This window comes from Desmodus rotundus, chromosome 10 (genome assembly GCF_022682495.2).
Source record: "Desmodus rotundus isolate HL8 chromosome 10, HLdesRot8A.1, whole genome shotgun sequence".
Taxonomy (NCBI): domain Eukaryota; kingdom Metazoa; phylum Chordata; class Mammalia; order Chiroptera; family Phyllostomidae; genus Desmodus; species Desmodus rotundus.
In genome coordinates, this window is record NC_071396.1 from 109,646,618 (window position 1) to 109,790,796 (window position 144,179).

Below are 144,179 nucleotides of genomic sequence, written 5' to 3' on the forward strand. Positions count from 1 at the left end.
GTATCTATTCAAGAGGCTGGAATGGTTGAACAGCTGAGTTGAAAGTTCAGGTGTGCAGAGAATGTTGACTCTTTTGTTGAAGTATGTACCTACCTGGTATTGTCTTATGCTCTAGAGTGGAACTCCAAAGGCTTACAGCTTACAGCAAGGGAACGACAAATTGGCTGTTGCTTATAGGGGACAGATGTGGGCATCTTGGTGGAAGGTCATTTCATTCCCTGTTACTGGAAAGAACTACATTTGCTAGAGCACCCGGACACCCACAAAGTCAATGTAAATCCTCTATAGAGGAAAAGTAACATCATCCACTACTGGAAATTGTTTCTAAACTTTTTGTTTGTAGTTTCTGATATCGATTTATGTTTCCATATCTATGTCTAACACAGTTTCTGATATATGCACACATACTTATATGCACACATATCACACACACACACACCATGTAATTGTGAACCAGGGGAAATAATGAATGGTACAAGTAGGACCACAAGAGTCCCAGGTAGCATGACTGACTCCTGAGCAAATACAATTGTACCATTTCTGGTGGCACCAAAAATCAAAGTCCTAGGAATAAACTCATAATATATGTGTAAGACCTTTGCACAGAAAAGTAGTCAATTGTGTAGGGAGAAAAAGACAAATACACATAGGACTGTATGACAGTCGTGGATAGGAAGATTCCATGTTTTGAACAATGAATTCTCACAAAAAATACTCTAGAGATTTACTGGTATCCCCAACTCCCAATGTAAGCCCCCTGGGTTATTTTCCTGAAGGAGTGGAAGACACTTTTGTCTAGATCTCAAAGGCTGTGATGACCCCGCAGCTATTAAGAGAGTGAGGTATTAATGCCAGGAGAGAGGAAGTGATGCAGGAGAGAGGCTGCAGAGGAGGTGAGCGTATACAGGGGCCTGGTCCTGACCAACGCGGCACACGGAGCAGCGAGGAAAAGATACTCTTTTAATTGGCTGGTACTGATTATTTGGAAAAACAACATAATTTTTGATGCTTTCTTTATACCATACATAACATTAATTTGAAGTTCTTTGTAGCTTTAAATTTTGAAACACCTCTAAAAATGATATAGGGGAACAACTTCTTGTCCTTGGAGTAAGACTTTATTTAAATTGTATATTTCTACTAGAATAAAGAAGATATTGATGATTTGGACTATATTAAAAGTAAGAACTTTTGTTCATTAAAATCAACCATTAAGAGGGTGATAATCAAATCGTTCTTTGGGAGAAGATATGTAGATACATGTACACAACTAAGTTGTTGCCCAGGATATAGAAAGATTCCCTAAATGTTAGTAAAAATTTGCTCTTCAAAAAGAAATGAACATTACTCAAAGAAGTGCTTTAAAAAGGAAATGCCCAAATGGCAGAGGGCTGCACGTTGTTAATTATCAGATAAATTCAAATAAAGTTCCAACAACTGACCCCAGCCAAAGAACCATAATATGATTAGCTCAGAATGATTTTCCCTGTGTTAATGATTTTACAGTCTGCCCTATAGCCTACATGAGTTCATGGGAACCTTTACACGCAGGTGAACGATGTTTCGATTTTGGATGACATATTCTACTGCAGTGAGAAGGGTAGGTTTTAAGATGCAGTCGGACAAAGAAAATAGTTAATAATAGTCTGAGTGAAAGGCAAGACAGGTCTTGACTAAGTGGGGCAGGTTTCTTGAAGTCGACAGAATGAGCGTTAGTCTCGGAACTCTCACTCCCTCATTCCTGGACGGAGGCATGTGGCGCTTTCTCGTATCTAAGCTGAGTCCTACCTTGCGGCAGAAAAAGCATATAAGCCACATGGAGATATGCCCCACCAGGACAAAAGTAAAATTCTGGGACTTTGGTGGAGGGGTTTATTTTGGTCCAATTCAGGCTCAACTGGATATGAATGGAAGTATGTGTTTGAGGGGACGGGGGAAGGGTCCTGCACATTTGTCCAGGCACCGGACTGAAGTGTCGCTGTCCCAGCTTCATTCACATCAGCTTTCAGTTTCCTGCTATCATTAACTGCTTAACCTATTCCTGTAGGAACTGAGACCCTTCTGTTTCTCTAAGACAGATGTTGTCTTTTGCAGACTTTCTGCCAGCCGTTTCTACATTCTGTGTGACACCTTCCCTTTCTTTGCCTACATTATACCTGTCCTACTAGGATGGAACCTTTATCAGGGCAACTGAAGTTCACGCTAAAATAGCAATAACATGCCCTGGCTGGGAGGCTCAGCTGGTTGGAGCATCATCCCTATACACAAAAAGGTTGCAGGTTTGACCTGTGGTCAGGGCACACACCTAGGTTGCAGGTTGGATACTTGGTTGGAGCGAGTACAGTAGGAAGCCAGTCAATGTTTCTTGTTTTCCCCCCTGTTCTTTCTCTCTAAAATCAACAAACATACCCTCGGGTGAGGACTCAAAATAATAACAACAATAACAGCAATGGCAGTAATAATAATAATAATAATAATAATAATAATAATAATAGTAACAATAATAATAGTAACAAAGCATCTCTTCTGGCAATCCCTATTGTAATAGTTCCCAACACTGCTTCCCTTTGCTGTGCTCCTCTGCCCAGCTTCCTCACACTCTCAAAGGGTTTGTCCCCAGGCACAGAAGGAAGCGAGCCCATGGCATAGGAGACATCCCAAGTCATTTGCTACATTTGGAGCTCAGGTGAGGGTGAGAGAGTACGGAAAAGACTTACACTTGGGGCTACGGTTAGAATACACTTATGACATTCATACTATCTTGATAATCATTTAGATATGTTTTGACAAAGAAATAAATATCAGTCTTTCAGAGACATCCAAAATTATTAAATTAAGGAGGAAGACTTTTACTTCAAGGTTGACATAGAAATGTTATAAAAATATCTTAGAATAGTGGTATCATTTTATAGATACTTATTATTCACTTTTTTCAAAATTGAATCATGAATTTTTAAAATCATAGATAAAGCCATAGCAATTTATGGCCTAAAGCATGCATAAGAGATAAGTAAAAATTATGCTGGCTTTTTATAGTAAAAAGACTGTATTTCACAGTCTCCACAGAGATGTTTTTTTCTTATTGTATCTCTGATTTAATTTGAATGGCAAGGGAAAACTTTTTAAACGTTTCTTTTTTTTTTCCTTCTTCATTAAAAGCACATTCTCCTTAATCCATCATTTCACTGGGATTGTTTGTTTGCTTTTTACTGTATAGTTGGCATGTGTGCGCCTCCCTTTCCGAGGCATGCCAGAACATTTTTCAAAGGTGACAAAGAAAGGATTTTCTCAGAAAAGCCATGGCTGATAGAGAAGGCAAGTCTGAATTATTGATGGGCTCACTCATTCAGAACGGCTGAGCAGGTGGCTGGGGACTGTCCGCCCGCTTCTGCGCTCGGCCTCGCTCGCCGCTTAGCCAGTGTCCTCTGCTTGCCGGAGTCACCTGCCTTGTTCTTGGCTCCTTGTTCCTGCAGGGCCATGTTTGAGAGTTTGACTGTTGATTGGCACAAAGCAGTAACCCAAGTGGAGCACAAAATCCAATGAAAATAATTGAGGAGGGGTTTGGCAACGGGCAGATGCTGGCTGCTAGTGTGGCAGGGGGATGACAACGGGTGTCTGTCAGTGAGCGGCTGTGGCAGAGCTGCAGGCAGTGATGATGGGAGGAGAGAGAGATGCAATGGTTATTGTTTAAGGAAACAGGCTTCCTTCGGGTCAGACTGCTGTGTTGGGTGAAGACCCCAGAAGGAGCGAGTGGGCAGTGAAGGAAAACACAGGCACTCAGCCTCATTTTATGAAGGAAAGAGTTTCTGGAAGAAAACAGTTCCTGAGGTTTTGCTCTACTTTTGCTTCATAGATGAGGTTAAATGTTTGTATAGGACAAAAGACTTTATTACTTTTAAAAGAATCACAATGTTCATGAACAGGTTTTCATGAATTTCCCTGAGCAACCACAGAGAAGAGAGGAAGGCATCAGACTCAAGTCAGAGGATGGGGTTAGAGGGAACTCGAATCCTGCTCTGAAGCTGGGAGGCTGGGGGAAAATGCCAAGATCACTAATTTCTCAGATAGTCATATTTATTCTTAGTGTGCTCTCAAAGGTTCATAGAAATGGTTGACCATCTTTACTGTAAAGAGATTAAAGATATAAACTCTAAGGATATTAAACATATTAAAGTTCCAGCTTTCCCAAGAATTTCGAACTTCATGAAGTGTTAAGTGAGCATAAAAGACACTGGGCTTGGGTTTATAACATTCGTGGGACAGTGGGGAGCAGTCGAGTGTGACTGTCTTACTGGTGCGAGTATTACTGGGTGAATGTGGGGTTGGACAGATGTGTAGGCAATAAACAACATAGAATAAAGTGATTATTGCAGAAGTGGGCTGGTGTCCATATTCATATTCATTGTAAACTTGCAAATCTTCTGTGTTTCAAGGTTTTTATAGTGAGATGCTCTTAGAGTAGCAGGTACTGAATAGATGACATGCTGCCCCATTACATATTCTGACAAATGAGATGACGTTTTTGAGCCCTCATACATGAGTGACTTTCTAGAACTTCCTCTACCAATATTTTATCCCATAACTCTGGACCCCAGTGACATTATGGGTTCCTCTGTGAACCCCTGAGAGATTAAAAGGTGGCCCACCATATGTGGTGAGTTCTTAATGCCGAACAGCCCTGGCAGACAGCTCAGCTGGTTAGAGCATCATCCTGATACAGCCAGGTTGCAGGTTCAGTCCCCAGGCAGTGAACGTAGAAGAAGCAACCAATGTGCAAAATCAGTGGGGCAACAAATCGATGTTTCTCTCTCCCTTTCTCTCCCCAATTCTTCTGTCTTAAGTCAGTACATTAAAAAACAAATGCAAGACAATTGTCCCCTGTGTATAAATACACTTAATCAGGCAGGGGTCCCCATTCTCTGCAAGTTTCCTAGGGTGTTTGAAAATAAAGTCCTTGCTCAGGGACTCACAGACTCTGATTCCTACGATACTCCCTGGATTTCTGGCCCCGCCCAGTGTGGCAGCAAAGGCGGCAAAGTACCGCATCTTGAACAATCTTTCTGTTCAGCAGAGTTGCCTGAGTGATCTAAACAGAGAATATGTTTTTAAATATTTTCTCCATATCTCACCCATTACAGCTTAAACTAGATAGAATTTTTAACTATTCTCACTTTAATTGCCTGTAATTTCTAAAGACTGTGTAAGTTTGAATGTGGGAAGTGTATATTCTGGTATCAGAAACAAGATATAATTGGGGCATTTTAATTTCTTCAATATGGTTTGTTTTGTATGTTCTATTCTTTTACACGTACACATGACACTTGGCAGAAACATGCCGAACAGGCAAACAGAAAGTGAATGAACACATGCCAGGCTTGAGAGCAATTACCGTGAGTGAGTCGCTAAGAAAATGCATCCCACTCATGTTCTGTGACTCCATAAGCTGTGCTTCTCAGAGGCAGTGTCGTGGGGACGGCACTGCCACCGCGCGCTGCTGGCACAACGCTGAGATGGGCTGGCCTCAGGAGCTGTGCACCTCGGGCACTGTGCCCACCCACATCTCACCCTGCCGTTGCTGCGGGCTTTCAGGAGAAATGTCACTGCTCACAGCAAGTGATGAGACTTGACATATGGCATCAAAGCGTCATTAAAACCGCACCTGCTGCAGATGAGGCCGTGCCTTTCAAGGGGTTTTCAGGCAGAAAAGGTTACTGGAAATCCGAAAGGCTAAGGCATCTTTTCTTCGCAGACAATTAGATGCTCTACAGGAAAAAGCAAACTGCACAAATATATGTAAGAAAAATCTATTGTAGCATACTGATGTTTTAAAAACTTTATGAATGTAAAACTTTTTCTTTTGTTTTGCTAGAACGTGCAATAGAATCCAATGCACTTTATTCACAGCTATTGATTTCTGTGAGAAAAGTTTTGTTATGAAATATAGCACACAGGAGCCTGAATATATCATGGTTTTGCTATTTGGTCAGAATCTGCTTTTTAAGAATTTTTTTTCACCTATGTTCTATAGTATGTTTCCAGTTACAGAAAGGAAGGCAATATAATGCATTGGTCATGATCTATTTAGCAACAGCTTACATATTTCATCTTCTATTCTTACCTGGTGATGTGTGTACAGAAAGACACTGTGTCAGGGTAATTAAATAATTTTCCTGAGCTCATACAACCACAGTGGCAGAGTTGGAATTTAAGTCCAGGTTGGTCAGATGGAAAACGTTGACTCTTTTTTCCATACTCTATGCTGTCTTCCGTGTTCCAGATTGGACTGTAAGTATCCAACAAAGGAAAATAAGTCTGGGTCTCTAAGCTCAAATATTTCAGAATGGGGTTTGTGAGCCTGGGCACGTTCGTTACAGAAACAGGGACGCGCTGTAGCGTCTGGGAAGCACTAGGTGACTCGTGTCTGCGGCACGCTCTGCCCGCGCGTCGGAGGGAGTGATCGCGCACGGACCAGAGGCTCAGGCCCGTCTGCTACAGCTCCGGAGCCGGACCTGACCTGGGGTTGAACAAACAGGAAAAACTTTTGGGAAGAGCTTGAGGGACACAATCATAATCGAAATACTTTGGGCAATATCTGTGGACGTTTTTTCTCTCTGATACGAGTAGTTTACTGAGCTCCTGAGTTGGCTTCTGTTTCTGCTACAATAGACCACAATATCTTTTCTTTGTCTCCAGTGCCAATAAATTGTATTATATCAATCCCTCTCCTCTCCACACATAATATATGGAAATGATAAGTAATTTATAGTCAAAATGTTATATGATTATCAAGACCTCATCATGGTTAAGAAATATTTATATCTCAAGAAGGAAAATGTGTGTCCAACAAATGAAAAAATTAACTTTCAATGTGAAATCAAATTTGAATTTTCCTACATCTCAGGGAAGATGAGGGGTTCATTTAAAGATTTATCCAAAGACCCAAGGATAGACTGTGGAGTAAAGGGATGAATTGAAATATCAGCCAGTGGCATGCATAGCCCAGCCCTTCTGTTTCAGAACCCATGTTTGGGGAAACACTATCACTGGACCATTTTAAGTAGAATGAGGATGCACACAGTTCAGCTTTACTATGTATCCTATCATTTAGAAATACGTCAGGAGTACTTAGTCTGTGCAGATTAAATGCTAACCATTAGACATATTAGGACTGAGAATGGACATGTGCCCTGCCTACTGGGGAGGTGAGGATGGTGATCAATAATATGTGTTAAAATCCCATGGGTGTATGTAAAATTTAAAAGTGGGATGTTTTTGGAGGTGTTATGAAAACATGCAAGAGAGGGTCCTGAATGGAAATAAACTGAAACTCATGAAAAACAAGTCCGGGGAGAGAAAACACACATTAGCCCCCTGATTCATGACAGAGAAAGGTAGAGACTTGGATAATTAAGAAACGGAAGCCAGTCTTCATGGAGGAAGAGACAGAGGTGGGGCATGGGGAGGTTGCTCGGCTCTAGAAGTAGGCCGTTCAGGTGATGAGGAGCTGTATCAGGCAGACTAAAAATATAACTACATTGTCTTTGAAATGGGTGGTCCACAGAATCTCATTTTGGTTTTCAAGAAATAGCTCTGGCTCAGTATGGAGTGCGGACTTGGGGTGGCAGAAGGGTGATGTGGGGGGCCGGGGTGAGAGGTGATAGCTCAGTGGACATGGGGTGGGGGAGCTGAGTACGGGGAGAAGGTGATGGGGTCAGAGCTGTACAGGAGGGGCTGCTGCTTCCTGAGAAGATGGCAGAGCCCCTTTGCAGGAGGCCCTTGAGGTCCAGCCATGCTGTTGCAAATGGTAAGATTACAGCTGATGGATATTCCTTTGATATATGCACCACGGCCTTTTTTTTTTACCCACTTGTCTACTGATGGGCACCAGAGGGTATCATGCTAAGTGAAATAAGTCAGCCAGAGAAAGACAAGTACCATACAATTTCACTTATACGTGGAATCTAATGATCAAAATAAGCTAACCAACAAAAACAGGAGCAGACTCATTGGACGGGAGAACAGACCGAGGACTGACAGAGAGGAGGAGGTTAGGGGGATGGGTGAAAGAAGTGAGGGATTGAGCGGGACAGGCCCGCGGTTATGGAATAGTCATGGGGATGTAAAGTACAACTTAGGAAATACAGTCAATAATGTAATAGCTATGTATGGTGTTAGGTAGGTACAGGAAATATCAGGAGGAACACTACATAAAGTTTATGATTGCCTAACCATTATGCTGCACCCCTGAAACTAATACAGAATAACACTGAGTGTCAACTGTAACTGAGAAAGGAAATGTGGCCGTCGCACACGTGCCGCCTCCCTCTCTCAGTCACCCGGTTGATGCCATGGAAGTGGGAGGGAAGAGCTCCAAGCTGAGGGAGCCCAGTGGAGGCCCCAGGGGGAGGTAAAGATGACAGTAACCCTTGACCTGTGTGGGAAGGATGGAAGGGAGGCTTGGGGCAGAGATGGTTTTGGGGAGAGAGTTTGCCCAACTAGTGTTCCTCTCCCCCACAAGGTCCCAGAGGGAGCTCTGTCCCACCTCCAGTGAGAACAGCAACTACAAAACAAAAAACAACATTGCTGCCTCCCAAGGTCTCTGCTTTTTAATAAGGCAGCCGCTCCCAGAGCTGTGGGGACAGACCAGTGCCGAGGCCTGTGGGGGCTCTGTGCCTTCTCCTACCTGCATCTCAGGACCAACTTTGCAATAAAAAACAGAGTGTGCAGGTGTTGCACGTGGGGCTCCGCATATGTGCAGTAACAGGATGTGGCGTGAGGACTCTCTGAAGGCTCCGTGCTGCCTTTGGCCGAGCACTAGACATCAGATTGTCAAACCTTGGCTGAGGGGCTGCGGCCTCTCCTCCCTGGGACACCATCCCTAGGCTCTTAAATCTGTGAAGAATGACAAAATTGAGAGAATGAGACCTGTCTTTTCTCTTCTCCCCAGCCTCTGTGAATGCATAATCAGCCAATACACCTGATTCCTACAAGGGAAAAGGGAGATTACACACACAGACCATCAAAGCTTGCTTCAGGGGATGTAATATAAGCTCGGAGAATTTAGCTGAGATTTAATTGGAAACACTACCTTATCTGATGAAAAAATGCAAAGAGGTAACTTTCTGCAAAGAAATTATAGGAAAAATAAGATTCACAGAAGCCACCATTGGCCGCACTCTGAGGAAGTACTTACAGACACTGACGGGATCTGTCTGGTTGCCGAGATAAAGTCATCTTTCTTGGAGGCAAATACCTTTGGATGTTTTAGCCTGATGACTGTAAATATTTGAATGACCCCTTTTCCCGTTCCATGTTTAATGTCACTAAAGAGAAGTCTGATCATTTGTCTACATATGTGGATGTTGTGGAGAGAATGTGCTGGAAAAAGGGTGGCTGCCTTATTGCTAGGTCCATTTATCTTTGTAACAGATTGAAAGGCGTTTCCAAGGTAGACATCAATCTCTGAGTCTTGGCTAATGTGACTCTCTCCTTAGGAGACAGGGCCAGGTGCAGATGCCAACTCCATCAAGTCCTGTGCCCTCTGAGACAAGGGCGGCTTGTGGCTCCCAGCCAATTAATTAGGTAATCGCCTCCCTTTGGTCCTGCTGGGTTCTCTCACCTCTCTCTGTTGAAATCACTGGCACTGGAATATGCCCACATCTTCCTCATCTTCATTTGAAAAGAAATGACTGAGCAATACTCATGGAACAAATATTTCTTCTAAAGAACATACTCACCTAAAATCGTCTAGACTATGGCAGCCAACATCATTTGGGGAGAGTGAATAAAATAAAGTGAGATTACCTGACTTGATTAATCTCATAAATTAATTGCTCTACTAGAAAGAAAACAGCTTTGAATTCACTAATATTTTATCATTGGGAAACATATTGGTGTATTTTGCTTCTGGCCAAGAGGAAGTAGTAGAGACAGGATTCATTGTTCTGCCTGAAACAACCTAAAGCAATAAAAAAAAGTATAAAGTAAATGAAACAACATTTATTGCACTCTGGACATCAGGCAACAGAGGACAGTTATCCCTGCAATGCAGACAATGAAGAAGTCCAGCCCTGGGGTTGCCCCGTCGCCAGGGGGAGGGATGTTACTTTCCTGCATCTCAGGGATAACTGTGCCGCCGCTGCAACAATTACCATAGAGTTAATGGCCTAAAACCACTCAGATTTGCCCTGTTATTGTTTGGTGTGTTAAGAGGGCCACAGTGGGCGTTAATGAGCTATACTCAGGCTGGCAGCTGATGTACAATTTCCCTGGAGGCTAGAGAGGAGTATTTGTTTCTTGCTTTTTCCAATTTCTAGAAGCTTCCTGCCTCTTTGGCTTGTACGCCTTGCTCTCCACCTTCGAAGTCAGCCACAGTGGTCCAGCCCTCACACTGCATGGCTCTTGCCCTCTCTTCTGCCTTCATCCACTTCGAAAGACCTTGTCATTACACGGGTCACAAGCAGATCAGCCAGAATAACCTCGCTGGGGTGCAGGCAGCTGTTTTACCGCCTGACGTCCGTCTACATCCCTAAGTCTCCGTACGTGATAAACGTGTAGGTAATTATGTACTTTCATTATTGACATTTAAAAAAGGTAATTGTTTAATCAAAAATAATATTAACAATATAGTGTGGGTTTTATGTGCATGGAAAAATGTGAGCATGATAGGGTAAAGGCTGGGGCAGGACTACCGGGAGTGGTGATTCTGTTATAAGTTTAAGTTCTGTTGTAAGAGTCTTATGCATTGTGTACATCGTAAAAACATTGAAGGTAGGCTGATGAGGTAAAGATGTTTACTCTAACCTCCGCTTTTCTGCAAAGAGAAAATGTAAGGTAATATGTTGACCTTTTACTTTGCATTAATAAATTTAGTTTTACATTAATATATATTTTTAGTTTATCTACCTCTTAGCGGGACATCTATTCTTGGCAGCATAGTGCAATGAAAATGAATTCGTCCGGGGAACACATAGCCAACCCACGAGATGTCGTGTAGCCTTACACTTCTTTTCCTTCCTTTCCTCCTGTGCCTGCTGCTGTTTCTGCTTCTGACACACGGGCCATCTGCGCCAGAGCGTAGTCGGCACCGGAACAGGAGCGCATGGACGCTGTTTACTGCCCCTCCCCACGCCCATCTGTAGCGGTGCCTGGCCTATAATCATATTTCTTCTTTTTTTAGCTTTTTTTATTGTACTTTTCTCCATTACCATTGACCCTTCTTGTACCCTGCGCCCTCCCCCCCAATCGAAATCACCACCCTGTTGTCCATGTCCACGGTAATAGCTCTTCAGTATACACTGGCTTTTATACCTGCATTTTATTGCTTTCACAGTAATGACCTCTTCTACCCCTCTATTTCAAACTATGCATGTCTGATTAATTTTTGAAAACATGGAGGTTATGGTGATCAATTATATACTTTCAGACACTTAGCTTACATTTATTGATGAAAGTATTTTCTGTTTTGTGTTTAATAAAGAAGTGTGTGGGGAAAGGGTTTTCCATTTTTTTATAAACTTCCCAGAGATTGTTTGGTTGAAGCTCAGCTGATGACACCGGAGTTGGTGGCAGAAAGTAAACAATGACACTCTAGACTAGCTGCCACTCTCCTTTAGCACCTTGGTGATGTAGGGAGTGGCCAGACCTCTAGAGAATTTCTGTGAGTGTTTATCTGAGTCAAACCGATGACATTTAGCAGGGAGCAAGAGCTCAAATCCTGCGGAGGACAGTTTTGCAGTTTATTTTCTGCATTTGGGATTAAGGAGGGAACGTGAGGAAGATTACATGTGGGTAAGCGAAAGCAAGGCAGGGATCGGACTGTAGGATGGTGAACAAGGCTATGTGATCTCTTGTGGGTGGTTATGCCTTCCAGGGGTACTACTTCTGGCATTTCAAAAGTGTGACAGCCTAGATGCACAGTAACACTGGATAGTGCTGGCTTATCACCCTTCAGTAAAGAAGTCACAGGCCAGGGGTGGGACTGCCCACCACAACTGCACAGTTAGGAAGTTAAGATTTATTGTGTCACTGCCATTTCCATCCACAGCCTCTCTGCCCAAATCTTCTAACTGGTGCTTATATAAGGTACTTTCTTCCCTAAAGCTGTTCTCTTACCTCTTCTCATGCTCACGCTCACTCTCTCTCTCTCCCTCTCCCTCCTTCCCCTACTCTGTCTCTCTTTGCGGTTCTGCCCATTTTCCTTTGCCGAGGATCCTTTTTTTTGACTTGAAAACCGGAATCTACAGTGGATCACAGAGGTTCTCATTAGTTTCAAGTTTATTCCGTAGAAGTGACTTACGAGACAGGGATTTAACATATCACCCATTATGGGTATTAATAGTTTCTCGTACAATATCTCTAAATCACAGATGTGTTTCTACTGTGGAAGAATTATTTTCATGTCAGAGCCGCGTGCCTGTTGCATCTCTGATGGCAGGTCTGTGCCCATTAAGTTAGTAATCAGGCTGCAGGCCCCATTCATGCGAATCTCTGGTTCGTCCTGTGGCTGTGAGGGATGAGATCAGAGATAAGGGGGCTGCAGAGGAAAGATAGTGTTCAGACCCCCTTAACTATCTCCAGTCTTTGATTTTGAATCACATTGGATAAGCATACCGCCAACCCCTTTCCCATGCATAACATAGGATAAATTTACGCCTTTTCATATATGCTCCCCGAATCTGTTTGTGTAAGAATGATCTTTTTCCTCCCACAATACAATTTAACTGCGGCCTTCCGATCGCAAAGTATGTGTCTTTCGGGAGACTTCTGAAAGCTCCGTCCGGGGAGGTAGAAGCAGTCGTCTGATTCTTCTGTGTCTGACTCTCCCCTACAGGCCCTGGAGGGACGCCCTCTTTATTGTTTTGTTTCCTTGGTGCTCATGAGTGAACACCACTTTGGGTGTTCATTTGAAGTGACAAGATTCACAACCCAGGCACCATGTAGCCCGTAATGCACTTCTTTTTTTCTGGAACCTTACATTGTTCTCTTAACCAAGCGTAGCCGTTGGTCCCCAGGTGGACTGAGAAAGAAAATGAGACTTGATTACAGCATTCCCATCAGTACAGAGCAAAAAAAAGAGAGAAAGAGAGAAAAGAAAACATTTTAGGTTGTAGTTTATCATATATAATACATTTTAGCTGATTAAACATACATGTACTGGAATATATTCTGAAGAGAACTATTATTATGCATTTAAAAGTCTTCCAACCCAAAGACAACAGATTCAAAGTACATGGATACAATGCCTCTATTGCAATCATGGTACACATTTTATTACATAATTTCTTGCCCTTCCAGACATCACCATTGAAAATGAAATGAGTGGGGGGGCAGATGTTTGTCCCTTACTATCCCAGGCACCTTTGTCCCTCCAGCTGAGAGATCTCATAACAGCGTCCGCTCCCCCGGGCGAGACACGTTGCACCTGCCTGCCGTGTGCTTAGTGACAAGTGCCCTCTAAGTCTCCGCACTCCAACCCTAATAAATTGACGAAATGCACCTCAGCAATGCAGCACGTTGCCTCTCTAATGCTTTTTAAGTAGAAATGTTTTCTCTCCCGATCTTAGCGCAAAAGGGTCATTTCTTATCCTATTCAGTAAAAACGCAGCCACTTCGCTCTTCAATTTAATTTGGAAAATGGTGCTGAAAAATATTAAAAAAAGATATATGCACTTACCCAGACAAAGTCTCTCTAATCTACTTCCAGATTGCTTACTCATGTCACCGACTGCGCTAAGCCAGCTGCGGTTTCATTCTCCACTAAGGCTGGTGCGGCGAGCGTTTCGTGAGTCCGTGTGGTTTGCATTAGGGCCGCGACCAGCTCGGAGTGGCGTCAGGAAGTGCCATTAGCACACTGGTGTGTGCAGCTGGTGCTTGCTCTGCCTTTCAAAGTTAGGGAGACCTTTTCTGACCCCCTGATTTTTTAGTTTCTGGTCTCAGCTTGCTCTCTTGTACCAAATGTATTGGTCAATTTATTGGAATAACATGAGAGAAGAACTTCTAACCTGAACTTTATAAAAGATTATATTTTCCATAATAATAACAATGAAGTAGATTTCTAAAAACCGGTGGAGGTATGGCGATATAGTGGAGTCCAATTTTCACAAAATTCTAAATGGGTCATTTACTCTCACATTTCAGGGGCATGCTTACCCGTTCTCATGCATCACCAGAAAACTTTTCCTTTAAAAGCTGACATATCATTTCAGAGAAGGGCTGCTCTAAATGTATTTTGTATGTCTCCTCATATTATTCCTAAGTTAGGGTGTGTGTTTCCTTTGCAGTCTTTTTTTTTTTTTTTAATGAATCTTGAGGCATACAGACATTCCCACTGAGGCCTCAGCCAGGGTCACAGATATAAAGACTGCAGTGGCCTGAAGACAAAATAAATGGAGACTTGTGAGAGAAAGACCAAGCTGTCTCTAGGAGACATGTGCTAATTAGGATTTCCTTGAAGGGACCTGCCCCCAGGATGGACACATGCCATCTCCTGTATCAGTGATGATAAAACAAGCTGAAGGTACACGTTAGGATGCTCCTGAGTCTGGGTTTCTATATGTGATCAGTGGAAGGTAATGTCAAGGTCAATTTACTAGTCTCTCAAAGCGTATAAGCTAAAGTAAAAGAAATTTTCTCTTATTAAGCCTGCAGTTGCAAAATGATACATGAATTATTAATTTTTGTGTGATTGAAAATTTCTTAGGAAGTTACATTTCCAGAAAAAAATCAGAAGCCTCAGTTGCATTGACCCTGGTTTGGGCTGCAAGAGCTATCATTTAGAGCATTTACACTTCAAAGTTGAACTTGAAGTACTGCCCTTACTGAGTTCATGGAAATGACTCACACGTATGAGCTGCAACCATATTAGTGCACATGTGTTAATGTGTGTGTTCCATGTATTTCAGATTGTGTTTCACATAGTCTTTGGTTTAAAAATAAAAGGAATTAATGATTAGTGATATGGCACAGTGGCATTTTTGAAATTATTAGCTTTCTTCTAGTTAAAAATGAACAGATGGTTTTAGTGTTGAGAAGCGGAGTCTTGAGTTTAGTGATAACCAGTAAATATTTTAAAACAATTCTTTTTGAGGTTTATATAAAGAAAAATTGCATCGTAGAAAGTGAAAGATGTCTAATTTATATTTTCTGATTGTACTTTTTATTGGTTTTTGAAGGTCAGAATCAGGTATACTCCATTTACCCAGTAATTCTAGATAATTAAGGGGCGTTTAATGCGAGCTTTGGGAGACTCCTCCATGTTCATTAGCACACGCGGAAGCGTGAGGATAACTCTTGGAAGTTCTGGCGCTCTAGTAAAATGCGGAGATTACAGAACGTAAATAGTTTCTAGGGCTTGATTTGCGTCTACGTCAAATTTAAACAAAGACAATGAATTGATCGTTAGTGCTTATTTTCAAGTTGTTTTACTTTTCTCATTTTTTTCATACAAGATATTAACATTGTAGAAGTGGAATCAGGGAAATTCAAAATCTTTGTTATATTTACAAATGTCTCAATGTTACAGATTAATTCTTTATAGAACATTTACATTAGTTAGACATTGATATAGGGGTAAGTATTAGCTTAGATGCACACAAAATTTAAATTCCTGTTATTCATTATTAATATGTTTTTCTTATATTTAATATGTAATAATGTAGTGTTATTTTTTTAAAACAAAAATAATTATTTCTTACTCAGCATTTTCAGTCTTCTTCTTCTTCTTCTTCTCCTGGATAGAATGGATAAAGCTGGGTGTCTAAGTCAGAAGAAGCCATTTAACTCTATCAAGTGTGTGCAAGCCTGTGTTTTAGGTAGCTTAACTAGAGAGTAACTCTCATCCAGCACAAAATCATGTTCCACTACATGGAAAATCAGAATCAATGATCCATTTATTAGTGTTTGAATACCAAAGGGTCTCTAGCAGTTTTATTTGAGGTTACCTTGTATTGTCACGTTCTCATCATCCTTTGAGGCTTATCTAAACAAAGCATCATCTACTAAAAATTTTCTGTACTCCATATAAAAATGTTATTTCCTACTTAGATGAACATATTTGTATAATGTATATTGCATTTTGGGTTATTTGTGTTACATGTTCATATCAGTAAAACTTGCAAGACCAAGATCAAAATTACAATATTCACGTTTTATGTTTTCTAGTGCTTTTGTATAGTGTCTGATACAAACATGGCATTTGTGGATAATTATTGTATTAAATATCTATGCATACGGTATGATTTTTTTGGAGAGTATTATGCTAAGTGAAATAAGCCAGTCAGAGAAAGACAAGTACCACATTATTTCACTCATACATGGAATCTATTGAACAAAATAACCTGACAAAATAGAGACAGACTCATAGATACAGGGAAAGACTGTCAGCTGTCAGAGGGGAGGGGGTTGGGGGCTGGGTGAAAACAGTGAAGGTGTTGGACAAAGAAAAAACAGAGCTCACAGACACAGACGACAGCATGGTGGTGACCAGAGGGAAGGGGGGCGGGGGAGAATGAAGAGGGTAAAGAGGTAATGAATGGTGAAGGAAGGAGACCTGACTTGGGGTGGTGAACACACAGTACAATATACCCATGATGGATAATAGAACTGTACCTGTGAAAAAACCTATATAACTTTATTAACCAATGCACCCCAATAAATTCACTAAAAATTAAAACACAAAGTATTGTTTTCAAGACTAGAAGTAACTGTAATTTTTTTAAAGGGGCCATTCATTCAAGATTTTGGTAGGAAAAAAATAGGGTCTGTATGTGTGTTACTGTATATTTTCCTACATGTACAACAAGCAACTGACTTTAATATCCATACACTCAAATACCCATCTGTTAAAACATTTTAAATATAAATTATATTGAAGATTCACTTTCAAACTGACAATTTCAGTTTAATGTGGAACTTCATGCCTACATTCAGGTGACATAAATGCACCAAATGGGGTTTAAAACCTTAAACTGAGCAACACAATTCTTTTGGCAGTTAAGCTAATGACTCCACAGATCGCTACGGTTCACACACTCAAGTATTTTATTTCATCCTGAGGACACGTACACTGCAGATGTCGGGAAATCGCCGTGATGCGCTGGTATCCAAGCTTAATAAATAAAAAGAGTCAGCTTTTAATTAGTATATAATTTCCCAAATGGAAAATCCACACTTACAACTAAGTTCTCTCAGAAGAAGGCATTTGTGTTATTGGTGAAGAAATAGTCTTTCTGGGAAATCATAGATAATTTACATTTTATTTATTTACTTATTTTCACCGTATGTATTACTTTAACCCTGAGATTCTGAAGTAGGAGTCATACCAGTCGAGTGAGACGCCACGTCTTTGGGCTGGCCTCCACACAGGCTTGTGTTCTTGAACCTTAAATCTTTCTACGCCGATTCCATCATCCCTTGAACAAAAGGTTTCATTGCAGAAAGCAGTGTACTGCCGTGGTTGGGACTACTGACGCTGGACCCCACAGAGCTGAGCTCAAATCTCAGCTCTGCTACTTTCCTGTGGCCAGCTACTGAGTCTCACAATTCCTGTCAGTTAGTTTTTAGTTTTCTTTCTTTTATAATCATGCCAATATTACCCACAAAATGTTTATTGTGGGCACTCAATGAGGTTATATCATAACCAAATGCATACTCCCACAGTAAAGCTATTATTGTTAGTGGTAAGTATCCCTCTTCCAGCTGGCCCATTCCGCAAGAACAGTGTGGATAACTGTGAATGATGGGCTGGTTGAGTACCTTGGTGGTACTGACTGTAGGCCTCCTTAATCTCTGATCAAACCCTTAAACCTGGCATGTTATGGAGAGTCAAACATGGAAGTGGACTTTGGTCCTCTTCAGCAACATCAAGTCAGCCTGAGCTTTGCTTACATTCAGGGTGTTCTATCATTTAGACTCTCTGTTTGTTGTGGCAAAAAACCAAAACAAAACAAATGCAAAACAAAAACAAACTCTAAATCATGATAGCCCTTCTTGCATGGCCAGCAGGTGACACTGAAATTCACGTTAAAACCATATCATCACCCTAACGGGCCCTGAAGCTTGTGGGACTGGCACAAGCGAACTGTAGTCCTCTTTTGAATCCTAGAAGCAAGGGCTTGACTTTTGGGTCCCTACTTGGGAAATGGGCCCTTTGAGCTGGCTGTGTTTGCCTGAGCACGGCATACAGGAAATGGAGCTGCGGTGCCTGAGGGGTCTGTGAGTGCATGGAAAATAGGAACGAGCTTTCAGTTGTATGTTTCATAAGATCACATGTAAGCCTCATTAAGAACGAGACATTTGAGTGGAGACTTGAGGAGCCTGCTATGTGGGAACAGAGAAGACGAGCTCTTCATGCAAAAGGTACACATATAGCTGTTGGGAGGCTACAGTATAAGATAGTGAGGGAGGTCAGCGGAGAAGATGAAGAAAGGCAGTGTAGCCAGAGCTCAGGGATTCAGAAAGACAGTACGTATGGTGTGTGTTTTCAGACTGCATGGGCATCGTAGGATAATGGGGTATGTTGCTTTTACTTTGCATAAAACGGGGAAACATTGTGGAGTTTGGAGCTGAAAAGGGACATGATTGACATTTATTTTGAAGAATGGCTTAGCTATTTCTCTACACTAGAGTATACATGAGTAAGCATTAAGAAAGGGACAATTATTAGCAGATAATTGCAGTGATCCAGATGGGAAGGGGGGTTGACCCCGATTAGACTGTTAAGGCAAAGGGGCTGAGTTAAACTCCAGATACATTTCCTGACATTAGTGCCAGCAGGATTTCCTGATGGATGGCTGTAGTGTGTGGGAAAGACAGAGGGACTGGAGGATAGGGGAAAGTCTTCTGGTTGGGCCAGATTCAGAGAAGTTCAATTTGAACCATGTTTATTGGACATTCGTAGGTAAGCTGGCTATTTGACCACATACAAAATTTGAAGTGAGATCACGGTCCACGTGGAGATTTTTCTGGAGGATATCTCAGGTATAAGGGAGAGTAGTCACCAAGAATGTGTGTGGACTGGTGTGTGTATACAGTAACCACACATTCAAATTCCAGTAACCTAATTGGGGGTTGGTTAGTGCAAGAAATCCTGAGGAAGATGGTGTAAGGGAGTGTGAAGGACATGTAGGAAGAGCTGGGTTTCAAGTCATCGGGTACGGAGGACCATTCAGAGCTTTGGTCAGGAAGCAAAGGTGAACACAGAGACAGTGGAAGAGATGGAGGGCAGGGAGGTGAGGGGACAGCTTACTGAATTCAGAAACAAAACAAGACAAAACCCCCACAAACTCCATCTGGACTCTGACCCAAACCTTTCATATCCAGGGTCAACACTGCCTTGGTCTTCTTTGCTCTTCGTCGATAACTGGCCTCGGAATCTTTAGCCATTTAAGTAAGGTGAGTCTGAGGGGCAAAGTTCTCAGATGAAAGACAATTTGTTGATGAATTTCATTTCCATTTCCTGTTTGCCTTTCGCAGTGACCCAGGCTTGGAGTGAATTATAACGTCTCAGAGATCACGAGTATCTCTAGTGTTTTCCTTCCTCATGCTGCCCATGATTTTCCTGTTAAATAGAAAATACTTGGCAGGTTGTTTTTTTTATTAATCATAACAAAAATATTGATTTCTTTATCAGAGGCTAGAAAAAAGTGCTGAAGGAATGCAGGTGGCTAATTGAGGGGCTTCTGCAATTTATTCCAAATGAGAAACAGTTCTCTGCTTTCTCTAACCCTGCGGCGTAGAATAACCTGTGTAAAAAGATAGCAAATGCAATGACTTAGCTTTGTATTGAAAATGCCATCGCCTGGAAACCTTCAAAGAAGGTGTAATTATATCATCTTCCTTATCAGATAAGGATCTGGTCACCCAACGTGGAGCTTCTAAACCCAAGATTACAGTGATCACTTTGAAAATATCCCTCCACCTTTTTTTTTAATATAAAAAGTTTTATTTTATTTTTTTAAAATTTTTATTGTTATTCAGTTACAGTTTTATGCCTTTTCTCCCCATCCCTCCACCCCACCCCAGCTGAACCCACCTCCCTCCCCCACCTCCTCCCTCCCCCTTGATTTTGTCAGTGTGTCCTCTATAGTAGTTCCTGTAATCCCCTCTCCCCACTATCCCCTCCCCACTCCCCCCTGACTATTGTTAGATTGTTCTTAAAGGCACTATTGAAACAATTGTGCAATGAAAGTGATTTCAGTATTTCTTTAATTAGAGTTTAAAAAATTTAAAAAAATTTTTAAGTCTTTTAGAAAGTCACTGTGCAGATAAATAGCTTGACCACTTTCACATTCATTAGTAATAACATAAATCAGGACATCTAGTTCTTGAGATTTTTCCTTCCTTCCTTTGTCCCTCCCTCCCTTCTTTCTCTTTCCTTCTCTCTTTCTCCCTAAAATAGTTCTGAACAGATACCTTTTCATATGCAGAATGATTTTGACCAAAGGCCCACAGCCAGCTCCTCCTGGTCGCCTGAGGTGTCCCTCCGGCTTGAGGAAGTCACATCCCCATCACTCGGCTCTGGCTGGCAATGGCCGCCCGCCTCATCCCCCACTCCTACATGCTGTTCACCCATCTCAGGCAGGGTGCTGTCTCTCTAGTTGGTGAACACTCCAGGGGCGCCTCTGTCCTCCACATCTTCACTCACTGGTGCCTCTCCTTGTAACCCGTCTCTGCACGACCCATCGGCTCTTCCTTAGGTTTCAGCACACGGTTAGCCCCTGCCAAAGGCCAAGTGAAACTCATGTGCACCAGCTACCACCTCTTCTCAAAACACGCTCCCTATGCCTCACCCGCTTTGTGTACAGCACAGCACTTACCTTACCAAAAAGTTCTAATTTGTTAACTGGTTGGTAGTATCTTAAACTCCAAGAATATTATCAGCATGTGACCAAAAAAAAAAAAAAAAGAAAAGAAAAGAAACCAATGACCTACATATAGTAGGTGCCCAATAAATATTTCTTGAAAGAAAGGAAAACAGTCCCTTGGGCACCGCTGTGCGGCAGGCGTTGTTTTGGGTGCTGAGGTGTAGTGGAAGCAAAGCGGTAACTACTGTGTGATCCTCCCGTGGTGCGCACGGCATTGAATAGAAGTCAGGGTGAGGAACTGTGACATGTAGAAAGCGTGTCACGTGGAACAGGCAATTTTTGTTGTTTCTTAAACTGAGGACCCTGCTTATACGTGCAGATGCTGGCCAGCCGCCAGAAAGGAGAAGCAATAAAAAATATTCATAATCATTAAAGAGGGTAGAAATGTGTAGGTATCTGAACATATTAGCATATGCAAAACCAATGAGTGTTGATTTAGAAATATAGTAATAAAGGAAATATGACCTAGGAATTTGTATTCTCTACTACTTACCTGTATTAAAATGTTCTTTGAAATAATACATTATTTAAATTCAGTGCCTATTATTAAATCTATCTAATTGTAGCTGTGTAAATTTATCTAGTTCTTGCCATTGATTTATTGGTTCCATTTGTGTGTGTGTGTGTGTGTGTGTGTGATTTAACAATACCTTAATCAGAAAGGAAAGAGTTGTCTTCCACAAAACGGTTGTTCTTGCGTGGACAAGACCTTAAACATCTAGGCATCCAGTCAAGTGTATCACTTATAAAACAGGGTAGATAATTTCAAACACAGCCCAGCTATTAGATATTGCTCTTTCTTAATAATTCAACTGAAAAGGTAGATTGTTAATAAAAAAAAGTCCAATGCATATAGGACAACTTTTGCTCCCAGAAGGGCATCTATTGTTACCTTCGGAGAAAAAAGTCTCCACTTTACATTATTTGCTATGTTTTAAATTACACACAGCGACTCCTCTTTGTTCAGCTCTCTGTAGCATTTGTTATTCTCTGCTCTAATTTCCGGCTCACTTGTCTCATCACCTAATGGTCAGACTCCTTGAGGTGGGGGATATGTTTAATGCCCTGGACCCTTAGTACCTGGACCATTAGTATCTAGCACATAACTTGGCCCACAGTGTTTTTTCAAAATTATGTTAAGGGAAAAAAATGACATGTGGCTTGATATTGGATATTCTTTTGGTGCCTAATAGTGAATGACATCACCCACACACCTGCTGCCCTGTAACCCTGAGAACTGTCATTTTCCATCAAAGTCCTTCCCCAACAATGAAGAGGGAGGTGGCTTTTTCTTTTTTTTTTTTTTAAGACATCTCCTGTTTCCACACGAGGATGTTACTGCTGAGTGAGTTTCTTGTGTGGGGATGAGTTTGAACATTCAGTTAGCAATGCAAAACTTTCCAAAAGGCTGAATTCGGGACAAAAGGAAGGGGAAATAGTGAGTAGACCTTTGATGCTTTAAGTTACTGAGTAATTGTGACCTAGAGGATCCTGGGTAGACTTATTCCTCCTGAGTTGATGTGGGATTTACATATTTTCTGAATCTCTCGGTGTCTTAGCTGGTAGTTATGGAAGACACAAACAATTTCTGTATCTTGACTTTGAGTTGAGATGATAGCAGACATCAATGAATTCCTTACCCTGGACCCAAGGCGGGACCAGGTCTGTGGCTGGAGACGTGAACTTGTAGACTGAAAGCACACATGTAGAGTGCCCTTGGATACTCACTAAGGACCAATGTCATCTCCACCGTCGAACACCACCTACAAACCTGGGCCCCTGTAGCATGGGCAGGAGCGCATGCTGGTGCACCGGAGCAATCCGTGCCAGCAGGCATGAGCAGGAGAACGTCCCCCACGGACGGCTTCGGTGCCAGTACTTTCTAATGTCTTATCGGGTGGTGACTTCGTCCTTTGGATTCATGCATGTGCTTAAGTCCTTAGACAAGTCAAGAGGAAGAAGATATTTCAAGACGGAGAATCGGACTTTCTGATCAGAAGCAGGAGGAGAAATGAATGTTTCTTTGCCAATGGCATTCTGTAGAGCAGTTTATAATGTCAGTGGTTGTTAGTACATAACCGTTTCCCTTCTCATTCATTCCTTAAAAATATAGTTGCTTCTCTGTGTCAGGCGCTGTCCTACCTGTTGGTTCTAAGCAGAGAATCAAGAGGGAGAAGCCCCATGTTGTCCTGGGGGGCACAGAGTCTCACGTCCCAGCCAGCCAAAACCAAAAACCCAAAGCAAAACAAACAAAGCATCTAATAATAAAAATTGAAATACTTGTACGAATGCAGTGAGTGTGGTTCAGGAAACCCATCAGACCGGTTTTCTTCATGCTGTATGTAGGCGCTCTGTCTAATGTCTTCTTTAAACTAGAAAATTTGTACTTTAAAATTCTAAACAATTAAATAAAAATTTACTTAGTATAAAATAATGTCAGATTCAGTGAGACAGTTCTAGCTTTTAAATCAAATTAGATAATTAATATCAAAAGAATTTTTGAGCCCTGGCTGGTGTGGCTCGGTGAGTTGAGCACAGGCCTGAGAACCAAAGGGTCGCTGGTTCCCCTCCCAGGCAGGGCACAGGCCTGGGTTGCAGACAAGGTCCCCAGTAGGGGGCATGCGAGAGGCAACCAGCACTGATGTTTCTCTCCTTCCCTTTCTCCTTTCCTTCCCTTCCCCCTGTCTAAAAATAAATAAATAAAATATTTAAAGAAAAGAATTTTTGAAACCTATGGAGAAGAAATATACTTAGTAAGGTTCAATTGGATAATTACATTTATAGTTATAAGTACATAAATATATTTGTGTGTCTAGAAATATACTGTAGACTCAGTCTTAGACAGATCCCCTAGATTTCTAGGCAGGTCAAGTATCTTTACAACTTTGAGTTTACAGCATTGTGCTCATCATCTCAATTGTTAAAAATTATTCAATACGCCATAAGAACAATGCCTGTCAAAAAGTCCTCTTATACAGATTACATACTTGGAGACAAGCCGTGTCAGCCTCTGCAGTTAATGCTGGCAAAGCAAAACTGCCGTGTTGATACAGCACAAATTGGGTTTTCAATCATGGGAGTGCAAGCTTGTGATTCTTCTACACACACACAGAGTAGAGCTAAAGGAGGCTTACACTTGTGAGTATGCTAGAGTTTATACCTGTATTATTATTTGTTAATGCTTGTATTGGTTTTCATGCAAACAACTGTAAACTTACAGTAGCTCTACCCTATACATATAACATTATTTATATTATAGCATTATATATATATGTGTGTATATATATAACATTATTTAGCAAACACCACAGTCTCTGTGTATCTAGGCAAAATGTGTATGTTACAGTTAATAACTTTTCTTCAGCGTGATGTATTAGCTTATGGATATCATTGTTCACTGCACTCCGATTCCCTGAGAAGCAGGTCTGTGGTCCTTTAATCTTGCACATTACATGTTGATGAAGTGCTTTGCATTAATACACGCAAAGGAAACACAACCGTAGGGAATGTACCCAAGAACCCGCTGTGTTGAATTCACTGTTCTGTGAGCCATGATGACCACCCAGTATATTTAAGTCATTTATGATTCCTATCTGTGTATTCACAAGACTTGGAATGCTTATAATATTTTATGAAGTAATTAAATTTAAATATTTTCACATCATTTATTCCCTAATATTTTATTAGAAAGAGTGCATTTTCCTTTCCTTTCCTTTTCTTTATTTAAAGATTTTATTTATGTTTATAGAGAGGGGAAAGGAGGAAGAAAGAGAGGGAGAGAAACATCAATGTGTGGTTGCCTCTCAAGTACACCCCACTGGGGACCTGGCCTGCAACCCACGCATATGCCCTGACTGGGAATTGAACCAGTGACCCTTTGATTCACAGGCTGGTGCTGAATCCACTGACCCACACCAGCCAGGGCCATTTTGTTCTAACATGGCTTTCTGAAAGTGTGAATAAATGAAATAATTGATTATCATTTACATTGGATATAGTTTTAAAAATTTAATACAGTAGTTACACATTTGCATGTCTATCTATTCATCTTTCTCTGCATACACCCAACCACGCATCTGTTTACCTAATTATTGAAGTTACGTTAAAGGGATTATGTCCCTATTTTACATACTTCTATCCCCACAAGTCTACTGAAGTAAATTCAGTGAAACCTGCAATTAATAAAAGGTACATTCAAAATTATTATTGCATTATTTTTAATGCATTTTAATTAAAAGTAAAGTAAATAAGCTACTAAAGTTTTACTGTGTTACAATGAAATGGAACATCAAAACCTTTTTTTTTAACTTTTCAGTTACAGTTGAGATACAATAGTAACTAGTTTCAGATGTACGGCACAGTAATTCGACATTGATGTAACTTATAGAGTGATCACTGGATAAGTCTGGTACCCTGATGACACCATACACGTTTATTACAATGTTATTGACCCTGTTCCCCATGCTGTCCTTGACATCCCCACGACGGTTTTTATACCTGGCAATTTGTACTTCTTAATCCCTCAACCTTTTTAATCCATACTCCTGACCCAGTAAAAGTGGCAGAACTTAATTATAATTAGATTGGAAATAGTATCAAATTCTAATATGAAGTAAAAACCTGGAAACTGCATTTTAGACATCACAGAGAGCATGAAACATTCACAAAGCCTCATTAACTATCCCGTATCCGAGGTGCAACGGTGAAGAAATCAGAACAGATATGTGAGTAAAGATGTCCTACTGTCTATAATAAAAGCCATTATAGTAAGTGAATAACAGTTAATAATAGATTATTTCATCAGAGCCTTATTATTGTTCAAAAAGGTCATCAGAAAGTCTGTTATTAAATAGAATCCTTCCTTAGAGACACTCCAATGAAAGAAATGCAAGTGGAAGTAGGATTTTACCAACCTATTAACAAATGTACAGTTAGTCTGTGAGGAAAGTTGTTTGAGCACAGAAATCTAATTTGGTTTCATTGATTGTATTCTTCCTGCATCCTTAAGATCATTATAGGCATCCTGTATTTAATTTTCCTGAGGCTGTTGGGAAAATAAGCTACAGCTCTAGAAGACGAGCATGTTACTGTGAACTACAGAGCTCCCAAGGACCCAAAGCAGGGATGATGTGGCGCCATTGTCCTGGGAGGCAGAGGAGCCACAGAGAGGTTGCTTTCATTCCCACCTGCGTGAGAGCAGATTGTTTTTTCTTTAGCACTAAGTGCTACTGACCCACTTTATGTTGCAACCTAAATAAAAGTGCCCCCTGCATGCGGTTTGGCTTTTTAAAATCGGACCATTATTTCTCTGGGAGTTTAAATGAAAAAATAAGCTAGTGTGGAGGCAAGAGGGGAAGGGACACAGTGAACTGTGGAAACTAAGGTTCTGATTTTAACTCTTTCAGGGCAAAATCTTTTACTCAGACCACTTGATTAATTTTTTGTAATGACTTTGGATTATCTCAGAAAATAATAAAACTTAAGATAATGAAGTCATTCTGTTCTTCCTATCAGCATCTATTATTGTTAAAAGCAAATGAGAGTCTACTGTTCATCTTCTTTATTAACATATCCTCCCTTCCATGAGATATTCTCCACCTTTTTATTTCATTAAATGTTGACCCAATTCCCAGACTTTTTCAGATTTTTCTAATGGATTTAAGCATATTTCTTAACATATAATTTATTCAATCTACACTTAGATTTCATTTTTCTCAAATTTCTTAATTTGTTAAAGATTTATATTTTGATACTACCTTTTTGTCTTGACTAAACAACTCATTCTATGTAGTGTTACTTTTTTTCCAGCTCTAGGGAGGTGTAACTGACAAATAGCAACTGTACTATCGAAGGTGCACAATGCGATGTTTTGATCCATGCCTACATTTTGCAATGATTACCACAAGTAAGCACCTTGACAGTCCAGCACCTCACAGAGTGAGGCTCTCTGTGTGCATGTGTGAGCTGTGAGGACACTTAAGATCTAGTGCTAATTCCAAGCACACGATACAGCACCATTACCGGTAGTGAGCACCAGACGCTCGGTCTCCAGAACTTGCTCGTAGAGTGCAGAACTGGAACGTTGTTTCCCTGGACCAACCTCCCCCACTGACACCAACCCCCGGGACTTAGAAACCAACACTGTGCTCTCTGCTGTCATGATCTCATGGTTTTTTTTAGATTCCCTGTGTAATGGCGATCGTGAAGGATTTGCCTTCCTGTGCCTGGTTTATTTCACTGAGCATCATGCCTTCCAGTGCCATCCATGTTGTCATAAATGGCAGGATTTTGTTCTTTTCTTTAAAGGCTAAATAATATTTCATCGATTTTAATTGATTCAGTTCTTTCAGATGACTAAAACTTTCTTCAGTGACATTTTTTCAGTTGGCAGAGCCTGACTCATCATTGAAAGGTGCCTTCCTCTTGGGTACATTGAAGGTTCTTTTCTTTCCCGCACACTGAAAGCCACCTTACTTTTTGGGACCGCCTTATACCAGGCTCATCTTGTTCTCTTTATGCTGAAGAGTGTAATTTAGCTATTTCTTCAGGGTCGGCCTCCTAATACAGGGGAATTATATTAAAAACTATAATTTGAGTGCTTGAAATTATCATTGCTTCTAGGATAATATTTGTCTCTAGGGCATTTCCTTCAAATTTTAAAAATAGTGATTTAAATCAGGATTGAGCAAGAAGGAAAAAGGAATCATGGACATGGACAACAGTGTGGTGATTGCTGGGGGAGGGAGGAGTAAGGGGGAAAATAGTAATGGAAAAATACAATAAAGATTAAATAAAAATAAATCAGGAAATATTAATGATGTTGCCTGTTCTATGACAGAAACAATGGTATTATAAGTACATAAACAAAAGCCAATTTATACTTTGAATCTTTGAACTTACTCTCCAAGTCTGAAAATATAAACAGACTGGAACTTGAAAGAAAGAGCCTATTGCTGGAAAGGGGAAAACTTACTGAACCTCCTAGCTAGCAATATTTTAATGTCTCTTCCAGAAAGCGCGGGTAAACCAGGAAGCATCCCAGAGTGACAGTAATTTTCATTCTTAGATCTAAAAGTTCAAGGAGCAGGCTCACTCTACAGAGAAGAAAACATTGAGCAGAGAATTCTCGAGGATTCTGTTGACTGCAGTATTTTTGAGTTCACATTTATAAATATTTATCCACCTCCTTTAATCCCTGCCGTTTCTGAAATTCTTGACTATTTTCTGCCATGGAAATTCACAGTTCCTGTCTTACCTGTGTGGCCTTAGTGTTTGAATAAAACAAGAGCATTGGCCGTCTCAGGGCGCTCGGGCACAGTCCTGGAGGAGGAGCGAATAGGGCCACATGTTTTTCTCCCCGTTACTGTGCAGAATCCCCTCACGGAACATTACTGTGAGCGCAGTCAGTCACAGTGCTTTCTGAGCCACATCGGTTAATAAATGGGACAAATGGGCCACGCTAAGCTCCATAGTTGCATAAATCAAAGTGATGTGTGGAGAAAAGAAAATGGCAGTCCATTTAAGAAACTGTTAGCTTTATTAAACTGTATTTTGTTCACTATACTTCTTCATGTATTCAGTGATACCTGAATACCCATTTATAGAGTTCTCTCCACATGGGCACTCTTATAAATATGCTCCCAATTTTTCAGTCATTTATTTAGCAAACATATGTGGAGTGTCCACCAAGGGCTCACTTCCTTGATGGACGATGAAGCTAAAATTGGGGAGGAAAAGTACAGTTTTTAAACTTTAAGCATTTGTGAGCTTAGAGTGAGTATAGAGAAATAAACACTCATCAAAATATACTGTTGAACATGAATTCATTTATAGAAAAATATTTTATATGTATAGAAATTGCTTACATGGGAGGAAGGGGTCTTCATTGTCATTTGTACATCCTTTTGTACCTTTGAAATATTTTTATATGTGTGTATTACTAACTCATTTAAAATAACTGCTTAGTAATACAAATTAGGACAAACTATAATTTTGAAGGTACCTTCAAAGCAGACATATGGGTTCCTCTTGAAATACATTTAGTTGGAGAGGTTTCTTAAAGGAAGAACCCTCTGTGTGCAAGATGAAATCTAAAGGAAGCTTAGGAGACAGGAAAGATGCAGAACATGGGGAATCCATTGTAGGAGGCTAGGGAGGAAGACCAGAGAGGAGAAGGCTTCCGATAGCGACAAGACCTGCAGGCTGGGGGACGGGGAAATGAGAGAAAGCAGGAGGGAGACTGGTGCAATGCGTGATTGTGTAATATACCCAATGCACAATATATACCATTGCATGGACAGTACCCATAAAGCAACTACAGAACGAGGACCTCCATGGGACTAGATGCAGAAATCCTGAACAGAATATTAGTAAACAGAATTCTACAATATATACATACAACCGTACCTTAGAGCTAATGGGGGTGTATCATTACAATGCAAGGCTGGTTCAACACTCCACAGTAAATCTGCCTAATACACTCTATTAGCAGACTTGAAGATAAAAATCCCATTGTCATTACTAATGGAGAAAAGGCATTTGAAAAATTTAACATATAATTTGGATTAAAACTCTGTAAAAGAGGGGTACTTTGTTAATGGAATAAGTAGTACTACAGAAAATTCTGCGGTTAACTGCATACATAATGTGAAAGACCAAGTGTGTGTGGTATATAAAGTCCACCTTTTTTTAAACCATTCTTTTTGACACATATAAACCCCTAGGAAATCATATTTACAGTTACTTTCCAGCCCTCATGAGGAATAATATGAAGTTCACAAAAAACGGTAGTCTTGTTTCAAGAACTGATCAAACATTTAGGAAAGAAGGTAATGCTTTCTGAAGATGCAGCCTCCTCCTTCCTGACCGCACTGTCTGCCGTGTGGCACACTCTCCCTGGGGGCATGTACACCCATCAGTGCTTTTGACAAATAATGTTGAAGGGGAAGTTTGCTCTGACAAATGGCGAGGTGTATGATCAATCCACAGTCATAAGCGTAGCATCGGCCCAAGCACAGACAGATGTAAGGACTGATTAGAACTCAGGGAGGGAACATAAATATTGGGCAATTTAAGGTACAATATAGTCAGTCCCATAAATCATTGGGGATAATGCAGAATGTTCAGTGGAGGAGGATGGAATGATTCCCTGCCTACCAACAGCTACAGGGGTGGATGCTGGAGGCACTTAAGGTAAAAATGGGAAGGATAAAATTTTAAGTTTAATAGAAAAATTGTAAGAAAATATATGTGTGAGCTAAGTGGGGGAGATAGCATCTTAAACAAAAGTTGTCAATCACAAAGCACATGGCAAAATTTGACTAGCATGAGTAAAACAAAATCACAGCTTTGTATTCCACACAAAATATAGGAATTATCAAAGATGACCACACACACAAAAAGGCTATGTGCAATATTTGGGGCAGAATAGGTAGAAATAAAACATAAGCATTAAAATAGTAGAATGATAAGTATGGGTAAGGTGAACTCTAAACCATTTGTGATTTTGTCACTATCATTCTCAAAAATGTATCCCATTTTTGAGAATAAATTAGATTGTCCATTATCTAGGGCTAAAGATGGAAAGCTTGAAATATGGACATAAAAGAAAAAATATGTGTACAGTGGTGTGCTGGAAAATGTTTAATAACCTTCTCTCTGGAAAAAAATGTGCACATATGTATATAAGTTAAGTATAAATTTTGCTGACATATTGGGTACTAGGCACACAATTTAGGAAAAAATAATGAAATATAAAGCAACATTTATCATCACTGTATATACCCAAATGGAGTCTCACAGGGTGCTTTCATCGATTTTGGCCAAGTCCATGTATCCATAGCCAAGTAGGTTTGCATCCAACACGCAGACAAATGCAGTAATGACCCACTTCTCCCACATGTTTTCCGGTCATCATGCTTGCTTTCAATCTGACGTGGAACCTACTGGTAAGCCGTCCCTCTCCCAATGCAACTTTCCTCCTTGGACCGGAACCCGCTTCAGCTGCGGCTCTGCATTCACCAGGATTTTGTGCATCCATCAAGGAGATGGGCCTCTTCTTAGCCGAACTGATTGATAGTTTCAAATACTGAAAGAATGGTCTCTTATTTCTTGTGGCACTCACAATGTAGCAGATATCGACATGCCATCCTTTTGGTAGTCCTGCATTCCTTTATTCCCATCCCTTTAAACAAAAGATCAAAAATTAAATCCAGCTCTGACTTGTTGCATTCATACCTGCAATTCCTCCCTTAGGATACAATGTAATATATTTGCTATTTCCTGGGATTTGGACTGGACGTTCTTCAGGCAGCAGTGGTGGATATTGTTCTGCCTACCACACTTTGCAATAAGAACTTTTCCTCTCTTCTTGTTAAATGGATGAGGCACAAATGATATTGTTCTACCTTGAAAGTGTCTTGATGCATGAAAAACTACATATATTAAAACATGCAAATTTTATAACAGGCCTGTAAGGGACCCAGGAACCATAGGACACAGTAATAGGATCAAGAGTAAGTGGCCACTGTGGCCACAGATATGTATTTCACGCCCAACTGCGTGAATAAATGTCCTCCCTGAGCCTCTCAGATACAGAGTCCGGAAATGGAAGTCAATGGTGACTTTCATTTCCATACATTTCACAAAATTGATGGATCCTTCTTACAGCGAGAACATTTCTAGGCGAGCAGTTGCCTGATTCACTGTGGTCATTCTTTGCATCCTTATCAGAGAGTTAAGCCTCAGAGTAGAACTCGAAACTAATATCATTGCATTCACTCTGCCCGTATTCCCTAGTCAGGATATTTAGGTATATAGAATGAATGACTTTCTTGATAGTGTAGCATCTGTTTGTCCTATGTTTGGGTCAAATAATGACGTGAGGATGGCTACGTTTAAGGACTTCAGTGGGACATTGGGCATCTTTACAAGTGAGTGCTGTGCCGTGGAGAGGACATCAGACAGATCCTGTAATAAAATCCCTGTGGTAACAACAGCAACAAATGGCAGCTCTTGACTGCTTTAGCAAAGCTCAGGATTGCGGTATCAATTTTAACGTGATACCAAGAACCTGAGATGGAGAAATTGGTGTAAAATTGAGGTTATAATTCTCCAAGTGGATTGATGGCAGCTTGTGTGTGCACACAGGTGTGCCTGTGTTTTTGACAAGAGAAATAGATTATTCATTGATGGTGGGAATACAAAATGGTAGAGACACTTGGGAAGGCAGTTGCGCAGTTTCTTAGAAAACTAAATAGTATTTCCATAAGATTTAGCAGCCATGTTCCTTGGTTTTTACCAAAAGGAGTTGAAAAGTTTTATCCACACAAAAACCTGAACACTAACATCTGTAGCATAATTGCCAAAACTTGGAAGAAACCGAATGTCCCCCAATAGGTGGATGGGTAAGCATTGCTACATCTAGACCATGGACTATTGTTCAGAGCTAGAAAGAGATGAGCTATCAGTCCGTGAAGAGATACATGGGATATTTAAATGCATATTGTTTAGTGAAAGAAGCCAATTGGATACAGCTATATACTACGTGATTCCAATGGTATATGACACTCTGGGAAAGGCAAAACCACGGGGACAGGAAAATGGTCATTGATTCCAAGGCCTGTGGGGGGAGGATGAATAGGTGGAGGACAGAGAAGTTTTAGGGAAGTGAAATCCATCTGTATGTTACTGTGACGATGGATGCATGTCCTTATACATTTGTTCAAAGCCACTGCATGTGCAGCATCGAGAGTGAGCCTAAGGTACGCTATAGACCTTGAGGGACATTGATGTGTCCATGGAAGTTCATTAATGGTAACAGATGTACCGTCCGGTGGGGGGCGGTGTTGATCGTTGATTGGGGGGAGGCTGTGAATATGTATGGCCAGGGGTACAAGGGAAATCTGTGTACTTTCCCCTCCATTTGGCTGTAAACCTAAAACTGTTCTAAAAAAAGTAAGTCTGAAAAAATTGAATGTCACAAGATTAAAACCTTTTTAGAATTTTTAAATCACATGACACTGTTTTTGATTAACGATCGTACAACCACATACAAATGTCATTAAACTAAAAATAAATTAAGAATTTGTGTTAAGCTGGACAATTTGTAAGTGTTGATTTTCTTTATTTCAGTGAATACCTCAAATTACCTATATGCTTTCCGTTGGAGCATTTTCTATGAGTAGTAAAATATTGTGATAAAAGCATAGTAATTGTGCTAGATGACAGAGGTGAGTTTTAGTCTGCACAGGTTAAACGCGAATTCACTCATGTTTTCCAGCTGTGCATGCAGAAGAGGTGGGTGTGTTTCCCATGCCACTGGTGGGCCGTGCTGGCAGTGTGTTTACAGTGAGTGTCCTGTGGTTGAAGATATGCACCAACACGCTATTTTGCCCTTTCTCTCTGTCTCCTGTTCTTTCCTTTTCCCAGGGAAACACTGAGTTCTACATGACCATCTGTCTAAAGAGCTGGTGTTGTAGGACGAGCTGATTTATTTACAAGGCACATCTTGGCAAACAATCTTAGATTTCACTTACATTTTCAGGAAAACCAGAGACTCCCTCAACATTCATTGAATCAAAGGAAAGTATTTGATCCTACATTTAACTTTATGTCACTTTGGGTCATCAACAGGGAGCTTCTGAAATATTTATATGATAGAGCTGAAAACCCCAGTTTGCCCAATTCTTTTGGCTCCTGCCCCTGCAGGTGGCTATGGTAGGTGGAGACAGCACCCCCTATGTGTGTGACCCGTGCCACCACCCTCTTGCAGAAACTGCTTGATGTAGTGAACATACAGACACAGACACAACAACAAACACACAAATGGCTTATTCACATGATGATTTGCTGAATTCAAAAATGTGAACAAGTATCACCTTAAAGGAAATCAGTGCACTGATGTCAATGATGTAAAGGACATTTGAAATGATTCTACTGTTATCAAACTTTGGGACTCAGACTAAAAGGAAAACTACAGGAATAGTCAGGTTGTGCTCCATGTTATTTCTCTGCTCTGTACGAATATGGCAGCACTACTGTTTTATTGGGGGTCAAAAAGGCCATGGCAATATTCAGGTACTAAATATGTGCTGGTTTAAAACATACCCAGTTTTAAGGTAGTTCTGTAATATCCAATGATGTTATTAGCATTGCTAAATACCCAACGACACAAAGTAGATTAGCTAATAAGAGGAAAATGATGCAGCCTCTTGTCTCTACTCTGATGGGAAGCCTTCGGGAGGTGAGGTCCAACAAGAAGGTACTTAGTGCACGGCTAGAACTAGAGAAGGCAATGGTGAGAGGGCTGGGATGGGGTGCGGAGATGCACTGGTACCTGGGACAGGTAATGTCTTGATCCCGAATAGGCTATCATGTGAGAACAAATCAATCAACCCAAAGTGTTTAGGCACCACTAACTGAGTCTCGATCCAAAGGATTCATTAACAGTACATTTGTTAGAAACCATAGCCAATGGGAGGAAGAAAGCTTGGGTTGCAGGTCTTGTCTCCCATGGGGCCGAAAGGGGCAGATTAAATGAGGGACAAATCACATTTCTACCTTCTCCTCCTTAGTCACTGCACTCGGTGAGTAGCTCTTCAGAAAGGAAATCCGCGAGCCTCTGTGTTTCACAGAGATCGCTCACTCCCATCGACCTGAGTCATGCCGAGAGGTATTTAAAACAGGTTTTTCATGAATCAGATATTCTAGAAACCATCTTCCAATACTTCATTACCAGGGGACTAATTTAACAAAATTAGCTTCTTCAGTTGGGAACCAGGCAGGGAAAACTGAACTGGTAACAGGCGTGGGAACAGTGGAGGACAAGGAAGGGCTCGGTTTTCTTGGCTGGCTGACACTTCTCAGAAATGAAAACGTCAATCACTCTCCCGTTTTCTACTTCTGCCTTCATGAAAATGACTTCCAGTCGTTATTTCCATTCTCATTGGCACAGCTCAAATATTCTTATATGTTTAACTTCTTCCTGGACATCTTGACTGAGATGCTCTATTTTACCATCAAAGTCAATGTATCAGGAAGCCAGTTCTTTACTGTGTGGAAAAAAGTTATATAGGATTACTGAATTTATGTGACATATTATTATCTGTGTGACTGTTTTGTTTATTACCCCATGATGCAAAACACAGATTAAAGATTAATAACACGTCAGTGATCATGTCAGTAGGTGACACAACTAAAATATCGAACTTCATTCCTTTTTACACGATGCATTCGTTCAACATGTATTTACTTAGTCCTAGAAAGTTTTACTGGCTTCAGGGGTATGAGGATGAACACGAAAGATTCCCTTATTGTCTCGAGTTTACGTGACATTTTGGCATTGAATTAACTTCATAATGGGTCTCCTTATTCATTGTTTTCTTTACACATGTTCTTACACCGTGTTGACAGAATCCACTTCTAAGATCAGCATAGAGCCTGTCCACCAGCACAGCCCAGGAATATAAATGACTGTGCTATTAACCACAAACTGAAGTCCGACTATCTTAGCTCAACGTGAACAAACCATATTAAATTGTTTTCAATATTTCCATCCATCTTTTTGCCAATTAATATTGGTGCATTCATTTTTGTTGTAAAATATTTCATCAGCACATTGGCTGTATGATATCAATAGTGCTCACTAGCCTTATCCATTCATCTACGTGAGAACTACCACCAAAGCCCCAGCTCAGTCCTGGGTCGTCTCTAAATTCCTCCTGGCCATTCACAGTCTCTGATACACCTTCACAGTTATGATTTGCGTAGTTGCTGGTCCTTACCGTAGTTTTGTCAATATTTTTCTTTTGTATGTGCCTGTGTCTCCTCAAACAGATTGATGATGAATGATTCAAAGAAGAGTTCTTACTACATTTCAACAGAATCTTATAAAACATGATTTACTAAGTAACAGGAAATCAACAGCATTTTTTAATTGAATAATTCATTGATTTCTTAATTCTCAACTTTTCAATTTATTGTGGCATGTGGTAGATCAGGTGCTAGAAGCTGGGTTCAGATGGGGAAAGAAGCAAATGATTCCCAATGATAAAGTCACACTAGAATAAATGTATAATATTCACAGTGCTTCCTATTGCAGATGACTTACTGAATTTTGTGAATATGTGTTTATTTTTATCTGATCCTGAAACTATGTAATAAAATAACACTGTCCTGAAAGCCTGTTATCTTATTTAAATCAATATATTAAATACAAATCCTTTTTAAAGAAACCTAAACATGAATATAATCAATGTAGTAATATTTATTCTTGTGTATTCTGACTCAAGATCTATCTTTATTCTCTGTATATGTCAATCAGTTATCTGCCAAAAGAGAGAAAATATCATTTCTTCATAAGAGGAGGATATGAAGTTATCTGCTCAGGGGAAATTCAAGATATGACAGACAAAACAATGCAATTATGAAAAGGAAATAATTTAGCAGAAATCCAATAAAACCTCAGTAGTGATTTTTGAATTGACTTGGGAATGTTATCAGGTACAAAAATAACATTAGTATTTAGTAGTTATATTAAAATTCATTCAGTAATAAAAAGAACATGTCTTAAACAAATCAAAAAAGAGAAAACTAATAACTTCAAGTCAATTAGAATAATTAGATGGAAATGAGAAGAAAATAAGTCTAAATGGCCTACCTTCCCCCTACTGAACAAAATCAGTGTCGTATTTTTATCTCCAGAAAACCATTCTTCCCTGTATATTCTTGTCTTTTCATCTTTTCCCTTCAGTTTAAAAATATATCATTGCAAATTATTATTCTAATATTTCTCCTCAATGATTTCCCCTGACATGTTTCTTAGATTGATTTATTACCTATGACTCAGTACAGTTAAAATAAAGGGGGGATCATATTGCTACATCTATGAAACGTGATGAGTACTATTTCAGTCCAGGCTTGCATGCTGGTAGCCATGGATTTTCCAGGAAGCACAGTAGGTTAGTGATGGAAAGAAAGTTCAGGTGCCATGAACTTTAAAGATCATGCATCTCTTTAAGGATCCTGAAGAACCGAACTGAAGGAATTCCAGATGTTTCAGCAATCAGAAAGTGAGTCAGTACAATCCAGGTCTTCTAACAGTATACAGCCCTAATACGTGTAAATGATTATTTTAATTAACACACTAAAAAACATCCAGAACCTCTGTGCAAGAGGTCTGAAAGTTCAGAGACTGAAAAGGTACAGAGTTTTGTTGTCCAGAATTGTATCATTGTTAAGAACATGTATACTCTGCAAACACACACACACAAATTTCTCAGTCAATAAAAATTTATTTCATGGAAAAGTATTTAAGACTGTTAATAAAATATTTAAGATACATGAGAATGAATAATTTATTATCATCAATTAACCAACAAATTTATTTCTATGCAGTTACCTGTAATGTTTGTCTATTTGTCTGGACTTTGAAATTCCCTTACTTTGGTCTTCCTCTTTCAATTATCCTGAAAAGGAGGTAGTGTAAAAATAATATAGTTGGTTTTTGTTGTAAAACTATGGTACATTTACACGATGGAATACTACGCACCAGAAAGAAGGAAGGATCTCCTACCCTTTGCGACAGCATGGATGGAACTGGAGAGCATTATGCTAAGTGAAATAAGCCAGGCGGTGAGGGACAAATACCATAGGATCTCACCTTTAAGTGGAACCTAATCAACAAAACAAACAAGCAAGCAAAATAGAACCAGAGATATTGAAATTAAAAATAATCTGACAGTAATTGGAGGGGAGGTGAGAGGTGATAATGGGGGGAAAGGTCACATGCACAAAACCAAGGGGGCATGGAATCAGGGGAGGGAGGGGGGATGGCTGGGGTGGAGGTGATTGGTGGGGGAGAAATGCAGACAACTGTACTTCAACAACAATAAAATTAAAAAATAAGGATAAAATAATATACTTGGAAAAATTGTTATAGAAATACAAAAAATACAAAACACAGTTCCAATAGCCAGTGAAGGAAGCATTGCATAGAAATATGTTCCATTAGCTGTTAGAAATGCAGTTTTTTAATGTTTTACTTGAATATATATAATATAACTGCATATCTTAAGTTTCACTGAAGTAAACTGAATATATATTCTTTGCAGTAAAAGTCTGAAACAAAAGGCATCATTAACATTTAAACATTCCTCGACATTGAATTTTCCTTCTTTAAAATAGTATCATTGACATGTTAGCTCAGTAACCCTGTAACAGAAGCTCCCCTTTTCCCGCTCACAGCGTACTGCCGGTGGTTGATCAAACTGACCTATCAGTTTTAAAGATTTGAATGAATAAAGGAAATCATGGTTTCAAATGAACCCTTAGTCATAGATTCCATTTTCTGTTTTTCTCTTATGTTTCTAATTGTAAAATATTAGCACTTTTTTTGAGGTTATGAAAGTCAAGGCTAACAGAAGACAGCAGCTTCCAGCAGGGGTGACTAGCCAATCAGACACCTCTCTGCTCTGCATGAGTTTCCTTCAGCTGGAAAAACACGGTGAATCGATCATGGAATTTCCCCAACAAGCTGACAGCTACCACGGCTGTGGTTAGCTCATGAAACCCCTGTGCAATTAAGTGTGAATACAAGGAACTTTATAAAATGTAAAATAGGTATATATTAAAATTATAAATATAAAAATCAAGTATTGCAGTAGTAAGACAGGCAGTAAACAATAAGATTGCTTTACTTGGTAATTTGTGGTTTACTTTGAGTTTACAAGATTGTATTATGTATCTTGGATAAGGAGGCATTTGTGCATGGATTTTTTTTCTGAGTGCTCACTTATTCTAAAAAGGAATAAGGAGGGTATACATCACTTTAATTGTTCTTATAGGGAGGAGCACTTCCTTGCCTTCTTATTACATATATACCCTTAGTAGTCTATTAATGTACAGGTTCATGTATACTGAGGTAGTTTTTACTTTGAATACATCATTAATACTGACTTAACTCTGACATATTTGGGAATTTTCTATCATACAGAAGCATTCAGTTTTCTTTACTGTTTTTCTTATCTTCACTCATTGTGAATGTTGCATTTAATTTCAATCAAATTGATATATAAGAAAAACTGTTTAAAATATCAATAAAATGAGATTATCAGAAAACTTAAGCTACATGATTATAAATTATATATGCCATAGTATGGTATCTATAAGTTTTTTAATAGGGATATTCTTAGCTGGTTTTCACATAACAATTTAGATGTTTTACATAGATTTTTAAAAATTAAATATTTGTAATTAAATAATAATTGTAATTAAATATAATTAATTAAATATTGTAATTAAATAATAATTTGGTTAGAATGAATCCATACGTACTTGGGCATAGAATTTAATACTGTAGTCTTTATACTACACAAGATTAATTTTCTTGAAGAATAAGTAAAACAAACCAAGTCTTCATGTGGCAAAAGTAAAACAAACCAAAGAAAGGAATGGCAGTCTTGTCCTTAAAGTTTTAATGCAAACTGATACATTGTTAAAAGTAGAGCTGCTTAATGATGGAGGGATGTCAAAGGGTCTTCCATTTGAGCAACAAGGTAAAAACTGGGTGATGACCCACAGTATGAGTTAAATAGTCATGAGTCCAGACTGATAGAAGTAAAGGGTTGACGAAATACGTAAGTGGGAGAGAGTGGGTAAAGCTCCTCTGCAGTAGAATTCCAAAGAAGATGTGTAGCGGACAGGCTGCTGTTAAGGAGGGGCAGCATCACTACTCATTCCTTAGGTCTAGGCTGGGCCTAGTGACCTCCTTTCAAAGACTGTAGTAGGAAAAAGGGGAAATGGGGTAGTGTAACAGTGGAGAACTCTAATAATTGCTACCTTGGTCAGGTGACCAAATCCGACATCAACAGTGATGTCAGGTGGATAGCACCTTTGTGCCTTTGGCATGATGTGGACAGGTTGGCACTTTTTGTCACCTTTCCAAAGCCCCATAGTGCCAGTCTAATCAGGAGGCAAACGTCAGACAAATTCTTTGTTGTTGTTGTTGTTTTCCAAGTGCAGTTGTTTCTGTTTCCCCCTTACCACTCTCCCCCAACCCCGGCCCCACCTCCCACTCTCAATCCCTCCCCCTTTTGGCTTCGTCCATGTTCTTTACACGTGTTCCTTGACAACCCTTCCCTTTCTTTTCCTCATTATCCCTCTCCCCCTCTTCTCTGGTTACTGTCAGTTTGTTCTTAATTTCAATGTCTCTGGTTATATTTTGCTTGTTTGTTTGTTTTATTAACTAGGTTTCCACTTATAGGTGAGGTCATATGGTATTTGTGTTTCACCACCTGGCTTACTTCACTTAGCATGAAATTCCATCCATGCTGTTGTGAAGAATAGGAGCTCCTTCTTTCTTTCTGCTGCATAGTATTCCATTGTGTAAATGTACCATAGTTTTTGATCCACTCACTTACTGATGGGCACTTAGGTTGCTTCTAGGACTTGGCTGTTGTAAATTGTGCTGCTATGAACCTTGGGTGCATAGGTTCTTTTGAATTGGTGTTTCAGAGTCCTTAGGGCATAATTCCAGCAGTGAAATTGCCAAGTCAGAAGGCAGTTCCATTTTTAGTTTTTTGAGGAAATTGTCTCTGGGCATACCACCCTGAACACGCCCAATCTTGTTTGATCTCGGAAGCTAAGCAGGGTCGGCCCTGGTTAGTTCTTGGATGGCAGACAAATTCTAACTCAGGTACATTCCCCAGAATGCCTGACTACTGCTACTCAAAACAGTCAAGGCCTCCAGGAACAAGGAAGGTTCGAGAAACAGTCACAGCTGAGAGGCATGACAGGTAATGTCAAGTGGTACCCAGTACTGGGTACTGGTTCCTGAAACAGGAAAAAAGGCATCGGGTAAAAACCCAGGAAAGCTGAACAGAGTAGGAACACCGGTTAATAGTAATGCACAAACAGTGGTTCGTACATGTGATGAGTGCAGCTCAGCCGTGTAAGCTGCTAACCGCAGGGCCACCTGATGTGGTGCTGTGAGTGCCCTCTGTGTCATCGCTTACCTCCACACTTCTCTGTAAGTCTTTGTGTGGCAAATATCTTCAGAAAGGGTTTTTCTTGTGCATTAGCTCATTTACTCCTCCGAACAAGTCTGTGGTGTACATACTACTCAACTCTCCTTTGCATAGAAAACTACGGCTTAAATAAAGGGATATGAACCCATAGAATGCCTATAAATCTTTCCTGTAGCAACACAAATCATGGAATGCCACTGCCATTGAGACATTTGATACCCGGACAATATCTTTGAAACATTTCTTCAAGGTCCTCAGTGACATGTATTCTATATTGGACTATATATATCAACAGTATATATTGGACTGAGTCTTTTTAAAATTTTTTATTGAATTTATTGAGGTGATGGACTGAGTCTTTACTTGGTATTGGCAGGTTTCTGAAGATGAAAATATGAGGCAGAGGTTAAATGTTCAGGTGTGGGAATGAATTGCCTGGACTTAAATACCGCTATCGCTCTTAAGTGGCTACGCCAAATTCCCTGTGGCTTATTTATTCTCTTCTATAAAATTGGATTAATGCTATGGCATACATATCAAAAGTCTGTTGAGAGGATTAAATTTTATATTTGTAAATTTTTTACAACAATTCCAATCTGATAATAAATGTCCAATAGTGACTATTATTTATAAAAATGCCTTAACGAAGACACTTCCCAAAGACAGCCGTCAGATAGTTTGGGGCACTTTTAATTCTGTCAGTTTGAAAATCTTGTTAAAGAGCTTTATAGATGGTCTAACAGATAAATAAATATAATTAAAAACCCAGTTTCAAAATTAAGCAGTCCTAAACGGCGTGGTGACAGATGCCGGTATGTGCCGTATGAATCAAATGCAGCGCTTGCTGTCCTGGGCAGGGGCCAAGAATGCTTTGATTTCTTAAATATCCCGTCTGAAGTTGTAGAGTGACCCTATAAAGTTAACTTTTGATTGTGATCTTTCTTTGAAAGTTATTTAATATTTAATATCACTTTAGATTATAGTTGACCATCTGGGATCTTCAGTAAAAGGGTTTTCCAGAGATTTTAGTCTCTCACAGATGGTTAGCATTTACTCTATTAAATTCTGCTGGTGTCTGCACAATTCATTCTGTTACTTTGTGTGCCATTAAGTAGCATTTGGGGCAGAATTGTTCGGCATTTGGTGGATTAACCTGTCGTCCCTGGTCAGCAGCGGGATCCAGGCTTCCTGACGATGACTTTTCCAGAGCTCGCGGGGCACCCCCGCTCGTGGTCAGGGGGTTGCCTTTCTCTGAAACAGACTCCCAGAGTGAAGTTCATGGAGCCAATGGCGTGTGGATTTATAATTTTGATAAACCATACTTTAAAAAACCATAATAATTTTTCATACTTTTATTAGCAATTTATGACACTTGTTCTTTTCTAGTGTATTGTTCTATTTCATTTCAACATTTAATCTAAGCATCTACTTTCCTTGGTTTTACAATCAGTTTAGTTTTTCCAAAGTAGGTATTGACAACTATAATATTTCAGCTGAGTGCTGATTTGCTCCTTTTCTGCATATTAAAATATACTTCAGACACTTTTCCTTGGTATCCAAAAATGTGGATAGTATTTTGTTTTGGTAATTTTCCCCTAAATTCTAGTTCAATGATATACTAACTGCCTGTAGGGGAAAGTGCTTTTTACTGTAGATGCAAATCACTGCACGCACACCTCTCGTTGACAGCTGCACAGGGAACACGCGCACACACACATGCACACACCTGTGTTTTAGTTTCAGAATCCCTGTGTCAAAGCTGCTTCCAAACAGTGAAGTGTTATAAGATGGTGACTACATGGAGACTAAAAACTGTTCTCATCCTTCCTCTTCTCATGCCGAGCACACTGTCCTTTCTATAGGAAGCTTTCCTTTCCCTGCCGTGAGACACAAGATGCAACGCTGTGCCGTGGGGAACACCACACATCTTGAGCTGAACACTAATTATTCTAGTGAAACACTTGGCTCTCCGAGGTTCTATGTGTGTGCAGAGATATAGTACAACACACTTACGAAACCATTGATATGCTTTTACCTTCATCTATTTATGTTTAAAAGAGGCTGATTTCACTTCATGTGCGTGTGTGCGTGTGTGTGTGTGTGTCAGTGTCAGTGAGAGACAGTGGGCCTTTTACCTGAGAGAGCCTTTCACGCGTCCTGTGCGCTAATTGCAGGGCCCCCAGAAGGTGACAATGTCAGAACCTGCAGCAATTAAGTCGACTGGACAAGCTCCCAGTTAGAAGAAATCAGAATCCAATGGCACAATGAAAACAATTTAGAAACGGCCGCAGGAGCTGAATTTGCACATGAAAAGGAGCGCACGCCTGTCTGAATGGATTTAAAGCCGTGTGCCCTGTCCTCAGGTTAATGAAGCCATAGTGTGTAGGGTGCTTGTGTGACAGTGTCAGGTCCAAGGTCTCTGTTGGAAACTGTGCCCTACAATGTCAGGTACTAGAGAGAGCAGGCTACGGGGCATGCCTGTGTCATTATCATTTTTAAAACGCTACCTACTGAATCATTAAACAATCTACAGACCAGGAAAAAAACATGTCCTGGGAAGAGTTATTCTCTAAATAGCTCCATCATTGTCGCCATTTGGAGGAATGAAGAGACTTGGAGAAATATCTCGTTCTAGATGTTTCCCAACAAGTCTCCTATTTTTCATGCTGAGAGGAGAGTGAAGGCAACTCGGGCCCAGCAACTCTATTACTCTGGGCTAGATTTTTATTATAGTCATTCCTTGGTGGGCTCCAGGTTGCACATAAATCAAGACGGGGGATCAATGAGTTGGTGAGAAAACAGACTTACCAGCAGTATTTATTGCCATCCTGGCACTATGGAGATTGTATGTGCCTAGCAGGAGATTGAAGAGTTCTGCAGAGGTTAGAAGACACAGATAGGTAAGTGATAGATAGTAAATTTTATAGACAATTCCTTCTATGGACTCGTGACTCACCTTTGAGACTCATTTGATTTCTTCCAGTATATCTGCCCTAGCAAACTTTTTCTTCAGGAAAATGCAAAGTAAATAAACATTAAGCTGTCACAGATTCATAACTTTTCAGAATTTGGATAGCTGAATATTTATAGATCCATAGGTCATTTCCAGACCGTGCCTGCAGAGGCACAGTCTGAACCTTATTCCACTTGGAAGCCTGTCTATACTTTGTCTTGATGGGTTCTGTAGTTCGGGTTCCTGTTTGAAGTCACTCTAACATGGTCATCTGAGGACCGTCTTCTGACACATAATCACTGCCAGGAGAAAAGGGTCCAGGAAACATGGAAGGGAAGAAACAAGTAGAACATTAATCAACACCGTAAACTTTTTTGAAAACTGTATTAGTTTCCTATTGGTTCTGGTGTATAAAATCACTACAAGTTGGATGGTATAAACAACAGAAATATATCTTAGACTTCTGAAGGTCAGGAGTTTATTCCATAAGACTATTATGGAATGGGTCTTATGGAATAAGAGTCAAGGTCTGCAAGGGCTGGCACCTTCTAGAGTCTCAAGGGAAAAAATCTATTTCCTCACTCTTTTCAGCTTCCCATTCCTGGCTTGCTTGTCCCTTACCCATATCTCTCCAACTGCGCTTCCATCATTACACCAAATTTTGACTCTGAGCCTTTTTTCTCTTTAACAATGACCCTTCTGATTCAGCTGCGCCCACCTGGACAGTTCCTGTCACAAGGTCTAGATGTAATCACACCTGCAAGGCCCCCTTTGCTATGTAAGGTGACATTTACAGGTTTCACAGATGACCAAGTAGATGTCTTCAGGAAGGGAGGTGTTATATCTTCTATTATAAGCACTTACTCTGTGTGTGATATTGTCCTCTAGACTGACAACAATAAGACAAAAATCTCTGATCCTCAAAGGACTTAAAATGCATGTGGAAAAAATACCTGCAGTAGGTTGGAGATAGATTGGGGGCCAACAGGAATGTGCTGGGGAGGGGGACTAGTGAGAGGACAGAGAATAGGGGAGGGGTCCTGATAGGAAAGTCCACTGGGTAAAAACAGAAAAAGGAATTTTCTCAGACAAAGAAAATATGTGGGTCTGATTGAGGGAGCTTGTCAAGGTTGGGACAGGGACATATTTGAGGAAGCGGTGATGGTGCATGAGCTCTGCAGGATGGGGGCTCAGTTATGAAAAGCTTTCACCCGAGCCTGAGATGATGGGTCTCAACCTTGACTACTCATCGGTATCACCAGGGAACTGGAACCTCTCTGAGGTCTGGGCCCTTCATCACCCCCGCTTGGTGGAAGCATCTCTGACTATGGCAGTGATAATGTAATGCTGTTGGAGTTTAATACACTTTCAGGCTGAGAGCACTTTAAATTTCTGAAGACTCTTCGATTTTATCCAAGCCCGGTGGAAGACTAATAAAGGATTCTAAGGGGTCCAGATATGACACAGTTAAATTTTTACTTTAGAAGGATAAACATGGAGGCTGCATGGAAGTTAAGGTGGATCACACCAGCTCACAAACATGAGAGCATGGAAAGAATCTGTTATTGTAGATCAGATACCATACGGGCCTGACTCAGGGTAATGGCATTTTGGGGGGTGATGGACGCATGGATAAATGATAGTTGATGCATAAAAAGGAATTGAATGATGCTTTGTGGGTGACTTTTTAGGACATAACTTCCCTATATGTACTAATTTTCACATTTATATCCTCAGCCCTAATTTTCCTCTCCTCTCTAGGTGTTTCCATGGCTTCTGCAATTAGATGTTATATAAATATTTCAACGTTAACATAGCAAAAATAAAAATTGTAATCAATTGCTGCCCTTTTCCCCACTATCAGGATTACCCTGTCTGGGGAATCCATTCTTCCATTTGTTCTGGGTAAATATTTTGGAGTTATCCTTATCTCCTCTTTTTCTTTCACCCCACAATGAAGCCAGCAACACATCATGGTGTCTCTACCTCCATACTATTTTCGGAATGCCATCGCTACTCAAAGCTTCCACCGTGACCAACCTGGTTCACATTGCCAGTGTATTTTAGATGACTTGTCTCAATAGGGTATGTAGGGATATTTGTGCTTTGGACTTTGCCTTTTGCCCTTCTGTCCACATTCAATGGAAGAGTCAGAGAGATTCTTTTAAGATGTAGGTCAGGTCCTGCTACTTGTCTCTTTAAAATACTCCCTCCAGTGGCTTCTCATTCCTCTAAGAGGGTTTCATGGACTCGAGCTACTCTTGTTTCCCTGAAACCGAAGTCTGTAATTGCATCCACAAAACACAGTTGCGAATTTAATAAAAATGTGAAGAAATACAAGATTTCTGTGAGCTTTGTATCTCTGAAGCATCAATGTAAAGATGATTTTAGGTTCACAGTAAAGGATGTTATAGATTTAGGGATTAGCTGACCACTGGGCAGGTATCCTTTTAAGTACATGGTAGAAACACATTCATCTATGCCTTCTATCTGGTAAGCAACTAACTGCAAATTGGTAAGAGTAGCCATACACAGCATTACGCAGTATGCACAAGTCTTTGAAAATGCTGCAATTATTACCAAGACGTAATTTTTAGGAGAAGGATTTAACTATTATTCCAAATTAGAGTCAAGGTATGTTTTACAGTTTTGTTGTGCCATTTTAACACCTAGTGACATTTAATAGAGTGAAATGGAGAAATTTTTAAAAACTGAGTACTTTGTCCATGAAATCATTCTGTTATTTATAGCCATAAAAATCCTGAATTTATTATAACTCAGTCTCTCAAGTTCAAAGATGCTATAAAATATTGAACCCTGACAAATGCATAGAAAAAATAGTGAATAAAGAAGGCGAAGGTTTACTGAAAATGATATTTTGTTTGTAGTCAAAGGAAACATACATTTTTTTACTTCCCATTTTGTTTTTCCAGGGGAAAAATCCATAGTGTAGCAGTATAAACTATATTCTTAGAAAGCTAGAGCTACAATTGCTAAAATGGATTAGAGCTGTACCTACTTTAGGGTATGCTTAAAGGAAGTAATTTGGAATAGTTTTCCTCCCAGTTAGGGAACAGTGTTGTGATGGAGTTGAAAAGCAAGGCAGAAATGACAAATAATTTTGAGAAGAAAAATTGCACAAGAATGTGAAAACTAAAACTATCTGATAAATGCCCCTGCCATACCATTAAAACAAATGATTGTGTTGATTAATGTATTTATTGTTTCAAATCTGAAATTAAATAATAGGCTGCTGCAGAGTAGACTCGCTGCTATGGACTGGTGAGAAAATGTTAATGTGATCGACACTCCTCTGCTTTCATACAAACTGCAGCCTAGGAGGAGTGACAGCAACATTAGTGGTCTGTGTGATTATGTCTAGTGTGCTATAGAGAGGGTTTCCCACCCTAAATTACCCAAAAGGGCGAACAAGGAGAAGTTCAGGAAGAAGGAGCAAGGGCGGATGCTCAATGTCTTGGTGTGTTAAGGACTCGGAAGGAATATACTCTGCGTGGAGAGCAGAGGATAAACTGAGAGTCAGGACCAAAGCTACTGGGGAGGTGGTCGTGCACATTCTAATATTTGTGCTAGGAACCTTAAATATTTTTTCAGAATCATGAAAAGCCAGTGAAAGATTTTGTGATTCCCAGTTTGAGATAATTTTCCATTTCAGAAAGGAGGCCATCAAGGGAAATGGGGCAGGCAGAACGAAGAAGAGGCAGGACAAAGGCTTGGAGGGATTCACTGGGCTGAGACTGGGTTAGGAAAAAAATCTGATCAGAAGTCGAGTAAATGGGGATGGGGAGAAGTGAACGGACTTAAGCTCACATTACAGTATAACATAGCAATGTAGGTGGAAGTCTTCCTCCAACCAGCTCTATGATCTTTTGACCATATAACTCTATGCGGGGAAAGTAAATTACATATTTGAAGGCTACTGTATGTAAGACATGAATTGACATTGGCCTCTAGAGACACAAAGTAGCCACCACACCCTGTTGGGGGCAGCATGAACAGGGGCAAATGAGGATTAGGTAATAAAGGGGGTCCCTAAGTCTGTCTCACAATGAACTTGCACACTCATCCATCTCTTAGTGGTTCCAGCAGAATGGTTCACAGAAAAGCTGTCCCTAATGTTAGGGAACACCCAGAATTGCTGTTGGGACACAGTGTCCTGCAGTGGTGATGCTGAGAGCCAGTGCTGAGGTGAAATCATCTTGGGCAGAACCCAAAGGCATCCCTGCTCGTTCATTCTGGATGGGCAGTGATGATTGATTGGCTTGTCTGCTGGTGCTAGGCCTGGAAGGAGGAGGGTTACAATGTTGCAATCTGGGTGTCAGCTGTGTGCTCTGGTGGTTTGTATAGGATGAGTCAGTAAATTCACTCCTGCATATTGACAGAAGTACTGGAAGTTAGAGTTCAGAGTGGGCTGGCTGTATGTTACTCTGGATACCCACAAATCCTCTCTAAGGGTGGCACATAATAAGCACATGGGCTCTTAAGAATCACTGTACAAACTTTCAGTTTTTATTAGCACAGTTTATTAAAATTGTCCTGCCTGGAAAAAGCCCTGTGGCCACAGACACAGTGCTCAGCTGCTTCTCCCCTTCCACTGGGCACCCTGACTGTACCTGGGCGTGTGGACCTCGGCTGTGAAAACCACCAGCAAGTCAGAGGACACTGCAATTCTGTTCCCTTCAAAGTCCCCACGAATTCATAAGCTAAATGAGGTAAATCCTCACTCCCTGTGTCCTACTGAGAAGCTCATGAGAAGACACAAACATTTTACCAATAGTGGAAAATTATCAATACTTCTGTTGTCTTCACTAGATCTGAGTAGATTGGGATAAATGAGGGTTTCTAAGTAAAATAGATAATATTTTGATCATTTTTTGTAACACCTATTGGATATCTTTCCCAGAAGGTGCAGAAAAAGGCTCTAATGACTATGTAGCAAATCGTACTGCAAATATAATGCTTCAACGTACTTGGTTTTCAATAACTTTGAAGAAGGAGCTAAATGATTCATCAGCAGGCCAGTCACACTTGCCAATTTTGTCATATAGACTGAAAAGAATTTAAAGGTAAAGGTATGTGAGTGGAAAATAGCCTTTCTACTCTAACATACTTCTTCATGTAAATGATTTTTCTCAGCATTCTAAGTAAGATGCGCAGCTGGAGGTGCAGTTGGCATGGAATGTGCCTCATTCTACAGAGACAGACTAAGTGAGGCAACAAATCCCACATCTGCCTCATCAAAAACTTTCAAGTGAGCTTTGTCTTTTATGTTTCATAATTGTCGAATGTGTTCTATATATTGGAGGAGGATATGAATGGCAAATAGAAGTTGAAGAGAAGAGGGGGTGATTAGCAGTCTGACTTTGTTTCCCGCTTATTTAACCTGGGCCACACAAGTGAAACTGCCTCTACACAATGCCAACAATCTGCTCGATTGATTAATAGATATATCCAATTCATCATGTGTTCTAACAGATCAATTACTTTATTAAGACAATCAAATTAACTTTAATTATAGACACAGTCTCTAATGGCAGAAACTTGATAGGATCATTAGAGAACTTATTTAAAATTCTAGCTAAATATTTCAGCTATAAATTCAGAAGAAACTCATGATTCTTTGTAAACAGTAAAAATTATATATCACCTGTGTAATTCCAATTAAGTTGGAAAATTTAATAACAAAATATGTGTGCTTAATCAGTCCATGAAAAATCAGTTTTATTGCTCATAGTCTTAAAATTCTAATTAGTACCTGTATTCTATTGAAAAAAAAATACTATGAAATGTATACCCTGGGGAAGAACTAAGATACTTCGCATTCATTGCATAGTTTTTGTTCAGCTTAGTTATGACATTTCCGTTTTCGGGTCATAACGGCATTGTTGTCACCAGGGACAGTGCTGATAAATGAAATGCATGTTTAAACATTTTACTTTCACAGTGGCCTCCATTAGCCTTGGCAGTGAAACTCAGATTCCAAATTCATTGTTATCAGTTATAGGCATTGACCTCTAGCCGTGTCTTACCCTATAAAAGGGAGAGGCAATGGTAACACTTTTTTTTTTTTTTAAATCAAAGCAATACAAATAACAGTTCTCGGGTTAGGTAGCTGAAGGTCAAGGTACCCAACTCCAAAATTTCAAGTTACATCACAAGAAGCAAATGCTCTATTATTTTAAAATACCCTCTTTTATTCCCCATCTCATGTTTTGCATTCAGCACACCGGAAAGGTGCGGGATGGTTGGAAAAGGACTGACTTTAGCCTTTGCCAACAAACATTCCGAGTGTGAGAGTTTAACATCATTGGTGACTTTTAGTTTTATTAAATGCATATATATATTTTTTATTAGGACTCAACATTCCCAGCCCAGAGGCTTCCATTATTGTCTGGGTGTAAGTGATTTTCCATGTCGCCATGTGTAGAATCCTATGTGTTATGTTGTTCTTGGCCCAAAACAAATAGATAATTTCCTAGAGGAGTAATTGAAGAGGCATTTAAAAAGAGATTATTTTAAGAGTCGGCATAGGGATAAGGGAAACATTAGAATGGAGCTAAGAACCCAGGGACCAGTAACAGCAGAAAGCCCTGCATGTGCCCCGTCCAGAAGGGCAGGGTTGAGGAGTCCCAGGAACATGGTAACAGGGAGCGTGCGCCAGCCTTTGGTGGAACAGCTGCTCTCAGAACGGGCCCGTCACAGCGAAGGAGAGACCAGATATCCACAGATCTCCCTCCTCCTGATCTGGACTCCCTTGCAAGTCGAAGGGACTAAAAAACCCAATAGTAACATGTATCTTCTAGAGACAGGCAAAAGAGCACTTGTATTTGGGTTTTGGTGAAGAATACCTTTGCCAGCGTCACCAATCCTCAGCAACACTCTGAGTGAGCCCAGATTGCCTCTGGAAAGCAATGTTCAACCTTTTCCGTCTCTCCGCACAGAGAAACTAATTACCTCAATTCTGCAGCACACCAAAAAATGTATTTTTTTGCCAATCTGACAAAAAATAGGTGTAATTTTGAGTTATTCACACCAGGTGGCTATTGTTGTTTTGGCTGTTGTCATGTTTTATTTGAGAATCTAAGGGAAAAGAGGTCAGTACCCCTGACTAAATAGTCAGGTACTGCACGCTGTAAAAATTCTTGCAGCACACTGGCTGAAAATTGCTCCCTTAGATCATTTCCTAATGATTTTACAAAGCCAACATTGGTGATAATAGACTAAAATATTTTGAGATTGACACTACTCATTTTAAACCCCCAGGAAACACAAAATAGCCTATTTCCTCAAGATATGGAAAAAAGTGATTCGTTCTTTTTTTTTTGAATGTTCATTTCCTGTTTGTGTGTATGTGTGTCAGAGATTAAATGTTCTTCTCAGTGTGCTTAATCTCAAAAAACTTTCAAAATTTAGAAGCTGTTTATAAAAGGCCTTGCAAGGGCTTACAAAGCTGGCAAAGAGACATTACAGACCAGCAATTTTTCAATGTTTTCAGATTCTTTTGCATGATGTAAAATGATACTAAACCAGAAGAGTGTGAGTCTCCAGACAGAGACATACCGTCCTCAGGGCATTCCCGCCGAGTCCAAATGTCCGAGGCAATTTTGTGTTTAAAAAAGTGGGGCGAGCATTTCCCCCAGGTTTTGTCCCCCTCATGTCGGTGCGTGGGAGGGAATGACAGAGTTGGCGGGACAGGACTATTCCACATGTCTGCCCCACACCCTCACAAACCTGTGTCATTTCAGGGGTGACGCATTTCTACTTGCTTTTGAACAAGAGAATTTAAAAAGTTCTATGATGGGTGCTGCACATAAGAATGTCAGTGACCCCATTTCTAGAAAATGCACACTCTAAACAGACATGGTCATAAAAGGTGAAACCTGCTGTATTCACAAAGACTCGTGGTAGTTTTAAAAACTGTTACATTTACTCAGTATTCTTCCCTGCTTCCTAAAATCTTAAAATTGCTAGCTCTGAGGCAGTAAATTACCTAATATACCAACTCTCTGCCTTTTATGTGCAAATTCATTTGAATACATAAAGGAACAAAAAATAAAGCCATAGTTTAAATAATCCCTCACGTAAGTCTGTATAAACACAGCGTTCCTGGGAAGGAGGAAACGCCTGTTTGGTTTTAACCAGTTAACGTGTTTTAGTGCAAGCTGATGTTTTCTCGTTCAACTTGCATGTGCAGAAGCTCATGTCTGAATATTGGGAAAAGAAAGATAAAATGATTTAAGTATCCAAATGAATCATTTCAATTATAAAATTATGAATAAACATATACTTTAGGAAAATGTTAATTATTGTATACCATATTAATTTATCAAAAGAAATAAGAATGTGCATTTTCTTCAGAGAATGTTTCAGTGCCAGGGAGTGCATCTGTAATTAAGGCAACAACCCTGCTGATAAAAGAAAGACAAAAAAACATGACTCCTTTCTGTGTAAAGCAGTATTAAAATTTATATGGCCCATCAATAAATGTAGATTATTTTCACTTATTTAAACATAAATATATAGATATAGACACACATATATTGTACATATTACAACTCGAGTGGATCATGTGTGTGTATATGTATGTATTACATATATTTTATATATATTACAAGTACTGAATATTACAGGTGGGAATAGCACATTTAATTTTTCCTCGGGGTGAGAAAGGAAGAAAGCACACAGGCAGGTAGAGAGGCAACCTCTGGGGAGGGAAAAGAGAACAAGAGAAATACACCATTACATTGCTAGTCTAGAGAATGGGTATGTTACAAACTATCTTGTGGTTAACATATAAATAAATATCTCTCCCCTGAGGAAATGTATGAAACAATATGTATGCTGTTATCCACTTGTAGCTATGCAGTGTCTTCTCTTCGTGACATATAATAAAATGACAGGCGGGAGGTGCTGGTCTCTGTCCCCAGCAGCGACACTGAGCCAGGGAGCAGTGTGTCTGGCAGGGCGGGCCCGGCCCAGGTGTGGAAGCCATGCAGGGAGCGACACATTGCCTGTCACCACCTGGACACTTGGGACTTCATACTGCGGGGGCCTGAATCATTTCACTCAAGGGGCAATGGTGCTGAAGTGCCTACACGCCGACTTCCTGCGGTTGCTGTGTGAGGACAGGTCCCCACGTGAGTCAGTTCTGTGGCATCTGCCCGCGGCTCGTGTGGGCATAGCAGTTTTCAGGACAGTGGCCACAGAAACCCGGACACTGACGGCTGGGGGTCTGTGGGACTCGCGGTAGGTCCGAGGGGAATGAAGGGGCCCCAACGGCTGTCACCATTCACAGGCACTTTACACACGTGTCAAAAGCCACCCATGTGTGTTCATGTTCCTAAGTACCTTGTAAATACAGTTACATCTGTACACTGACTAAGTTGCCGGCAGTCAATGGCTGGTGTAATGACTTTTCTGGAGTATGGAACAGCACTTTTGTGAGAGCATGGTAGAGAGTGCTGTGCACTGTTAACGTGTGAAGAAGTGGTGGGATTCGCTTGGAAAAATGGTGGGTACAGCGAGCACAGTGCGTCCTCTCCCAAAGCACACGGCGCCCCGTGGAACTCCAGTGTACAAGTACCCATCCCAGAGCCTCGATCACAAAAGGGCACAATCATTTCGGAGCATAAACACATTTGATCTACCACTCCTGAGAGTGTTAGTCAGCAATAAATGTGTTCTTAAAATGTGGTATTTTAGATGTGTTCTTCTAAGAATAAAAACGTCAAATGTATAATTTACAAAATTATACTTTCTCATTCTCCCTGAGTTTCACAGAAACTTAAGAATGGTGTGTCTAAAAGAGGAAAATAATTTCCCTACATTCTTTTTATAGTAATTTTTCTATTTTTATCGAAGCAAAACCAGAAAAATATCAATCTTGTTACAGATTTCTAAGCAGTACCCCTTAGTTTAGAGGTATGGTTCATTCAAAGGGACATGCTGGTTCTTCTCTTTGACTCACATTCATTTTCCAAGCAAAACTGTTTCTCAAAATAGCAGGATCTCAATAAGTCATTTGATTCAGCACCTGCCTAACTCACCTATTTAATAAATATTTATACATAGGTCACTTTCAGCATCCCAGGTTTTCAAAGTTCTATTTTATAATATCATTGACAGTGCTTGGATAATTCTTTTCAATAATTCTTTTATTGGATATGGACAATATTGAGAATATTAAACGCTGATATTTTTGTATTTGGAGGAATCAGAATGCATGCATACATGTACTCAATACTCTAAAAATACAGAAATTCATATAGTAGCTTGTGACGTTTACAATGAAATACACTCCACAGGTTAAAACATTTCAGTTCAAGTGCAGAAATTAATTTTGAATTTAAAAAATCAAAGGAATAAATATATAATAAGAAAATAAATTTGGGGGTTATGATCATATAATATTGCTTCTTTATTACCCAATTTCTCTGCTGTAACCTTATAGCACTTTTATAACATATATGAAGTAAAATTATTTTAAATATATAAATATGTGTTATTACATGTTTTGAATATAATCACAAATTTTATAAATGAGAATATATTTTTTCTTGATATTATTTCTTACTAATTTGGCCTGAAAGCTTGTTTCTGAAATGTATGTAATACATGTTTTTAGAACAATAAAATAGAACTACGTTTTTATTCTTTTCCTTAAAGTTTCAAGGGAAATTAAAAAAATGTAATGCTAATTGCCAGTCAGTTCAGTCTTTCTTCCCCTAAATTGTGGCCCTAAATTGGGACATTGGCAGAGTGACAGTACTACTTCCCTGAATACGAAGAGAAATTGATGATGGAAGAAACAGTGAATTGCCAGAACATGTGATGGAAGGAAGTTGGAGGGTCTCAGCTAAGGAGAACGGTGTTATTGTCATCATAGGTCATCATTTCTTGACATTCCTGCCTATGATTTCATTCCTGCTTCTGCCAATTGCATCACCTCCATCCCTCCCACGATCTATGTTCTGAGGGAGGTGACCTTGAGCACCTAGGATGTACCAAGTTCTTTCGCCCACAGTGTGTTGTGCACACAGCACCAGGTCGAAGAAGTCTCTCCCTTCCTCCTCTGACCATCCCTCCTCTGCCGCATCACCTGGCTGAGTCCTAATCACCTGAATCATCAACCAGCTATGACCTTGCACTTCATTTCCTCACAGAAGCCATTCCTCAGTCTCAGGAACTGCTTTCTTAGTAACTTGACATTTTTCCAATTTATCCTGTATCTCACCTCATTGTAATTTTTTGTTTTGTTTACATTCCAGGTTAACGAGTTAACATCGTGAGACTGAGCCCAGTGAATGAGGTGCCCACGGCTCAGCAGTTAGCTTTGATCTTGCAGTGAGCCTCTCATCATAATGAGAGAGAAGGAAGCTTGACAGAGATCCTAGCTCTTGGCTCATTTATTTCCTTTTACCTGTGCCTAAAAAATACACCTACCTTACTCTGTGTTTAGGCTTTTTGGCTTGGTTTGTTTTTGTTTTTCTAAGCAGCCTGGAATAAAAATGAACCAGTGCATCGCTTCTTACATCTTGTCTTTAATGACAAGACTGGTCAACATTTTCTGGCTCATATTTCAAAAAGCCTTTTTTCCTAATGGAGACTTGTGAGACTCAGCTTGTTTCCCATTGAATGGCGCCGACTTGGATTGTTTGATATTTGTTCCTCCTGAGATTTGGGGATCAGGAAAACACGTTTCTGTTATACCACTGTGGTTTTAAATTTTTTTTCCCCTTGTCTCTATAGGTGGTCCTTTCTATCTGGAGGTACAGGTTACACTTCTTTTTCGTATCATTTTCAAGAACTCACTGTGGTTTTCCAATTGGGTCAACGTTATGCGAACACAACAGAATTTTCCAGAGAGAAGGGTAAAGTGGTTGGGGCAAGGAACTGCTACATTGGGTGCCTGTTATGTGGGCGTGGCTCTCCTATAGGCAGATGGGGAAACTAGATCAGAGACCCTGGGCAGCTTGCCCGGGGTCACAGAGCAGTGGAACTGGAATTTAAACCCAAGTTGCCACGTACTAAAGCCTGTGATTTTTTTGAATTAAATTTAAAAATGAATAGATCAATGAAGAAGCTGAAGTTCATGGTGACTGATTATATCCTTTGAGAAAAACATGGGAAACGAGAATGTCCCATGCTGATGGCAAAATTGGCCTTATTTTTTCTGTCTGTGCCTCACAGTTTTCTGTATATGCACATAGGCTATAAATCTAGACAGATGTGATGGCTACTGTTTTAGTAATGGGTTTAATAATTTCTGTGCTTGGGCCAGTTCTTCCAGCTCTGGACAGCAGGGATCTCAGGGCGCAGCGCAGATGTGAGGAACAGAGCGTAGGGTTCTATCTCAAAGTTTTCTTTTGTTTTTCTTGATCTTCTAACCACTCTTTCAAGGAAGTGTAATATAAATCTACCACTGAAAAATTATCGTGTAAACAATATGCAAATAAAGCCGCGATGATGACTACAAAACTACTGAAAGCTGGGTTGGGATGTCTATGCAAAATAGGATGTGGTTTATCCTGCTCCTCAATCTTACTGAACTGACAGGCCAGTGGCTGAACCCTTCACATCCTGCTTCATAAATCTAGCGAAACCATCGGGGAGTAAAAATCACTGCGGTTCTTCCCGTTCTGCTAGGAGGACTCTTCACATCAAAAGAATCTGAGACATAAAGTTTCATACCGAAGTTGTCTTGTTTTCTAAGGTTGAGGATGAGGAAACTGAGACTTCTGACACAGAAGTGAGGATTCAAAGATTAGGCAGTTCGTATCTCTCAGAATCAGAAACAAACACCAGACCTTCTGAGTTCTCCAGGTAGGGCTTTTCCATTGAGCCACGATCCTCGGATGTGATCTGACCATGTAAGGCAACAATATACTTAAAGTAGAAATCACATCATATTTAACAGTATATAGTGTGAGAAATGGACATTGTTACCTTCATCTTCTACCTACAAAGTACAGCTTCTCTACATCTTTTCAGAGGAAAATAGCCTAGGATGCAAGTACAGTGTGTCACATGTCAGTAATATATTAAAATTATACCCAGAAGAAAAGTACTAGTCGTGATATCTATCTCTACATCTTGTCATTAGAGCAAATATGTCCTAGGCAGAGGCAAATGACGGCAACGAAAAGCCCAGGAAATATGTGTTTTCAGTTGCTGGATGTTTGATATAAGTTAAATTAACAAAGAAGTTGAGCTATATTTTTTCTACACCAAATTTAAGTTTTTAGGTGATGGTCTACTGAAAGAAAATTTGTATTAGTGTCTAATGGTTGCTGTAACAAATTTCCAAAAGTTAAGTGGCTTACAACAGCAGGAGCTTATTATCTTACAGCTCTGAAAGCTAAAATTCTGACGGCACCACCGAGCGAGCCTCAGTGTGTCAGCAGGTCTGCGTTCCTCCTGGGAGATCTAGCTTCTTGTTCCTTCCAACGTCTAGAAGTCTCCTGCACTCCTGAACTGTTGGCTTTTGGCTTCGCCTTCAAGCCAACAGCATAGCATCTTCAAATATCAGTCTCTGTGGCCAGGACCTCCAATTGCATAACATAGATCTTCTCTGTTACAGCATCCTGTGATTACATTAGGGTTACCATGTATCCAGGCTAAAGCCCCCAACTCATGATCTTTAAACTTTATCACATTGGCAGAGTCCCTTTGCCCATGAGAGGTTGGGTATTTCAGGGACTCAACATGGGCATCTTTCAGAAGAGGCATTGGTTAACCCACCACAGTCTCCCACGGGTGCACATGGCTTCTTTGGGAGAGAAAAAGTGGGCCACATATATACTGCTTTGGTATGCTTAGTGTTGGGTGTTGTTGGCATGTCAATTCATTTATCAATTACTAGTCTTGCTATAACTTCTTTAAATTTCTATGTTTTGCGCATACGTGCACAAGAAATGAGTCTTCTATTGTGTAGGTTTCAAAACCATCAGATTTGGAATGTAGGAACCATGAGAATATGGATATTTGAAATCTTATGGCACTCCTTAACAGTCTTTGGTTTAAGTGGAATATTTCTTTTTATTCATTCCTTCTAGGAACTCTAGGAAAAGAGGTTCTTTTTCTCACTTTCATTATGATGTTAATTTTATCAGCAGCTCAGACCAAGATCTACTTTCCTATGTCTATCAGGAATGAAGAGAGATTGTGCCCACATCCCCCTCAGATAGATATATTGGCTTATCTCTAGCAGGAGTCTTGGTTTAAGTTGACGTAATTAATGAAAGCATACTAATATTTATGAAGCTATTGCACGAAATGTAACAACACAACATGGAGGACAGGCATTTATAATAATAGTTATATTGTTCTTCAATGGACTGTAGCAACAATTTAATCAAATGGATGTGTATTTTGTAAAAAGTGAAAGATTTGTTGGTTCTGAAGGGAAACCAGAGTATTGGATGTGTATTTTGAATGTAAGCCATATAGAGGAATAGAAATTCTTTAGGTAACGAGGACTGGCGAATGGCTATATGTGCGCTGGGGAGACATATAATTTCAAACACCCCTGTTCCTCTAGAGGGCATGGTGTCACATCCATCACATTTTTATTGCATGTAATTTTACTGCAGCGCAAATAATAGCTCCATTGTTTGTGTACAATCTGTCTGTTCTTGGAAACAGTGCATGATGTCCATGCTGTATTGGCGCTCCCTGAGGGACTTGAAGGACAGTGCTCTGAGATACAAATCTCTCCCTCCTTATTCATCCTGAAGTTTCCTTAATCAGGGCGTGGTTCACTGGAGGGAAAAGCTGTACACACTGTCCTCTGACCTCTAAGGCATTTTCAGTGCGGTGACATTGTAGTAGAGCATTAGAATTTTTCTTGGTTATCATGAAAAATTATAAAGGTTATTTTTTATCATACATATTTTAGGTTATGATTTTAGCATGCAAACTTTGCTTAAATTTAAATTTCTCTTTGTAATACAATCGGCAGAATGAATGTCATATCTGTTTATCAAATGTAGCTAGTTATGTTCAAAGTATATTCATCTACAGTTATGGTAATTTATCAACCTGTCTTTGTCTATCAAGCCATTCATTGTATGCAGGGAACATTTATAACAATGTTGGGTTCACTTCAAATTTGGTGCAGGTTGCAAGGGGATATGACCCTGTCACCACTGTGCATCCTGAGGCAAGTTGCTTGTTTAATGTACTATATTTTTTCCACTGCTTGAGCATTATATTTGGACAGTTTAAACACAGTGACATGTAAAGATTTGTTTTCTTTAAGTGGCCATGGACTTCGTTGAATAAGTCGCTGTTCCAAACAACGGTACCTACTTTATGAGTATAGAAAGTGTTCGATCCCATAAATCAAATGGGAATCTCACGTGCCATTATATACGTACCAACAGCCACCATGGCCACTCAAGAGCTCTCTGAAGTTTCGTTAATTCTCGGAGTGCGAAATCTATTGGGAATGTCCAGTATCCCCACATTTTGAGGATTAAAGGTAAATGAGTTCTGCTAATGTGGGTGGGAAGAGGCCGTGATCATGAAAACAGAAATCTGATCCATGTGTAGGACGACACTATAGCGCATTAACCCGGCTAGTTCCTTGTCCAGTCCCTTGTCTAGTCGTCACACTGTCACGGCCACTTTCATTAGAAGCATATCTACATTGATCATAAGGGAAAGTTACGTTGTGCAGTAATCTCCAATGGGGAAATTCATCTGAGTATGTGTAACACTGTTGGCAGGCACTGTATGTGATGATTCCTAGTGGGCACCTGGAAATAGAGAATAGGAATTTAGAAATAAGGTCAGGATCGTGGATAAACTTGGAAAGATATACTCATAGGTGTGATATAATAAAGTATGGAATTAACTGATATTTCCAAACGGGTGATGAATATATGCAGCAGTAATTCTCCATCATTCTCAGTCAACGAGAGCACCTATTAGAAACTGAGAATTGCGGTTACGGCTCAGATCTGCTGATTTGGTGGGTGTGGTCAGAGCTGGAAGGTCTACAGGTGCATGAAACACCCTTTCTTATTCTAAAGCAGATGATCGTAGGGTTTATTATGAGAAAATTGCCAGGGACTTGTGAATAAGAAAGACAGATGGGTCTTTTTGCGGCATTTACATTTAGAGAGAAAGAGTGGGTAGGGAAGCAGAAAAAAATCTTTAAAAATGCATTCAGGAAAACCGGAGTCTGATGTCACCAAAGCTAAGAAAGAAGCCTATGTGGTGGAAGGACTAGTCACTATTTTTCCATGTTGCAGAAAGTTACCGTGAAAAGACTGCAGGCAGACACCTGCCTCACGATGCTGATCCTGGAGCCGTGGACTATACAACAGGGTGGGCAGAAGGCTGCTACGGAGAGTCACCAAATAAACGTTACAGACTGGCTTTCTCGTGCGGTGACCAAGGGTAGCAGTGAAGGGAAGGATGGCAGTGGTTTTGGAAGAGATTATTTTTTCATTGTTTTAATGTTGGCAGGGAAGACAGGAATATTAGCAAAGGATGGACCAGCAAAGAGGAGAAGTGGAAGGATCACAGACGGGAGAAATAATGGTCACACTGTGGAGTATTTGAGAGGAACTGAAATGGTCAGCTGAAAAGCTTCTCTCTGGAAACAGGAGCAGGTGTGTGTGTGCGTGTGTGTGTGAAATATATATTACATAAAATTTTATTCCTTATCATCTTCCTCCTCCTCCTCTCCTCCAGCTACTCATTCTTTTTCTCCATTTAGACAGAATGGAAGGGTGAAAGAAATAGTGAAATCACAGAGATGTAATGTAAGAAATATAATTAAAACTGGGTCAGAACTCATTGAATAGTCCTGAGCTTCTCTGGAAAGTGTCAAGAAAGGATGCTTGGAAAGGAGGAAAGAAAACATACCTGGTCCTCGGGGCTTAGCAGAGCTCAAGAGATTTTGGAAGCAGATCTTTGGAAGGACTTGCAGGTGGGACTCTGGAAAATGAGAATGAGAGTTAATGAGAAATAAACAAGTTGAAGGACATCACGCGTTCAGTCCATTAATGCTGGACTAAATTAATAGGGTGTATGACTTTAGTGCAAAGCGGGGCATATCTTCCTAAATTCTGGCATTTGGGAAGCAGGAAAAAAGGAAGTGGAAATGGTGCTCTGCGGTAATCTGCGGCTGCAAGCGCAGGTAAGGCAGAGGACAAGGGACACGTTTTCCAAGTGCATCAGTTTGCTCGTCATGAAATGGGCTAGGAGAGAGGGGAGTGTGGGAGTGCAGTGGGCAGGCAGGAGGGATCTAGAGCAGCCTGCAGACCCCGCACCTCAAGGAATGTGGAGGATTAAAGGCGCGTGAGCACGGGATAAATGGGAAGTGATGAAATCATATTGCTTATATGACTAATAGTCTGCACTTAGTCTGAAGTACGAGATGACATTTATCCGACCTTTTAAAGAATAGAAAAATGTCAGGGGCAGAAGGTCTATTTTCAGAGTTAAAGTAGTAGCAATCTTATAAGGTATATAGCATTTTAAAAAATCATAAAATATTGGTATTTCTTTTCTACACATGGCGATTTCTGACTGGATGGATGACTGATTTCATTAGCAATATTCCAGTTTTTCTGTTGGGAGTAGCTTTACATAAAAGAAATTGGAAATATTTTCTTGGTTCCTTTTTGTTATTGAGTTAGATAATTTAGAATATTTTTGCTCTTTATATATATTATTAGTTATGTGAATACATAATGTCATTTATCCATAATTATATTACCATATTAAATAGAAATATAGACTTCTTTTTATAGAAGGCTATTAACTCTTAGATTAGATATTACACATATGTGATATCTAATTGCCAATTGTGTTGGTACAGATGTGCTTTTGCCCTTTTACCAGTTTTCTTGTAGAACATAATACACTAACAACTATAAATTATCTAGTGAAAATGTTTTGTTTCCTGATGAAAACACTGTGCTTGGCGAATTTATAATACATACAGTACCAGAACTATTCAGGGGTGAGCAAAAGTAGGTTTATAGCTGTGAGTTTGTGAAACAGTTTATTATTATGTTATCGTTATATTATTTATTTGCATTACAACTATAAACCTACTTTTACTCACACCCGTATGTTCAAAACAGAAGAAGAACCAAAGGCTCGATGCATACCCAAGCCTCAAATGTGCTAATGTGACTGGCCCATTACGTCAGTGTTTCACTTGCCTTTTATCCCAAGTTAGCAGAGCAATCATCTTTACTTTCTCTTAGCTCGGCTCCTTTCAAGTGCTATTCAAGGTCTCATTTAAAGTTCACGTGTTGGTGTGAATGCAGATTGGAGCAGCCAGTGTGAAAAACAGTATGGAGTTTCCTCACAAAATTAAAAATGGAACTGCCTTATGGCCCAGCAATCCCACTGCTGGGAATACATGTGAGGAAACCCAAAACACTGATTCGAAAGAACATATGCTCCTCTATGTCCATTGCAGTGCTATTCACAATAGCCCGGATTTGGAAGCAGCCCAAGGGCCCGTCAGTAGATGAGTGGATAAAAAAGCTGTCCGCATCTACACAACGGAATACTACTCTGGTGAAAAAACAGAAGGAAATCTTACCTTTTGCAACAGCATGGGTGGACCTGGAGAACGTATGCTAGGTGAAATAAGAGAGTCAGACAAAGACAAACACCATAGGATCTCACTTGTGTGGGGAATCTAATGAACAAAATAAACTCACAAACAAAAGAGAAACAGACTCAGATACAGAGAACAGACTGAGCGCTGTCAGAGGGAATAGGGGTTGGAGGCTGGGCGAAAAAGGTGAAGGGATTAAGAAAAAAAAGACTCAGAAGACTCCTAGGCACACAAAACGGTATGGCGATGAGCAGGGGGCAGGCAGGGTGCGGGAGTAGAGGAGGGGAAGTGGGGATAAAAGGTGAAGGAAGGAGACTGGACTTCATTGGTGAGTACACAGTATAATATTCAGATGATGTGTTATAGAATTGTACATCTGAAACCTATATAATTTTATTAACCAGTCTCACCCCAGCTACCTCAATAAAATTTAAAAAACAAAGTTTGCATAAAAATATAAGCTAAAAAATAAAGATATGTTTAGAACACCACATTAAAAACTATAGCACTTTAGCAGAATATGTGGAATTATGTGTTTTATATAGAAATTTTTTTTGAGTTTTAGACTTGATTTAATTTACATTTTTACCTTCATTTTTCATTTATTAAAAACAGATAAATGTATATTTATCTGAACTCACATTATTTTTTCTTTTAATTAATTAATTTATTTTTATTCAGTTACAATTGTCTGCATTTTCTCCCCATCCCTCCACCCCACCCCAGCCAGTCCCACCTCCCTCCCCTACCTCTCTCCCCCACCTCTACCCTCCCCCTTGATTTTGTCCTTGTGTCCTTTATAGTAGCTCCTTATAGACCCCTCTCCCCACTGTCCCCTCCCCACTCCCCTCTGGCTATTGTTACAATGTTCTTAATTTCAATGTCTCTGGTTACATTTTGTTTGCTTTTTTCTTTTGTTGATTATGTTCCAGTTAAAGTTGAGATCATACGGTATTTGTCCCTCACCACCTGGCTTATTTCACTTAGCATAATGCTCTCCAGTTCCATCCATGCCATTGCAAAGGGTATAAGCTCCTTCTTTCTCTCTGCTGTGTAGAATTCCATTGTGTAAATGTACCATAATTTTTTGATCCACTCATTTGCTGATGGGCACTTAGGTTGCTTCCAGTACTTGGCATAGAAAATATTTTAAATATAATACATATACCAAGGTCTGTCTGGAAAAAGTCCAGCCATTGTTAATATAATGAGAATGGTTTGCATGGCATTGGTGTAACCTGGCGGCCAAGGAGAAGGGACTGGAATGTTCATACATGAACAGTGATGACTTCACTGTGCTAGTCAGTGGGGGCAGTAGATGCCGTTGAGTGAGCATGTGGCTGTCACATTTAAAATGACTGAGCGAGCCCTGGCTCATGTGGCTCAGTGGATTGAGCACTGGCCTACGAACCTAAAGGTGGCTGGTTTGATTCTTAGGGCACGTTGCCTGGGTTGCAGGCCAGGTCCCCCATTGGGAGTGAGCAAGAGGCAACCTTCTCTCGCACATCATTGTTTCTCTCCCTTTCTTTCTCCTTCCCTTCCCCTCACTCTAAAAAATAAATAAAACCTAAAAATAAAATTTAAAAAAATGACTGAGCGAGTAGAGCAATGAATCTGCATTAAATTTTGTGTTAAGCTTGAACATTCCTCCATGGAAACTATTTGAGTGATTCTGAAGTCTGCAGCTATGGGCAACTGGTGATTGGCAGCTTCATCAGACACATGCCCACTCATGCATCATGTCTCATGTAGAGTTTTTTTGGTGAAATATCAAATCACCCAGGTGACTCAGCCCCACTACAGTCCAGATTCGACACACAATGACTTCTGGACTTTCCCAAAACTAAAATCACCTTTGAAAGGAAGAGATGTCAGACCATCATTGAGATTCAGGGAATAAGACAGGGAAGCTGATGGTGATTGGGAGAACTGTGTGAGGTCCCAAGGTGCCAACTTTGGAGGGGACTGAGGCGTACAATGTTTCTTGTATCTCGTATCTTCTTCAGTAAATGTCCGGATAGACCTATGTCGATGATTTGTATGCATATACTCATAAGTATATGTGGAGTAAAATATGGCAAGTATGATATACATATAATCTAATACTTCATTTTACTAAATAATTGTATATAGTCAGTGATACATATTCAGACAAGACAGAGAAAAAGAGAAACATATACATAGATATAGACACAGGTGAAGTGGAGACACAGCATGCCTATACAAATTGTAAAAGGTTATGACATCATGTTTTCAGGGAGTTGAGCTGAATTAAGAATAACATATCCATAATCAAAAAAGTATCCCATGGGCTGAAGGTGAGATTTGTTTAGCTTTTGCAAAATCAATAATAAATTAAACACCAAAATGTGACAAATCTTGATAAGGAAATGAGACTCTATGCTTATAACAAGTAGCAATAAGTACATTTTATTTCATCATGAGACATTCCTTAAATTGCTAAATTCTGGCATTTTAAATAGAAATACTATATATTTTGCTGTAACTGGATTTATATTTGCTTTCAAAACCACAGAAAAGTAGATCAATAGTGGTAATAAATCTTTAAGTGCTGTTTAACTTTACATGCTTTTTATATGCAGAAGGATAATCAATCAGCACAGCAGAAAAAACAGCATGTGATTCACCTGTTAAGGTAGCATTGTTCCCTGACATAATGCCAATAACTCTGAATGTAAATGCCAGGGTCAATTTTGCTTCTAAAAATTATTTGAGCAAATAGAGTAGTATAAAATAATCACTTTTGTTTATAAAGACTACATTTATTTTAATGTTATATATGATATCTTAGAAGAAACACAACATTATTCTACTATGAGCTTTTTCTCTTAAGATAATATTTGCCAGAATGTATCTATAAAACTGATATCAATTCAAATATGGATTTTTCACTTAACTAGAATATGGCAATTCATGCAAACTTAGTACGAATGTGTCTGACTTAATTTTTTAATTTGTTATCTTTCAGACTTAGGAAAACAATAGCAGTTAACAACGATATTGTAGTATTTTTTCCCAATGGCACACATTTTGTGTCACTTTAACAACTTTGTAAAAATTAATTTTTAGTCACATTTGATTATACTTACATGTATGAAATGCATAACAAAGAATCTTTCAATGAATAGTTACACTGAAGCATGTAACAATTTGTGTGATGTTATCTTCCTAATATAGCAACAAGTTGGATAACAGAGTTAAGAGTTCATACTCACTTGTTATTTCCTAATAGATAAGTGTTATGCATTCTAACAGTATGCAAATAATATAACTACTTAGAAGGTTGGGGATCAGAAGACTGAATGTAGACTGAAGAGCATAATCTCACTGTTAAAAATATATTAAGGCGCCTTCCTGTACGTAGGGAGAGGCGGGGAAGTGAACTAAGTAACTTTGATAAACGAGTGGACTTGTAAGATCCAAGGCCAAGGGCATTGTACAGAAGCAGAGTGCTCGACAGGTATTGTTGTTTTCCACGGGGATGTGTTAACTCTGAATCCATATATGTTTGCTGGGATTGAAAAATAAGTCAGTGAATGACAGAAGAAGATTGTCAGGTGTCTCCCTGTCACTGTGGGAGGTTACAGGCGAGCGGAGGGGATAAGGTGAGGATGACACATGCATTGTCGAATCAGATATGGGGGCATCAGTAGGAATTCGTGTTACTTAATACAAAACTCACACAGTTAGACCCGTTCTGCTAATAAATGATGCTGCAGACGGAACACAAAGTAAGTGACAAATACATATGGAAAGGAAAATTCCCTTTGGTATACCAACTTAAGAGGATTCTAGTGTACCAGGCAAATAAGGAGAACGAAAGCAGGCATGGCTTTTGGGGAAAAAATTATGGTGCAAGGATAAAGATAAGAAACAAATTTACAAGTATGTGATTTGGAAAAAGATACCCATAAGTGGAAATAAGGAAAAATACTTCTTGGTAACTTTCAAAAGGATAAAATATTCCCTCCCCCCATGTGTGTATGTGTATATGTGTGTATATTTTAAAGAAATATATATATAAAATATATATATTTTACTGAATCCATATGTGCTCAGATAACAAATATTATAAAACATTACTTGAAGGTTATAAAAGATGACTTCTGAGATGTTAATCAAAATAAGGAATTTATTAGAGGAGAGTCATAAAATTCTTAAAGAATCAAGAATTACTAATACTTTAAGGTGTTCTGTTAGCTCAAATATACCATAATACAAAAGATAAATATTGGAAAAGCCAATAATAGATGATGCAAAATAATGTATTATATCATTTTATTCTTTTAACTAGTATTATTCTTGTTCTTTTAGCAATGATGTGATGAGTAGGGGAGAAAACAAAAGGCTTTCCTGTCTCAGCCAGGGGTGTCTAACCCACACCCCACAGGCTGCATGTGGCCCGGGGTGGCTATGAACGCGGCCCAACACAAAATCCTAAACTTACTTAAAACTTTTTTTGTTGCCTATCAGTTTTTGTTAGTGTTTATGTATTTAATGTGTGGCCCAAGACAACTCCTCTCCTTCCAGTGTGGCCCAGAGGCGCCAAAAGGTCGGACACCCCTGGTTAATAGGTTCTTTTATCATTTGTGATATAAAGATAAACTGAGTCTAAAAATTATATATTTTATCATTACATTATATTAATTTATGTATGTGTATATATATCTAGGATAATATCGTAAACATGGTGACCTAAATAATTATTTCTAGGTTGTGGTAGTTCAAAGTTTATTTAATGCACTATTCTAATTTGTTTTTCTAACTGTGATGGTACAAATACATGCCTTATCTAATTAAGGAAGATAAATGTGATGGAGTGTTAGGTATCTATTAAATTCTAGATAGCTGTACACAGAGACATTCAGTTCCCGAAATAATCTATTAAATGTGAACAGAGAGTCAGGATGGCTCATGATGTATTAAGTGATTCTGAACCGAAATACTTTATGAAGACCTATGCTTATGCCAGGGCTACCCTGAAGACAAATTTCATCATGTTCTAGAATTCTGAGAAGTAATTTTAGTGTGTGTGCATGTGTGTGTGTATTTAGTTGGTAACAAAACGTATCACAACATGAACATTTCATAGCAATTCTCTGAGAAAAGCCCACTGTTCCATGTAGTACAAGTTTGACATGTGTCTGATCATTATGCATTCACATCAGGTAGCCGGGCGGCTGGACAGCGGACGATGGTTACAGAACATTCTCGGTATGTATGAACAGTCTGTAGATACACTTGGCACAGGGGGTTTCCAAGTGACCAAAGACTAAAGTTTGAAACATCAATGCAATATCCTTGGTACAGTGTGACAAGTACTTATTGACTTTAGACATTTCTACTTTTTCCTGGAGCTCCATGCTTTCTACATTTTTCATTTTTATATTACACTGTTCTGACTAGATGCCACGGGTTTTCCCAAGTAATATCCTTTGCTTTTCCTTTTCTTTAGTATTTTGGTGATACTTTAATTAATGCATTTTGTAACAGTTACCCTTTTCCAAACTGGAAAAAAAATCAGATAAAGTATGACTTTGGATCCTTTTATTTATCATCATTTTATTTTTTATGGATGAGTTTTATATACATTTGAGTATGATTCTCCTCCTTCCTTAGGAAGCAATGTGGAAATTTGCATGTTTATAATGAGGTCCTTTAGGGACTGGAAAATTCCCTCTTGTTACATAGGAAATAGATTTCCTGGGCTCATGGCAGGTACAGTCTAGTGTGGAAATTAGGCAACACAGCAAATCAAAATACAGACTGTGGTAATGGACAAAAAGATGGACAGCTGTAACATACAATGGGTTTGGTTAAAGGAGAACTTTCTATCATACAATTTGAGAGCGATTATCCACTGAAGTGACTTCCTGATCTTTTGTGTCATGCCTCCATCATCCGTCAGTCTTTAAAGAGTGGGTTATTTATCCGGGAGATGTGGATAATCACCCGCACACAGAGTGGGCATTCTCTCGGGACCATTGCTGTGCACGTTCTCTGTCTGAACCATCGTCAAGGCTCATCTAGATGACTAAACCCTGCATCCCTCCTGCCGTTCCCGTCGGGCATCCTTGAAACTTTCACCCAAACCTGTAGCCCCACTTTACACCTGACTTTGCATGGTGAGGAGTTAAGTAAGGAGCCCTTGACTCCTAATTGGTACGTTGTTCAGCATCAAGTTACATTTTCAGAGAGTCTGATTTTGACAGCGTGGGTCAAGTGGGAAAGCTGCCTTGTTCCCGAGACTCTGCGTACATCCATCGGGTGTGTCTTTCAGGTTGGGCCCTGCACATTTTGTACTAGGTGTCTTCCTCCGCCCTCCTGTGAAACTGCACTTTCAGTCACTGACCGTCCATTCCTTCCATGAAATATGCTTATCAGAAATATATTAGTCTTGATTGCCACGGGTGTTTTCATGGGTTAGAATTCTTCTAGTCTCCTCTTTGTATATCTTCACCCACCCTACTCCAGCGTCAACTCAAGAAGGGGTATGATCCTATACCCCATGCCTTTTTAAGGTACGTTTTCTCTTTTGGGCACCTACTATTCTCAGAAGAAACCCCCTTTCCATATACGTTTTCTTGTGGTTATTGCTGTTGCTTTTTCTCCTTTGAATAAGGAGATGAGGTTAGAATGATTTTGAATTCAAGTATAAAAATATCAACAGAGACTGTATTAATATAAATTTGCAGAAGAGCAGAGTTAATTATCTACACATTCATGTGGTTCAATGATCCTTTCAAGGCTCAGATTATTCTTTAATCTGTCAGCTATGATGTTCTCTGTTTGTTGGAAATGTTTTCAGTCTGAAAATGAACCAAGGGACAACTTCCTGATTAATAGAATACAACTAATGGGGAACTCATGGATTTTCAAATGAATGCAGCCAAGTTGCTTTCACCCATGTCGTGGGAATTTCTAACAATTATGTGGCTAATGCCAGGCTTCCTTCGAGAGCAACCTCCCAGAATGGGGCTTATCTTCCTCCCGTGCTCCTGCAGCTCCTGCTCAGGTGGCCTGGGGAGGGGCCGCGAGACAAAGGGAGAGCAGACGAACATTATGCTCCATCAGTTCGAACTCAGGTGAGATGAGGAATCCACACGTGTCGTCACTCCAACAGAAGACTTCCCTGTGTGGGATTTACTTGATAGCGTGAAATTGGAAACTAGGAAGCTATGAGTTGGGGCCTGTTTCCTCACTCACTCATGTTTCATGGTGGATGATTTCACCTTTTCTTCAAAAAAGTTGGGTTACATGTGTTTTATTCATTAGAGTGAAGATTATGGGGATATCTGACTTTTTTAGTTTCTAAGATATCTGTCTATATGCAAATGACCTTATCTGGTCAGAAATTGTATTAATGTTTGAGACTATATTTTAAAAAGATAAAGTTTTCCAACCATGAGTAAAATCTGAATGCAGTGGACAGAAACTTTGAAACAAAACAGCATACAAAGAAATAAAGCAAGAAGAAGGGCGCAGATAGTATAAACTTATATTTACAGCATGCCAACGTTTGAGACAGGTAGATTTGCAGAGGTTTTAATTTTCAGCTTATGTAACCAAATGCAACATTTAACAAACCTCTTCGGAGGGACATGCAGCCCTAACTGAAATGATGTAACCGCTGCTAGAATCCAAACATATGACCGTCTTCCCAGGCTGCAAAGCTGTAAGGTGCGTAGAAAATTCTCACAGTGTCAGCAAATCTGTAAGGTGTGATTCGACGAGAAATTCATTGTCAGTTTATTCTGAGCACAATTAATTGAGTAATTATGCAAGGGCAAATAACTTCCATGATAAAAGTACTGCCATTAAAGCTACTGTCATAAGAGATATTCAGATTAAGAGAAAGAGGGAAATGACATCATTCCCAAGTTCATCAAGGGCAGATTATTATAATTAATTAAAAGTTCTGTTCCAGAGAAGCTGATTAAAGCAAAAGGAGAAGGAATTTATTAGAACCTGTGGTTATAGATTGTAGGCTCACTCCGAGCCATTTTAGGTCAATCAAACCTAACATGGTTAAATTGAGCTATTCATTCTGTTTACCAAGGACAAATGGATCCGTTCTAGAGTTCTTTGTGCTAACTGAATATTTCCACAGGGTTTAGAGAAATGTCATGTCTGTGCCATATTAGACTCCATTTCTGAACCTCAGTTTTAGTTGATACATACTGCATTTTTTGCTTGGGGTGCTGTCGTATCAACCACCTCACAACTCCCAGTAGGTTTCTTTTTTTAAGAGTGTTTTCATTATTCATGTTGCATATGGGCTGCAGGTTGGCTGTAAGTATACGCTGCATATATCTCCCTTATTGTGAAATTCCAGTTGACGGAACAGCCTTTATTATAAAGGACACGCCTGTCTCATCATAGAGGATAAAGGACAAATAGTGGACCAGATATCGGCTTTTAAAGCTGCTCAGACATTGCAAACACCAACTGCGCGTGCATTCAATTGGTCAAAATGCCAGTGATGCAAGAGACTGTAGTTCTATCTGAGAAGAGAGAAAATAGGAGCAATCATAACCTGTCCCACGTATGCAGAGAGAAATGTCAGTGACTAAATCTGTTGTCTCTTGTGTTTCATGCCCCTGGGTCACCCCCACACACGTATTAGATGGGAGACAAAAGGGCCTGTTTTTATTAAAATGATCAGAGAAATTTTACTTCTAAGTAGTGTATGGATGCCTGTGTTTTATAGCTAATGATATTCCATTTTAAACATATATACACACACACACACTTTCTAGAAATGTGAACAGTGTGCAGTGAGTACTCTTGTATGAATGAATCTGTGGCACACACACACTAATACACCAACGTGCACATGGTGGTGGTGTTGCTGAGTCACAGGGCACTCACCAGAGATCTTGGGGGACACTGTCCAGGTGCCACCAAATATGCCACACCAATGTACATGTCTACCAACCGCCCCGGAGAGTCATGTTTTATTTAGACTGTTGTCAACATTGGGCGTTAATTTTTCTTTAGATTTCATGATCTCAGAGGTGAAAAGCGATGTCTCATTGTGGTGTTTGATTTGCTTGTGCTGTGCTGTCTGTGAGGCTGAATTTCGTTTACATAATTATTGGTGATTTGTATCTTTTTGAATTGTTAGTAGAAACAGACCCTTAGGTGTACTATGCTTTGAGAGTTAAACTCCAGATTTATTATTGAACCAAGTAACCTATTTATCTTAGGACATTGGGCACATCTTTGCTCTTTTATAATTATTATTTATGAATTAAAGAAACTACTCAAAATATTTAGCAATGATTTTCCAGAAGCATGCCTCTTGCTGGGATGCTCTAACAAAGGGCGTGTACATTAAATGTGGACACATAGAAAAAATTCTGAGAAGACTAGAAATATTGTCTTCAAGTCCCATTTTTATAGACAATTAGCAGTTCTGAGCACTGAGGCATTTTGTGTGGTCAGTTGTTTGTGAATATTTCTTAAGGAAGGGAAAAGAATTTCCCCTTGTAAGATGACAGTGTTTAAATCTATGAAGAAAGTCAGCTTTTATTATGTGGCAATGCACATTGTAGTATGGAAAAAACATTTGTACTACTGACATAATTTAATAGTGCTCTGTATAATTATGGGTTTCATTCCAAACTATTCCTTGATCCCACTTGTGCTGTGCTGGCCTCAGTGGAGTGACAGTGATGCTGTACCTGCACGCTAGAAGTGCCTGGGGCCGCTCCCCTGGGTCGGTCCCCGCAGCCTCCACAGCCTTTTCCCCTTTTGGAGTCGGGGTTGTGGCTGGATGGGCTCTTGTGGTTCTTCTTATGATGTAATAAGACACACCCGAGCAACTCCCATCAGGGAACTTTGAAAAGGCAAGATTTATTGCTCACAAGTCCCAGAGGGCAATGGCAAGTTGGAGCTGGAGGTGAAAGGCACACAGCGAGGTTTATTTTGAGGGATGAGAGACATCTAGAACCTGGCATTTTGACTTTATTGGGGTCCAGGTTGGGATGCCTAGGGCTTCATGGGTTCACTTGTTTTTTTTCTTTTTCTTTTTTTCTTTCTTTCTTTTTTTTTGTGGGTTTAACACATGAGTGCAGAAATTAAAGCCCCCAAATGAAAAAGCAAGCAGTCTGTCAAAGGGGCCATGTATCTAAGTCAACCAAAATTTTCTTAAAAAATAAAAATAAAAAGGATACTTCCTGGGTGGGGCCCTGGGTCTCTGCTCCTACAGAGGGTGATGTGTGTGTTGGAGATGGAGGTTTGTGGCGCGGAAGCCTCCTCAATGAGAAGCTCAGTGCCAGGCCCTTCCATCCCACCAAAAAGCTAATTGTCAGCTTCTTTCACACCGCAGCATCGTTTATCCTTAAAGAATTTCTAGTTAAGTAGCTGACAATACCAGTAGATGTCACTAAGACAACTGAATAAACACGAAGAAAAGAGATTAACAGACAAAAGAGATATTAATGATAGGTTAGCCTATGACAGAGGGAGAATAAGAATCAGTTATCTGAATGAGGCATGAATGGGAAGTGGAATTCACAGAGGTGAAAATTGTGGGGGAAATCTTTGAGATTGTCAGAGATACTAGATACCATAAAAAATAGGTAAAATATGCAAGCAGATTTTTAGAAGTGAGCAAGGCATGAAGAGAGTCAAAAGAACAAAATCCTGAAATAACTTCTGAGCAAAACAGGGCGGGGCAAAAGTAGGCTTACAGTTGTGAGTATGTGAAACACAGTTTCTGCTTGTATTGTCACTTATTAATTACTGTAGTACTCTCCGTTTGAACAACTGTAAGCCTACTTTTGCCTGTATTGTGGAGGGTATTGAGTCCTGGGACCTGAAGGTTGTATGACTTGGTTATCCGGTGAATTCACAAAATATTTGAGCAGTAATATTACTGTTATCACAAACACACATTCAAAGAAAACATAGAAACACGACTGACTTTCATACGTTTATGAGGTACCCTGCAGCGTGTCTGGGTTTGTTTTTGGGTCTAACGATTTCTTATGCCGTCCTTAGTCTTTGCTAAATATAGGCTCGCGTCTTCTGCAGAGATCATTTTACTTCTTCTTTCTTGATTTGCTTACGTTTCCTGTTCTAATCATTCTGGCCACAGCTTCCAATAGCATGTTAAAATGGGCATTGTTCTCTTGTTCCTGAACTATGAGAAAAGACCTCAATTTGTTACCATTCAAAGACACTGAAACTGTGAAACTTCTAGAAGAAAATGTGGGGGAAATCCTTCCAGACCTTGATCTTGGCAATGCATGCACTTCTCTCCAGATCAATTACACACCAATAGAGCTGTCTAAAGATGTTAATATAGCCAAAGAATGAATAGGTCAGATAGGAAATGGAGGTAAGAAATGCATTTTTCAAGGGCACAAAAAGGGGCTGCAGCGGTACGGAATGGGGCCAGAAGGAAGAAACTAGTGTGGGAAGTGTTGCAAGATTACTTTCTGGATAACAGAAGTGGATTAGGTATCTGGGCAGTGCAAAGGGACAAAGCAAAGATTGATAGGAGGCTGTTGAAATTAAGTATCTGAGGATATTGTGAACTTTCGTAGAAAGTCAGAAGGGATAGTTGATGTGGAGGTGGACAGATAACTGGTTCTGTGGTGTTTATTTTCATTTATTTTTACTAAGACAGGATTTAGTAAGAAAGTTTTCTCTTACAACTTACCGTCACAGGCTTTGAGACTCCCGGGTTACAAAGAAACCTCTGCACCACTTAAGTCCAGAATGACAAAGAGTTCTCAACAGGGGGAGAAAGCAAGCCTAGGAGGGAGGCGCTCCCTAAGTCTGTCTCAGAGGGCCATCTTCACGGCACACAGTAGGGCCTGCTACCCTGAAAAAGAACAGGTACTGCAGGTGTGTTTACAATAACTTCACGCTAAGTATTGAGTGTATGGAAGGAAAATCAGCCAACAACCACAAATACGCTTTGATTCAGTGACAGCATATGATATATCCAACTGAGTGTAAAATCCATGAAGGCACTTCCTTTTTACACACAGTTGTGCGAGTCATAACCTGGATCCCATCCATCACACTGTGTTCTTATTGTTTTAGTGCCTCCAATACACTGCTAATAGAATATGGAAAGTCCTGTGCCCATTCATCAAGTCGTATTAACATTGTATTTTGTTATTATTGTATTAAGCTAATACAATACGGTTCTTAATGTATCACTGAGGTTTATGCTGAAGAGTAACATTAATATCAGGAAATTTTCAGGTGCATTTCCACGCGGCTTGTGAATCTTTCATGCACCGAGATGTGATAAGAGGCTTGCAAATGTCTGCTGAGACTGGAAGCATATTCATGGAGGGATGTTATGAACGTGCTATTTTTAGTATTCTGAAGGCCTTTCCGTGGAAGCTTGTCCCACACGAGCCAGGAAACCTACTTTAAGAGTTAAAAGCGACTCTCCTATAAAGAGGAACGTTTTCACTCTGTAGTAAAAGTAGGCCAGCATTTATCCTTTTAGGCTGAGTTTGGTTTTAGTCACTCCTTGCCACGCAGGAAATGAGTGTCTTGTGTAGGAGATTAGACGTACAAACATGAACTAGTGAAGTAGATGGTCAGCTATCAACCAGTTAATGCGAAATACTTAGAGCTGCAACAGTCTCAGTCAGACCCTTTTGGAGCTATGAAAACATGGTTTTTAACATGAAGGAGTCTATAATTTTATGTGAAAAGATACCTGAGTAACCATCAAAATAGTGGGTCAAATAATTCATACTATAAAAATCCAAAGACACTGTCTTACAGATGAAAAGTGGAAAGTTACATGAGAGAACATTCTGGGTAGAAAAAGCGGGAGGAAGAATCAGGACTGACGTGTGATTTTTAGCTTGTGTAAGGAGACAAACTTGCTTTGAAGAGGACTCACATTCCTATAAAAGGGCGTACTCAGGGAATAGGAAATATAGGCCCAAAATATATTTTTGAAGTTGGTCCTACGGAAATCTGTGAAGCTATTGGAAGATGGTTTCTATGACATCACATGGATGAATTATAACTTCAGGATGGTAAATGCATCAGTGGGTAGGGAAGGAGATGGAGCAGGTTTGGAGCGGGACCATCGGTAAAGCTCTGCCAGCTTTGGGGAAATAACTGGCCGGGGAGAGAGATGACAGTCACTTCAGATAAATGGCCGCAGGGCCATGCATTTGAGTTAAGAGGCACTTCAGAAATCACCTATTTCAAAATTTTTGTTTATTAGGCAACAGTGGCAGAATTGGGGACTATCTGCACATTGCCAGTGAAGATTGTGAAACATTAATGAAAAGAATATTGGTACAAACTGATGATGGCAGAAAAAAAAAATGAAGGTTAAGGAAGGCAGCACGCCCTGTCCTTTGAAATACTGACTGCGTCATACCAGGCTGACCGGATGACAATGAATTTAGGAAGTAAATTATGGTTGTTAACATTGATTTTGAATCCGGTGACAACTCGCGTCGTAAGTTGGAATCAACTCAATAAAAAGAGAATGTGGAAAGAATCCAAAGAGCAGATCAAGGCCACGCTGCTCGCATTTACGGGTTAGCAGGAGTGTTTCCGACGTGCAGCAGAACCCAAAGGAAGGGAGAGCACTCTGCAAATCGCAGTTGAGCAGCTGGAGTGCACACGGATTTTCCAAGGCAGCTGCATCAAGTGCAAGGTCCCATTTCAATATCATAAAACCGCAAAGCTCCCATGGCAGAGAAAAGTCACCATATTTTATTTTCACCATTTTAAATATCGACCCGACCAGAAAAGAAATCCCTATTTATAGCCCCCGTGTCTTTTGGTGGGGAAAATTTTATTGCATTTTTGACACTTATTTAGATCAAGACTTTATATGAAATAGGGTCCTTTTTTCCCCCTCCTACATGGTCCACTGGGTAGAATGCCATTTCCAGTGTCAGAAAACATGATATATTTAATGAGCTCTGCCTTCTGAAGACCATGTTCCGTCAAGCAGCGGGCGGACTCCCTCTGGTTGAATGCGTTGGGGAGCAGGTGGCCTCTGTGCACTGACTCGGGCAGAGCCCTCCCAGGCGACAGGTGTGGTTAGGAGAGACGGTAGTCCATAGCTCTGCCACTTGTCCGGGAAGCAAAGGACTTGGAATTTTACAAATATGAAACGTGTGTGTGTGTGTGTGTATATATAAAATGTATGTTTATCTTTGCATGCGTGTGCATGCATATTGGAGAGATGCTAAAATAGAGGTTTGTCTGAAGAGTTTGCACACTTGTGCTTTTGTACTAGTGAAGGGGTGCTCCCCAACATCTGCTTCAGTCTGTGAGCGAGTCCCCACAAAGGCACAACTCCATACCCCATCATTAAGCTTTTTTAAAAGATCTATCATTTTATCTTTATTGTTTTCAATTACAGTTACATTGAATGTTATTTTGTGTTAGTTTCAGGTATACAGCGTAATGGTTAGACAATCACGTGCTTTACAGAGTGTCCCCCGGATATTCCCTGTGCCCCCCTGGCACCACATGTTGTTATTATGTTACGGACTGTACTCCCTGTGCTGTACTTTATATCTCTGTGACTGTTCTGTAACGACCAATCTGTATTTCTCAACTCTTTCACCTTTCAACCAGTCACCCAAGCCCCTCCCCTCAGGCAGCTGTCAGTCTGTTCTCTGTGTCTGCGAGTCTGCTTCTGTCTCGTTTGTTTATTTTGTTCTTTAGATTCCACATGTAAGTGAGATCATATGGCGCTAGTCTTTCTCTCAGACTTATTTCACCGTGTTGTTGAGTTTTGTCTTCAAATCCCAAATTAACTTAATTTTGATGCTTTCCTTACTTTGTGAAAATTATGAGCACGTACAATCTACTATATAAAATATTTTTCTGAATGCAATCTGGCATTGATTATGAATTAATTTTCATAATGTGCTTTTAGAGTGTCCATTTTACTTGGAACACTGTACATAATTTTTTATCTGGTATTTGTCTTTTTTAAACTATATTTTAACAAGTTTTTCATTTCTATCACATATTGGATTCACTTAAATTGTGAATGTAATTAATGCCACTGAATAGTACACTTAGAAATGAGTACAGTGCTAGATTTAATATTCATGGTATACCTTTTATCATGAAAAATATGCTAAGTAATTTTAAAAGTAAATGGAAACAATTTTTTACTCGAATAGTTACTTTGTGATCAGTTTTCTTGTACCTTTCAGCTATATTAATGACAGTGAGCAGAATTAATTTTTTTTCACTTTTTTATTGTTCAATTAAAGTTGTACCCATTTACCCCCATTACTCTCCCCTGCCTTACCTAACCCCCCACCTCCCACATTCAATCTCCCCCCATCCCCTTTGTCCTTGTCATGGACCCTTTATACATGTTCCTTGATGACCCTTCCCCTTCTTCCCCCTCCCCTCTGGCCATTGTCAGTTAGTTCTTTATTTCCATGTCCCTGGTTCTATTTTGCTTGCTTGTTTGTTTTGTTAATTGGGTTCCACTTATAGGTGAGATTTACATCATCTCTGTTGCTTTTCTTTCTTGAGATGGGTGGGAAGAGTGCCCAGATGTCACCTTGCTGTCACTACGCAGAGATCTACTCATGCTATTGTCACCCTCATGCCTCCATCAGAGTCCAGCTGTGCCCCCTTAGAGCCACGTGGGGAGTATTCTTGGGTTCAGTGAAGGGAACTTTGCATCCCTAAAATGAACTTGACTGCAGTGTGTCACAACCACACGGCCTGAAAAGTAGGCCTTCAGCACTTCCTTCCGAAGGAGAAGGCTGATTTCAATTAACGTCGCAGCCACACATTTCAAAGCAAAAGTTGCCTGATAGATATTTATTACATATATTTAACTTTCACGATGTAAAGCATCTGTAGAAAGTCTGCCATGTTTCTGTTTCTAGTAACATGGCCTCCCTGTGTGGCCTGATTGTTCTAAGATTAGTCGAACCCTGAGGGCAGTATGTGATTCTATCTGATTGTGAATTAGGAAAGCTATAGATAGCATTCCACGGCTTGTTTAAAACTCTCTCCACTGTGTGCTGAACAAAATACTCTAAAAAGGAGAGCTAAAAGTTAGTAAAGGCATTTTTAAGCAGCTTTTACTGGTTACAAAAAGAAAAAAAAAAAAAAAAAAAAAGGAAGGACCAGGCTGGACCCCTCTCAGATTGAACATGAGAAAGGCTTTCTCTGGATCGATGCAAAATCTCTATTCTGAAGATAATATATTGGAAAATCAAGTTGATTCCAAAGTTTTTGTTTTTCTCATCATGTTTCAAAGACTGTCCCTCAGTACAGTCATCCCAGCCCATCAGAACAGAGAGGAACGTACTGCCTTCCAAAACCCCTCCGGCTGTTTGGACAAACTGGCGGTAATTCCTCGGGTCTGTGTCTGAGGTGTGTTCCTACTGGGCTACAACTGCAGCGTGTCCGTCTTCCAGCTCCACACACTCTGGGATGTCTGCAGACAGAAAAAGGCAGCACATCTTGGGCAGAAGGTAGCTTTTCTGCATTTAGCTATTTAAAAAAAAAAAAAACCTTTACACTTTATACACTGAACTGATATTAAACTAAGACAGATGCAGCTGAGAACATTTTTTAATACATGCCAATAAATGCAGTTCAGCCCCAAACACGTTGCGGTTCCTTGGTAACACTTTGGGACTCCTGGGGATATTTTTTCCTCCGTGGTTTTATAGTTAATTATCATCCTCTTCATACTTTAATTTGGAATCTATCGTAGCATTCCACACCTTTCTCAGACTTCCAATACCTAGCAGACTAGCTCATAATTTTATCACTAACGCTAAAAAGATTTGGAAAATAAATTAAGAACAATGTCTTTTCAGATTTGATCTTCATGCCTTGGAAAACATTTCAGAGAACATTAGAATTTCTAATCTCTTATTCTATTACCTTGAAAATTGGGAATTTTAAATAGAAGCCTAGAATGTGAATTAAATGGATATAGTAAATGCATTCTAAAAACCCAATGATTCTTAGCCTAAACCTCAACCAATTTGAAATGGATGAATGAGAATTCTCAACATGAATAATTATTAGAACAATCTGAAATTATATGGAACTTGAGGGTAGTGTTAAATATCTGTTTCACACTGTTGTTGGACCTAAGAAACTTGCATGTATATATGAAATGACCACTTTCGGCTGATTTTTCCTGTATTTTTGCTTTTTCTTAGTACTGCTGTGAAACTAGGAATGACATAGGCCCATAGATTCGGTGCATAGATGACTTGTTTATAATCATCTTCGAAGCGGCCGTGGCCTGGGGAACGCGTCAGGAACCAACTCCCGGACTTGCTCTGTGAGCGCCCTCTGCCATTTACTAGCGTTATGACTTTGAGACGACATTCACCTTCTCGGGCCTCAAGGTTCTACTCTGTCCAAAGGAAAGAGAAGAAGTAGGAGGAATGTGAGAGAAAAGAAGGATTTCCTTGTAAATATTGAAATTTAGTCTTTGTGAGTACAAGTTATATTTGTGCTCTGAATTTTTTCCCAATGCATCATTGTGTGGCACCTCCCGAAGAGAGAAGGACGCTCCCATAGAGTATTGCCTATAAAGCAAACGATAGTGAAGATTGTTGCGTGGCCCGGACAAACACTGCGGGGTGATGTTTATTGCTGAGACACCACACACGACGCACTCGGGCTCTGGAGACGTCTGGGCTCTATGAGGTCTGACCTTCCCGCCTGCCTTCACAGACGGCTCATGTAATCATGAACTTGTAAGCCCCATCACGTCCCCGCATCCAGACAGGGCTTCCGCACGCCAGGTTTTGTGTCATTCCTTCCAGAGTGGCAATCAGGAAAGTGAAGTCCGCAAGTGACAGAATGATGCTAACGCAGGTGGGACAATGGTCCCACGGTGCAGGAAGACCACACACCTGTTCAGCTGTCTTGACTCATCTGGTAGATCTCCTGGGTGTTCTGTCTAATGAGATAACACTATTAATGGGGTCAAGAATATCTTGTTCAAATAGAATGGCAAACAGAGGTTGGCCTGTTCAGAGAAAGGTACGTGCAATCTGTGGCCTCATGAGAACAGACCATGTGCTAAATGAAAAGGAAATTACATATATTGAAAAAAAAGTCCAATATATATTTTGAAATCCCTAATATTAGAAGAGTTTCCTTCTAACTCTGTGTCTTATTTATCACAGAGTTAAACCAGGCTCCTTGGAGAGGGGGTCTGAAAGTCGCTGCTGGTGATTCCACTATTAACACTTTCTCCCGCTGCATACGGAACACCGTGTCATACGGCAGCAAAATGCCTATTGGAAGATCCTAGTTATTTGGATTTCACCAATGTGAGGCTGGATTCCTGTAAACGGGCCAATGTTTCTAAAACTTAATTTATCCCTATCCTTCAACAGAGCCACCAACCAAAAAAAAAAATGGTTATGTTAAAGAGAATGTTTACTTTAAGAAGAAGTGGACAAAGTGCATGAATGATGGGTAACTTAGCTTACCGTTCAGCAAGCTAAAGCATTTCCCTGAAAAGGACAGTTGATACTTTTAACGGTGAAGATGAACTCTTCAAAACTGCTCATTTTCCACTGACAATTGCCAGTAGTTTTGTCAAACGTATGCCTGCTCGTGAAATTGGACCCCACATTTGATTTCATTTTCCCAGATAAACACACATCCAAGTCTTAAGTAAAAGTCTTGAAAACTGAATGAGCAATAACAAGAAAATATACTAAACACTATTTTTCAATAATAATGGTTACGAGTGCATTAAAAACTTGGCTATTATAATACATAGGCCCTTGGTGACTCGGGAAATTGTTTATGTAGGTACAAAATAAGAAACTATATTACTTAGCCCATGAATCAAGTAAGTGACTTTTAATTTGATGCAGCTTTCCATCCAGCAAACCCCTGCCTAACTGAATGTTAATGCTACCTTTTATCCATTATCATTTTCTTTATGAGTTCAGGGATTGTTCATTCCGATTCTTCTAATCCCCATAATACCTGGGCCATTATTACAAATCCTTGCTGTTCGAATAGCATCCGATTTCTTACGAATCTCATGAGTATTAAAGAAATCTTGTTAAATAAAAATGGAAGTATCACATCTTGCCTGGGATCTCATTTGCAATTCAATAGTTTAAGTGCTAAAGAAAGCAAGGGCTCACTAGAAGCTCACACTAGTGCCTTTTCTCTATCATAGGCATGCTACATTTCGAAGCCTGTCTTTTATGTGGTATGCAACATTCAGAAAAATATTACGTATGAGTCCTTTCTTTATCACGGGCAAGACTGAATAAACAGGAGGGTGGAAGAAGAAGATGAGAGCTTAGAAGGGTGGCGAGTCTAAGAGACGTACAAAGCTATAATCAGTGCCATAGAGAAATGTGGAGTATTTTTAGGATAAATTTACTTAAAATATCATATCTATTGTAGTTATCATCTATTGTAGTTATGCATTCCTTTGGCAGTTAAGCAAAGAGCTGAGACTGTTTCTACACACATGTTTTTAGACTGAGTTCCTTGGGGAACTTCTCAACCTGATAGACTGAATGTTTTTGTCCCCCAGAATTGCCTATATTGACATCCTCATTTCCAGTGAGATGTTTTTAGGAAGAGGACCCTTTGGGGCATGAATGGGACCGGTGTTCTCATTTATAAAAGAGACTTCAGAGAGCTCTCTCACCCCTCCGCTGTGTGAGGACACAGCAAGAAGACAGTGACTATGAACCTGGAAGTGGGCTTTCGCCAGACACCAAATCTGACCTTGGACTTACCGGCCTCCAGAACTGTAAGAAATGAAATGGTCCCTATGGGAGTTATCCAGCCTATGGTAGCTTGTTACAGCAGCCCCGGTGGACTAGGGCAGAAATTAGTACTAAGAAGGAGGTGCCTCTTTAACAAATACCTGAAAATGTGGAATTGGCTTTGGAACTGGGTGAGGGTAGAGGATGGATGAGTTTGGAGGGACTTTCTAGAGAAACCTAAATTGCTGTAAAGGGACTACTAAGGATGCTTCTGGTGAGGGGTCAGAAAGAAAAGAGGAGCCCTTGAGAAAGCCGCCTTCTTCTTAAAGAACACCTAAGTAATCACAAACAGAACAGTGGTAGAATTACGATGGCAAAGGACATTCTGATGAGATCTCAGATGGAAATGAGCATCTTCTGATAAAAGCTGGAGAAAAGGCAACCCTTGTCTTAAAGGGGCAGAGCACTTGGCTGAAGTGTGTTCACGCTCTTGTGTTTTGTGGAAGGTAGAACTTGTGAGTGATGAAATTGGATATTTATAGCTGAAGAGAATTCTAGAAAAGTGTTGAATTGGAAGCTTGGCTCCTCCTGATTGTTTATAGTAAAATATAAGAAGAGAGACGTTACTTAAAGATGGAATTTTAATGAAAAGAAAAAAAGAACCAAAAGATCTGGAAATTTTTTAATCTATTCCTGTTGCAAAAAAATGAGGACACTAGAGGTTTGGCTGGATGATCATTCAAAAAAGAGACAATGGTAGGTCCTCCACCTCAACAGAAGCCGGGTGCTCGTCTTCGAGACAGTGGGAGGCTGAGCGAGGAGGTGATGCAGAGATCTTCGGAGCTGTCACCTCAGGTCCAGAGAGCACAGGCCTGGGGCCTGGCTGCCCCCACCTGTTTCACAGGATGGGGTAGCGGAGCAAGCCAGGGCCATGGAAGAAACCCTGGCAGAGAGCTGTGGTGTGGGCAGCACCCCGTGGAGCCATCAACATTGTGTTATACCCTAGTGGGCCCAGAAGACAGAACCCCACGCCAAAGAGGATTATTCTCAAACCTTTAATGTTTAATGTTGTCTTCCTTGTTGGGTTTCAGACATATTGGGACCCGTACCCCTTTCTGCTTTCCTCTATCTGCCTTTTCTAATGAACGTGTCTATCCCCCACCTGTCCCATCACTGTATTTTGAAAGTGATATCGCTTGTTTACCTTCAGCGTTCACAGCAGGAGGGTAATTTGCCTGAGGATGAATCCTACCCTGAGTCTTGTCCATATCTGATTTAGATGATATTTAAAGGAGACTTTGGATTTAGGCTTTAGACTTCTGGGGCAGACACAATACTAAAAGCACAAGTAACAAATGTTAAAAATAGATTCATCAGATTTCATCAAAGTTAAAAAATTACTTTTTCATAGACACCATCAAGAAAAAAAAAACAAGCATCCTGGCTAGTGTGGCTCAGTGGATTGAGCACTGGCCTACGAACCAAAGGGTCACCAGTTCAATTCCCAGTCAGGGCACATGCCTGGGTGGCAGTCCAGGTCTCCAGCAGGGGTTGTGTGAGAGGCAACCACACATTGATGTTTCTTTCCCTCTCTTTCTCCTTCCTTTCCCCTCTGTCTAAAAATAAATAAAACTTTTAAGAAAAATCGGGGATATCGGCTCTGACCCCAGAGAAACTGTGCCTTGGGGGGGAGGGTCTAGGGTATTTACCATGACAGGGATAGCGGGGGGAAGGAAATAAACAGGACCCTTACAGCCAGAGAGAAGGGCTGTCATTGCTCCCAAACTAACAGAGACAGAGAGCAAACTGGAAGGGACTGGAACACAACTCTCAGTCCCTCCTCTAGTCTTCCAGAGTCCTTCTGTTGTCCATTATCTCTGAAAAGTCATCAGCAATCAGCTGCCAAAGGAGAATTACAGTCTCTGGAATCCAAGTGCTAGCATTTCAGAAGGATTGGATGTAGCACTGGGAGAAAAAAAGCTCTAAAAGCGGCTCCCTTTTAATACGAGGTTTCCCTAACATCTTGGGACAAAATGATGAAGGAAAAGATCCGACAGAGAGCGTGAAATACCGAAAATGAAGCTGAATCTAAACACACACTCACAGTCACACAGGCACACGGTACAGCCAGTAAGGGAAGGAAGTAAACTCCCAGGCCCCGCTGGGTCAGGTAATAGTAAACACCATCTTCTCTCTCTGTGAGCTCTTAAGGGAGAGGCGTTAGGAAATGGAAAGGCATCCAAAGGGGCTTTTTGCTTCTGGGTCCTAAGTTTTATCAGCTGTGCTATTGTTGGTCTTTACATTGAAGAAATGAGTGTAAGAAAGCCTGTAATGTAAGAAGTGTAATGTGGTTGTTCCAAGTTAAGCAAACCCCTAAGGCTAGCCGGGCTCACAGGGCGGTCACGGCTGGTGGGACGTCGTACATTAAGAGGCTATGGTAAGGCGTCCTCCATTAACACCCTGGGGCTGAAAAACCCACCGCTTTCGACTGGGAGTGGCTGGGTCTGCAGCTTCCTGGCCCTATGCCCTTGTCACCATGAAGTCCCTTGAACTGAGCTTTGGCTCTAAAGGAGGAGTATTATGCCTATCTAACGGTGCTTTTGCGATGATTAATTTATAGGCCTTATGTAGTACATCTAGAGCACTGGGGGAGTACTTTACACTGACTGCACATTTGACAAATCGCAGCTGCTGTTATCTGAGTGGTAACCGTTTTTCATGGTAAACAGTTGACTATGAAATGGTCAACGGAGGAATAGGCCAAGGAGAAGTACATTTGGACATTTGGAAGGTGTGTGGAGTCAGAATAAAACTTTGCCACATAAAACAGGAGCAGCGGCTGGTGACTCTCTGTCAGGTAGTGACAGAGACACAGAGAACAAACAGCAGAGATTAGGTGCCTAATTAATCTAACTAATTAAATTAACAAAGAAATAGGACCAAAACATTGAAAGGGAAACAAAATCACTTAACTGGAAGTTTTGCTTTATATTTTAACCAAAAATTTCAGGCTTTAGTTTTGCAAAGAATAGCGTCAGGTTGAGATAGCTGAAGCCTATCTCCTGACCTGCCATCTATCAGTAAATGACCTCTAATCACATGTCTACTCATCGCTTACCTAAACTACCCTATGTGCCAAGGCAGTAATGCTATCGTTTGTGTAAGGCTTTCAAATCAATGTATGTCAGATCACTAATTTCAATACTTGGTTTGATTTTCTCCCTGAAAGACCAGCATATACAGGAATTCTGGCTTTCCTGCCTTGGACCTCAAATATTTGTTGACAGAAATATATGATAATGCAATTATCTACTTTTTCAGTAAAATTTCCCATTGGCATCATTTAAGTGGCTTTACTTACAATTTCTTTCTCATATGACTATTTAAAAATAATATAAAATAATCATTCCATACAGTTTTCTCATCGATATTATTATTGCTATTGTTGTCATTATAAAATAAACCAGACATACAAGAAAACAATCACACCACCAGGTTGGGAAATAGAGTCTGCCATTCAGTGCAAATGCCCCACCTTTAAGGTAGAAACGGTGTGCAAAAGTGCACACACTTAATACATGCGGGTTGGGAGCTGCACACGTGCGTAGACCCAGGAAACCATCACCACGATCGGTTAACACAGGTATCGATCACCTCCAACCTCTCCCTGTGCCCTTCCTGGGCTTCGCTTCTCTGTTTTTCTTTTTAGGTGTGTTGTGTGTATGTGTGTGTGTATGTGTGTGGGGGGGGTGGGGGTGGCAAGCACAACTAGCCTGAGATTAAAACCAGAGGGAGCTGTCACCTCACAGCAGCTAGGCCAGCTATCATCACACGCACACGAGAGAGAGACAGAGAGAGAGACAGAGAGACAGAGTCCTTGACGGTGTGGAGAAATTGGAAGCCTTACTCAGTGTTGATGGGAATATAAACTGAGGCAGCCCCTGGGGAAAACAGTGTGGAGCTTCCTCAAAAACTTAAAGACAGAACTACCAAAGGACTCACGGACACAGCCCACATTGTGGGGGCTGTGGGGGCAGAGGGTGGGTGGAGAGGGGGAAGAGGGCGTAAGAGGGATAAATGGCAATGGAAAAAATATAATAAAAATAAAGGTAAAAATCAAACTACCAGGTGACCCAGCAATCCCATGTCTGGGTATCTATCCAAACAATTGATGTCAGGATCTTGAAGAGATCTTGCCGCATCGGCAAAGGCAAGGAGACCACCTGAATGCCCACTGGTGGATGAGGAGATTTTTAGGAAATGGTTTACAGCCGTTCCCCTCATCCATGGGGACAAGTCCCCCCACCAGGCCCCCCTCCTGTCCCCACTGCCAACACCCTCGGCTCTGCCTTGTCTTAAAGGATATTACCTCTCTGCTGCCGACACGTTGCTCCTTTCACTGAGATTTTTGAGTATATTGTATAATTCGAGTCTGACAATTTCTGACATTTTTTCCAGTACATTTTTCACCTATCTTTTCAGAGCCTAGTTTGTGATATAGTTTCATGGATTCACTTTGGCCTTTTCTTTGTGTTTAAAAAAGGTGAAGCCTTGACCTGAGAGGAGGCGGGCACAGCAGGGCCCTCAGGTAGTGGACATTCGCTCTGGGCCACGGGGAAGCACCCGGTGGCATGTGGCAGGGTGTGGCCTGTGTGTGTGTGTGTGTGTGTGTGTGAGAGAGAGAGAGAGAGAGAGAGAGATCATTTTCACGTCTATCTTAGCCCAGGCAAGTCTGCTGCTGCGAGATTTCTCACACAGAAAACTCGAGGGCACTTGGTTATTTTCTGAAAGTTTTCTGGATGTGTATTATTTTATCCATCAGTTATACATTGTCTTCTAGTTCACGGCTTATGTGGTGCCCGATGCAGGTCCAGGCACCTCTTCCGTGTCAGCCTGGCCCACAGCTGCGGTTTGTTGGCTCTGCCCAAGGTACACCCAGCTTTCCAAGACATGGGTTGTGATGCTCTGTTCGGGAGGTTCAGCTGCCGTCTGTGTTTACTGATGCTCCTCCCGCGGGCAGTGTCCTTGACCATGCAAGGTGCTTTCCCAAGTAACTACCTAACATTACTAATAATACCAGCACGTGTTATTGAAAGGAAAATCACTTCTGCCTCTTATTTTTGGAGTGGATTTCCTAGTGCACATATGCTATTTATTCCAAATATAATACTCAAATAGCTTACTTCTTTCCTAAACTTTATCTCTACCCTGTTCCCACTGATCATTGTAAATCCAGTATGTAGTAGATGAACATAACTGAAATTATATTTTAAAGGAATTAAAAATACCTCATTGAATTGTATCATGATTTATTGGTAATTGAATTGATTTTAGCTTTAAGTCAAATATCTTAGCAACAAAGTATATTTAAAACCCATTTTAATACATTGAACTGAACCTCAGAAAAAAGAAGCAGAAAAATACATCACACTATAAACAAATCAATAGGTAACAATTCTAATTTATATTAATTAACAAAGTTCTATTCTTTCCATTTTAAGTTATCAATACAAATTATTTTCTTGCAGTACAGCTTTCTCTGTGCAGTGGACATCGATGGGTCCACCCTCCTTGACATTATAATTATGTATATTAATAATCAAATGTGTCCTTCATAGTAGCTGGGAGGAACTGGCAAGAGTCATCCTTCTCCTCACTCTGGGAGGCAGATATTAGATGCAATCACTTGAATGTGCCCTTTGGGCCACAAATGCCAGAAGTGAGCATGAGCAGAGAGATAAAACAAGTGCACTTGACCCATAGTAGCTGTCCACCAATTATGTATTTACTCAAATGTAACTGCAGGAGCTCTTATCTACCTTCTTGCAGGAGGACTTATCTTCCTGCGATATTAGAATGAGATGCTATCACAGCATGGGTGGAATGAGTCCCACCCCCTTGTGAGGGCTGCACCATCCCGGACTGGGTGCCATAGGGAAGCCCTCGGTCTGAGCAAGCTGTACTCAAGAGCCAATTGCACAGAGAGGGTGGGGATCACTGTGTTTGAAGAAGACAAATGAGGTTAGCTGCTGCTGAGTAAAAACGGAGCAAAGTTCAACAGTTTGTTGCACTTTGGTAAAGAGCTTACATATGAGATAAAATTCAGTTCTGATTTACAAGAAACTGTCAAAATGACAGGTTTTAACAGAAAGAAGTTGGCTAGACAAAGCTACAGGAAAAAGAGAAAGCTTTGGAAGTTCAGTTGAGATTCCAGGAAAGGGAAAAATAGCTTCTCGGACTCCTATAGTGCTTTTGGAACATGCAAAATATAGGGCATGAAGTGATTAAATATTAATGCCCTTTGGCTGATGTTGCCAGGAGAATATTGAATTATAAAAGAAGTGTTATTGTGCAGCACAGTTGGGGACTGCATCAGTGAGACAAAAATATTTGGCAGGAATTAAGATGCAAGTCGTTGTACATGGTAATGAGTGGACCTTAACTGAAAAGCAAAGTACTGCATGAAAATTCTTCAAGTGTGTCATCTGGAATAGTACAGAAACACTTCAAAATAACACATGCATTTCCATGATGCAATGCCAACAGTTGCATTGGCATCGAGTCCAGCTCTAACTATAGCAATAAGCTTACGATTTGTGAGTTAAAATACAAAGTGTGAGCTATTTGAAACAGCGCAGTTTGGAGTAGGTGTATGATGTGGGGTGTGGTTAGCTCCTCAGTCTCTCATGAGTCTGTGGGCCCCATGTGTTCGACCAGATCCTCCGAGCAGATCAGGTTGACTTGGAGTGTTTGGTGCCTGACGACCCTCCAGAGGAGACAGAAGTCATACTGCAGGCTGCAGAGGGAGACTTCTGTCTTTGCTGAGGACGTGACACGGGGCTCCCTACTGATTTACAGTATGAGTTCTGCAAAATATGGGCAAACATAATCAGTGTGGGTTTAATCAGTGCTGGTTTTTCAAGCACTTTGGGGAGAGCTTGATACAAGATAATGACAATTCAAAAAGAAAACATGTAATATGTGCTTAAAGTTAAAAAAGCATCAAACCATGAATAGATTCTAGATTTTATTAAATGCTTTTCCTGCATCTATTGATATGATCATGTGGTTTTTATCATTCAATCTGTTTATGTGATGTATCACATTTATTGATTCACAGATGTTATACCGACCTTGGATCCCTGGAATAAATCCCACAAAAGATATTTCCGATAAAGATAGAAAAAGTTTTTGTTTTCTTGCAGCTATAACTAGACATTTTCAAGCCACCAAACATACTATTTCAATATGTCAGCTCAGCATAAATGTTTACAAATTACATAATATCTTATTTAAATGTTTATCATAGTATTTGTAGAATATGTATATTATATGTTTATTTGCAAAATGTATATCTACACATATATAATGTGATAGAATTTTTAGGATTAAGCAACATTTAGAGCTCACATTATGGGAAGTAAAAATAAATATTGACATACTGTTTACACCAAATTTTTTAATTACTTTAATCCATTTATTTTTATGATTAAGCATAGTAAAAATTGATTTTTTCCTACAAATTGTGAATTTTTTTCTTACTTTCATATAACAGAATTTATATACGTGCAGGTTTGCTATTAAAACAATTTTACATACAGTTATAACTTCAGCATACTATTCCATAATAATATAGGGTTTTTTTGCAAAATGCCTTCAATAGACATTTAGTGTAGAGGGGAGTAATTTTTTTATCAATACTTGCAAAGTGAGATCATGTTTACTGAGTCATTACTATTTGCTAAATGTGATTTTTAAAATAATTTTTGTAATCACAGAGCAGATTTCAGATTTTAGTTTTGTGATTGAGCTCATTCTTATTTTTTCTCATCATAACTTTTGAAAGATTCTTTGGATTTTCTTTCTGTTGATTTTGATTTTCCTCTTTTGGCTGTCTTCATACTTATTCTTGCCTCATTTGGTTATATGTTGATCGATTTCATCAAGAGGTTATATTAATTCAAAACACAAAGTTACACTGTATTTGATGCCCTATGACTAGGTCCATCGGCAACTAAACCCCTCTGGTAGACACAGGTTCCTGGCGGTCTGCTTAGAGGGTCGATCTGGACACATTTGTGGTGGTGGGTGGGGGAGGAGGGCAACTCGGCTGTCCTTCAGTACTGGGATGCTTAATTAAAACCGAATAGAATACCTGAATAGCTTTGCCTTTCTTCTGTTTTAACCCTTTGAGCCAAGTCTCATTAGACTGAATGTACTAGTCAGTTTACCCCCGTCCCAGAGTCCATACCTGCCAGCGGGGGAGCTCCAGCGACCCTGTGGGTGAGCATTCACGCTGAACGTTGCCCACAAGGTCTCTTGTCTGTGCTACACTCGAGGAGCCTGGAGCGGTAGACAGAGTTTCCAAACCGCCTTCCATGGCATTAGCGTTTGATACTGTGTGGGCAAGACCGCCGGGAAGCACATTAGATGATTTGTGGTTGTTTTTGACCTTTCCATAGCCTTTGATTCTATGAATGAACATTGCTCGCAGGCTAAGCTCAGCTAGCTAAACGCAGAGTCCTATACTGACTTATCATGGGCCCTGAGATACTCCTGAAAACGTCTCTAGTGGTCGGAACAATACTTTAACACACACTTTAGATGCACAAAGGGCAGTGGCCCTTCCTCCCCTGGTCCCTCCCTCTGTCCCACCCTGTCATTTCCTTTCGGGTGTGGTAGCTGCCCAGCTCACTCTCTTTCCAGCAAACGTTTTTATTTTCATCATCTCCACAAAGTCCAGACGTAGAAGTTCAAGTAGATGTGAGATAAAAACAGCCCGTGGCCAACCAGTTCTAGCAACCACGAGCACTCAAGAGAAATAATTCAAGATCAACAATTCTGAAAGTTAAAAGTATTATTTTTAGAGCCTGGTAACTTTTCACTGAATTCCAAATCCTAAGGCCTTAAAATATTACACTATAAAATTTTCTTGCAAAAAGTTTTATTTTCTGGAGGATCCAGCAAAAGCGTTTCCTATGCAAAGCCGAGCGGTCTCTGTTTGTTTTATTACAGATGAGAATTAACTCAGGAGGAGGCAGATGTCTGAGTCCACCTCCTCCGCACGGGGTTGACATAAATTTGCTGAACCAATGCAAAAGAACTGAATTCTGCTATGCACTTGTGCAATAATAAATAAAAACATATAATAAATAAATAAAACATATCTTTACCCCTTTGAAGTTTGTAGAGTTTTCACAAGCGTGAAATTATTTTTTTCTCATAACAAACAATACAATTTACAGAGATGGGATTTTTGCCCTTCCAACAATGAGGAAAGTGACTCCAAAATGTTGCCCATGTACACAGAGAGTGTGCAGATATTTCTTTGCTCTGGAGTTCTTCATAAATATATGATAAACTCCGAGAGCCTAATTCATTTCCTTAAAATTCAGCAATCCTGTTCAGTTAAACTCTGTTTGCTTATGGGAATGGATTCTACAGTTACTTTTAGCAGACATAAGAAACATATTTATTTATAGTGTAATGTATGAGAATCAACCAACTGACAGATATTTTATGTAACATTATTTCTACAATGACCTGGCAAAAAAGTTTTCTCATAGATATTCTTCTACTGCCCATCCCGCTGACGTAATTATTTTTCACTTTGGCCTTCCCACAGCAATTATTTCCGAAGAAAATTGTAGGAAAAAAAGTCTCTCTTTTGACATTTGTGAATCCAGTCATTTTTAAAGTGATTTAGAAAGTCTACTTTTGAGCTATCATGTTTAATAGCTCTGTATTTTTTATTGACATGTCATAGCATAAAATCTTTGTCTTATGTGGTTGATTACTTATTGTGGATTTATTTTAAAGCTCTTTACTAACACCTAAGGGACTTTAATTCTCAACTCATTTACAAGACACCCCACATTGGTTACACATTTGGGGGGGTTATATGTACTTCATCACTCTTGTCTTCCTGGGTTACAATATCTTCAAAGTGAATTCTCACCTCTTGATTAGGTATAAACATGTAGATTTCTGGGCTTTATATAAAATATGACAAGAACATTAGGTAGCACATTTTCATGTTGAATGACAAGTAAACTTATCAAACTAATTCCTTGTTTTGCATTTTTTTAAAAAAGTAATAAATTCAATGTTCTGAATGTATGTTTTTGTAAGTTGAATAAAAGAAAAATTTTCTCAATGGCAAAATTCACAGTCTTTATTGAGACAGTTTTTGGTGAGTTCTATAACAGATCAATATGAAACAACACAAGATAAGTAAATTGGTGGCATATGCAGGTCAAACAACATCAAAAACAGTGAATATTTCTTTGCCATTTTTAAATAAATGTATGATAAACTCCTAGTGTCTAATTTATTTCCCCAAGATTCAGCATTTCTACTACAGAACACACTCATTATGTAGTGGGGATTTTAAACAGCAACCTGAGTCTAATTGGAACACTGAGTTGAGAAATTCAAAAGCAAAAGATATCTTAGGTAGCTGAGAATTGAGGTATTAGCTAAGTAAATATCCATGGAAAGATCATTTGAATCATTATACCGAGAGAGTGCATTTCCTATATTTATCACTGTTTTTATGTTTTTCTAAATTGCTGAAAAGTAAACTTTACCTTTCTAACACCTAAAATTGTTATTCTTCTGCTTATTTATATGCAATGGGTTCATATTTTTTGGCTCTGTGGCAAGCATTTTCATTCAGCGTACATTAAAACTGAGAGAAAAGTTTTACAACATGAAATGCATGTTATTTTCACTCAGCCATTTATTTACGCTAAAATTATACAAGCAGTCAGACTTCTTTGGAAATGTTAAAGCAGATTACCTTTTCAAAAATTATCTCATCAGTTTTCTTCAAGATTCCTGTTGAATGCAGTTTTCTTTTTTACTCAAAGGAATGTTTTAAAATAAGGCAAACCCTCTCAGTATCATGGTCCTTGGCCACCTGTTTTAGGTACTTTGGACTTCTTTGGGTTTTACAAAATGCATTATACTGCAATCAGTAAGCTTATGCAGGTAGCCAGATATTTAAAATGTGTTATATTTTAGAGAAATCCTTTGGTATTAAGCTGGCTCATTTCCCTTTTATTCTCTAACCTTGTATTTTTAGTTTTGTCTCACTCTTTTTTTAAAAGATTTTATTTATTTTTAGAGAGAGGGGAAGGGAGGCAGAAAGAGAGAGAGAGAAACATCAATGTGTGCTTGCCTCTCATGTGGCCCCCACTGGAGACCTGGCCCACACCCCAGGCATGTGCCCTGACTGGGAATCAAACCAGCGACCCTTTGGTCCGCAGCCCATGCTCAATCCACTAAGCTGTACCAGCCAGGGCTCAACTCTTTATTTTGATGTAAATCTGTTTGCCATAGATAGTTGAGGGTTTTTTCTAAAATTCTGTTAACCCTAGCTTGACATTTTATTTTTCAGCCCATAAAATTTAAAAAAGTTTTAAAATAAGATGAGTCATTAGAATGTTATGAATCTTATAGGCTAATATATTAAAACACTTTAAATCACAGGCCACTAATGGCCTATGTACTTGAATGTGATTTGCAGTAGTCCATAGCGAGCTAAGTGGTGCACAGCTATGTGGTTTTAAACATTTCTTCCACTAAACCAGTACCTCGAAATGTTTTATCATTTGGAACTCATAGCCCTTACCCTATTCTACAAAGACAAGAGCATAAATTATCACTAAACTATAGAGCTACAAGTCGTCTGTTTGTTTCATTAGTGGAGGAACCGAAAATCAAAGACTTTATCATTGGACAAATGTTCTGTCTGCATCATGTAGCGCTGTGAGATGCTGATGTGGAGGTCTGCTACTGCTACTTAGTTATGATGTCACTCCTGTTACTACAAGTTCAGATGGAGTAGACCAACCGTAGTAAATAGTAAATGTCTAACTCTGCAACAGTGTCTTTTTATTCAGTAATTCATAATAAATGACTAAATCATTATTTCATAAAAACTAAGGAATAAGTCTTTCCCTTTATCTTCTTTCATGGTAAAATGCTTGATATTCAATAATTTATATATTCATGTAACAAATTATTTATTTATTTGATATTCATGAAATTCACATAGTTGGCTCTTCACTCTAAAAGATGTTTCAAATTATTGTGTCATGTTTATTTCTAAAATGAAATCTCCTATTAATGATATATTTTCTAGCAATTAATTATCCTCAATGAACCATATTTTATTTTTTTTAAATAGTAACACTAGTCATGATTTGACCTTTCATAGAAACTATTAAAACTATATAACAATGCTTCTGGAGACTGTTTCTTTGATGATTCTTGAAAAGGAGTTTTCATCCTTTTCATTTAAAATTGATTTATCTCCTCGGTCATATCCTGCAAACTTTCTTGGAGTAAAAACCATTAAATGTCATCAGTAATTGCTCGTTAAACACCCTCGCATTCACTCCACAGTTCTAAAGACCCGTCCCTGCTGCATTCCATTTTTCCTGCCATAATTGGGGTGATTGTTATGAATACAGAACAGTGAGAGTGTACCAAACCACTGTAGACAATTCACAGATCAACACCTGGTGATTTCTCGTTACAACTATCAGACAACACACAAACATGTGAAATTGATTATTCAAATTTATTAACAGAATAAATCTTTCAATGGAGAATACCACTGCCACACGGTGAAAACAATTCTCACCATCAATGATTCAGCAAAAGGGTTTCCTCAGATATAAATCAGAAAGGAGTGAAAATATTTCATTTATTATATAATTAGATTAGAATAATCCTTTAACTTGTCATCTGATTTGTATGTATCAGGCTGTTTCATTGTATAAAAGAGAAAACTTTAGAAAAAAGTTAAAAATAACTTAAAAAATCTTTGGAGTACAATGATAATGTGGATAATCAAAACCTCAAATATTTAGATTTTACACAGAGCATTCTTCCACGAATTGGAATTTGTCTAGGGTTTGTTTGGAAGTACAGTGTAATGTACTGCACTTGGGATTGCAATGGAACTGGAGAGAGATGTTTCAGAATAACTTGAAAAGTAATTTTAGAATATGCAATGTATAATGTAAAAATTCAAGGTATTTTATTCTAATGTAAGCTATATAAAAACAATTATTTCTTTCAACAGATTTAATCTTTTATTTCCTCTGCCATCTTTACAAGCAAGTCTCTCAACATTCTTTCCACCACCGTGTGCAGTGAAAAGAAAAATCAAACACACAAAAAATACATTCTTTACTTATTAGCCTGAAAGTACCTGCAGGAATCATGCCAAGTAAGATTTTGATTAAATATTAAATGTAAATGATTTTGTCATAAGACCAACCTCAGTAAGTGCCTTGTGGACTTTAGTGGTTACTGGCTACTAAGAGATGCTTAAATAGTGTTACAGAGAATTCAGTAAAAACTCTCTCTGTGTTATACAAGCACTCCAGGACTTCACAAATGTTTCCCCCCTGCTCGAGCTTTCTAAATCACAGCCTCAGAATTCCTCCATGTCCAAGGAGGTTTGTGTTCTTAAGGACGATTCTGCCTGGGACTTCTGTCCTCACCTGGGTTCTCAATGTCACCCTAGCTCATATATCACGGAGCCTCTTCCAGGCTCTGCCTCCTGCTCGGCGAACGTGGAACTGGAATTGCCTCTCGTACCCACATGGGTGGTGAATGACAGGGAGCCAACAAAAGCATTAGCTAGAACTGAGTATTAGCTAACCCTGGAGGCTGCCCGATGTGAGATTATTTTCTCAGAACCACCCCAAAAACATCCCCGCCATTTTATTTTGCATAGCAGTTCAGCTCATTCCATTATTTACCTCCAAACTCAAAGTCAAAATATTTACCTGTTCCTGTGCACAGACTTACTAAATAGCTCTCTTAAAAGAAGGGCCACCTTCTTTAAGGGTCCAGGGCTCGCTTCTGCACAATCACTAATTGTCCTTTATTTTTTTGATGTGAGACTGTGTTTCTCTGCTGCTTAAAAACTAGCTGTTCTGGAGGGTGTGATGTTTGCATTAAGATGTGACTCTAGAGAGGGAATTTGGGTGGGAGAATTGATTTTTGTTGACAGATGGTCCCTGGGTAAGTGGCAGGAAGCAAGTTGTCTGACTTCTCTGGGCCCTGTCACCACTTCATGCAGATTGCAGGTGCACATGAATAACATACATGTTACGTATATACAGGTGCAGCTGTGGTTAGAGCAGGGAGTCACAGTGACGTTCTCTTGGTGGGGGAGCTGCAGGAGGAGACTGGAGGATCAGTTGCCATTTCTCTGCTGTCTCCAATGCTGGGCTAAAGCCGCGCCCAGGGCGCGAAGGGTGAACTGCTGGTTGGATTGATGTCCCAGTTGTTCGGCAAGTGGCTTCTGAACTACTTTCTTCTGCTGCCGTCCAAATGGCGTCTGATTAATGGAGACTGGCCAAGGGTCCCAGTAGGAATCGCTCTTTGGATAGGGATTGGTTGCTGACCACCATCCGTAAAGTGAGGATAAGAGGGACATGAGTGTGAATGAAGTACAAATGTGCTTTTCTATTAACTTCCTAGTCACAGATAATAAGTATATAAGTGAAAAATTTAATTATCTAATAAATACTATGGTGTGTAGATTTAGCCTGTATAATTTTGCCGTATTATTTTTAAATATCACACATCAAATAAAAAACAGTAATTTATTATAATTTAAATCAATAAGATTTTTGCAGTATTCATCATAGAGCTTAGCAAGAGTATGCATTTTTTTGTTTTTATTTTTGTAAATGTTAAACTCATAAATTTATAACTCCATGCTATATTTTCTCACAATTATCTTTTTTCCATGCTCTTTTCTATTTCTGATTTTCTCCTTTAAGATTTGACACTGTTTTACTTAGCTGAATGATATCCATGATCAACCCATATCTATTTGCCTTGTACCTCTTAACCTTGATCCACACACGATTATTCTTGCCTCATAATTTCACTTCCTGCAGTTTCTTTTTCTTCACTTCTTTGATGTAAATTGAAACACTAAAAACAAATGTAATCTTTTGTTCTATTGAGTTTTGTTTGTCTTTAAGGAAAACAATCTCTCATCTGCGGTTTTACCACAAAGTGAGATGATTTTCCTCATTAATTGCTGGTCTTAGGGAAGGAGCCCCCAAGAGCCTGAGCCTCACACCCCTGATGGTTCTCGTGGAGACCCTGGCTCCCCAGGTTGCCAAGGGTGAGACTGATGGGTTTGCTCCTGAGGGGACAGAGAGGAGGAAGGAAAGTGGGAAGCGCAGACTTAGAGGAATCGGCCTTGGGAGGGCCAGGGGAAGTCCATCGTGGGGAGACGGGATTCAACATCGCCACGACACTCTGCACGATTGTTTAAAGTTCTGCCAAATCACACGAGGAGCAGAGTCACAGGTGTTCAAGTGCATCTAGTTTCAAACCTCAGCAGAGCCCTGAGATGCATGCTCAGGGTCAGTGACGGAACTGCGCCCACGTGCAGGGGCGCCTACGGGCATCCCAGGGATCAGAGTGAGGCCCTGGTGGCAGGACTAGGGTCTTTTTTGTAACAATTTCCATAATAATACACATTCCCTCAATGATTAGTCAGATGTGTGACTTTTTATTGTACAATTATTTTTATAGTTATGAATGATTTAATATCCACCTTTAGAAATGTAGACAACTTTTTAATAGCAATTGTACAAAATTGCTGATATTTTGACACATGGAAACACCATCAAGTATTGGACTTGATCCCACGTGGGTCTTGGCATCTTCCCCATCAGTCTGTCCCGTTCTCCTGCCTTGGGCCCACAGGAGAAAGTGGGGGGGAGGCAAAGAGGGGAAACAGTGTGCAGGGGTTGAAGATGCTCTTGTGTGCACCATTTGGCACCGTTTGGCACCATCTGACAGAGAGCGTGTTTGGCACTTCACGTGCATTATTTTACCCAATGGTTATCTCAGGGGATTGCATTCATCCCTCCACCTGTTACGAGGAAATCTAAGCTCTTGGCAGATACACGTCTCACTGACATCTTGCTGAAGTGACATTACATGCCGATATCTTGCTGAAGTGACTAAAATCCAGTATTGATGGATTTCTTGAAACACGTACACGGATAAAATCTATACCATTTGAATGATGGTTTGGCCAACTGAAATTTGCTGAAAATAAAATTTGAAAAATAAGTTACATAGTTTATCCTAATGGAATAAAATAGGATTCAGTCTTTATTTTAAATTGTTGTATGCAATCTATTAGGAAAAACATTTTAAAATGACTTTTCTATTGTGATGCTACCCAACCCTATGAGTTATTTAAAGTGTAAAGCACCATGATTTTGTCTCAGAAGGATTTTAATAACTTAGGTACTATAAATTAATTGTATCATGCAGCTTAAAATATGATGGGGGCATTATCTCTGAAGATGTGGCCCAGTGGCCCATGGTTGTCAGCCAGTGAGAAACTGCGATTTAGTAGAGGGTGTGCTGTACCAAAATTGCGATGTGCTCAAATATTTGTCTTGCTTGTTCTTGGGCATGTATTGAACTTCATATTCAAGTTGTGCCTGTTACACTGTTAATTAAGAACACAGGGTTTTCAATTTAAGGATCGGAGGGTTTGCTTTAGTCTTTTTGAAATGACTACAATGTACAATTACATTCATTTTCACTGTAAGAAACACAATCAATTAAATTGTTTAAAATCCAAGCCTAAGTAGATATATGAAAAGTATCTAAGTGCATGGAATTTCAAGCCTAATTAGCCTAAATAAGGGGACGTCAACTGGATTGTTAATTGAAAAGTGAGGCGGCAAATAACTGGCCGATAAAATCAGGATGGCCAAGTGTAAGCTAAATTTCTGTCCTTGACCTCCCTTCCTGTTTTTCTGGCGTCACCATATACACATACGGTCCTCATCCCCTTAAATCTTAATGGAACTTCAAAGAGAAATCTCCTGCTGGCCCGATCCAGGTCTTTGTGGACCCCTCGCTCCCACAGGTCACCCCCACCGCTGTCCCGTACATTATGGCCTTTTGCTCCTACAGGGTTGGAATGAGAATGTCTCTTCCCTTGGGAAGGTCCCTGTTCCTTCTTAAAGATTTCACCTAACTGAGTCAGGCCCACTCAGAACTATATCCCTTTGATGAACTCAGTCCACTGGTTCAGGGCACTCACTACATCTAAAACTATCCCTCACCTCTGATGGACTAACCTAACTACCTCGGAGAGAGTTCTACTCACATAGGAGGTGCTTCGACAAGGAGCATCCAGCAGGGGGTGCCAATGGAAGGGTCACCTTAGAATTCTACCTACCCCAAGACCCTGCTTAACAAAGAGATAGCTGGTATTTTAAATACTAAAGGAATTATATTCCTCTAGCTACTAAATAGGCCTGTCAGTGAATAACGATGGTCTCCTTTCTCTTTGCACAGAACATTTCCTCTTCCCAGCCTGCTGCTCTCTGAATATTTCAGAGCAGCTCCCTTAATCAGGGCCTCAGGGACACCTGTCCTGACTTCATCAAATTTGCAACTGAAACCTGTGCACAGCAATCCCTGAGCTGCTGCCCCAGCTCTGTACTTGCCTTTCTTCACAGTGTTTACCGTCATCACATTTTCCACCAGATAACATATTAGTCTTTTTTCCACAATTCGTAACTGTTGAGGTCCTTGTTACCTCGTGAAGTGAAAGGGTTACTACTGATGACGACAGTGATTGATGGTCACAGTCATTGTCACTTAGAAAACCACACCGAAGAGCACACTACCAGCTGCTCCACATCTCTCCGTTCCTCTCTTTGGTGGCTCTCACCCTTTGACGGTGCAGTCTTGTTTGAGGGCCGAGAAGAGGATTGAAAAGGACATTATTCTCCAAGAATAATATTTGTCTTTCTCTGAGATTTAAAAAAAATACTGTGTGTATGTACATTAATCAGCCGACTCACTTTTTCACTTTTCAATGGAAACATTATGTCATCCATTGCACCAATTCCAGAGTGAATGGAGAAAAGATGAGAAAAATGAGATAAGACGTAGCACGTCAAGAAAGCAAGATTAAGATAGACAAGCAGAAGAAATACAAGAAGAAAAAAGACCAGGAAGCTAGGGGAAAATAAACCACAGAGACAAAAGTGCTTACAGAATGAAATACAAATTCTGGCAAGTGAAAGGGAAGTCTTGGCTCAGCTCCGTCCATGTTTTAGGCCTGCGAGTAAGAAGTTTGCTTCACAGTGTCCGGAAGTCCCGCGCGAGTTAATAAAGAGAGTGGATGCACCGTTGCTACTCTTCCTAAATTAGTGATGAAGTTGCATTGCTACTCTGTAATAATAGGACACGTACAGTGATTTTCTTCGGGATATTAGGAAGTCATGAATTACCATATAAATTGCTTCAGACTATATATGCATTCCACAGTTTTCTATCATTTACATGTCAGCGAGAAAGTGGCCTTGTACTGTGTTTCAAAATATACTAGACATTAAAAAGGTATGAGCAGAACTATTTAATTAAATAAAAAGATATAGGGATTATTTGAAATGAATACCCCTCATTACTTGTTCTCCATAGAATCTTAGGGCTAATTCCAATGAGCTCCCTTAGTATATAAAGCAACTTGATATTCTCACAACTGTGTAAGACTCGACTTTTTAAAACCTCACACTCTTTGCATATTGTTTATATTAGCTTTGGATATAATTAACTCAGATTTGTTTTCCTGAACTTATTAGTGTAAATTGTTTTGCCACATCCTTTGCATTTTTCCAGTAAATACAGAATTACATCTCCTTAACTAAGCCAAAATGGTATTACTTTTGCCTAACCAACCATAACAAATGTTTACCATCCATGAGTACTACTTTCCCACATCAACAATCTTGCCACTTTTATAGCTCACGGGTGTATTTTTATCATTGCTGTTCATGCTTTGTATAGATTCCACTATTTTACAACAGTTTTATAGCAAAGATATGCATTCATCTGCACTTTGGTAAATTTTAACTATAAAACACTTTAGATCACTTTATGAATATATAAAATATTTATTTATGAACTTTTTTCTGGTTTTTGCTGCTGTGATTATTGTGTACAGTCACTTGGAAATAATTTCTCTTGTTTATAGTACTTAGGAGTAGAAGGAGTGAAGTGTAGGGGAGGCATTTATATAACATTATCAAAAACTACCAGTTTTCTAAACACAGTGTACAATTTTAATTCCTATAATCAATGTCTGGGAGTTCCAGTTGCTTCTCATTCTCTCCAACACTTGCAATTTTTAAAAAAGATTTTATTTATTTATTTACTTTTTAGAGAGAGAGGAAGGGAGGGAGAAAAAGGGAAAGAAACATCAAAGTGTTGTTGCCTCTTGAGCGCCCCCTGCTGGGGACTTGGCCCCCAACCCAGACCTGTGTCCTGACTGGAAATCAAACCGGCTATGCTTTGCTTTGCTTTGCAGTCTGGCAGTCAATCTACTGAGCCACACCAGCCAGGGCCAAATTAACACTTATTAAATTTAAACACTTGCAATTTGAACCATTCTGGTGGGTGCACAGTGAACTTGAAGTTGTAATTATATTTCCCTGGTAAGTAATGGTCTTCAACATATTTTCATATGTAAATGCCAGTTGGGTAGCCACCTCTCTAAAATTCCTGTTCAAGTCTCTAGCTCTTTTTTCAAAGTAGATTGTTTGCCTCTTATTTAATGATTAATAAGTAGGGCCCCACCTCCCAGGGCTTATCCCTAACCCCTAACTTGGGCTGCAGAGCCGAGGCGGGGAAGCCTGGGTCAGGGGATGGTGGTTTTCCTGTCTCTTTCGTCCTGGACGGACAGGCACTTGTGAACGTGCCTCACTATACCCCCGGGACCTCAGGAGTTGCGTATTCAAAATTAAAATGGAGACATTCCAAACACAGCTCCTTATTAATCCATTTAAAATAGTACACTAATTAAAAATGTTACTCATATAATTTTATGAAAATAATGATATTTTCCAAAACAAAACTGTGAGTAATGAGAAGAGGAGTATTTTTTTTACATGTTTGTACATGACTTAAATGAATGGCTAAGTGGAACTCAGCTGAATTCTCACGTCTGCCTTCCATATTTAGTATGATCAGAAATAATGTTCGGTAAAAATATATAGGAAAAATATGGCTCCACATGGATATGCAGTTTAAAAAGGGAGGAATATTATTATATTCAACTGATAATTTTGGATAGTCAGTTTTGGTTCTACATCCCCAATTTTTTTTTTAAAAAGTGGTTGTTCCTTAGAGACCAGTTGTCAAGGGGAAGTTGGGTCCATATCAATAAATAATCACTTTCTCCATACATGGTTTTGCAACTGCACTGAGTAAGCAGTGTCCATTAATAAAATATTGGCTCAATGAGTTATGGAGATTTTTGAAATGTTACACAGTGTAAAAAACTCACATTCCTAATATTGTCATGGCTCTCTGGAGAAACATTTTAAGTTTTGGAAAAGTGTCAAACTTCTGGTTGAAGATAAAAGATTTCCAAAATTCTCTTTCTCCTTTGTATTCTGTTGCTTCAACTATCTCCCACGTTATCAGTGGAAACAAACCCTGTCGGTTATTTCCTTTGGAGTGACAGCACCGACTCACTCCGTTCACTTCTGAGAAACTCCTGCAAAATCGCCGTCTGAATAAATGTCGATTGTCTTTCAGTTACTTTAAGTTATAATGATGTCTCATGAAAAAAAAACTGAGCCTTGTTCAGCTTCCAACTCCATCTTCACAACTTGTCTGCATCCGAGAGAGTGGCTTTGCTCAATTAGATAGATCTTCAGCCCGGCATAGCTGGGACCCTAGCCTGGTGAGGACCTGGAGGGGACGCACCACGCCGTGCCTCCTGCCGAGCCGAGAGCGGCTTCGGGAACATCTCAGCGTATACCCCATCTACCTTCCATGTTCTGCTCACGTTTGCCCTTGTTCAAACGTAACAGAACTCCTGAAAGCCATCAGCCACCTCTCTCTGAGAATGGACCATCATATGGAACACCATAAAGCATGAGTTAAAATGTTTTACATCATTCAGCGTGTGTTCTGAAGGGCTACATAGCCCAATTTCCACGAATAAGGAAAAAAAGACATTTAAACATAACGTTTGGCATTGTAGTTGGAGCATTTTATTTTCCCTAAAATATCTACATAATTACTTAAATTTCCTACTTTATCGATGTGTCAGTGGGCAGCTGGTCTTAGGCTATAGAAATAGCATTAATTGGATGCACATAATGGTTGTTTTTTAACTACCCAATGTGACAGAACTTCACATGTTCAATGCCTGGAAGCAGTCAAATTATTTCTGGCAATGCAATAACTACTGAATCTATATTATGGAAAATGAAAAAAAGTTGACTTGAAAATATGAAAACCAAACTAAAACCAATCCTATTGTGTAAAGTATTTTCAACCAATGGAATTGGAGAGAAAGTAAACTGCACAACTCCTCTCGATAGAATTTATAGGGATTTATTGAATATTTTTATGTGCCAGGAATTCCACGGGGTCTCTTCTAACCAGACACCCACACAAAAAGCCCAGAGATTGGGAAAATGGAAAAGGGGTGCTTCTGGGGCCTGGCTGAAGGTCAGTGAGAGTTCAGGTTCGCAGCTCCAGGTGAGGAAACTGGTGACGAGGCCTGGGAACTCCCGTCATTTATCGTTACAATCCCTGACTTGAACGCAGCTCGTATCAGCGCTCTTCTCTCTGCATTCTTTGTTACACAAAAGCAGCTATCTTCACAGAAAATAACACTTCTACATTAAGAATTCTGTAGAAATATACATTTTGTAGCGAGTAGTTCTCAGTCTCATATGGGGGAAGAGTAAAATGTGTTGAAAAGAAAAAAGCAAATACTTTGAGCTTTCTCCTTGTGAGGACACAACTTTTTCTGAGACATAAAAGGATTCCACCTAATTACTCTCCAAGAAATGCACTAATTCATACAAAAGCTCTCTGCTGAGGGAGGCAATCGAGTTTGCACGTAGAAATAGGGTACCATTTTTCCCCCTTAACAACTTGCAGTAAAATAAGGTCGCATAATAAGCATCTAAGCTCTGCGAGGCTGACTATGGCTGATCACAGCTGTGCTATTCATCATCCTCTTTCAGCCCGGAATATTGCTGTCAAACATTATTGATTTGTGAATTCTGACATTAGTTTCTTCCTGATACCTTTTTTTTTTTTGGTATTGTATCAATCATTTTTCTTTGAACTAACTCAGCGTTTTTGTTGCCTCTTCAGCCTGAGCAGGTGGGCAGGCTGCCGTGCACCTGCAGCTCAGGTAGCTCTGCAGCGGCACCACCACACTTCTGCGAACTCACGCGGCCCCCACACCCTCTACTGCCCCCCAGGGGTGCATGCGTGGCATTTGCAGGTTTTGTCTGTGCCGACCTCACTTTGAGCTAAACGCTTGGCTGAGACTGTCTTTTCCTTGTGGCATCTCTGAGCCTGCTTTTCGCCAAGACATGGGTTTAAATTTCACGTTGTTCACACACTCGTTACCATTTGAAAGCCCAGCCAACGCCTGGGACCCCTGGCCCTGACTCCTACTCCCTACGGAGGTCACATTTCTGACCTGGAGCAGAAACACTGCCGGACACAGTTCTGTCTGCCGGGGTGGATCGTAGTTCGTGTATTATTAAGAGCTCTACTATTTAAAGATATCTGACATAACAGTGTGTGTGTGTGTGTGTGTGCCACTCAGTATACTTATACCAATGTCCTAAAAGAAAACTGACAATAATTGACTCTTGGGTTCAGAGACTGTGGCGCATTTTGGAAGGCTTGTGGGAAAATACCAAAAGACACCTGTTCTTTCTCTTTCAGAGATGGCGTAGATTTTCAGGGAGAACCATAGAACTGTACACAAATGAAAAGAGTAGGGGAGATGAGAGAAATAACATGAAACTAGAGAAGTGTACACTAACGACTGAACAGCAAACACATCTGGGTGGCATTGCTAGGCCTGCTCTGCTGATGAAGACGTTAACCATCATCGCAGGGTGTATGTGACAGCACAAGCAGATTACCGGGGCTGACCGGTCACTAGCACACGGGTCTGGGACCACATCAGTTTTCTCCAGGAAACATTCTCGGTCTCTTCTCGCTCTCGTCCTCGGTGCTGCCTTTAAGCCTTTAATATTGTGTGTAGAGAAAACAGTTATCCATTTTGCTTTTTAGTTTGTAAAGATTTTGTAGCCTACCTTCCCAAGGGGGTACCGTCCATCCATAATACCTTCTTCCTACGATAAATATTTTATCATTCTTGAGATAGAAACATTAGCTCAACTCAAAGCACATAAAGATTTAATTGGAACATTTCATCCAAGATAGGCAACTTGGAATGAATATCCTCTGACCAAGAAGGACTTGATGTTTCCCCAAGGCTCCACTGCCTTTACACAGGCTGCTTTCTGCCCTTCGGCCCTGGCCTCCCCCTTCCCCCCTCCCCCCAGCCCCGGCCCTCCAGCATCCAGATGCTCTAATCACAGAGCCTGCCTCCACTTCTTTATGAGAAGTTTTTCTTTTCTTTTCTATTTCCTTTATATCCGAAATATAGAGACTATGCTTTAGAAAACTTGCAACTATGAATTTTGCCTGCCCTTCGCTGGTGTAAATCTTTCTAGAAACCTTTTGCTAGTGCCACAACCAGGAAATGTTGTTCCCAAGCACTGGGCGCCATGGCTCTGAGATGCAGTCATGGTGGAGGACGGCGCGCCCCAGACCCAGGCTCTGCGGGAGGTAACGGCCTCACTTCCATGGGCACCTGGCTCCAAGCTTTGAAACTGCCTGCTGTCGTGAGAAAGTCTACTTTCCCTTTGGGTAAAGCCGGTTAGAAAATGCAGGCAGCCTCTGGTCACCCAGATTTTTTCCTGCTTTCCCCCCCATTTTGCTCTGTGCACTAACATAATTTTGAGGAATTTAACAACTGTCTGTTCTCTCTTTGCTCATCTTAAGGCTCAGAAATTTCAACAGGCATGCATGTTTCAGTAAGCTCTTGCAATATAACTAACCATATTGAGCTCAGCAGCTGCCCAGAGTACTGTTTGTTTCTCATTAATCAGTAGTCTGACTCTGTGCTTCTTCCATCCTCATCTGGGATTATTCATGTGCTGGTGACAAGCTGTCCCCTGGCCGGGCAATGGTACCGATGTGGCCAGGTTCTTTCCCATGATTCAGAGGCACAGCAGGATTGGTTTGGGCTCGGCTGGGGGAGGGTGGGGATGGCTCTCCAGTTTTCCATGCCCTTCCACAGTCCCAGAAATCCCACTGAGACCAGCTCTCAAGTGTGTCCGAAGATGTTCTCATGGCCCCAGGACAGAAACGATAAAGTATAGGCCATCGTAAACTCATGCAAAAAGGTCAGACAAAACCAGGAATGTTTAATTCTAGTGTTGAAACAATGTGTAAATACAGCTTTGGTCAAATCATGTTAATCACAAAGTCAGAGTGTGGTGGACTAAGATGTGGTGGGAAAAGCCAGAAACAGGAAAATCTTGCATTATCAGTTGGCCATTGAGCAAATTATTCTTCCAGCTTCATAATCCCTCAGCTTCTTGACCTGCTTTCTTTCAGTGACTTTGTCTTCATCCTGCTTCTGTGAATTACAGTTAAAATCATATCCTGGATCTTCTTATAAAAATTTGAACAACTTGTCTGGCTATCTTGATTTTGTGAATTCCAGTGCCCTTGCACCAGAACCCAAATTCCAAGCAATTATTTTAGGCCCTTGAAACCTTCAGTTCTCTTGGCTGTTCGGTGAGTCTCACCCAGACGGTGTGCTCACCCACACTCATCCTACTAAGCCCCGTGGCCAGGCCTGGCAATCACGCACGTCCTCGTGTGTGATAGGTGCTTGAGTTATGTTCATCTCTCTCTCTCTCTCTCTCTCTCTTTGCTGTATGAGTGTGACAAAGACTTGGTACACCAATTGGCCTTATTTAAAGTGCGTGAGCACAGAAACACAGAGTCCTATTGTGCTTCCTGGGATTCACAAGGGCCTTGTACTCTCTCCTCACTCCCTCCTACAACCCTCCCCCTTCTCCAACCTCGGTTGGTGGCATTTGAATCCTAGTTCAATCTGTGTAATTCAGAGGATCCCGATTCTTTCTCTCTCTCGTCTTACATCCAGTTTTCCAGAACACGCATCAAGTGCATATATCCTTAATGTGGCCACTCTCTCGCCTGCTCTTTTCCTGGTCTGAGCCACCATGAGCTCCCACCTAGATTGCCACGGTTACCAGCTAACAGATTCCTCTCCCCATACTTACTCTTCACTCTGATTTCTCAGAAAAGGCCACTTATGCTAAAGTACTTCATTGTATCTGAATATTCACTCTCCTTCCCTGTAGAAGGATAATACATCCTATTATAGTAGCAAGAAATAGTCAAAGAAATTCTTCTTTGACCAGAAGACATGCTTCGGTAAGTAAAACATGAAAAGTGATTCCTGTCCTATTCAAGAAGTTTGAGGGGACAAATCATAGTTCAGCTGGAAAGAATAAAACTTAGAGAAGCGTGAGAGTGGACCTGCAAAGGACATGTGACATGAATGTAAGAAAGGGATTTATTATTGCAAGCCAAGGAGATTTCACTGTTGTTATATCACGTCAGCATAATCTAATGCAATCGGACTCAGAAATTGGTACATTGAAGCGGGGTGTTGCCACGTAGAAGAACCTAGAGTAAGAGGCATTGGCTCTGAAGTGGGGTAGCAGGCAGGCAGGCAGGCAAATACTCCTGAGGTCTGCCAAGAGGGTCGCTCAGTGAAGCATTTGGTAAAACTGAATGAGATGATAACCTGGAAGCTAGATAATGTTCTTATTGAGTCTTTGGTTTATTAGTGGGTTTCTTTTGTTGTTGTTATTTTTGTCTTTATTTGACTTGATATTACGTGAGCTAAGAAACAATTGCCAGGTTTGTAAGCAGAATGAAAAGATTCAACTGTTTCCCAATAAAATAATTAAAAGAGAATATTAAAAAGTGTTGGAAGATCTAATAATTAACACTTGTGTTTACAATAAGAGCTTTCTTCAAGCATCTTCATTTACTAAGCTGTTACCTAGTAAATTATTCCATTGACTTTGGAGTGGGGGGAATGGTAGGTACAGGCTTCTAAGGAAACAATAAGTCCTTGACTTGTTTATCCCTGGCTTGGGCTATCTAAGTTCACATTTTAGGACTGCCCACTGGTATTCAGGCAATACGACACACAGACCATCTTCAGAACTATCTGTGTAAACTCCTGAATCAAGACATGTGGGCCACTCCAGTAGTGAGTGGTCGATGAGAAACAACTGGCCGGAAAACAGGTGGACGTGGTGGTGTGAAAGCAGATTCGCTGAGCGAGATTTACAGGGTCATGAATGCCAGGTGAATCGCCTCTTCTGCGGCCTCTGGCATAGATGTTACGGAATGGCCCTACACTATTTTTTAGCTTGTCCCTACACTGCTGCAAACCACACGCTGACTGATGACACCTGTCTTATCTCTGGTCCTACGGCCATTAGCGAGGCAAAGGCCTAGGTCCAGATTCTGAAATCTACAGAATGGTGAGATTGCGTCCTTATCATTCAGTGAGACACGAAGGCATGGCAGTTCAGAAGGACGACAAACAGGACCTCCCCAGGTGAGAGTGAAATGAGGGAATCCCCAGCTAAGGCCCGCGCTTGAGAGTCACAGAATCATTTATGTCTAAACTTAGATTTGCCATAACAAGGAAGGTAAAACATGCTGGTGTTTGAGAGGGAAAAATTAAAATGTACAGTAGTACTTAGCCTGTCAGAAAGTGAGATTAAAACAATTCCTACCAGATAGATCTGCCCAGGGACAAAGTAGATGAAAAGAAAGTGCTCGAGTAAAATCTATAAAAACTGCAGTAAAACTGTAATTTAATCGGTATTGATTGAATGGAATTTGGAATTCATATATGTTTTTAGAACCCTGTTTTTGATTTTTAACTGGGCATTAAGACTTAGGAGAGTGAATAAAAGGTAGAAAACCATCATTGATTTCTTTTTTCAGTGAAGCTCAGTCCCTTAAAAAAATATTCATTAAAATGTGGCTTTTTAAAAATTTTGGTCTCTAATTGCTTGCTCTGACAGTTCTTATGACAGAAGTTTCATCATTTGAAGTGACAAATCAGGATTCTGCTTTTATTTTCATCGGTATCTTGAGCATTTTGCAGTGGAATAAAAAGGCATTTGTTGGAATATAAGCGTATAATTCCAGTTATTCTTCCAATTGATACAGTGTCCAAATGTTAAAACTGGTCACTTCAGCCTAGGGGCATTCTGTTTTACCACCATGTACTGTATTTTATTTATAATAATATGGAATTTCTTTGCATAATATATTTAAGCACATTTTTTCTTTATGTAGTCTTTCAATATATTTCATACAGTGTCAAGGGTGATAGATTTTCAATTTAGTAAAATTAGAAACAATCATTAAGAGAGAGAGAGACTGCGTCTATGTAGAGAAAGCGATACAACTATTTTTATCCAAACCGTTTAACATAATTTATATAACATAAAATGCTTTCAACGGCAAGAAAACAATTCCTGGGGGAATGTTGCTGGGGACTGATTCATGTGGCGTTTTTCGTCAGTGGAGTTCATGTTACCTGCAGGAAATTGTATGGTAGCCCCCGTGTGTGGTGTCTTGATATTTCAGCCTCAAGTATGAGGTGTCTTTCAGCCCCGCGCATGGGCACTACACAGGTAGAAGAGAAGAAACACGATCTGAAACGCAGGAGCCCAAAGCTAGTATGAAATGTTCTTAGTGTTAAAGCACCTAGCAGTGGAAGCCAGCCACCGGAGACGGGCCCGGTAGGTGCAGGTTCACCGAGTGCAGGGCTGGCTGCAGGTGAGCCCAGTGGTACAAGTCAGTGACAGTGGGCAGAGAGAAACTGGGCCAAAGGAGCCCTGGGAGCCCTGTGCATCAACGAGCACGACTGGGGGTCAAAGGAGTGGGCGGGGGTCCAGGTGCACAGCTGGAGGGGTTAGTTCACAGTGGTGCAGGGCAGTCCCTGGAAGCAGGGCTGACCCCAGACCCCCCAGCAGCGCTGGGGCCTTGGCCCTTCGGGCTGAATGATCACAGTGGTGGAGTCAGGTGCACACCTGGCGGAGCTAGCCTCAAGCATTTGCACAGGAATGGCAGTCAGCCCAGGCTGTCCAGGCTGGTGTGGTGCACTTGGGTAGCAGCAGAGGCCTGGGACGGCTGTTGGTGCGAGCCCGAGGGGCTGGCTGGGGGTAGAGGCTGGAGGGAGCAGGGAGCAACTCAGTTAACTGGCCTCGGCAAATATTTGTACGTGAGAGGCAAAATCCCTTGAAATGGCAGGGGTCCATAGCAGTTGTGGTTTCTTCAGCTGCCGGGGTTGCCTGCAGAGCAGGTCACTGGGCCCCAGGGGCACTCATGCTGTGTGGCTTCAGTGAGCCGCTGCGCTCCTCCCTCGTTCCTAGCCTTCTCCGTATTCCTAGCTGTGCCGGTAGCTGGGCAGGGCGAGACCAAGGAGAGTCTTTCTGTGCAGTGCCTCTGGGTGCCTGCAGAAGCCAGTCACCCAGCTGCCGCCCTTTCCCTTTCCGCTCGGGCAAACCCTTCCCCGCTGAGGAGGTGGCCCTGGCGCTTTGAGCAGCCCAGGCCTGGGAGAAGAATGCTGCAGGGTAATGATGCTGTTCCTTCCGGCGCTTGTGGGCTAAGGCACAGGAGTTCTGTTCCACTGTGTCCCTGACCCTTCTTCAGTGAACCCCAGAACTTTTTTTTCATTCCCAGGTGGCTGTGCAGTTGTTGATCTTTGTGGAAACAAAGGCTGGGTCTTCTCCTAGGCCATCTTGACGACCTCTGGAAAACACAGGGATATATTTGAGAGCAAAAGAAAACATACTTTCAATGTTGAATTGAAAGGATCCTAAGTCATCATCTTAGGACATTTTAAAAACTCTACGCATTGTAACTTCCCAAGGTTTTCAGCTTACGCTCGAAGCAGGCTTTCGTGGTGATAACCGCAGCACCTGGAAAACCTCGCACTCAGAGGTCATTCAGTTTAGGGCGGGTCTGTTTGGGAAACCCCAGCTACCTGTTCCAGCAGGTGCTTTCTGAACCAATGCAGGCTTCCTCCCTTCCTCTGTCTCCCCAGTATACCCAGTACCCGAGAAGCGTTTTAAAAAGCATTCCCAGCTATGGTCTTCCCAGCAATAAAATAATTGCATCTAGTCATTCTTTAAAGATACTTTGAATGTTTTCATTATCCTGGATGTACTTCTTATCAGACCCGTCATCAGCACGCACTTCATCAACACCAGCAAACTTGCACATCCAAGAGTGTTATGAGTCTTAAGTGATAATTACCACACTCTAATGAATTGCATAAATCATTTATATTGAAGGGAAATAAACAAGTACGCTGAGATGAGCACATTAATAACTTAGGTTTTTCAAAAGCAATGAATAATTTGATTTATATGGAATGTCCACAGACAGTAACAACTGGAATTTTATTTGTGAAATAATTAGCAGTTAATATAAAGGGATATAACTTATCTACTAGCAATACTTTAAACTGAAATGTAAAGATTAATTTTATCTTCAGTGGAAATCTTTCTGATAATACCCTATGATTTAAAAGTCGATATAAAGAGGAAAAGAGGAAGATTGATTTTAAGTTCATACTGATGAACCTAGAATTTATTCCAAAATATGAATTATCATGCTTCACATTTCCAAGTAATTTGTGATATGCTATAATTTTTAGTGATTCACTCACTCTAGTGATAATTGGGTTTTATTTTTATGTATTTATGAGTGAGGGGAGGGAGTTTATAACTTATCTTTAACCTTTTAATTTGGATTATGAAAAATACATTGTTCATTCTTCAGGTTCCCTTTCACCGGTTAGAAAGGACATCCTCCTAGGTAACGGAAAACTCAAATATTTTTGTAAAACTGTTTTGTACCCCAAGTAGCATGAATGGCATCTAGGCTGATATAATTTATGCATTTTATTTCTCTTGACTTTGCCTAATCGTCATCTTCTTTTCCACCATTAAGTTTAAAAATAGTATTTCCTCAATCCAGTAAGCTTTCCATGTATTTGCCCGTTGAAAGGTAAATAACACGTCACAGTAACACTGGCTCACATTTGAGTTTGTACATCCCTCACCTTTCGGTTTACTCAGCGACTATGCACCACGCTCTGTACTGAGACTGGGGTGTTAAAATGACCAAGGTAGGACCGTCATTCCAAGGAGAACCTAGCTGATGTCGAAGAAAGAATTATATTATTAAATAAGCACAAATTTAATGTAAACGCCATTTCTGTGTGATCCATACCTACAACTTAGTATTAAAGGAAGACTCATGCCCTGGCTGGGCCCCTGGGATTTTATTCACTGAGGAGTTTCCCAAATGAGCGAATTGGAAATTGTCAAAACCAGAGGTGTAAATGAAGCCTAGAGCCATTTCAGAAGTCGACTCTCCCATGGCCTATCACAACACATGCACACAGACAGAATCCCAACAGCAAAACCACGACCAGAAATAAGTCTGCGTGGTCAGGTAGGGTGGCAAGATGCCCATACCTGAGAAGGAACTCTTATATGGAGCACAACATCAAAGTGTAAGAGAAGACTATCACTAAAAAGTAAACGCTTCCCTCCGTGGCTCATCTGCTGGCAGAGGGGAACCGGGTAGGCATAAAGAACGGAACAGAGTAGGCGGAGTTCAATATGCAGACACTCACAAAGAACGGTCCGGTTAAGGTGGTGTTTCCAACACGGCTTCTTACGATACAGACGTTACACCCGGGCACCAGACTGTTGACTGCAATTCTATTCAAGCTGCAAGGGATACAGTGCATGTTACTTGTTTCACTTTTTATGTTTTTCCATAGAACAGTTTACCCACTTTGAGAGGATAGTTTTCATCCTCTTGAACATTCATCCTTTACTGATGAATTTTAGGCACGCAGTATTCTTTTTATTTAATCTTTTCATGAGGAAAGCGCAAGGGCCCCGAATCTCTGACCACTTTTCTTCCACACGTGTCTCCATAAAACAAAGCGTGAGACTCCAAAATTATAAAGTACCGTATTCCAGTGAACATACAGAATAAGCCTCTAGGGATCTGTGGTCTAACAAAAACAACAAAAAGTAGATTTGGTCGTTGTCAGTAGTCCTTGGCCCAGAGCTGCTAAAACTCTTGGTTTTTCTTGATTGATGGAGTGTCCTTCATTTCATTATTATAATGAGCCCTTCTGACTGGCCCTGAGTATATGCTTATGAGATGCCTCTTGGGGGACCCCTAGGTAGCTTCGGGATGGGGGCTGGTCACCAGGAAGTCAGCCATGTGATTGACGAGTGGACTGCAACTTGCATCTCTACCCCCAACTTCTGGGGGTTGGAGTTTTAGTTGAGTCACCATGGACCAATGCTTTAATTAATCATGTCCACGGAATAAAACTTAGACCAAAAATCTGAAGCAATGAGGCGAAGGAATCTTCTGGGATGCAGAGCACATCCATGTGCCAGACGGGTGACACATTACCGTGCCCGGGGGGACAGATGGCTCCTGAACCGGAGACACTTCTGGCTCTTCCTGAGTTCTGTGAGTCAGTCTAGATAATGATTAAACTGGAGGGGAGCATCATAGAAGCCTGGAGCTTACAGTTGTGCAGACAGAAGTATGGCAGCCTGGGACCCCGTGTGTAGCCAGCATCCGGAGTGAGGGCCGTCTTGTAGACCAGAGCCCTTAGTCTATTGCAGGTGTGCAACTCTGCACCTTACTATTGTGATTTAATTGGATGATAGGACATGCAGTGGGTGTCCTGTCTGAGAAATGGAGAATAATTTGGAAAACCATAGAGGATCACCCAAGAAAGCTGGAATGCTGTAATAGACCGATAGAATAAAATACTTTATTTAAATAAGAGCCCTTAATAAGGCTAATGCCTATTTGAAAAAAGTATATACTTCACTTAATCAGAATCTGAATCTGAATGTTCACAGGGAGTTTCCTCAGGCTCAATTTCGGAAGGGTACAGGGGAATTCAAATGAAAGTAAGTGTAACAGCTTTATCCCTACATACAGGAAGAAAAAATAAAAAGGAAGCCACTCGGTGAGCAGTTCAAGGTTTCAAAGTTCAGCCACATCAACATTAAAGAGGAGAGGAATGGAGGGAACGTCAGAAGAAGCAGTGCCGGGGACCCCGTACCGTAGAATCCGGACGATAGAGAGGCATTCCTTCTGCAACTGAAATCCTAGAAAGTTCAAAGTTTTAGGGGAGAAGGAACCAAAAATTTTAGGCATGGAGGCTTCTGAGGACATGGGTTTGGAGGTTCCAGCAGCACCCTCAGTCAGAAGTGCGAAGGTGGAGGCAAGGGACAAGCCCAGCATCGGGGGAAGGACTCCCGGGCCCTGGCACCTGTGTAAAAAGAGAGCGGCAGGTCACTGAGATAGGGAAGAGGCCTCGGTTGCTGAGAGGTTGGAGAGACTCAGAGCTGATACAAACCCCGCTGGGTGGAGGGGAGTGAGGAACAAAGGGAAGGTCCTCACAGGGAGAGTAGAGACTGTTGTGACTGTCAACTTAGCACAGAGGCACAAAAGTAAAGGGTAAATGCGGACCTGAGTCAAGTGGTTTTTATTGGGCAGATTGGTCACTAAGGAAAAAAATAAGTCACCACGGAACATTCTCATTTTCGAGAAGACTGGCCTGTTGTAGATAGAGGCTGTTTTCCGAGAGTGGAAATGTTTGTTTTGATACTTGTTTGCTCCAGGTGTGGTAACCAAGACAATGAATACTTGTAGTCAAAGGTCCCTCCCCGTTGGAGTTCAAGGGACTATTTTGTGATATTCTGAGTATTAAGAGGTCACCATCCTGTCAAAATGGAAAAAAAAATTCACAAGTTGTTTTTTATTTTCTCTTTCTACATAATTCTCTATAAAAATACACAGAAAAATAACACACATCACAGTAACAATTAAATTTCAGTTAGAATCTGAATAAGATCAGAAACAAAACCTAAACTCCAAACAAATGTCCGAATAATATACATTTTCCAAAGAAAAAAATGAGAAAGTAAAGCAAAGGTATTTTTTTTTTAAAAAAAACAAGTCCTTCAAAATAGTACTGGTAAATTGAGCTACATCAACTGATGAAGTATTCCCTTAATTTCCTTAAGAGAGTCGTAGAGCTAACCTGTGTGACATTTTCACATGATGTGTTCGTGAGTATACTGGAAGTAGAAGTAACACGTCAGCCCTTTTCTTGTAGGGAATTCACTCGAGAGCAGAGGGATCGTGAGAAGCACATGCAGCCAGAGAAGGAAAGAGAGTTGATGGAAAGGGAGGCAGGTGGTGCTTGAAAACATTGCATTATTCATCCTCTGGATCCTAACTCTATAGTGTTTAATTGCATCTGCCCATCTTTTTGATGCTGTCATTGTTTGTGCAGTTAAGAAAAAGAGGGGCTACATTACCCAAATTCGCACGTTGGGTAATGTTGAGATCGAAGAGCAGAAACGGGCACGGGGTGTTGCAGCAAGTCTTCACAAATAGGTGCTTTGCGCGTTTATTCTGTGTGTACTGAAATGAAGAAATGGCTGTCAGCTGTTCTCAGCTATTGGCAAGTCAACTGACAAACCAACAAGGCCCTCCCAGGCTGTGATGAGTCACTTTATTCTGGGTTCCATTCTGTCGCCAAGTGTTTTTCTCAGACTTAGAGACTGCATCAGTTGTACTTTCAGTTATGTGTAGAGAGATATACAATAATCATAAACCAATTTAGTAGGAAAAAGACTTCTTTTACAAAAGGTTGCTAATATAAAATTTGGCCAATCACGTGTAAGGATTCCCACGTACCCGATAAGAAGTTGGGACATTGCTTGGGGACTTCAGTGATGGATGGCAAGTCTCTCTAGGGGCTGTGTCCAGGTGGCCGAACTTCCAGCCTCCATCTCTTCTGCTGCAAACAGTGGGTGGGCGCCCATCAACGGTCTTTAAACAGTTTGGACACAATATTCCGGATGTGTCACTTACTTCCTACTTTAACCTCAGTGCTTCAAGCGAAGCCTCCTGTCTGTTCATTGCTTACGAGTGTGGCCAGCAGCCTCCACTCAGCCCCACGCAGCGTGGGTTGAGGGGAGCGGCGCCCATGGAGATGCACAGAGGATGAAAACCATTGATTGCCTTCTCCACACCTCTGATCCCTATCACCCTTCTTATTTCCTCTGCAGTATTTTGAAACAAACTAGATAATCTTTGAGGTTTATCTAGTAAGATTATATTTTATTACAGCTCCTTTCCGTCACAGAGTATCACTGTTTCTGTTCTAATCTAGTGATGGGAGAGATGAAGTAGCCAGGCAGTGAAGAGGGACAGTTTAGGAGAAAGGAAACCATCTCACACTCATGCACAGGCACACACACACCCTGGGATCCCTCCATTTGTCGGCTCGTGATACAATTGAAATAAAGCGAACCGTCGGAACAGAACCCGAAGTAATTTTACACCAGGTGCTTTCCAGCGGTTTGATTCGAGCTAGTTTCATTTTGGTGGTAAATTTCATTCAGGCAATTTTCACAGTAAAATAGCATGTACTCTCAGGTCATGGTGGTAAAAATTAGCATGTGCAATATACTCGTATAGGATGTCTTAAACAATACAATTTCAAGTTCACCAAGTAGAATGTCATGCATGAAAGTGCATTTTTTAGTGGGATGCTGAGAGACAGAGCATCATTTTATTGTATGATCAGGTTTTCAAGACAAAAACAATTATTCTACAACCTGGTAGTCTTCCATGGCAGGCTTTTGAAAATATTATATTGGAAGTATCATTTTTGTTCCTCCTCTAGTGCATGACTTGCAAAAGAAACAGTTCTGTCAACATTCAACAAAGATGAACATATGGCTCCCTGTCAGCTTCAGATCCCTTCTCCTTGACTCGCTCACAAAAAAGCAGCCAGTAAACGACATCAACCCTATTCAGGTTTTTTTTCCCCCCTTAACTCTCTTTCAAATACATAAGGCATATTCTTGTGGGATTCACTCAATCAAAATGTACACACATCTTCATTTACATATTCAAGATTAAAAAGAATTTACCAGCAGAATAAGTTTAGAAGCATTAAACAGCATATTTATTAACTATGAAAAATTAAGTGCCACATTTACAAAGAGAGAAAGCACTTTTTCCACCTAGATAAACTCATCCATTAATTGAAATACTTACTGACACCTACTCTGTGCCAGAAACTGAGCACACTTGGTACACGTTTTGGTTTTCCTGAAGTTTATAATCTAACCTCTCCTGGGTTGGCCTTGGAAATCCTAAGAATGAAATGTTGATCAGTTCAGACATCTGTAAAGGGGTTTGGGCTAACTGTTAAACAGGAAAACCACAGTGAGTACATGCAGTTCACAGTTCTGTCCAAGCCTCCTTGTATACTTATTTTTTAGAAGGATACTTGTATGTTGTCCAGTCATTCCATACATTCTTTTAGATTTTTTTATTAGTATAACTTCAAAAATATTATCTTTACCAATAAGTAACAACAATTATTCTGTATTTTCTTCTACTATTTTACCATATTATTTTTATACTTATTAAAATATGGAACCCCATGCAAGTTATTACAGCACAATTATGACAATTCTATTTTTGTTCTTTTAATGATCTAGGCTTTGTTCCACTAAGTTGGATGTCTTTTTTATTACATATTAAGTCCCCAATATGCTTGGATCTGTATTTGAAAATATTTTTTCATATTTACTGATCTTTTTATTTCTTTTGAAACACATTCTATGTTTTATAGAATATTTTTATAATACACTTTGAATCCCATATAACCCCTGAATTCTTGTGCTTAAAATTATTGGCAAATCATATATAGATTTTGAAGTAAGCTAGTTCCTACTGCAAAAATTATGTCCTCTGGATGTTTAAACTGATGGCAAGTTTGTAGCGAGAATCGTTTGAATGCCTCACTATGTAAGGCAGAGCAGCGATGCAGGGGCCGGCCTGTCTGTGTGCTGGCTCTGGAAGACATGAAAAGCTGGTACAGAAAAACCTGCGATACCCTTCACCCACCTCTCCCTAATACTTACATAACACAGACACATTTGACACAATTAAAAATCAACATGGGTACAGCACTGTTAGTTAAACTACAGACCGTCCTCAGATCCCAGGAGCTCTGTCACCGCTGATGGATGGTGGTGCAGTGTGAGTAACCATCAAGGTCACCGGGTGGCATTTGGTCGTCATGTCTTGTCCCCACAAGTTGCAGTTCTTCAATAGTTGGGGGCACGGTTTGATCCTTTATGAGTACTCATTGGTTATTTTGTAAAACGGGCTTCCTTTAGGTCCCTGTAATGTTTCCTCAGGGGTAGACCGGATTGGGGGGTGAAACGCCCATCTGATGGCATTATCGGGGGTGGGGGGCATGCTGTTACCGTGACATCTTGTTTGTGGAGAGTTGTAGACGGACGATGCAGACAGGCCTTGTTCCCAGGGCGGGGTCTCTCCCTGATTCACATTTCTGCGTCGGTGCCGACCTAAGTCGGATAAGATGTGCACAAAAGGGTAGGATGCTCTTTACAAGATGTTGTGCATTTGCCAGATCAAGGCAAAGCCATTTGAACAGGACTATTAACCCATTGGAGAAGACAAAGATTATACAACTCGGAGTATATTCTGCCTCCAAAATATTTCTCATTACTTACATGTGTCACTGCCCTGTCCTTTCCCACTCCAGTGCCTCCCCTCACTATTAGTACTTCAGGTAGCTCTAGCATTCAGTTTTATTCCTACCTCTATAGGTTTTAGCTGATATCTCAAGATAAGACTTTTTTAAAATAAAAGTTTACTTTAATTCAATTTAAAAAATCACCAAGAACTGATTGAGTTAGTGATATATTTGCATTTTTGAGAATAAAAATGTAAACAAGATTTTTTCTTTATTCTCCAAGATACGAAAATTTGGTTAAAACCGGAGGCGGAAACCCGTGTCACTGTGGCGAGTGCTGCAAGAAACATTCCTTCAGAGTGGCGTGCTGGCAGGGTGCCGAAGGGCTTGTCCAGCCACGCAGTCACAAAAATACCCACTGAATTTGCTCGTAATCACTCTTGTCAAAGGTTATTAAGTACATGCACCCTCAATTTAATAAATATAAAATATGCAAAGGCCATAATGTATAGAAGACCAACTAAAAACAGTTTATTAAAAAAAATAAGGCCTTGGCTGTATTTGACAAATAAAAAGCATTCTGATTTTGTTGGAGTGTAGTGTTGCCAAGGTCAGTGAAAATACTAGCTGTTGCTAGCAATGCTCTCACTAATAATGACCTAGTAGTGAAAGCCGCGAGCACGGATCTTTCTAATGCTTTTCCTATGACTGGACACTGTGGTGGAGGTGAACGGCACATCGAGCGCCATGCCCTCGGTGTTAGCAAATTTGATCTGGCACAGTGGGTTGCATGGGGTTTTAATTTATAGATGCCAATTGTCATAATGAAAGATTCTAAGGAGTAAAAATGGAATTGGGTCCAAATTATTAAAAGCCAAAATAGAGATGCAGACTCGAGCCAAATAGGATAATTGCTACCAAAACAATGAACTAAGAGATTGCATTAAAATACGATGGTCATTTCATAGCAGGTGACTCATAGCGTTAACTCACAGCCGAGTCACAGGTCAGGTGACTGTAAAGGCCACCTGTGGGAGGTGGTGCTGGTGCCTACCCCCAGCCCTTCCCATGTCCGGGCACCCACTGCCATCATTGTCCTGGACGCATAATGAATCACAGCTCTCACCTTCTCGGGGTGGTGGGGCGTGGCTCTTGATCAAAGGGGAACAGCCTCCCCGCACAGGCTGTACCCCTTCAGGGGGAATACCTCCCAAGTGACTGGCTGATGGGGGGGATCAGACCTCAGTCCCATGCTTGTTTCAAGGTGCACCATGTTGTGGGGTGTGCTTTTTCTGCCGCCCTTCCTGGCGGAGACCAGAGCTTCCTGAGCTTTCTTACCTCTGCCCTGTCTGTCCTCTTCCTCCTGAGAGAACCCTGAAAACCCCCTGAAGGAGAGACTGCGCATCAGGATGGGCTCCCAGTGAGCACAGCCCACACTCCTCGGGTTCCTGATTTCCCAGGGCCTCCCCTTGGTTGCCCTCTAGCTTTCCCACTCCACAATGGGCTGCTGGGTCTCCGCCATGTGAACCTGACAGTGAGGGTGCCCTGGTCCTGGGAGGCCCCACAGAGGGAGCCTCTGCTGCTTACTGTTCAGGCGGCCTTGGGGCATTTCCACAGTGGAGGTGACAGCAAGGGGATGTAGGCATGCCCCAGCAAGGTCCAAGTCAATGAGGGAAAGGTGCCATTATTCAGACAACAGTTTGGAGAGGAAGCTTGAAATGATTGCAGGATTGTGGTATTTAGGAGATAGCACTACTCTTTTTGAATACGGAGTTTCCCGGAGGCATTTTTTAAGGTAAACTACTCTAGATGCTCATTTTTATTAGCCCAATTTAGTCCCAAATATAATTCATTGGAAGTACAGTTGATGTTTTCCATAATTCAAAGAGTCTAATCCTTATTTTACAATGTATTCATTAGAGACGTAGACTCCGGTCATTTCTAGTTTTCTCCCCAATCTGAAGCGATTTCATGTGAGCTGATGGGAATGTAATCACCCTCCACCTTCATTAGGTTGTGATCTCCTATTATGGACTTCCAAGCTGTAGAAGGTGTATGGGATGCAGACCCAAGAGCTATATTTAAAGATACAGGGACATTATGCAGTGCAACAGACATATTGTAATGGATACAAACTCAAATATTACAATTTCTGTCTTTACCAATCTGAACTGTTTTTTCCTAAAAAAAGTGCTCACAATGCAAAAAAGTCCATTTCACCATTTTAGAAGATATTAATGATGACAGTAATATATGGCAGTGGGTATCACACAGGGAGATGGCCTTGTTAGGGCACCTGTCTGATACCAGGGCTCTGTTAGGCCCTCTAGAAGGACCAGTTCAGTAAATTGATGCTCAGAATTTCTAGCTGTGATGCTGATCAAGTGTGCTGTTGCCACCTGGGATCGCTCCTCCTGACCGCAGAGAGGGGCTGCAAGGGGGAGCTGGTTTGCTTTCCCAAGCCTGCCTTTGGACGTAATTCCTTCTTACAATTTGTCTCCTCTTTACCAGGTACGTGACCTAGAGTCTAATGCACATATAAGGGTCTCTGTGGCCCGCCTCTGGGCTCGTGTGGGTTCTCTTCTCTGGGAAGAAGGGGAAAGTGGAAATCTTTTCCACACTACTGCCCTGAAAGTGGGTCTCCCTTTATATACATGTAGCCCACTTTATATAACCTCCATAACCTCCATATGCATATATATGGAGGTTATCAGTCACTAAATATTTGAAAGAGGAAATTGAAGATAATTTATAAAACTGGATATTCTCCTAAGTCTTGTCACCAAAAGTTATCACTATACACACACTCGTTCTACCGTGGGAAATGATTTGCCTGCCCTAAAAGCCATGTATATAAATAAATATATTTTATTTTTGAGGAAATTTTATTCAAAAAGTTTCTTACGATTTGGATGGGCTTTCAAAAGGCAATTTCATGGGTAGAAACCATTACTAACGTATATTCTATTGAGAAATGTATGTGCACTGCTTTTGGAATCAGTGAAATGACTTTAATATGTGTGGCAACGAAGGATAACGTGAAGTACATTCAATTCCCATGCATTTCTTGGGGAGTTTTACCGTGGATTATGAGATATGTAGGTCCCTGGATGATTTCACTGTCATTTAAAAACTATTAAAATTACAGTTATTCAAATGTCATTTTAAAAACACGTTCGTTTAAGTAGTTCTTTGTACCACAAATACATTGTTCTGGGCGATGGAGCAACACCGGCAAACGTGATTCATCTTTGCCCTATCGACTCTGAGTCAAGTTGCTACATTATATTTTCCTGGCGAGATGTTGACATAAAATACTCTCATAAGTTGTCCTATTTTCATTTTTGAAAAGCTTGAGGAATACAGTCACTGAGTAATAAACATGTGAGTTCACAGTGAAGCAGTAAATCTCAGACCTCCTAGCACACTTTGTCGGGGGTAGATGTCTGACCTGTTCGGGGAAAGTCTTTGTTTGAAATGAACTTTAGATCCCTGCTCCATGAACCCAAAATTAAATCGTTATTTTGTGGTGGTTCTTCATTTTCTTTAAAGTTGCCAAAGCACATAGTGTGAGAATTGATAAGTTTTCTACTGGCAATATGTAAAACATGTGAGAAGTTAAACCACCTGTATCAGAAATTACACTGTTTATTTTATTCCTATAGATATTTTTTTTTCAGCAAAGCAGTTACAGAAGTTAAACTTCTTAATTGCTGTGCCATTTAACTTAGACTCAATTTCGGTAACATTTTCATGGAAACATCTGGCTTCGGCAGTCCCATTGCCCAAAAGTCCGTTTCCCACTGCCCCTTTAACAGCTCACCTGGGGTCTTTAACCCTGGTAAACATGGGCCTCCAAGTCACAAGGATGTTCCCTTGGAATTTTAATGTCAGACATGTTTATTACAAAAAAAAAACCCCATACACCTGTGCACCCTTATAAGCTGAAGAATGAATTAAAAATTATCCCTGTAACTACATGTTTATATACATACAGGAGTCAACCTGTTAAATGTATTTTAAATACATTTAAATATGTTTTTTACAAATCAGAATATATACTACATAATATTAATTACTAATATATTGGAATTTTTCTGCATGGGGTGTTTTTCTCTTCTCCAATTACTTATTGATTTAGTTATGTATCTATATCACTATGGACATGTGAATGTCAGTTTTATACTTTGGCTTACCAACCAATACTATTTTGTTTAATGTGTTGCACCAGTTTGTGAAGATTTGGCCATTGGAAGTTCTTTTAGTGAGCGTCTGTGCCCCCTGACCTGCTCCCATCTGTGTGTGAGTGTACACGAGTGTTAGAAGTTCCTACTCTCTGGCACTACCTAGTGCTCCAGGCTTTTCCCTGCCTTCTTCCTAGAATCACCATTTTCTCCAGAGCCCTCAGGGAGCCGGGGTGTGGCTTTCATTGGAGAAGGGTGTGGTGAGCTCATTCCTTCTGGGCCACTGCTTGCGGGTTCTAGGGGGACAGGGTAAGGAAATATGTATGTTAAACCACATCCAGATTACCTATAGATAGTTTTATATCGAGCCACTTATATCTGTACTGAGCTAAACATGAATTTATCAGATGTGTGGGCATAGGGTTCACAGTTTTTGTTTTGTTTTGTTGTCCTTTGAATGTCCATGAGAACAGTAGCAATCACCCCTCTGTGCCTCGGATGTGAGTAATTTCTGCCTGTCTTCTGTTTTTCTCGGTGAGCCTGGATATGGAGATTCTACCAGTTTCAGTGACTGTTTAGGAAGCAGCTTTCAGTTTGGTTGCTATCACTTTTTCAATGGCATCGATGCCACTGTAATTTTTCTTCTTCTTTTCTATGCTTTCTTTAGGCTTAAATTGCTTTCTGGCTCTAGTTTGCTAGGGTTGAACTTACAACTTTGGTCAGAGCCATCTTGTTTTCCAGGCCATGTACTTAGTGGGACACACCACCCTCCCCTGTTGGAGGCAGGAGGAGGTGATTCTTGGCTCTTCATGATGAGAGTCTGGAGCGGCTCCTGGAGGCGAAAACCAGCAAGTGCAGCGGCGACCCTGAAACTGGATGAAATACCCACATGCTGCTGCCAATGTTCCTTCACCAACACCACTGGCGGCTTTGACGTCTACCCCATCCTTAATGCCATTTGTCCCACTGCTAACCCTGCTGAGATTTCCCAGGTTGCCCCTGACTCAGTGAATACGTTTATTCTCCAGGCACGTGGTCCTTTCCACCACTGGGCGGTCCAGCACATTTATACATTGTCTCTCTTCCAGCTGCTTCATGTCCTGGTTGACAAATAGGCATTCTCTTTTCTCTCCAACCTTTTTTCTTTCCTTTGCTCTTTTTTAAGTTAAAACAATCATGCTGGCACCATTTTGTGCCTTTGTGTGGTCTTGGAGACTGTGTGAGACTCCCGTTTATCCTCTGGAGGGTTTTGCCTGTGTGTAAATGAATAAATCATAGGCAGTGCCACTTCCTTCTGTTTGTTGCTTCTCTCTCTTCCTTACTGCCTACTGCATATGAGCTCAGTCGTGAGTGCTCATTATAAAGCCTACGGTATTAGCAACCATGATGTGGATAACAGACTCAGGAGTGTCGGCTCATTTTATGCTTCATTTAGTAGGTAACAGACTTATTGGTACGTGTGTGCTGCTTAAAAATCCTCCCGTGGTTTCTGAGCTTGTACTGTGCAGTAATGTATCATGAGAAATGCCCTGTTGAAAAATGGTAATTGAATTTTCATTTACTAACTTTCCTTGGGAAGTAGATAAGTTAACAGCAAACATTCACACCTATTGTGTTTTGAATGTTGAAACCACGGTTTATAAGTAATTTTTGGAGGCTGAAAAACAAAGATAATAGATTTGTGGATTGTGCCTGATGGATAATTCTATTACATATGTCATTTGATTAAGTCTACCATAGTTCTGTAAGGATGAAATCCTTACTGGAAAACACTTTTAAAAGTATTCCCTTTCTCCAGAGACTCACAGCCTAAATGTCTAGGAAGCATTACACAAACACACTACAAAGTAACATGAGATCCACACAGCATTATAAATCCAAACACCAAACTCGCTCTTCCTTGTTATTCCGAGAACACCCTCCAATGTGGACAACGTGGATCACCAGGTGGAAAACGTGCCTTTCACTTGCTTTACGTGCTTCAAACTGTTCCAACAGATGAGATTTCGAGGTAACCAGTTGAATACACTTTTAGTTTTTAAATACTTTATATAGATAGACAGGCAGACAGATAATTGGACAGTGAAAAATATAGTTGTTTTAAAATGATGGCCAATTCTCTTTCTTTGTTTTTGTTTCTCCCTCATGATCCAAGAAATTAAAAAAACAAAAATAAAAAGCAAAGCAATGCGTCAACAGTGCTCTCATTGTTTCATTGTTACTAGGATGTCTTTATGTATTTGATTATTATTCAGATAGGGGGCTTCATGGGCCAAGACCAAACGGGGGCAAATTCTCAGGAGCTGAACACACTAAAACGGTGCTACGGAGGTTCCCTCCTGACAAGTGTTTCACATTTATGAGGAGAAGGGGACGATGAATCTGAGTTGACCCTTATGACCTCTGCCTACCTGGGATACCTGCCACTTCTGCCCATAATTCATTGGCTAATGACTCTGGCCTCACCTGACCTCAAGGATGCACTGGGGATGGGGGTAAAATGCAATCCTAAGTGTGTCTGAGAGGAGGAAAGCAGAAATGTTTGTGAGCACCTCAATGATGACTGCCTTTGGGTAAGTTGAAACAAAAGCACCCACTCTAATTCTTTTTGCAATTTTCATGACTTCCCCAGTGAAGAAGAAAAGGAAAAAGAACATAGTGCTTCTGCTACAAAGACCTACCATCATCTCCACCTGCACTGAAACACTGGAACCACATCATTTTAGAGATTTGGAACAGAGATTTCTGCATAAAAATCCCAATGAGTACAGCTGAACATATCCAGTTATCCCCCCTTTCTCTGAAAAATGCTCAGTCTCATGTCTGCGCTATCTCACCTGGGGTATGTGTGGAGAGCAGGACCAATAAAATGATATTGGTCCAGTCAAGACAGCACAAAGTATACAAAACAAAATGGAGTCACTCATGTCAGCCAGATGGCTGCCAGCCAGCCATGACACTTTGGTTCAAGAAGGAAACTACCTAAGTCACAGCAGACACATCTGGCAAGGAGACACACCTAAGATATCTGCATATATGGTCGGAACAACCATGTCTGCAGAGTGGGACCACCCACAGATAGACTCCTGGGCAAAGTCCCCATTTGGTATCAAGGGTGCCAAGACACTTATCGAAAAGACCCAGAAGGGTGGAGCACACCACTCTCAAGTTGTAACTGAGGCAGGCTCTAGACCACTGCTGAGACCGCTGAGCTCCACGTACCAGAGTGCTGCTCCATGCCACTCTCATCTCCTTTGGCATCAGCCGCCAGGGGCTCTGCCCCGCTGGACTAAGGACTTCATCTGCCCTGCTGCCCACCTGGCTCTGGAGATCCTTCCTTGCAAGATGCTGATGACTCCCTTGCCCACACTGCTGTCTCCCGGACCTGCAGACTGAGACTTGGGACTGGGGTTCATTACCTCCCCCATTGATTGCTGTGTGTATGTGTTATATTCTCTTAGATTTTCAGAGTGTGAGTAGGATGTTAATGTATGTTGATGTTCTACTCGAGTGACCCTGCATTCAACACAAGTGGAATGAATAACATAGTTACTCTATGTGACTCTTGTCTATTTCTTGGTGCCAGGCTGCTCAGTGGGCAGCGAGCCGAGCAGTGGCCGGGCTGACTTGTAGGAAAGACCATATCGAACATATACTCGTGACAGTAGGACCATTTTTATTCCTTCTGTCCTCGATATCTTAGCCAAGTCTCCTAAAAATCTATGTTCAGTCCCCTAATGTGCCAACTGCTCAGGCGTTCTCTTCTCTAGAGGCAAAGTCACTTGGTAGTTACCTTTTTTTAAAGCCTTTTGTTCATGATTGAAATTGTCTTGATTCTGTGACATGCTCTTTTTATGTCCGCTCTCTCCGTGGGGTGTTTGTGACAACGCTGTCTGCTTTACTCATCAGATAAAGACTAAAGCGATTTGGACATTTCAACTCTCTGTGTTGTAATGATTTCAAAGTTGAACTTCTTCTCTGACTAATAAGTAGCAAATATTGGGAAAAAGAATATCCGAAGTTTGATTTTCATTATCTAATGATGGAGGTGAATTAGTTTTTCTGTTGTTTGATAGAAATTTAAAATTTGTAGTGTAAGTTTAATTTGACTCATTAACTGTGATCAGAGGCATGTTATTAGAAATAACACGAGTTTCATAATTTAAAAAATTTAGGCATAAATTTCCAATTGATAATACTTACTCTCTGTGGCCTCAAGCAAATTATATAGCCTTTCTACATCTTAAGTTTCCCCATAAGAAAAGTGAAGTTATGATTTCTAATACATGGTATAAGGGAGAATATTAAATGAGATTCTACAGGAAGAAACAAATGCCGTATCTGAAACATAGTGGGCGGTCCTTGACACTATTTTTTTCACATGATATTCTTTCTGGAATTTTAACAAATGTAGCATGTATGATAAACAAAGACAAACTTGAGATTTCTGTAGAAGGTACTAGTTCTCATGTCCTTCCCAGGAAACAAGCACCCACAGTACAGTCCCCACAAGTTCATCCTTTTGAATTCCTGAGAAAAGAAAAAGGAGGATATATGAGTTGCATTTAAGTAAACACTGCAGTTTCCCACCCCCTTTTTAAAGGGATTAGCTAACCTGCTAGACAGGACGAGCCCCCTACATACAGGACGACTGTGGGTTCCTAGAATTATGTAGTCTTCAGTTTACCGGGTTCCAGAAAATTAGAGTAAACTGAAATCCCTTTTTCTGATTTATCCCTCTGTGCTTTTGCTGGATTCGGAAGGCAAGACCCAGCCGCAGCAGTATTCATTAGTGCTTCAGGCAGAGCTGGAATTATGTGAAGTCGGAACAGCAGCGAGTGAAAATAAATTCAAATGGCCTAGTGGGTGTTATGGTAACTCAAATAAAATCAGCTCTGTTCCAGATGGCCATCCAAACGAGCCCGATTTCCCAAGCTCCTGCCGATGATAAATCATTGTTCTACAGAGATAATTGCTATTTACTTATTGTGTTCTTGGTGCTCCCACATAATGAAAGCAGTCACAGACCGGAGAAATAACAATTCTGATAATTGCCCAGGTGATTGACGCTCACATGGCAACGACAAAAGGAGTCACTCACTGGCTGGACATCAGCTTCAGCAAGTGATGCTGCCCAGGGAGGGGAGGGCTGGACCACCAAGTTTTACAATCATGTCACTTTTTGATACTTTTCTTTGATCCCAAAGGAAAGGACAGAGCCGAGAACCACAAAGCAAGAGATACCTAGATACACTGGCCAAATAAAAATGCCCCTGAAGCCTCCTGGGTGATTTTTAGCGAGGCCCTGGGGAGGTTCTGTGTGTGAGAATAAGATGAGAATAGGTGGGGTCTTCCTGTAAAGGCTCAAATAGCTCCAGAAAGCCTGCATGGTGATAGGCAGGCTGCCTGTCAGATTTAATCGCGGCAGTCTGCAAACACGGACGCTCACTTGCAATCAAACCATAGTGAAATCAGCTCATCGGCTGAAGTTCCCAACGACCAGTTGTGACAAAAGCAAGGCACTTGGTTACTTACAGACAGGTTAGGTTCCAGAAAGCAGCTTTGATCCTCTTTGTATCTGACCCCACGGTGACATCATACAAATGCCTGTGAATGTCATCTTTTGTGGGTGGGCACAGTTGTGGACCTTCTGTTCATTTGTATTGTCCTGCTCCTATCAAGGCAATTTCATAAGAAAGGAGTTTCTATAATTTATTACCTGCCAAGGATACTGACAGGAGTCATCCGGCTTTGTGCTGAAAAAACTAAGACGTGGCAGCGCAGTGTAGAGTAAAAATGTTAGTCCTCACGGTAACGTTGTTTCCTCGGGCTGCCCATTTCCCCAGCACTGCATGGCAGCAATCACACCCTTGAACGCTGGCCCCCAGACACCGCAGACCACCCGACTGCAGATGTTCTTAGCAACCATTTTTGTATTAAACTTTGACCTAGCTCCATGAAATCGCTCCTACACTTCGAAATATGTTTCCTGTTCCCCCTCGAAAGCAAAATGATAGAAAACATTTGCCTTTGCAAACTTGACCATCTGCAATCGAGGTAATTGCCGGGGAATCATCGGGTGTTGCAGCAGGTGGGGGGTGGGGGTACAAGCTCAGTGATGCAGGGCTGGTCTAGCTTCTGACAGAGAAAAACTCAGGGAAAGGGAAAACAAGGTGATGCGCTAGCATTCTGAGTGAGATGAAGGGGAATGTCAGTGTACAGTAATCATCTTTTTGGAGATTTCGAAGAATGGCTTGCCAGTGGTATGTTAAATATATACTCTGAACATAACATATATATTTGTTATGTTATTCGAATGTATCATTTGAAGGACAATAGTTTAAGCTTTTTATGTGCATTATTACCTAGCAACGTTCACAGTTAATAGCTTCAGTACGTCCATTACTGCTGTCATCACATCTTGGGCTGCTAGGCAATCCCCAAGTGTTGGAGTTGACGACTCCCCCTACTCCCTGCAGAATCCCTGCTTCAATATTGTCACTCCACCCTGCTTTGGAGCTTTGCGCTGGCCCCAGGCTGGGGAAAGCCAGAGGGACAGGCCACCACTGCTGGTTTGAAGATCAGGCTGTTCTTAAGTTGCTGATATTGTATTACATAGATGTGTGTTGTATGTACCTATACTCTATGTACATGTATAATACATGCATGTAATACACACATCACTGGTATTATTAAGAAGGGCTTTATGAAGTAGTCATTTTCATATTAAATTTTGTATTTCAGGGAGTCTTAGCTTTACAGAAAAATCTGAGAAAATAAGACAGAACTTCACTATGTACCTCACAGTTTCCTCCATTGTTAACATCTTAACTCAGCATGGTAAACATGGTGTAATTAGTGGAACAATGTTGGTCTATTTTTATCAACCAAAGTCCAGTTTATCCACTTTTTCTTAGATTTTACTTGATGATCTCTTTCCATGCAGGATCCCCTTCAAGAAACATTGAAATCCACATTGCATGTATTAGTCTTGTCTCTGGAGGCTCTGCCTGGTTGTAGCAGTTTTTCAGATGTTCGTTGTTTCATCAGTGTTGCCGCTTCTGAGGAATACTGGTCAGGTGTTTTGTAGAATATCCTTCTAATGAAAATCTGTCATATTTGCTTCGTAATCTGCCTGGGTTTGGGGAGGCAGATCATAAAGTAAGGAGACAACTTCATCACACTCTTCGAAGGGTACATGCTGTCAACATGAGTCGTTGCTGTTGATGTTGACCTTGCTTCCCAAGTGAGCAGTAATTTCCAGGATTCTCCACTCGACGTTCCTCCCCCACCCCTTCCGAACCTTCATTTTGGAGCCTGCGCTTAGGGAGCAGGAAGTGATGCTCCACTGGCATGAGGACGGAGTATCTAGGGAAATTATTTGGAATTTTGTCTGCCCCGGCAGTTTGTCTGTTCTACATTAACTAATCATCATAATAATTTATATCATTCTGGTTTCATAGAAATATTTTTACACCTGATGTTATAATGCAACGTTACTTTATTTTGTAGTTAAGACTGCCCCAGCCTCTTCAGATGGCTCTGGGGGCTTTTTGGCGGATCCCCATCCGTGTGCGAGGGTGCACTCACTTTCTGGCAGTATGAGATGCTTCGAGTTAATAGCTTAACTGGCCTACTCCAGGCTTAGAATCAGAGATTTTTTTCGGGGAACCCTAGACATGTTTATTGTTTATCCATTCACCTGTGACAAGCAGCGTGGTAGCTTCCACTTCTTTGAGATTATGAATAAAGCTACTGTAACATCCCTGTGCATGTATTTTTGTGGATGCAAGTTTTCAAGTCATGTGGGGAAATACCTAGAAGCGTGTGTGTAGAATTACATGATAAGATGATGCTTAGTTTGGTAAGAAACTGTAGAACGTCACTCCAAAGTTGATGTACCATTTGCCTTCCCGCTAGTAGTAAATGAGAGACTGTGTTTCTCTATAAACTAGCCAGCAACTGGTCTTATCCATTTATTGTATTTTAACCATGCTAATAGGTATGTACCAGCATCTTATCATTGCGTTTGATAAATCACTTTTAGAAAGCATTTTGTTCTCTTTCACTGTAGAAGGTAGAAAACTGAATCTCTGGAGAGCAGCACCACTCTATCAGCAGGCAAGAATAATGCCTGGTGAGAGGGAAGAACTTGATCTCTCGTCATGAGAGGTGTCTGCAGCACCCACTGCAGAGTGCACTTGGCCATGGTCGGAGGTGTTAAAGAGGAGAAAGCTCAAGGTTAAGACACGTTTCTAGGTGCAGTCTGTATCTTGCTTCAAGATTTCAGTTTTCTGAGGAAACAGTTTTTGTTTCACCAAATAAGAATAATACTAACACAGCTGAGCATATTTTTAATCTCAGTTACCTGATCGTTCCTTACTCTTATAACTGTCTGTACCAATCACTGTTTGCTTTATGTTAGCTTATTTAAATCAGGGTGGTGAATTAAATTCCTGGAGTAGTGATGTTTCTGGGAGCTGATAGAGAACTGTTCATATTTCTGTTTCATTTTTAAATTTTTTTCTATTTAATGTATCAGAAAGTATACTAATTCCAATCTCAACTGCTTATTTAATTGGCAGATTTCATAGAAAAGTTGCCCAAGTCCCTGCTCACTTTCAACTCTATCCTGCAAATGAAGACAGTAGGATTTTGCAAAATGTCAAACTAAGAAAACGTAACACAGCTAAGAGTTCTTAGAGAACAATGTTACAGAATATCCAATTATTATTCTCAGAATTCTCTTCCTGGAGAATGTCAATCAAAGTCTATACTTTGGTGGCAGCTGCAATGAAGACAACCCATTGGCCCAATTAAAAAAATATGTGTGTGTATATATATATATATACACACACACACATATATATCTGCAATACTTCTTAAAAGTTTTTATCTAGACAGCTTATATAATAATTATTTTACAATTTTATTATCACCTTCTGACCTTCTGTTATCCTTCTATGTTAGACCTTTAAGGCTAATGAGAAGGAAAGTGTTCATTTCGATGATATCTAAGGTTTCACCTATAAGGCAACAGTATGGGTCTGTGGGAAGACCCAGGGAAAGGACTAAATTATTTATTCATTTGATATAATATTGGTTTACTCCTATTTTTTAGAGAATGTTGTCACTTTATTTTTAAAAATCTACTTTTAACCAAAATTTCTATAAATTGTCATTGGAAAATTAGATACAAATGTTTAATTGCATCATTTATTGTGACTGTACTATCAAGTCGTCTGAAAATGAAACCATAAAACTGGAGAGATGATTTCATCATTAAGATCTAAAATGTGGACAGAAAACCCATTGTATTTGGGTACAACTTTGTGCCCTGCTCCTGACCCTTACGTAGTCAGTTTATTGAGTGGGGGCTCAATTATCTGACCAGACCAAACGTCTCCCATTTGATAGGGCAACTGTTCTCAAAGAAATTCATCGCCATGAGGATTTGCTTCGTATTTTTCTTTTTTACAGATTCGTTTTAGGTATACTGTCATATTTAACATATAGATTATTCAGGAGGTAGTAAATTCACATGTGAATTAAAATTAAAATAAAAAGGGGAAGATGATTATTTGCTGCTGCAGAGAACCCCCGGGCGGTTCCAACAGAGGCCGGATGCGGTCCGACCGGAGAGCTGGGGTCGCGGAATGTGGCATCAGCACAACGGGACCATTTTGACCACAGTGTTTGAAGGAGGAAACGGTGCTTTGGACTAGTGCTTGTCAATTAAATGTTAGCAAAATTATATATTCCCCTTTGTATATTATGCTAAAATAATTATGACGAACATCTCACCCTATGCCCCTTTATAAACAGAAACATATCTTTTGTTCACACTTTTCTCTAAATGTAAAGCCCTGGAGGTAAGATTTTAAAGTCAATGTATTTTAAATGTGCTATTGACAAGCATATTAAGAAATATGTATTTTCTCACTGGAAAGTAGGTCACGGAGCTCCAGCTTTGCAACTGGGAGTTGGAAATTGTAGCTTGAGGGACACTCGGGTATGTAACCACACCTCAGGCTAAGTACTAAAACCAAGTTCTCGGTTCACTGTGTGAAGGATTAATTGGTAACAGTTTTACAAATAGGTCAAAAATCAGTTTAAACTTCATAACTACCAGTATATAAAACAAATTCCAGTAAAACAGTACAATTTAAAATGATAGAACACTTTCTATATCCTTTTACCAATAAAGCATCTTAAAACCCGTAAATATTATTTAAACACAATGTATCTCAGTATTAGTATTGTTCATGCAAACGTATCAAGGATATTCCCATGGGTGTTAAAATTGGTGATTTTTTTCCCTTCCCATAAAGCAAGATGTCCTTAAGTGAATGAACCTGAAATGTTCCCAACCCTAAACAAAGCATTTCTCCTTTAAGTTCATTCAGTGACTTCTGTGGTGTATTTAAGTTAAAATACTGCCAGCAGTGTTTGATGGTAACTGTGCCTGGACGTTCAGAATGCCACTTCCCGAATCACAGAAATTTAATGTAAACCAGAATGTGTATATAGTTAACTTGTCTGCTGACTACCAAGGAAAAAAGTGAAGGAAGCTAATGAGCAACACCTCATTTAAAGTTTTGGGAAACACTTTCTGAAGACTTCCGGTAGTGATATATAACTAAAATAAGATCGGTCATAACTCTTTTTTCGTACTTTAATCTAATAACCCCGGACACTATGAAGCTTTAATCTGCCCCTCCTGCCTCAAATGAGCGTTTACGGAGCTCTGCAGGCCACTGCGGGCGCGGCAGCCATTCCTACTCTAACTTCTAGGCGGCGTTTATGAGACTCCAGAAAGCAAACGATCATAAATGCCTAAAGATTTTTAACCAGGATTTCTCTATGGAAAGCTTTTATATCTTCTAACGAGAATTAACTCCAAGGAAATGTTGTATGATCTGACTTTATTTCACAATAGCATTTCAATTCCTTGTTAGCCATCTAATACTTACTGAGCACCTAACATGTGCAACTCCAGCCCCCTAGAATACAAAGAGGGGCGAAGTTTTCTCTCCGGGGGTGTCATAGGCAGGGGTACACATGTGAGAAATCATTAAATATTTCATAACAAACTTATAACACAATTGGTGACAAGTTGATGAATAGGTGGAGCACTGGGAGATTCTGGTGACTGAATTCATAACTTTATTGATTTCTCAAAACTGATAGAACTATGGAATGCACAGAATGAATCGTGACGTTAACTGAAGACTTTCGTTAATACTAGGGTCTCAGTCTTGGCTCATTGATTATAGCAAACGTACACACGAATACAAGATTTTAATAATAGGAGAAATAGCAACCAGGGGAAGCAGGGCACATGGGAACATCATTTATTGGCTCAATTCTCTGTGAACATAAAACTGCTCTACAAGTAAAGTTTATGGAACAAATACTATAATAGGTGGGGCTAGATTACCTGGAGTGATCATATTAAATGTCATTGGAGTCACCTTCAACCCCGAAATCCTATGCAGTTTATTACTGGACCTCGTGTCATGGACAAAATGTATTATTTATTTCCAGTGATGGCATTAAGAGCCACCTAGTTTCACATGGAATGTCCTTTCCTTCAGCTTCATTTTTCTATAAAAACAGGTGCTCCATTGGAGCGATACCCCTCATTGCTTCACTGAATCCTCTTCGTCAAAGTCTGCGTGGTGTGCCCAGAGATCAGTGTGGGGAGCAGACACGGCACAGCAGAATGACTGAGCAAATGGGGGCTGGTGGGGCCAGACCAGGTGAAGTATCAGAGCCCCTGGAAAGGTGGCTTGAAATGCGGCTCACCTGACGGAAAGCCACAGTGAGGCTGGCAGTTGGGTGGTGCTGCTCTCTGATTTAGATTGTGAAAAGGATCATGTCTCTAAGCAACACTGTTTCAGTAAAGAGTGGAGACAAAAGGGTAATTAAGGGTCAAGTCCAGCCGTTCATAACACAGGTGATAGAGAATAGAATGGTATGGTCTCCAAAAGTAGGCAGACTAGGAAACACAATATGTTGGAGGATCAGGTGTGGGAAGTGACAAAATAACCTGAATTAAGGTTCTTTTAAAGATTTAAGGTGAGAAAAAAATACAATAGTAGAGATATCGACCGATTTGGACAGCATCAGGTCTCAGCAGAGGTGAGACAAGAGAGCAGACCAGGGATGGATGGCCTAAATTAATCAGCTAATCTGATGGAAAGTTGTACTTGTGGAGCATAAATAAGCTAATACAAAGAGAAGGAAAGGAGGGCTGAAAGATATGTGGTTTCTGCTTAATATGTTCCCCAAGGCAACCATCGCTTTCATTGGGTTGAAGAATAAAAACAGGATCAATACACAATGATTTTCTCTCTAAATATATGTATAAGTAAGAAATGCATTTAACTGAAGGTTACTTTTTTTTAAATGTGCCTAGAAGTAGAATAAACAAATAGGTGTTTCTTCCCCTCCCCCACCTCAGTCCCCAGGGGTAAGGCAGCTTCGGTATTGGTTCAGCTCCTCGATACAGCCGTCAGAAGATCACGCATTTTCATCTTGCTTTATCAAACTTACTGAGTTGGCTTTTTTTCCTCATGTTTTTTGTGTTATGGTTACAGGTAGGTAAGTACAGCTCCAAGCTTATGTGTGCATTCTTGGCAGGAAAAAGAGGAAACCTAAAGATGGAAATCTCTCTCTCTTTGCATCAGAAACATAAAAGATCCATAGCAACCTTCAGAGCATACTTAACGTTGCATCTCATTGACGAAGTGTATCATATTGCCTTCGTGGATGATATAAGACGGGGCAACCTGAGACTTAGCTGGGGGCACTCCATGGTGGGTAGAGGCAGAGGGAGAAGCATCACCCATCACTTAAATCACTTATGTAAGCGAACGTGTTTCGGTTACCTCTGTTCACGTGCCTCTGTCTCTGTATCACACACATACATTTGTGTATTTTTATTCATTCTAACTTATTTTCATGAAATATATTTTGTTTTTCCACTGCTGCCAAGATTAACTAAGACATAAGACAGCATTCTCTGAATCATTTTATGATCTTGAGAAGTAAGTTAAAAACACACTGTGATAAGCGTATAAAATTTAAAAATGATATATGATACTCGGAATGTCAGGGAAATTTTTTACTTAAACTTTCCCTACTGTATTTATACAGGGCAGGGCAAAAAGGAGGTTCACAGTTGTGAGTACACAAAACACAGAGTGTATCCTTATATTGTTATTTATTAATTGTATTATTTTCCATATGAAAAACAGCAAACCTACTCTTTCCCCTCCCTGTATTAATCTGTGAATAAAAGCAAAGGTCTCACAACAGGCACTTCCCCAAAACCTACTGCATGGCCTTCATCTTGGAAAAAAGGCTGCTATCATACCACAGAGATCTAAACAAAACACCACATTTATCTGCCTCCAGACACCAGGAACAGGGGCAGTAAAAGGAACACAAACATTTTCTTTCAGAAAAGTAAGTTAGAGGTTCACATCCATCACTGATCCGTAGCAATTTTGAAATATAACTAGGTAGCTATTTCCAGAACTCTGTGTTCTTGTGGGAGATAATGCCCCTATTAAAGGGCTTGATTCTTCTCCAGGGGACTAAATCCAGCTTGATGTTCTTTACTTCTGTGTAGGTATGACTTCCAAGGTCAGGATTCAACAAACAATTTCTGTAAAAGTCTAGATAGTAAATTTTACACTTTTTAAAAAATATTACCCATTCTCCATCCCTCCCTTTTGTCTACCATCAGCTCCTTCTCTGTGGATTTCTCTGTTGGTTTTTTTGGGGGGGCGGGGTATGGTTGATTCATCTGTTTTATTAGATTCCATATATTAGTGAAACGATTCAATATATGTTTTTCTCAATCTAACTTACTGAACCTAGCAGAATGCCCTTTATGCTTATCCATGTTGACACACATGGAAAGATTCCATTCTTTTCTATTGCTGTGCAACATAAATCACATAATATAAATCACACCGTCTTCGTCCGTTCATCTATTAATGAACCCCTAGGTTGCTTCTGTATCTTGGCTATCAGAAATAATGCTCAATATATAAGAGGTGCATTTATCTTTTCTAATTAGAGTTTGGGGGTTTCTTAAGCTAAATAACCAGAAAGGAAAATTCTGGGCTGTATGGCAGCTCTATGTTCAATTTTTTGAGGCATGTACATATTGTTGTCCATAGTGGCTGCACCAAATTACAATCCCACTGATTGTGGAAGAGGGTGTCTTTTTCACTACTCTGCATTATTTGGTTATTTTTTTTATAGGAGCCATTCTGATAGGTGTGAGATGATATCTAACTGTAGTTTTTACTTGCAGTTCCTTGAAGATTAATGGTGTTGAACACCATCCATATGTCCTCTTTGGAGAAATGTCTATTCAGTCCTCTGCTCATTTTTTATTGCATTATTTATTTTATTGGTGTTAAGTTATATGAGTTCCTTATATATATATTGGATATTTTTTAATTAAAATTTTTAAAGATTTATTTATTTTTAGACAGAGAGGAAGGGAGGGAGAAAGAGAGGGAGATAAGCATCGATGTGTGGTTACCTTTCATGCTCCCCCCACTGGGGACCTGGCCTGCAACCCAGGCATGTGCCCTGACTGGGAATCCAGCCACTGACCCCTTGGTTTGCAGGCTGGCACTCAATCCACTGAACCACACCAGCCAGAGCATTTTTAAAAATTATAATTAAATGTACTGAGGTGACATTAGTTAATAAAATTGTATAGGTTTCAAGTGTACAATTCTATAATATATCCTCTATATATCGTATTGTGTATCCACCACATTAATTGATTTATCATTGGCAAGCATCTTCTTCTATTCAGTAGGTTGGTTTCTTTTGTTGATGGTTTCCTTTGCTGTGCAAAAACTTTTCAGTCTGATGTAGTTCCATTTGTTTTTTTGTTGTTGTTGCTCCTGCTCGAGGAGGCATATCCAAACAGACATTGTTAAGAATGATGTCAGAGACTTTACTGCCTATATTTTCCTCTAGGAATTTTATGATTTATGGTTTTACATTTAAGTTTTAATTCATTGTGAGTTTATTTTTGTATGTGACATAAATAAGTCTAATTTCATTTTTTTGCATGTACCTATTACGTTTTTTACTTTAACACCACTTGTTTGAAGAGACTGTCATCATCCCCTTGTGTACCCTGGCCTCCTTTGTCACAGATTAATTGACTTGATAAGCAAGGATTTATTCCTGGGCTCCATATTTTATTTCATTGATCTATGTATCTGTTTTTATGCCTATATTATACTGTTTTGATTATTATAGCTTTGCAGTATAATTTGAAAATGGAGTTCATGATACTCCCACTTTGTTCTTTTTTCAAGGTTTCTTTAGCTTTTCTGGGTCTTTTTTGGTTCCATATAAATCTTAGGATCAGTTGTTCTAGTTCTAGAAAGAATGCCATTGGTATTTTAATATAAATTGTATTGAATCTGTATATTGCTTTACATACTAAAGATATTTTAACAATAGTAATCCTTCCAATCCATGAACATGGTATATCCTTCCATTTATTTGCATTCTTTTCATTTTCTTTTTTCAATGTCTCATAATTTTCCAAGGATGACTTGTACTTTTTTGGTTAATTCTATTGCTAGGTATTTTATGCTTTTGCATGCAATTATAAATAGAAGTTTTTATAATTTTTCTTTCTGATTATTTATCGTTGATGTACAGAAATGAAAGAGATTTCTTTATATTGATTTTGTATCATGCTACTTTATGAATTCATTTATTCATTCTCATTGTTTTTGGTAGACTCTCTAGGGGTAGTTTCTATTTCTCTATTTTTATAACTTTTTAAAAATACAAAAGCATTCTTTTTGTATATAAAAGGTAGCCTCTCACCTCTGCACATCTTTTCTCTGTTCTCTGAGATCTTAGAGCACAGACCTCAGGGGACCAGACTGCAGGCCTGTCTTTCTTATTACCTAATTAATTTTCCATCAGTGCTCACACCTGAATAAATAATTCAGCTTGCTTTTTTTACCCATGAACAGATTGGAAGCCTTGAGAACTTTTTTTTTTAATTTTGAAGTCTGCCAGTCTCTTAGTACAATCTGTTGGTCTATTTGCCAATAGAATACACCTAAACCCCTTTCCAGCATTGCGTGAATCTGAATTGGATTCACTTCACACTTCATGCCCCCAAACACATATTCATAATTCTCTTCAAGGCAGGGCTGTAATAACCAGTTTAGTCATGCCTGGTGTCTGTAGATAAGACCCCGAAGAGTTTGAGCCGTTCTTTTGCCCCGCTGAGAAGGTCATCCAGGTTCTGCTTCAAGGCTTCAAGAATCTTAGAAAAGAATCTTTGAGCCTCAGACCACACATTTTATTTGATCTATATGTCTAGGTTATTCTTTACTGTGAGGATCTTTTGCCGATATAAAGATAGAAGATGAGAAAAAAAAATTTTTCATCCCTCAACTGAACAGCTCTCATTACTTTTGTGTTTTCTTTATATTTGGTTTGCAAATGGAGCAGTTTATTGTTAATTGATGTCTCTTTTCTTTTACCTTATAACACAGAGCTACACTAAATGAGCAACACTTTCAACATTTTGCCAGGACACATCCATTAGCAAATCAACAAATTTACTGGAGCAAACAATTGGCTGAATCATATTGTTATTAGATGATAAGATTACTTCTTATGCAGACTTGCAAGGGAAATTTTCACACTATTTTTCTCGCCTTTGCCAACAGTTTATTCATCCCTTTTGCAGCCTCTGCTGTCGCCTGGCCCCAGAGCCAATTCCACATGTGTTTCTCTTATTCTGTCAGCATATTCAAGTGTATCAATTTTCATGACATAAAAAGAGCACTCATTGCCCTGGCTTGTATGGCACAGTGGATTGAGCATGGGCCTGCAAACCAAAGGGTCACTGGTTCAATTCCCAGTCAGGGCACATGCCTGGGTTGTAGGCCAGGTCCCCAGGAGGTGGAGCATGAGAGGCAACCACACATTGATGTTTCTGTCCCTCTCTTTCTCCCTCTTTTTCTCCCTCCCTTCCCCTCTCTCTAAAATGAATGAATAAAATCATTAGAAAAAGAAAAAGGACAGCAGTTCTATTGACTTAGGGACCACTCACCTCCAAGATGACCTCACCTTAGCTAATTACACCTGCAACAACACTATTTCCAAATAATGTAACATTCTGGGGTTCTGAAGGCTACAATGTGTCGGCAGGCTGACTTGACTTGGGTAAGCAGATTGGTGTCAAGATTCCAGATTGTTTATGTGGAAATGCATGGACTCGTCCTTTCTGAGACCAGGGGAAGGAGGAGAGGGTGTGAGACCTGCAGTTATGCTGCAAGAGGAGATGACGTAATTGAACATTTTACGGACACACCCGCTGCCTTGCTACGTGGAGGATGACAGCTGGTGTTTGAGGAGAGGGAGGCACCCTGTCTTAGTCAGTGAGGGGCCTGGAGATCTCCATAGACTCTTAGAAAATAATGAGCCTGTACAGAAGTTCAGACAGTGGAGGGGCCGTATGTGACGGATGGAATGGAGCTGGTTCACGGAGCAGGTGGGACAAAAGCATGACCTGTATTTTGCTGTATTTGCTGTATATGATGCACACTTTTTTGCCAAAATTTTTGAGGGAAAAATAAGGATACGCATTATACATGGGTATAATGATTACATACTGTGGGTATAATAATAATCCTGTGTGTGTACATTATACACAGCAAAATATAGTAATGGAAGGCTAGGTAAGATTTAGGAGGGGGAATGGGAGGACCAGGTCCGGAGGGGGCAGGGTACAATGGTACATGTTTATAAAACAAGACAGTCGAGTGATAGGAAGCCGTGGAGACAGAGGTGTAGATAGGCAGGAAGAGGAAATATTTAGGGAGATTTCTAAAAGACTATTATATTTTATTATCAAATCCTTAGTGCTGAAAAATAAAGCTAACAATTAAAATTCTATTGGGTGGAAGCCAATTTTAATTTCACATTATTTTATCGAAAGGAAAATCTGAAAAGAGAGGCTTCCTGCTTTCACGGCAATACCTTTGTAGATTTGAATGTTGTTTTGCAAGTTAATTCAGCACCTCGGGGTTTACAGTAGAAGAGCAGCACATGCTCCGTGTCTGTCTAGGGGAGTTATTAAAAGTGGTTCATCTCGTTCTATTTTATTATGGTTTGGAAACAAGCCACACCAATAAGTAATTCCTATGATTCAATAAGGAATCTGAGAATTTTCTCTCAGATGCCATTTCCAGAAGACTTTTCTTCACCATGAACAATCATTCTGACTGTTGCTGTGGACACTGTACCTTTATGACCCTCATCCATCCATACTCTCCATCGGCTGACTTTACGGGTCCTTGCCCGGCCTCCTCTCTGTATTGATTGTGAGCTCGTAGGCCATGCTGCACAGTTGATCTTTACAAATAGACCTTATCTAGTTCTTCGTGTGTATTAATAATTCATTTGAATAACCTTTAAAATATTGCTTCCAAGACAAAGCTGGCCAGAGGGAAATAATGTGTGTGAGCTACTTACGGTGTTTTCAAAACTTATTCTAAGGCTGTATACATGTAAACATAAATAAATATCTATTGCCATGATCGAAATAAGTTATTTGTTATTATGAAGTACCTGAATTACATATAAAATTATATTTAAAATATCACTGTGGTTATTTAAAAAGTTAGAAATAAGTAAAAATTTGAGTGAAAGGGCTATTTTTCTGTTGTTTGATAAATGTATCATGCTTTGCAATTATGCGATACTTTCATTCCATGAATTTAAAACATTTTATAGTTAGAAATTCTCAGATCTAAGAGGTTATAAATAGCATTATTTACCTTGTGGGTCAAATACTGGTAAATAAGTCATTTATTACAAGACACTATAACAAGGGAACCAATGCAGTGTCTAAGACCTTACTTTTTAACCCAACACTCACATTAATTTCACTTTGTTTTCACAAAATCCAAAATTTCCCTTGATAGAAAAAAAAGTTGGAAGATAACAGAGTTCATTCAGCATACGATACAGCCATGTTTATTTACATATAACCCACGTTTGAAAGCTAATATTTACATGTCCTTCTGATGTCCGTTGGAAGTCTTTAACCAGGGCACAATGCCACTGAGACTTTGCTTTAATAGGGAAAACATTATTAGTGTGCTTGTAGGCAACCTTAAGCGGAAACTGGCCCCAGTGCTGTTCTGGGAGAGATTTAGAAATACATTCTGGCTCACTGAAGGTTTAGTGAAGGTGAAGCAATGGATGATCCATCCAAAATATCACTTTACTAACTTCAAAAAAAATTACAGGTAAAGTGGCGGAGTAAGAACCTCCGAACATTCACCCCTCCATAAAAGCAACAATAAATGGCAAACATTTTTCAGAATCAACTTACTGAATACTCTGGAAATCCCCTAAAGGTATGTAACAACCTGGGTGCATTTAGTTCAGAAATGAGCTGAATTTTATTTAGAACAGTGAGCTTCGGGGCATTTTAGCATCCTTCGTCCCATCCTGCCCTCCCAGCTCAGCCATAGGCTTGAAAAACAACATACTCATTCCCGGTGTTCAGGGGAGCAAAATGGATCTGGTGCCGTCAGCCTCAGTCCCTAAGAAGCACCCCGAGTTTGCCTGTCTGGGAGCTCCTTGGAAGACCACGGCGAAGACAAAGCTTCCATTTCACATGGTAGCTACTCATTTTCTTGTAAAACAGAAGTCTCAAATTTGTTCCATTTTTCATTTTAGTTTTTCTCCAGATTGTTTTCTATACACTCGATGAAAAAGAATGGGTAATGGAAATTTATTATGCAGTTTGACCAAAGTATGACTTTATTTGATTTTACTGATTCTGAATAAACTTGCACATGACTGGCTTTCCAGGCACATATTACTTCTTCCCAGTGGAACCACTGAATGGGAGAATTGTTCATTTACCTGCAGAAAGAATTGGCATTTTACAACAATAACCCACATATGTTAGCTCGATGCCAAGCTCTGATTGCAGGGTCAAATAATGTGTCCAGTACACTTAATTATTAGGCAACTCGGCTTAATCCATCAAAAATAAATCCATTAAAAATAAAGAACTCCAGAACTTCTAAAGTGCCCTGAGCTTATATGTCTTTGCCCAGTGATAAAAAAAATTTCACTTTTCTTCTGCATAAGCATCAGTTGCTTACAGATACAAAGCTTTTTTCCCCTCAAAGGACACTATTCTGTGAGTGTGGGATAGTTTCAATCATCACCACTCAGAAGATATGCTACATCCAACCAGCCCATTTATTCTCTCTATAAATGACAGAGCATCCAACGGTAAGATACTGGTTTCCAGATTGCTTTTTGTAACCCCGGCATTTGCTTCCCTGATCAGCCAGCCTAGCACTATGTAGGTATCATGTGACTACTAGACTTACCTGTGCATTGTGCTCTTGAAAAAAAACCCAAGCAGATGATAGTCAACTCTTCTTTGTGTAAATACTTGTACTTTTTTTACTTCCCTCCCTCCCTCCCTTCCTTTCTTCCTTCCTTCTTTCCTTCCTCTTTTCTTCCTTTATTTTCTTTAGAGAAATCACACCAACATTACACTTTTGAAGACTACAAGAATAATAGAGGCGTTTAATTTTCTAATTTGCAAGATAAATCCAGCACCTGCCACAAAATATTCTTTAAGTACACTTACATACCGGAACTGTACTTTCAGCATTGGGCAATTTTTTTAGGACACTATTGAGGTTCTTTCTGTACAAGAAAAGCTAAGCAGAACTAAAACAATAAAAAGAGTGAAACTAATTTCTATGTAGGTAATTTTTATTGATTTTCTAAGAAAATATTAGCATTGAAAAATATTTTGGCTCCATACATAGATATTCAGAGAATAGTGTTAGCTAAATTAAAGTACGCCGGGCCAAAAAAAATTTGAGTGGTCCAATTTTTCACTTTGATAATCTCTCTTTCCCCCTTTTAAATGCACTTATCAATCTAATGGAATCATAATCAAAAACTCATTTCATGATATTTCCATATTGGGACAGCACGGACTTGTAACAGAGAAACCAAAATCCGAACTCGGAGTGAGGTGTAAATGAAAAGAAAGTATTTCGATACCTGCCGTTAAATATGAAGTTAGTCAAATGTAAGGAC